General features: G+C 47.0%; 2 protein-coding genes across 4 annotated transcripts; one reads left to right on the forward strand and one right to left on the reverse strand.

Moving 5' to 3' along the window:
• Positions 1-34,386: 34,386 nt before the first annotated feature.
• MRRF (mitochondrial ribosome recycling factor) lies at positions 34,387-75,827 on the reverse strand. Of its 3 annotated transcripts, XM_073639731.1 has the most exons (9): positions 75,693-75,804; positions 75,385-75,502; positions 72,901-73,024; positions 71,070-71,242; positions 66,433-66,588; positions 51,532-51,650; positions 39,116-39,207; positions 38,000-38,159; positions 34,387-35,505 (listed from the first exon to the last, which is right to left on the reverse strand). In XM_073639731.1, exons 4-9 carry the CDS (start codon positions 71,221-71,223, stop codon positions 35,428-35,430), a joined length of 759 nt encoding a protein of 252 aa, XP_073495832.1. In that variant the 5' UTR covers positions 71,224-71,242; positions 72,901-73,024; positions 75,385-75,502; positions 75,693-75,804; the 3' UTR covers positions 34,387-35,427. The 3 variants fall into 3 exon arrangements, with proteins under 3 accessions (XP_073495832.1, XP_073495831.1, XP_073495833.1); XM_073639730.1 differs by lacking the exon at positions 72,901-73,024 and having other exon boundaries at positions 75,693-75,800; XM_073639732.1 differs by lacking the exons at positions 72,901-73,024; positions 75,385-75,502 and having other exon boundaries at positions 75,693-75,827.
• RBM18 (RNA binding motif protein 18) lies at positions 75,393-114,620 on the forward strand. The gene is made up of 6 exons (XM_073639733.1): positions 75,393-75,526; positions 94,032-94,146; positions 94,278-94,404; positions 96,757-96,843; positions 97,351-97,436; positions 109,368-114,620. Exons 2-6 carry the CDS (start codon positions 94,034-94,036, stop codon positions 109,525-109,527), a joined length of 573 nt encoding a protein of 190 aa, XP_073495834.1. The 5' UTR covers positions 75,393-75,526; positions 94,032-94,033; the 3' UTR covers positions 109,528-114,620.
• Positions 114,621-144,179: the final 29,559 nt, after the last annotated feature.

The following is a 144,179-nucleotide window of genomic DNA, read 5'->3' on the forward strand; positions in this document are numbered from 1 at the left end:
TCTGGATCTAGGCGGGCGTCTTCCCGGGTCAGCAGATCTTTCACCAGGCGGACTGCAGGGTCACTATCTTGGGTCTCGGCCCAGCTGTGGTGAGGTAAGGGATTCATCATCACAGTTGTTAGATCCTCCTCCTTCACGCAGTGAGAGTGTTGAACGGCTCCATACCGGTGAAACGCGGGGAGTTCTACCTCCTCCAGCTCTTCTGGGTCTTCGTCACCTTCAGGTAAGTGAGGCATTCTTGATAGGGCGTCCGCGTTGGCGTTGGTTTTGCCTGCCCGGTACTTGATCACGAAGTCATAGTTGGAGAGACGGGCCATCCACCGCTGTTCCAGGGCACCCAGTCTGGCATTGTCCAGGTGTGTCAACGGGTTGTTGTCCGTGTACACGGTGAACTTTGCGGAGGCCAGGTAATGCTTGAAGCGTTCCGTCACGCCCCACACCACCGCCAAGAATTCTAGCTTGAAGGAGCTGTAATTCTCCGGGTTCCTCTCGGTGGGCCTCAGCTTCCGACTGGCGTATGCGATCACCCGTTCTCTGCCCTGTTGGTTTTGGGACAGTACGGCTCCCAGTCCCACATTACTGGCATCTGTGTGGAGAATGAAAGGCTGGCCATAATCAGTGTAGGCCAGGATCTCGTCCCCTGTGAGGGCCATCTTTAGCTGGCGGAAGGACTCCTCTTCCGGTTTATCCCACTTGAAGGGTGGCTTTTGACTTCGGGACTTAGACTGTCCGATCAGGAGGTCCTGCATAGGAGCTGCCATCTTAGTGAACCCAGGGATGAACCTTCGATAGTAGCCTACCAACCCGAGAAACTGTCTCACCTCTTTGATGTTCGAGGGGCTTGGCCAGCTCTTGATTGCCGTGACCTTGTCAGGGTCGGGGGCCACTCCTTCCGTGCTTACCACGTGCCCTAGGTACTGGACCTTTGGTTTCAGCAGGTGACACTTCGATGGTTTCACCTTCAGGCCATAGCCTGCCAGGGCTTCGAACACCTCAGCCAGGTGCTTGAGATGGTCCTCGTAGGTCTTCGAATAGACGATCACGTCGTCCAGGTAAAGGAGGACCGTCTCGAAGTTTCTGTGCCCTAGACAGCATTCCATCAGCCGCTGGAAGGTCCCTGGTGCGTTGCAGAGCCCGAAAGGCATACAGTTGAACTCACTCAGTCCCATCGGGGTGGTGAAGGCGGTCTTCTCCTTGTCAGCCTCTGCCACAGGAACCTGCCAGTACCCGCTAGTAAGGTCCAAAGTAGAAAAGAAGTTAGCAGATTTTAGTGCGGCTAAAGACTCTTCTATTCTAGGCAGCGGATATGCGTCTTTGTGGGTGATACGGTTGATTTGTCTATAGTCCACGCACATTCTCATGGTTCCGTCTTTCTTTTTGACCAGAACCAAGGGGGCTGCCCAGGGGCTACAGCTATCTCTAATGACCCCAGCTTCTTTCATCTCTCTTAGCATGCCCTTGGCGTTCTGATAATGTGCAGGGGGTACAGGTCGGTGTCTTTCTTTTATCGGTGGGTGGCTCCCTGTGGGGATGTGGTGTTCTATCCCTTTTACTCTGCCGAAGTCTAGCGGGTGCTTACTAAAGACTCTCTCGTACTCCTGTACCACCCGGTAGACTCCTTGTTTTTGGTGCAGGGGAGTGGAGTCAGCACCCACGTGGAGTTTCTGGCACCAGTCCTCCTTTTGTTTCTGGGAGCCATTACCCTCCGCCTGAGGAGATGGAGGCAAGGGTTCCACGGCCCTGATAGCTTTGTGTTCGACAACAAACAGTTTGGCGAGTGTAGCGTACCTGGGTAAGTGTACTTCCCAATGTTGAGGATACGGACGGGCACCCTCCCATGACGGACATCAACCACCCCCCGGGCTGTCAAAATGGTGGGCCTGCTGTCTGAGTACACGGGTTCTACCATGGCTTGGTAGTCTCTACCTCTCAACCCGATTGCAGTCCGACACCAGATCATCATTTCACTTTTGGGAGGCATGGAAATGGGGAATGGATCACTGAGTCTTACGCTACCGATCTCACCACCAGACAGTTCTACCTGCTGCCGTCTCATCAGGGCTTTTATCTCCTTGTTGAGGACTCTCTGTTGGCTGGAACTAGCATTCACCGCCACCTGTTGTAGAATTACAATTACCTCTGAAAGACAATTTTCAATTATGTTAGTACCCACAGTTATTTTAGGGTGACTTTCACGACGGTCAATGTCCACAATAATCACTCCCTGTGCCGGCAGTTCAACTTTACCAATTTTAATGGTCATCTCCTTGAACCCCATCTGCGGCACGGGTAAGCCATTACTGGCGATGATGCTCAAGTTACTGTCTGGATACCGTGTGATATCAGCATCAGTCCAATACTGCTTAAAAAGTACATAAGGGATTGTGGTTACTTGCGACCCAGTATCCAGCAAGGTGCTCATGGGGATACCGTCCAGCACCACGGGTAAAACCGGGCGCCCCCCAACGTACTTATCACGCCAATTATAAGGGCCTGGTGATCTTATGCCTGGGGGTTGGCCCTCTGCCCCAGGTTGGACCCGTTTAAATTACAGTACCTGGAAATGTGTCCGGGCTGGTTGCATCGACGGCAAATGGGCTGTCCATCCTCTGCGTAGCGGTCTGTGGGCCTCCCTCGGAACGACGGGATCCTCCTCTATCGACGCCACGGGACATCCTCCGGACTCGAAGCCAGCTCGATGGGTCTTGATGGGTCCACTTGTAGCGCCTGGACGGTCCTGGTCAACGCCGCGACGCTCCTGGTCAGCTCCTGGACTTGGAGGTGCAGGTCTTTCGACGGGGCTTGGTTCAGGGCCTGAGCATCAGCCTCCACGGAGTCCATAGAGGAGGGCGCCGCCTCCTGGTGGTAGGTGATAGCAGGGCGCCGGGGGTTTATAGCGCCACTGGTTGCAGATTCACGGAGCACCCTTATGGCCCTGTCCTTAAATTGGGCAAAGGTCAGGTCGGGGTTCTGAAAGAACATGAGGCGCAGTTGGGCCCTGTGGGCGCTAGACAGCAGACCTTCTATGAATTGTTCTGTTAGCAGCTTATCGGTTTCCTGCACACTGCCAGGGTCAGTTTGTTGAATAGCCCTCAAGGCTTCCTGCAGATTTAGGGCATAGTCTCTGATGCTGTCCTGTGCCCGCTGCTTACATCCATAGAACCTCATTTTAATCTCAGCGGAGGTACGTGTGTCAAAGGTACCCTGCAGCCGGGCCAGAATACCCTTCACAGTCCTTTTCTCCTCAGTGGGCCATGATTTTACCTCCCTTTGGGCTGCGCCAGTTAACTGCCCTGTCAATATGCTGACCTTCTGCTCCTCTGTCAGGGGGTAAACCTGGAACAAACTGTATAGCCTTTCCTTGAAGTCAGTTAGGGCATGGGGCTCCCCTGAGTACTTGGGCAGCCAGGCCGCTCCAGGGATGTAGGGCAAGGAAAAGGGCATTACCGCTGCTGCAGCCGCGTTGGTGGTAGTGGGCGCCTCTGTATCCGACATCTTCCTCCCCCCTAGTTAAGTGTGGCCTACCTTCCGACGATCCTCTTCTGTAGGCCGCGGCTCCGCTGCTGCTGCTATGGACGAGGACCTGGCGTCGCGTCCTGATGACGTCAGCGTCGCTCTCTCTCCCTTCCAGGACCTTGCGCAGCGTCGGTGCGTGGGGCGGAGCTTCGGATCTCGCGCGGTTTTGACGTCCACACCCCTCTTCTTCCCGCGCGGCGTCCTGAAGATGGCGTCCGATGGCGGGAAGCAGCTGCGGATGGCGGGAAGACGGCGGGAAACGGTCCAAGATGGCGTCTGATGGCGGGAATCGGCTCCGGATGGCGGGAAACGACTCCGGACGGCGGGAAACTTCGCCACAGGTAAGTTACAAAAGTCTTTTTCAGGCACGCAGTACCCGGTGGTTGCGGGCACGAAATCCTGCCGACTACGCCAAAGCTGACTCGCCCCCTGGGCCGTGGGGCACTCGGATCCGGGCAATAGGGAAACGGTGGGAGTAGTAGTGGCAACCCGGTTCCGTGGCTCAGGGTGGTCAGGCCAGTGGTAGTCCGTTATGTACTGATGTTTATGTCCGACTACGCCACCCGTGGATTGCGGTTATTAGGAACCGCCGCTGCATGCAGACCGCTGGAGCTGATGAGGTGTGCAGCTAGGGTAATGTGACTCCCCACGGGAAGAGTGCGGCCCCAGGGCAGTATAGTGGATGGTGGGAGTGATGGTAGTGAGAGTCCCAGTGCTGATAGTGCTGGAGGAGCAAGGAGCACACAGACAACAGGTTGCAGTCCAGGGTCTTTACTAAACAGGAAAACTGACCCACAAACAGTCCCAGCTAGGAGGGGACCTGGATGTCTGAGAGCAACGGGGAAATTGGCCCTGGTCAGGGTGAGGGTGTAGGCCTACCGTGCTTTCTGCGCTCCTTCTGGCTATCTCCTCGTTATAGGGTAACAGCCCACGTTTCCGAGCTTTCCGTGTATTCTCGCCTGTATGGCCTGCGACGTGGGTTCCTTTCTGCTCCCAGCCTTGTACGGCTTTACTGGTCCCTTCGGTTGTGGCAGGGCCTCCAGGCTTCTTAGGCCAAGGAATGTACAGTCCCTTGCGGACTGGTTCTCTGCTGGGGGATGTGGAATCCTTCCAGCCTCAGACACCAAAGTCTGGTATAGTTAAGTCTTTTCTCTGCCAAGACAGGCTCTCTTCGCCTCTTGTCTCTGGCTTGTGGCTCTCCTACTGCCACACTTCCTCTTAGGTGCAATCAACTTTCTGTCCCTGCTCCACTCTGGGACACGTCTCAGTGCTGAGACAGGCTTTCCAGTTCTCTCTAACCCTGCCCCCAGTACCAGCTTTTATAGGGGCAGCCAGCTCCCCCTACTGGCCTGAGACAGGAGGCATTGCATGCTAATGTTCCCCTGACTAGAGAACCTCCCCCTTGCTCTCAGACACAGCTTTATTACACTTTGTGGCATCCAGGTCAGGGTGACACACTTACAGCTCCCCTGCCTCTCTCCACACTTACAGCTCCTCTGCCTCTCTCTGCACTTACAACTCTCCTTCCTCTCTCTGTACTTACATTTCTCCTGCCTCTCTCTGCACTTACAGCTCCCCTGCCTCTCTGCACTTACAGCTCTCCTGCCTCTCTTCGCACTTACAGCTCTCCTGCCTCTCTCCACACTTACAGCTCCCCTGCCTCTCTCCACACTCACAGCTCTCCTGCCTCTCTCCGCACTTACAGCTCCCCTGCCTCTCTCTGCACTTACAGCTCTCCTGCCTCTCTCCCCACCTACAGCTTTCCTGCCGCTCTCTGCACTTACAGCTCCTCTGCCTCTCTCTGCACTTACAACTCTCCTGCCTCTCTCTGCACTCACAGCTGCCCTGCCTCTCTCTGCACTTACAGCTCTCCTGCCTCTCTCTGCACTTACAGCTCTCCTGCCTCTCTCCCCACCTACAGCTTTCCTGCCTCTCTCTGCACTTACAGCTCCCCTGCCTCTCTCTGCACTTACAGCTCTCCTGCCTCTCTTTGCACTTACAGGTCCCCTGCCTCTCTCTGCACTTACAGCTCCCCTGCCTCTCTCTGCACTTACAGCTCTCCTGCCTCTCTCTGCACTTACAGGTCTCCTGCCTCTCTCCGCACTTACAGCTCCCCTGACTCTCTTCGCACTTACAGCTCCTCTGCCTCTCTCTGCACTTACAGCTCTCCTGCCTCTCTCCGCACTTACAGCTCCCCTGCCTCTCTCTGCACTTACAGCTCCTCTGCCTCTCTCTGCACTTACAGCTCTCCTGCCTCTCTCCGTCAATCCGCAACCACCCTCGTCTTCCTCCGGAGGTCTCACCAGGTGCATATGAGCGGATCGATAGTTCAGGTTTTAGCAATGCCATCAGGACCTTCCAGCACATGCACCGCCCGAAAGAGTGACAGCGCCTGCACGAGATCTCCAGTGGGGTAAGCAGTTCACTCAAACAAGAGTCACCTGCCTCTCTCCGCACTTACAGCTCCTCTGCCTCTCTCTGCACTTACAGCTCCCCTGCCTCTCTCTGCACTTACAGCTTTCCTGCCTCTCTCTGCACTTACAGCTCTCCTGCCTCTCTCTGCACTTACAGCTCTCCTGCCTCTCTCCGCACTTACAGCTCCCCTGCCTCTCTTCGCACTTACAGCTCCTCTGCCTCTCTCTGCACTTACAGCTCTCCTGCCTCTCTCTGCACTTCCAGCTCTCCTGCCTTTCTCTGCACTTACAGCTCCCCTGCCTCTCTTTGCACTTACAGCTCCCCTGCCTCTGTTCGCACTTACAGCTCTCCTGTCTCTCTCCACACTTACAGCTCTCCTGCCTCTCTCCGCACTTACAGCTCCCCTGCCTCTCTCTGCACTTACAGCTCTCCTGCCTCTCTCCCCACTTACAGCTTTCCTGCCTCTCTCTACACTTACAGCTCTCCTGCCTCTCTCTGCACTTACAGCTCTCCTGCCTCTCTCCGCACTTATGTGGCACCCCAGGGGTCTGGTTTCCACAGTAATAGCAGTATTACGTCTGTGAGCAGGTGGGAGGTCTCCTGGGCAGGAATCCTAAGCATGCCACACCTCCTGCCCAGTCCTGGGAGAGGAAGAACTTCCCCTACATAAACTGGGGCTGAGGCAGGGTTAGAGAGAGGAGTTCCAGACAGAGACGGAGTCTGGTCTTGACACGCAGAAACAGGGACAGATAGACATCAGGAGCTCTGTAGGAGCCAAGGAGAAGCGCCAGGGGCTGGAGCTGTGCAGAGCTCGCCCTGGGAGAAGGTACTAAAACCGGACACAGGAGTCCGAGGCTGTGGGGACTAAGATATACCCAGCAGCAGAATCCATCCGGCAGGGGATTCCAGGTCCTCTGGCCATAAAAGCCCGGAGGCTCAGTCACAACGAAGGGACCAGCACCGCCATCCCGGAGCGGAGGCTAACAGGAGGCCCCAGGTCACCAGCCATACGGGTGAGCACCACACGGTATACCCAGGGACGTGGGCTACTTGTAACCGCCGAAAGCAGGGTAGCCAGGAAGGGTACAGACTAACGGGAAGGCCTACAACTCCACCTGGCCAGGGGAACTCCGGCTTACTCGCAGACTAACCAGGCCCCAACTACTAGCCAGTACTCCCGGGGGAATTTGCCTTGTACCATCAGTAAAGGCCCTGAACTGTACCCTCGCGTCTCCGTGCTTCCTTGTCGCACCGTTAGTGCTGGGACATCCACACCATCACTCCCAACATCACCCACATCCGCTGCCCTGAGGCCATACCTCTCCCATTGGGGGTTATATCAACATTGCTGCACACCTATACCACCGGCCTCAGCGGTCTGCCCTGCAGCGGCGGTTTCATAACCGAATTCAACGGGTGGCATAGTCGGACACTAATACCATCATACCAATAACTGCCACTTAGTTTGACCACCCTGGGCGCGGACCGGGTCACCGCCACACGAAGACTACTACCCCCATCGGATCCGGCTCCGGGTATCCCCCGCGCGCACGCGCGCCGCACTACAGCACTGGCCCAGGGGGTGAGTCACTTACAGCTCCCCTGACTCTCTCTGCACTTACAGCTCTCCTGCCTCTCTCTGCACTTACAGCTCTCCTGCCTCTCTCCCCACTTACAGCTCTCCTGCCTCTCTCTGCACTTACAGCTCTCCTGCCTCTCTCCCCACTTACAGCTTTCCTGCCTCTCTCCGCACTTACAGCTCCCCTGCCTCTCTTCGCACTTACAGCTCCTCTGCCTCTCTCCGCACTTACAGCTCTCCTGCCTCTCTCCGCACTTACACCTCCCCTGCCTCTCTCCGCACTTACATCTCCTCTGCCTCTCTCCACACTTACAGCTCCGCTGCCTCTCTCCGCACTTACAGCTCTCCTGCCTCTCTCCGCACTTGCAGCTCCCCTGCCTCTCTCTGCACTTACAGCTCCCCTGCCTCTCTCTGCACTTACAGCTCTCCTGCCTCTCTTCGCACTTACAGCTCCTCTGCCTCTCTCCACACTTACAGCTCCGCTGCCTCTCTCCGCACTTACATCTCCTCTGCCTCTCTCTGCACTTACAGCTCCCCTGCCTCTCTCTGCACTTACAGCTTTCCTGCCTCTCTCTGCACTTACAGCTCCCCTGCCTCTCTCTGCACTTACAGCTCTCCTGCCTCTCTCCGCACTTACCGGTCCCCTGCCTCTCTTCGCACTTACAGCTCCTCTGCCTCTCTCTGCACTTTCAGCTCTCCTGCCTCTCTCTGCACTTACAGCTCCGCTGCCTCTCTCCGCACTTACATCTCCTCTGCCTCTCTCTGCACTTACAGCTCCCCTGCTTCTCTCTGCACTTACAGCTTTCCTGCCTCTCTCTGCACTTACAGCTCCTCTGCCTCTCTCTGCACTTACAGCTCTCCTGCCTCTCTCTGCACTTACAGCTCTCCTGCCTCTCTCTGCACTTACAGCTCCGCTGCCTCTCTCCGCACTTACATCTCCTCTGCCTCTCTCTGCACTTACAGCTCCTCTGCCTCTCTCTGCACTTACAGCTCTCCTGCCTCTCTCTGCACTTACAGCTTTCCTGCCTCTCTCTGCACTTACAGCTCTCCTGCCTCTCTCTGCACTTACATCTCTCCTGCCTCTCTCCGCACTTACATCTCCTCTGCCTCTCTCTGCACTTACAGCTCCTCTGCCTCTCTCTGCACTTACATCTCTCCTGCCTCTCTCCGTACTTACATCTCCTCTGCCTCTCTCTGCACTTGTGACACCCCAGGGGTCTGGTTGTCACAGTGATAGAGATATTACGTCTGAGAGCAGGTGGGAGGTCCTTTGGTCAGGGATCCTGTGCATGCCACACCTCCTGCCCAGCCTTGGGAGGGGAAGAACTTCCCCTGTATAAACCCGGGGCTGAGGCAGGGTTAGTGAGTCCAGGAAGAGTAGAGACAAGAGCAGCATAGGAAGCAGCAGAGTCACAAGGAGTCAGGGGCTGGCAGCTAAAGAGCTCGCCCTGACTAAGAAGATTCTTTACCGGACCCGGAGTCCGAGGCTGTGGGGACTAACTTCTACCCAGCAGCAGAATCCGTCAGGCAGGGGATTTCAGGTCCCCTGGCCCAGAAGCCCGAAGGCCCGGTCACACGCGTGGGACCAGCACCGCCATCGTGGAGCGGAAGCCATTAGAAGGCCCCGAGTCACCGGCCATACGGGTGAGCACCACACGGTACACTCAGGGACGTGGGCTACTTACATCAGCTTCTAGCAAGGTAGCCAGAAGAGTACAGTCAGCTTGGGAGGCCTACAACTACGCCTGGCCAGGGGAGATCCCATCTGCTCAAGGACTGACCAGGCCCCGTTCGCTAGCAAGTACTCCGGGAGGGTCTATCGTTGTTACCAGTAAAGACCCTGAACGCTACCATACCGTCTCTGAGTGGTTCCTGCTACCCCCATCATCCACGTCGGCTGCCCTGAGGCCATACCCCTCCCGTTGGGGGTTATACTATCACGCTGCACCATCCTTCCACCGGCCTCAGCGGTCTGCCCTGCAGCAGCAGCCCCCTGGCTGCATTCAACGGGTGGCGTAGTCATCAACCATTTTCTACCGCTAACAGACTGCCGTCCAGTTTGACTCCCTGGGCACGGACCGGGTCACCGCCACGAGACTACAACCCTAAACAGATCCGGCTCCGGGTAAGCTCCCGCGTGCGCAACGCAGCGCGACACAGGCCCAGGGGCGCGTCAACTTTGGCGTAGTCGGCAGGATCACGTGCCCGCAACCACCGGGTACTGCGTGCCTGAAAAGCAAAGACTGTTCAAACTTACCAGTGGTGAAGATTCCCGCCATCGGTGAAGATTCCCGCCATCCGGCGCCATCTTCAGCCTTCTTCCCGCCATCGGTGAAGTTTCCCGCCATCCGGCGCCATCTTCAGCCTTCTTCCCGCCATCCGTGGAGTTTTCCCGCCATTGGACGCCATCTTGAGGACGCCGCGCGGGAAGAAGAGGGGCGTGGACTCCGAAAGCGCGCGAGAACTGAAGCCCCGCCTCACGTCCGGACGTTGCGTAAGGTCCTGGAAGGAGCCCAGCAGACGCCGACGTCACAGGAGCGCGACGGAAGGTCCTCAACCCTGACGATCCACTGCGGAGCCGCGGCCTACGGAACAGGATCATCGCAAGGTAGGCCACGGTCCACTAGGGGGGAGGAAGATGTCGGATACGGAGGAGGGCTCCACTGCCTCAACCCCCGCCAGCGCTACCGCTGTTGCAGTTATGCCCTTCACCATGCCCTATATCCCGGGAGCAGCTTGGCTACCCCAGTACTCAGGGGAGTCACATACCCTGCATGACTTTAGAGAAAAGCTGGATAGCCTCTTCCAGGTGTACCCCCTCACAGAAGAGCAAAAAGTGAGCATCCTGGTGGCCCAACTAACTGGGGCAGCCAAAAGGGAAGTAAAATCCTGGCCACCTGGGAGGAAGACTGTCGCAGGGATACTAACCCGGCTGAAGGACACCTTTGATACCCGCACCTCAGCCGAGATTAAACTTAGATTCTACGGGTGCAAGCAGCGAGCGCATGAGAGTATAAGGGACTATGCACTCAACCTACAAGAGGCCCTGAGGGCCATTAAGCAGACCGACCCTAATGGAGTGGGAAACGAGGACAGGCTGTTGACCGAACAATTTATAGAGGGTTTATATTGCAATGCCCACCGCACCCAGTTGCGGGCAATGGCCTTACAGGACCCTCATCTAGAATTTGCACAGTTCAAGGACAGAGCCATCCGGGTGCTCCGAGAACCGGCACCAGGTGGCGTTGTGACCCACAGACGCCCCACTACCACTTACTACCAGGAGGCGGCGCCCTTGTCAGCAGGGCCTGTGGGAGCTGATGCGCAGGCTTTGGACAATGACCCGGCTCCAGACCTACACCATCAGGTCCAAGAGCTAGCTAAAAGCGTTGCTGCGCTAACCCGAACTGTGCAGTCTTTACAGGTTTCCACTCCAGGGAAGATCCAGCTGGCATCCGGACCGGAGGACATCCCGTGGCGTCGACCAAGGAGGACCCCACCGGCCAGAGGAAGACCCAGTGACCGATACAGCGAGGACGGACGACCCATCTGCCGCCGCTGCAATCAACCCGGACATATGGAAAGGTACTGTTCTTTAAACGGGCACAACCTGGGGTAGAGGGCCAACCCCCAGGAAAAAGATCACCAGGCCCATCGAACTGGCGCGACAGATATGTGGGAGGACGTCCAGTCTTGCCTGTGGTACTGGATGGCATTCCCATGAGTGCCCTACTGGACACCGGGTCACAGGTCACCACCATCCCGTACGTGCTCTTCAAGCAGTACTGGAATGACTCGGATATTACCCGCTACCCTGACGACGACTTGAGTATCATCGCCAGCAATGGTCAGCCCGTGCCACAGATCGGATTTAAAGAGGTGACCATCAAAATTGGTAGAGTCGAACTGGCCGCACAGGGACTGATCATTGTAGATATTGACAAACATGAGAGTCACCCAAAAATAACTCTAGGAACTAATGTAATTGAAAATTGTCTTGCAGAGGTGATTTTCCTTTTACAGCAGGTTGCCAAGAATGCCAGCTCCGGCGAGCAGCGGGTGCTCCAGAAAGAGATCCGGGCACTGATGCAACGGCAACAAGTGGAACTCTCCGGCGGTGAGATTGGTAGCGTAAGAATGTGTGACCCTTTTCCTATTGCCATGCCCCCAAAAAGTGAAATGATGATTTGGTGCCGGGCAGCTATTGGTCTGAGAGGTAGAGATTACCAGGCAATGGTAGAACCAGTTTACTCAGACAGTAGGCCCACCATTTTGACAGCACGGGGGGTGGTCAATGTACGCCATGGGAGGGTGCCCGTTCGCATAATAAATATCGGGGAGAGGGAAGTGTACCTGCCCCGGTATGCCACGCTAGCCAAATTATATACCACTAATCAAAATTCTATACAATCTGTGGAACCCTTGCCTCCATCTCACCCGGAGGAAGGTAACGGCTCTAAGAAAGACATGGAGGACTGGTGTCAGCAACTACATCTGGGAACTGACTCCACTCCCTCACACCAGAAACAAGGAGTCTATCGGGTGGTTCAAGAGTATGAGAGAGTGTTTAGTAAACACCCGTTAGACTTCGGGCGAGTCAAGGGGGTAGAACACCGCATCCCCACGGGAGATCATCCTCCCATAAAAGAGAGGTATCGACCCGTACCCCCTGCACATTACCAACACGCCAAGGGGATGCTTAGAGACATGAAGGAGGCTGGGGTAATCCGGGATAGCTGTAGCCCCTGGGCAGCCCCACTAGTTTTAGTCAAAAAGAAAGACAACACCATGAGGATGTGTGTAGATTACCGGAAAATCAACCGTATCACACACAAGGATGCGTACCCCTTACCAAGGATAGAGGAGTCATTGGCTGCTTTAAGATCTGCTAACTTCTTCTCTACCTTGGATCTCACTAGCGGGTACTGGCAGGTTCCTGTAGCAGAGGCGGACCGGGAGAAGACCGCATTCACCACCCCGATGGGACTTAGCGAGTTCACCTGCATGCCGTTCGGACTCTGCAACGCCCCAGGAACCTTCCAACGATTAATGGAGTGCTGTCTGGGCCACAGAAACTTCGAGACGGTCCTGTTGTACCTGGACGATGTCATCGTATACTCCAAAACTTATGAGGACCACCTGAAACACCTGGCGGAGGTGTTCGAAGCTCTGGCGAGTTACGGCCTAAAGGTGAAACCCTCCAAGTGTCACCTCCTGAAACCAAAGGTGCAATACCTGGGACACGTGGTGAGCGCTGACGGAGTGGCTCCCGACCCCGATAAGATCACCGCAATTAAGGGATGGCCAAGCCCCTCCAGCGTAAAAGAAGTGCGGCAGTTCCTAGGGTTGGTAGGCTACTACCGAAGGTTTATTCCCGGTTTCACCAAAAAGGCAGCACCTATGCAGGACCTCCTGATAGGCCAGTCCCGGAAGGCCAAGAACCAGAAGCCGCCCTTCAAATGGGAAAAGCTAGAAGAAGAGTCCTTCCGCCAGCTGAAGATGGCCCTCACGGGGGATGAAATCTTGGCGTACCCGGACTATAGCCAGCCCTTCATCCTCTACACCGACGCCAGTAACATCGGGCTAGGAGCCGTACTGTCCCAGATTCAGCAGGGGAGAGAACGAGTAATCTCCTATGCCAGCCGAAAACTGCGACCCACCGAAAGGAACCCCGAAAATTACAGCTCATTTAAGCTAGAGTTCCTGGCCGTGGTATGGGCAGTCACCGAGCGCTTTAGGCATTACCTCGCTTCTTCCCGGTTCACCGTATACACGGATAACAACCCGCTGACACACCTGGACACGGCAAGACTCGGTGCCCTGGAGCAGAGGTGGATGGCCCGTCTGTCCAACTACGAGTTCACAATTAAATACCGGGCAGGGCGCTCCAATACCAACGCGGACGCCCTGTCCAGGATGCCCAACCTGCCGGACGGAGGAGAAGATCCGGAGGGACTGGAAGAAGTTGAACTCCCTGCGTTCCACCGTCATGGGACTATCCAGTATTCCCACCGGGTAAGGAGTAAGCAGGCTGCTACGTTGAACCCCTTACCTCACTACAACTGGGCGGAAACGCAAGACAGCGACCCTGCCGTCCGACTGGTGAAGGAGATGCTGACTCGCCCGGAGGCTAGCCTGGAATCAGACGCTCCAGAGGAAGCCAAACAACTATGGGCAGAGAAGAGTCGACTGTTCCTTTACAAGGGGAAGTTGTGCCGCAGAATGGTTAACTCCAGGACGCATGAACTACTCTGGCAAGTAGTGGTGCCACGAAGAGACGCAGCCATGGTGATGGAGGCATACCACGACGGAGCTGGACACTTCGGGTGGAAAAAGCTGGAGTTCCTGCTGCGCGAGCGGTTCCACTGGGTAGGCATGAGGGGAACCATCGAGAAGTGGTGCAGAGACTGTGGCCCGTGCAATCTGAGAAGGAAGGACCGGGCCAGCCAGAAGACTCCCCTGCAGTCCATCATCACCCGGCAACCGTTGGAACTGGTAGCCTTGGATCATGTAAAACTGACCCCCAGCAGAAGTGGCTACGTCTACGCGTTAACCATCGTGGATCATTACTCCCGGTTTCTGGTTGTCGTCCCCGTCAAGGACTTAACGGCTCGAACAGCAGCTAGAGCCTTCCAGCAGCACTTTTGCCGTCCACACGGGTACCCGGACCAAGTGCTGACGGACCAGGGACCTGCCTTTGAAGCGGAGGTCTTCCAGGAATTCTGCAATCTGTATGGCTGCCGGAAGATAAGGACGACACCCTACCATCCGCAAACTAATGGACTTTGTGAGAAAATGAACCAGGTGGTAATGGATCTTCTAAAAACGTTGCCCCTGGAAGAACGCAGTCTGTGGCCTGAGAAGTTGCCCGATCTGGTGGACCTATACAACCACATCCCGGTAGGTTCCACCAACTGTACCCCGGCTTACCTAATGAGGGCAAGACCTGGTAAGTTACCTGTTGACCTGGAAATGGGAGTCCTGACGCCCGAGGACACTTCACCAGAAACGGACTGGGACACAGAGAGGCAGCAGCAGTACCGGAAAGTACAGGAGAGCGTGGAGCGAAGTCTCTGTCAGGCTAGGGAAAGACAAGAGAAGACTTACAACCAGTATGCTCCCGCTGTTCCCCTGGTACCCGGAGAGCAGGTCTTGAAGAGGAAGAGACGGCTCCACAAGTTGGACGACCAGTGGGAGAAGGACCCGTACACCGTACTGCCCTCAAGCCATGAGAACCCGAAGGTCTGTACCATCAGTAAAGACGGAGGGGAAACCACAGCCATTGTATCCCGGGACCACCTGAAGAAGTGCCCCGAACAACTGAGGAATCCTGAGGAGGAACAGGAAGACCATCGACCCGTGGAAGAAAGGGAAGATATGGTTAGTACCGTGCTCGGGGACTTCCCTCGGTCTTGGACTCAAGTCAATGGTGCAGTTGTGGTACCCGTACTCACCTTCCTCCAACCATCATCCCAAGAACCTACGGAGCAACGGGTAGAGCTGGAAGAGCAGCCGGTCCAGGAGGCAGAAGACTCCACCCAAGCGGAACAGGAGAATCCACCCTCTGCTTATAGTGAGCCTGCCGTACCCCTAGTGAGACAAAGAGCCGGTAGACAGCTGCCCAGTTTACCCTTGACAGCTCCTACACCCTGTAGTTCAGGGCCAGACAGTCAGCTCCGTAGGTCCACTAGGGCCACTAGAGGCCAGTTACCCGCACGTTGGAGGATCTAAATGTTTAAGTTGTTTTACAATGTTTACCTGTTTATTGTTGCTTGTGTGTAATTTTGTGTTTCTAGTTGTTTTTAGGAGTCTTCGGTGGATTTACCGGGAATCCTTTGTATATAGTTGGAGCGTAACCCAGGATGGACTAGAGACTGTTAAGGACTCGGGGTAGGACAGACCCCTACCTGGTTACGTCTCCCTGTGTTGGTGAAATGGACACCTTTGCTTTTCTTCAAAGACTGCACCCGGTTGCGGACATCCGTGACCATCTTATTGTGTTTCCTTATTGTATTTTATTGTTCTTTGATATACCTTGTTATATTTTTCTAAAAAGTGTTTAGTCCCGGAGTACTAAATTTCACTAGGGGGGAGTGTGACACCCCAGGGGTCTGGTTGTCACAGTGATAGAGATATTACGTCTGAGAGCAGGTGGGAGGTCCTTTGGTCAGGGATCCTGTGCATGCCACACCTCCTGCCCAGCCTTGGGAGGGGAAGAACTTCCCCTGTATAAACCCGGGGCTGAGGCAGGGTTAGTGAGTCCAGGAAGAGTAGAGACAAGAGCAGCATAGGAAGCAGCAGAGTCACAAGGAGTCAGGGGCTGGCAGCTAAAGAGCTCGCCCTGACTAAGAAGATTCTTTACCGGACCCGGAGTCCGAGGCTGTGGGGACTAACTTCTACCCAGCAGCAGAATCCGTCAGGCAGGGGATTTCAGGTCCCCTGGCCCAGAAGCCCGAAGGCCCGGTCACACGCGTGGGACCAGCACCGCCATCGTGGAGCGGAAGCCATTAGAAGGCCCCGAGTCACCGGCCATACGGGTGAGCACCACACGGTACACTCAGGGACGTGGGCTACTTACATCAGCTTCTAGCAAGGTAGCCAGAAGAGTACAGTCAGCTTGGGAGGCCTACAACTACGCCTGGCCAGGGGAGATCCCATCTGCTCAAGGACTGACCAGGCCCCGTTCGCTAGCAAGTACTCCGGGAGGGTCTATCGTTGTTACCAGTAAAGACCCTGAACGCTACCATACCGTCTCTGAGTGGTTCCTGCTACCCCCATCATCCACGTCGGCTGCCCTGAGGCCATACCCCTCCCGTTGGGGGTTATACTATCACGCTGCACCATCCTTCCACCGGCCTCAGCAGTCTGCCCTGCAGCAGCAGCCCCCTGGCTGCATTCAACGGGTGGCGTAGTCATCAACCATTTTCTACCGCTAACAGACTGCCGTCCAGTTTGACTCCCTGGGCACGGACCGGGTCACCGCCACGAGACTACAACCCTAAACAGATCCGGCTCCGGGTAAGCTCCCGCGTGCGCAACGCAGCGCGACACAGGCCCAGGGGCGCGTCACACTTACAGCTTTCCTGCCTCTCTCTGCACTTACATCTCCCCTGCCTCTCTCTGCACTTACAGCTCCTCTGCCTCTCTCTGCACTTACAGCTCTCCTGCCTCTCTCTGCACTTACAGCTTTCCTTCCTCTCTCTGCACTTACAGCTCTCCTGCCTCTCTCCGCACTTACAGCTCTCCTGCCTCTCTCTGCACTTACAGCTCTCCTGCCTCTCTCTGCACTTACAGCTCCCCTGCCTCTCTCTGCACTTACAGCTTTCCTGCCTCTCTCTGCACTTACAGCTCTCCTGCCTCTCTCCGCACTTATGTGGCACCCTGCACGAGATCTCCAGTGGGGTAAGCAGTTCACTCAAACAAGAGTCACCTGTCATTCAATGACAGGAGGATGGCGATGGTTGGCGAAAGAGGGAGAGAGGCTGGATTGCTGTAAGTGACAGGACAAGCACCCTACACTTCCGACTCATTTACATAAAAATTGGAAAAGAAATTACTCAGTCAGGACTGTACTACAGGCTTGAAAAAGCAAAAGTATGGAATTAATCTGCATTACAGTGGCCTAAGACAGATTAGATCAGTTGGGTAGAAAAACTTACTCACAGGGTCCCTTTAAAGGGTTTTTCAATGTATTGGAAAACTCCTGTCCCCCCGGCTGCAGTTTTAGAAAAAAAAAAAAAGTGCATTACTCACAGTCCCCAGGTCCAGAGCTGAGCCGATACCGCTGCTCCCAGAGTCTATTATCTGCAGCACTGACCTCATGTCTACAGCGCTGCAGCCAATCCAGTGAGCTCAGCAGTCTGCCTGAGTTGACGTCACAAATCGCTCAATATCACTGATTGGCAGCAGTGCTGTCAATGTGACATCATCGCTGCAGACAATAACACAGACCGGGAGCTGCAGTGGCGACTCAGTCCTAGACCTGGGAGGGGGAGCAAAGAACAATTAATTTTTTTCTTTGAAACCAGAAAAACCTATTATTCATCAGGGCCTTAGTACTCTGATCCCTGCAACTAACCCATTTAGTATTTAGTGCCCCGATCAAACTTGATAAATTCTAAGTACATGGGGGAAAGAGCCGTGAGAGAGATATGGAGAGAGTGAGACCTGACACGTACAGACTGTACAAACTGTTCATTAAACATTTCTCTTTATGAACAAAAGAAGTTTAAAAAAAAGTAAAATAATTGCAATGTTTATTGCTTTGGCTGTGTTCACACGATGCGTATTTCATGCGTTTCCGCGGCGTTTTTGCAGTTGCGTAAACGCCGCGGAAACGCATGAAAAACGCATGGTAGAAGGGCAGCAATGTTCCCCAATGGAAATCCGCATGTGCTGTGCCCATGATGCGGATTTTTCCGCAGCGTTAACGCTGCGGTCAAAAATCCGCAGCATGTCAATTAATTTTGCGGAAACGCGGCGATTTCGCCGCCATTGACTTGCATTAGAACGCGCCAATTCCGCAAGACAGCATTTGTACTTGCGTAATTGGTGCGTTCTAATGTGCGGATGGTACCCAGGTGTGGAGGAGAGGAGAGTCTCCTCCACACCCAGGTACCATTGAAAAAGCTGTAAAAAGAAGAATAAAATAAAAAATAAATGTATTCTTACCATCTGTCGGCCCGCGCTGCGCTCCCGCTTGGTTCCCGGCACTTGCAGTGAGTTGTAGGACCTGCGGTGACGTCAGAGTCATGTGACGGGTCACGTGACGCTGACGTCGGCAGGTCTTTCAATTCAAAGTTGCCGGCAGCCGGGAGAACGGAGTGAGCAGGACAGCGCGGGCCATCGGAGGTAAGTATATACACTCTCTCGGTTCACACTGTATAAATCCATGCTGTTTGCATGGATTTATACAGTGTGACCTAGTTATCAAGCACTTTCCAGGTGATGCTAACATCGCCTGGAAAGCGCTTGTCAATCTGCATGCGGAAACGCATGTGAATCTGCATGTGGATCCGCATGTATTCTGCAGGAAAAACGCATGCACAATCTGCATGCGTTTTTTCTGCCAGGGAGATGCAGAAATGATGCAGAAATTTTCTGCTTCATTTCTGCATTGTGTGCACATACCCTTATAGTTGGCTGTATCAGTGTGAGTAAAATGAGTTCAGACGGTCAGGTTTGCTTAGACTGAATACAAGTCACGGAGATCTTTAAAATGCGGAGGAAATGAAACGCAAAGTATATTAGAGTCTGCAAGTTTGTATCAGTCATTAAAGCTGAATTTGGAGAAACCACTTCTTATATTAGTTATATGGAGACGTAGAAATTGTTTGTTGTTTGACTGGTTTATTGCAGTCAGCAGAAAGTTTGTAAATTTTGCTAATAAAACTAATTTGCAATGGGGGTTGGATCATTTTGATTGCCACTTTAGATGTAATGGATGATGGAGTCCTCCAGAAACAGAAAGATTTCCTATTTGACCAAATGATGGAAGTACTCATTTTTGAAATACATTGAAAGTGACCCTCCACCCCAGACACACAAGTTCTGGGGCTCCTCTCTAAATGTTCAAAATGGCAATGGTAGTTGTGGAACTGTATGTAATGTCTGACCCATGGCTCCACTGTCCCTCCACCGTCACCCGTTGCAGCAATGTCACCAGCACTGGTCCATCCCACCGAGGTGAAGTGATGGCCCCATTTTGCTATTTGGGAAACAGAAAAATAAACTCCAGAACTGGTGAATGGTGTGCAGTGGGGATCAAAAGTAGAACGCAAAAAGTGATATCTATTAAAGATGGGCGGATCGATTCGTGGCACTCCGGTACATCGGCCAGATCAGTCATTTCTGGCTTCTGGACGGGAGACTGGCACAACGTGAAATGGGCATTACACTGCAATGATGACATCTCGCCAGGCCGGCTAATCAAAAGCAACACCGTAAGATTAGAGATTCACAGAGCTCCTGTCCGGCGGTCAGAGACTATTGACCTAGCCGATGAAACAGAGTCCCGCAAATCGATCCGCCCTTCTCTATTGTCACATCCGATGATGATGATGATGATGCAAAATACAGGAGGAAAACCTGTAATTATTTCATAGATTAATGCTACAAAATCATGTCGGCAACATATTTTTTTTTTTAAAAAAAGATAAAATGGACAATCCCTTTAAAAAAAGAATAAATAAAAAAAAAAGGCTTCAGTGGTGCCATGCATTTCTTACCGAGCAGATACACTTTGCAAGTTGCGTTCATAGACTTTGTGGATTGTAAATGACCCCTATTGTTTCGTGTTTTCAGGACTGTCCGTGTGGGATTGACCAGTTCACGTGACTTGGCTGCCTTCCTCGTAACCCGTCAAGACTAAACAATTGCCAAAAAAAAAACAATACACATTGTTTATACCTAAATTCCAGAAGAACGCTGTGATGCAAGCACCGGTCCTTAGTAAGCCCAGCAGAAGGTGGCCGTCCCGGTAGTCAGCCGGCAGGTGTAATTGCGCTTCCTTCCTCTGTGTACTTAACAACTTACATGGTATAGGTAGATTAGGGTTTGCACAACAGAACACATTGCCCTCTCTCTACAGAAATTATACAAGATGATACACTGCAATGTAGTTAAAATGTCGGCCCCCTCTCTCTCCGCTCATAATGTATTCTTTGACTGCCTCTATATGTTCTTGTGTTGGCTCATTTGCATTTGTATTGTGCCACTGCCTGGATGGGTGCTAAGGTCAATTGGGACTCAAGAAAAGAGGGGGAAATTTATGCAAAAAGTGTTGATTGCATTTGTATGTAATGAAATCATTCAATATTCATCGGAGTATAGAATCTAATCTTGCAGGAAAACTGAAGGACATAAGAGTCACTGGGAAACCGTAATGAGCTTCTGTAGTGATTAAAAAAAACACTTGAGTTTTTCGAAAATGGCAGTGGAAATAGTGTCTAATCAGCAGTGAATGTGGGAGGCAGAGATTGGAGTGACATTCTGCTGAGAAGACGCTGAAATGTATGCACGCCGTAAACTTTGACATGCCAGCCGCGCTCGGCGTTGCAGAATCGTAAACTAGGCAGATACTTTTCTAAAGCAATTTGCTGTCTGTCTGTCTCCATCCAGCTGTCCCCATCACAACACTTCTCAATTATGTTGCTCAAATCGTATTGACGGCCCCGTGACGGGTTTATCCCCATATACCGAGTGACATCTTTAGGAAGATCTTTGAAAGAAAACCCATCATGTTGCCTAAACTTCTGCACAATTGCAGCCACGTATATTATGCTCTGAAACTCTTCAGTGGCTGGGCACCTTTCTAACGCTATAAACCTGCAGATTCATCCTACAGTGGGTACGGAAAGTATTCAGACCCTTTAAATTTTTCACTTTTTGTTTCATTTTAGCCATTTGGTAAATTCTAAAAAGTTCATTTTTTTCACATTAAAGTACACTCTGCACCCCATCTTGACTGAAAAAAAAACAGAAATGTAGAAATTTTTGCAAATTTATTAAAAAAGAAAAACTGAAATATCACATGGTCATAAGTATTCAGACCCTCAGTATTGAGTAGAAGCCCCCTTTTGAGCTAGTACAGCCATGAGTCTTCTTGGGAATGAAGCAACAAGTTTTTCACACGTGTATTTGGGGATCCTCTGCCATTCTTCCTTGCAGATTCTCTCCAGTTCCGTCAGGTTGGATGGTGAACGTTGGTGGACAGCCATTTTTCAGGTCTCTCCAGAGATGCTCAATTGGGTTTAGGTCGGGGGAGGACGTTGAACTATTCTACGATCAAGTTCAAGAGGAAATTGACAAGACACCAAAACAAGATTTACTCATTATTGAATGAGATTTGAATGCCAAAGTGGACAACGCCAAACATGGAGCCGTTGTTGGAAACTTTGGAATTGGTGAAATAAACAAAGCTGGAGAAAGATTCATTGGCTTTTGTATGACAAATGAACTGTCTATCATGAACACCTTCTTCCAAAATCACAAACGGAGACTCTGCACATGGGCATCACCGAATCAGGCCTATAAGAATCAGTGTGTGTTTGCCAAAGATGGAAGTCGTCCATCAATACTGTGAAAACAAGACCAGGAGCCGACTGTGGAACTGGTCATGAACTTCTGACAGCAAAGATTAGAGTCAAGCTGCGCAAACAGACTAAACATAGGCCGTTTCCAACTTCAATTTCACCAACATACCTGAAGTTTTGTGGAACGGTCGGCACAACCGATTTACATCACTGGACATGGATGAAAGAAAGCCTGAGAAATTATGGACACATATAAAGACTGTTATTAATAAATAAGCCAGTAAGACTATAAACAAGAGGCAGAAGTGCCCCCCGCAGCCATGGTTAACAGAAGAGACAATAAAGATCATCGAAGAAAGACCTATGGCAAAAGCTAAAGGTAAGGAGCAGGATGCAGACAACATCATTAAAAGACTTAAGAGAGCCATTCGAGCAGACAAAGAACTTTATTGGTTGCCCATCCAATATAGAGTTCGTTTTAAACTTATCACGCTTACCCACAAAGCGCTCCATGCTTCAGTACCCCCCTACATCTCCTCCCTTGTCTCAGTCTACCACCCTACACGTGCCCTCCGTTCTGCAAATGACTTGAAACTAAAATCCTCCATAATCCGAACTTCCCACTCCCGTCTCCAAGATTTCTCGCGTGCTGCGCCAATTCTCTGGAATGCACTACCCAGGACAGTTCGATTAATTCCCAATACCCACAGTTTCAAGCGAACCCTAAAAACACATTTCTTTAGACTGGCGTATCACCTAAACACACTCTGTCCATCCCAGCTTTCCCCCATATTAAAATCTTCTTCAACTTCGGGTTCAAACCAACCATGCACATAAAAGCCTCTGTCAGGACTGCACACATACTGGCTGGCGACCAGTCCATGTATTATTATTTATCCTATTCAGTATATCAAGGCTGCATTATACATTATACAATATATGTACATTCTACCTTTTGTGTCTCCCCCACTTCCTCATAGACTGTAAGCTTGCGAGCAGGGTCCTCACTCCTTTCGATATGAGATATGCTTATTCTGTATTGTCTGTATAAGTCCCCCCTAAAATTTGTAAAGTGCTGCGGAATATGTTGGCGCTATAAAAAAAAAATAAACTATAAATAAACTATATTACCAAAAGATATGTACATAGTAACATAGTAACATAGTAACATAGTTTTTAAGGTTGAAGGAAGACTAAGTCCATCTAGTTCAACCCATAGCCTAACATGTTGATCCAGAGGAAGGCAAAAAAACCCATGTGGCAAACACTAAGCTCCACATTGGGGAAAAAAATTCCTTCCTGACTCCATACGACCATCAGACTAGTTCCCTGGATCAACCCCCTATCAAGGAATCTAGTATATATAACCTGTAATATTATACTTTTCAAGAAAGGCATCCATGCCCTTCTTAAATGTTAGTAGTGAATCCCTCATTACACCATCATGCTTCAGAGAGCTCCATAGTCTCACTGCTCTTACAGTAAAGAATCCCCGTCTGTGATTATGATTAAACCTTCTTCCCTCCAGACGTAGAAGATGCCCCCTTGTCCCCGTCTCTGGCCTCAGAGTAAAAAGATCAGTAGAAAGGTCTTTGTACTGTCCCCTCATATACTTGTACATGGTAATAAGATCACCCCTAAGCCTTCGTTTTTCCACAGTAAATAACCCCAAGTGTAATAACCTGTCTTGGTATTGCAGACCCCCCAGTCCTCTAATAACCTTGGTCGCTCTTCTCTGCACCCGCCCAGAACTGTACACAGTATTCTAAGTGTGGTCGCACTAATGACTTGTATAGAGGTAAAATTATCTTCTCCTCATGAGCATCTATGCCTCTTTTAATGCATCCCATTATTTTATTTGCCTTTGTAGCAGCTGCCTGACATTGGCCACTAAATGTGAGCTTGTCGTCCACCAATACACCCAGGTCTTTTTCAGTTACAGTTTTGCCCAGTGTTTTACAATTAAGCATATAATTATACATTTTATTTCCTCTGCCCAAGTGCATTACCTTACATTTACCCCCATTAAAGCTCATTTGCCATTTATCAGCCCAAGCTTCTAGTTTACATAGATCCTCCTGTAATATAAAATTGTCCTCCTCTGTATTGATTACCCTGCAGAGTTTAGTGTCATCTGCAAATATTGAAATACTACTCTGTATGCCCCCTACAAGGTCATTAATAAATATGTTAAAAAGAAGGGGGCCCAATACTGACCCCTGTGGTACCCCACTGTTAACTGAGACCCAGTCTGAGTGTTTTCCATTAATAACCACCCTTTGTTTCCTATCACTGAGCCAATTCTTAACCCACATACATATATTTTCCCCTATCCCCATTGTTCTCATTTTATGTATCAACCTTTTGTGTGGAACCGTATCAAAAGCTTTTGAAAAGTCCATATACACAACATCCACTGCATTTCCTTGGTCCAGTCCAGAACTTCCCTCATCATAAAAACTGATCAGATTAGTTTGACAGGAACGGTCCCTCGTAAACCCATGTTGATATTGGGTCATGAGGTTATTCTTCTTCAGATACTCTAGTATAGCATCTCTTAGGAAACCCTCCAGGATTTTACCCACAGTAGAGGTTAAGCTTACTGGCCTATAATTTCCAAGTTTTTTTTTTTTTTTGTCAACTTTAGTGATTTTTAGACGCCGCCGTACTTCCTGCTGGGTTAAGCAAGTGAAATTTAATGGAGAATTTTTGTTATCACTAATCATGTTTTCTGTCATGCAACTTTCTTGTGTAAATATATATTGGCTTTTTCCTCATCCTCATCTGCCATTTCACCCAGACTATTTTTAAGGGGACCAACACTATCATTTTTTAGTTTTTTTACTATTTATGTAGTTAAAGAATATTTTGGGGTTATTTTTACTTTCTCTGACAATGATTCTCTCTGCCTCAATCTTTGCTGCCTTGATTTGTTTTTTACATAATTTATTTAATTTTCTATATTAATTTAATGCCTCATCACTACCTACTTGCTTTAGTTCTCTAAATGCTTTCTTTTTGTTACTTATTGCGCCCCTTACAGCTCTATTTAGCCATAGTGGTTTCCTCCTATTTCTAGCATGTTTATTCCCATAGGGTATATATTGTGCACAGGTCCTATTCAGGATGCTAATAAATGTCTCCCATTTGCTTTGTGTAGCTTTATGTCTCAGGATATCGTCCTAGTTTATTGCACTAAGATCATCTCTCAACTGTTGGAAATTTGCCTTCCTGAAGTTTAGTGTCCTTGTAACCCCTCTACTACACATCTTATTAAAGGTTACATGAAAACGTATTATTTTGTGATCACTATTACCCAAGTGACCCCCAACTCGTATATTTGATATGCGGTCTGGCCTGTTGGTTAATATTAGGTCTAGCAGTGCCCCCCTTCTTGTTGGGTCCTGAACCAGTTGTGAAAGGTAATTGTCTCTCATAGTTGTCAAAAACCTATTACCTTTGCTTGAACTACAGGTTTCTGTCCCCCAATGTATTTCAGGGTAGTTGAAGTAATAATAATGACTTCTCCTTGAGTCGCTGCTTCATCTATTTGCTTTATGAGGATATTCTCCGCTGCTTCCATTATTTTTGGAGACTTATAACAAACCCCTATCAGTAATTTATTATTTTTTCCCCCTCCCCTTATCTCCACCCACAGGGACTCTACATTTTCATTAGATTCACATATATTCTCCCGCAAGACGGGTTTTAAGGATGATTTTACATATAAACACACCCCCCCCCCCTCGCTTGTTTGTACGGTCATTTCTGAACAGACTATAGCCCTGTAAATTAACTGCCCTGTCCATGGCTCTCATCCAGCCATGTCTCAGATATCTCCACCATGTCATAATTATTTTCCAACACAATTAATTCTAATTCCTCCATTTTGTTGGTGAGGCTTCTGGCATTAGTGTACATGCATTTTATGTATCTCTCTGTACCTCTATTAATTCTTACTTTATTGACTGTTCTAACCCCACCTCCAATTTCTTTATTTGTGCCAAGGTCATTATCTGCACTATGTTCCCCACCTATAAAATGAATACCCTCCCCCCAATCCTTAGTTCAAACACTCCTCCAACCTTCTAGCCATTTTCTCCCCCAGCACAGCTGCACCCTCCCCATTGAGGCGCAGCCCGTCCCTAGCGTAGAATCTGTAGCCAACTGAGAAGTCGGCCCAGTTCTCCAGGAACCCAAATCCCTCCTTCCTACACCAGTTCTTGAGCCACTTATTTATCTCCCTAATCTCCTGTTGCCTCTCTGGCGTGGCACGTGGTACAGGTAGTATTTCAGAGAGTACCACCTTGGAGGTCCTTGCTTTAAGCTTGCAGCCTAATTCCCTGAAATCATCTTTAAGGACCTTCCACCTACCTCTAACTTTGTCATTTGTGCCAATGTGCAGCATGACCGCTGGGTCCTCACCAGCCACTCCCAGTAATCTGTCAACCCAATCAGCGATGTGCCGGACTCGAGCGCCAGGTAGGCAGCACACTGTTCGACGATCCCTGCCTTTGTGACAGATTGTCCTATCTATTACCCTAATAATTGAGTCCCCCACTACCAGCACCTGCCTGGCCTGCCCTGCTCTCCGATTTCCCACCTTACTGGAGCTGATACTTCTCCGGCTTTCAGGGGACATGCCTTGCTGCAGCACTGCTACCCCTGTACCAACACCCCCCTCATCTGCCAAGTTTGCAAACTTATTGGAGTGTGCCAGATAAGGACTAGCCTCCCTGGCACTCTTCCCTCTACCCCCCCTTCTAACTATCACCCAGCTAGCGGCCTCACTGTCCTGCAGCTCCCTACTACCACCCTCCCCCACATCTACCCCAGTGAGCAGCAGACTCCTTTCCATATTGTCAATGGATCTCAGTTTTGCCAGCTGCTCATTTAGATCCAGTATCTGGGCTTCCAAACGTACAACGTACACACATCTCGCGCAGCAGTAAGCAACCCCGACCGGCTGTTCAAGGATTGCATACATGTGGCAAGATGTACACTGGATAGCATTGTCAATAATGGAGCTCATTTCCTAATGGGGATTGCACTAGACAGAAATGTTAAGTAAAAAGAAATGTAAAGAATTAATAAAATACAGGCAGCAATTCAGTCCAAATTCCTCCCTTCCAAACTCCCTGAATCCAAGTCACTGAACAACAAGTCACACACTTACTTCCGTCTGCACTTACACTCTGGTCACACTCAGCTCGTTCACACTCGCTAAGGAAGAAGATTTAAAGAGGTATTTTTTTTCCCTTTTGCAACAATGCACCCTACAGCTCAATGCACTTCCCAAAAAAACGAAGTGCAGAGGAAGTACGGAGATAGAAAGCGAACATCTGAAGGGCAAGACCAGAAATTCATACCAAAAGATCAAAGAGATACGACAAATGTTTCAACCAAGAGTGGGCATGTTGAAAGACGCCAACAGGAACAAACCAAGGCCATGTGCCCACGTAGCATTTTTGTAGCATTTTTGCGGCGTTTTTATGGCTGCGAAAACGCCGCGAAAATGCTTGTAAAACAGTCTGCCATGCAAAGCAATGTGAATTGGGATGTGCTGTGCACATGATGCGCTAATTTACGCTCCGAATTCGCATTGCGTTGCAAATCACAGCATGACCATTTCTACCGCGATTATGCTGCAAATTCGCGGGCATTGAGGAACATTGAAACGCAGCAAACATGCAGGTATATGTGGATTTGCTGCGTTTCAATTAAATTCAATGGCCGCGAATTTGCAGCGTAATCGCGGTGCGTGTGGTACCCGGGATGAAGAGGAGACTACAACTCCTCTTCATCCCGGCTACCACACGGTGAAAAAAAGAAATAAAAAAGTTAAAAATAAACAAAACCTGTATATTCACCTCTTCGGCGGCCCCCGGTCTGCTCCCGGCCGCGTCCTCTCTCTTCGGCGTCCCGCGGTGTACTGTCAGGACCTGCGGTGACGTCATTTAGTCACCTGATGGTTACACGACCGCTGACGTCGGCGGTCAGGTGATGGTCGCGTGACCATCAGCTGACTAAATGACGTCACCGCAGGTCCTGACAGTACACCGTGGGACGCCGAGGAGAGTGGACGCCACCGGGAGCAGACTGGAGGAGACCGGAGAGGTGAGTATACAGGTTTTTTTTTTATTTTTAATGTTTTAATTCTCTTTTTTTTTACTATAGAAGCTGCATTTAAAGCATCAGTTGTTCACACATTATAAATCCATGCCGGTTGCACAGATTTATATTGTGTGACCAACTTGTCAAGCACTTTTCCAAGTGATGCTCAAAAATCGCTTGGAAAACTGCTTGAAAAAACGCATGTGAAACCACATGTAAAAACGCTGAAAAAACGCTTCTCTCTGGCAGAAAAAACGTATGTAAATCTGCATGCTTTTTTTTTCTGCCAGAGAGAGGCAAAAACTCTCTGCATCAAATCTGCTACGTGGGCACATAGCCTAACTGAGCCAGAACAGATCAAGGAAAGATGGAAAGAATACACGAAGCAGCTCTACAAGAACGACTCAGTGATAAGGGAAGAAACTGAGACTAGAACTGATAGTGAACTGAACATCCTAAAAGATGAAGTCGTTGCTCAATAAAGCTTCTGTCGAAAAAAAAAGCGCTGATAAAGTCTTCTTGAAGCAGCAGTTGATGCAATCCCACATCTGTGTCAACAGATATGGACAACCAGTACATGGTCCAAGAACTGGACAAGATCCGTGTTTATTCCTATTCCGAAGAAGGGAGATGTTACCGACTGTGTTAACTATCGGACTATTGCGCTCATACCTCATGACAGCAAAATACTACTGAAGATCCTACAAAGATGGTTACAACCTTAGTTAGACAAAAAGTTGCCAGAGGGACAAGCAGGATTCAGAAAAGGCCGAACCATCTGATCAGCCTCATTAGGGATAGTGATGGGTGAAGCTGTGACTGTTTGGGTTCGGCTAATTGAGCTGAACACCAAACGTTTTTTTAAAAGTTCAGGTTTGGGTACTGTTCTGAACCCGAACACTGATCCCATTCATGTAAATGGGGTACCCGAATTTACCTGGTTTTCCCGCGATGTCACGCATTACCGCAGTCAGAGCGCTGTGGCATCATGCTGACAGGTGTCAGCTTTTTACCGTGCGTCTCTGTCACAGCTTTGGCATCATGATGACACCTGTCAGGATGATGCAACAGCGCTCTGACCGCGGTAATGCTATTACCACCGATCAGAGTCTGTGTTTCCTGCGCTGTCACGTAAGCGACAGCACGGGAAACACCCGAAACGAAACCTGAACGGTAACACGGACTTCCAGAGGAAGTCCGTATTCGGGGGCCGTGATGGAACAGTAGGTGTTCGGTACGGAACCCAAACTTTACTGTTCGGGTTCGCCCATCTCTAATTAGGAACCTTTACATCCACCAAGAAGCAGCAGTCTAAACAGAGCCCGGCGACACAGCATGGTTCAGAGTAGAGCGAGGCGGCAGACAAGGCGACATCTTGTCATTTCTCTTCCATTCATAAGCAGAAGGTATTTTCAGGAAGGCTGGACTTGCCGAAAAAGAAGAAGGAATCAAAATTGCTGGACGGATCATCAACAATCTTAAATACGCAGACGATACAACATTGATAGCAACAAGCGTAGATGGAATGAAGGACTTATTACGGAGTGTCAGGATGGAAAGCTCGGAGAGGAGACAGCTACTCAATACAGAAGACAAAGATACTGACTACTGCCAGGTACGACCGGGACACATTCGAGATGGACGGCAACAAATCAGAAGTTGTACAAGACTGGTCTACTTGGATCAATGATTATTCAAGATGCAGTGATGACTTTATTTTTTAATAATCTTTATTTTTATATAGCGCCAACATATTCCGCAGCGCTTTACATACATTATCATGCCTGTCCCCATTGGGGCTCACAATTTAAATTCCCTATCAGTATGTCTTTGGAGTGTGGGAGGAAACCAGAGAACCCAGAGGAAACCCACACAAACACAGGGAGAACATATAAACTCCTTGCAGATGTTGTCCTTTGTGGGATTTGAACCCAGGACCCCAGAGCTGCAAAGCAACAGTGCTAACCACTGAGCCACCGTACAGTACTAACCACTGAGCCACCGTGCTCCTCAATAGGAGAATAGCTGTGGGCAAATGAACAATGAAGTCACTGGACAAGGTCTTCAAATCGAGGAACATTTCACATGAAGACACTGCTCATACATAGTCTGCCCTTTTCTGTGGTGACATATGGATGTGAAACCTGAACGATAAAGAAACAAGACAGAAGAATCGACGCCTTTAAAATGTGATGCTGGAGAAAGATGTTATCAATACCATGGATGACAAGAAGAACAAATCAATTTAGGAACAAATCAAGCCAGACATGTCACTGGAAGCCAGGATCACCAAGCTACGACTTGCCTACTGTGGACACATCATATGAAGAGAGCAATCACTGGAGAAGGACATCATGGTCAGAAGAAAAGAAGGAACAAGGCGAAGAGGAGGACCAGCAACCCGATGGCTCGATACTATCAAGATAACGGCGGAGAAGACCCTGGTGGACCTATCTAGGCTGCACAAGATCAATCTTCCTACAGAGCGTTCATCCATTAAGGTGAAGGCTGTTAAATAAATAAATAACACTTGTAGTTGTGATAGTAATATAGTAGTACAGAGCTCTACTGGACCATTATCGCTGCCTATCACTTTTCATGCTAATAGAAAACGTATTACTTTAAATTATATGTCTGCAAAAAGGGCGTAGTTGAAAATAACATAATCTAAAGGAGATGGCCTCATTCCTTAATCTATTGTGTTATGAACTAAGCATTTATAAAAAGGAAAAAAAAAACATTGAATTTCCCTCCGCTGGTTTTTTTTTTCCCTCCAAGGCAAGAAAAAGAGCTTTAATTATACTCACCTGCAGGGCGGTCCGGTCCGAGGGGCGTCGCTCGTCTTGGTCCGGTGCCTCCTCTCTTCTTGCTTCGTGTGGATGACGCGTCCCGATGTCATCCACATAGTCTTCCCGGTATCGCGCTCCGGTGTAAGCGTACTTCTGTGCCCTGATGAGGGCAGATCAAAGTACTGCAGTGCGCATGCGCCAGGGCTCTTTGGCCGCTCCCGGCGCAAGCGCACTGCAGTACTTTACGCTGCCCTAGAGAGGAGGCACCGGACCAAGACAAGCGACCCCCTCAGACTGGACCGCCTCCCAGGTGAGTATAATTAAAGCTCTTTTTCTTGCCTTCAGACTCTCGCCTACCATGGAAACCTTCAAAAGGAACCTGAAGACCCACCTCTTCCAACAAGCCTACAACCTGCAGTAACCCTCGCTCCACCATACCGCTGCACGACCTGCTCTATCCTCACCTACTGTATCCTCACCCATCCCTTGTAGATTGTGAGCCCTCGCGGGCAGGGTCCTCGCTCCTCCTGTACCAGTCGCTGTCACATTGTGTTCAAGATTATTGTAATTGTTCTTGTATGTATACCCCTTTTTCACATGTAAAGCGCCATGGAATAAATGGCACTATAATAATAAATAATAATAATAATAATAATTGCCTTGCAGGACGGATCGTGAGCTTATATACAGTATTATAGAATGCTGTATATCAGGGCTGAAAGGTGGTGGCCGTATCTCATATCAGTCAAACCTGGTGACAAGTTCCTTTTAATTAGCAAATCATATTTGCTTTGTCTAAAGAGGTAATCCCAATTGTTGCTGTCCTAAAAACCTAAAATTTTAAAAGAACAGCTGATATGACCCGGAGATAAATATAACATACATTGGCATTCAGGAATACAGGGTAAACAGCAGTGTGAGCAGCCTCTTCTTACCTCAGCACACCTGGTATCTCCAGTATTAGATCAGATAGACAGGGTGGACAGCAGTGTGAGCTGTCTCTTCTTACCTCAGTACCCCTGCTATCTCCAGTATTAGATCAGATAGACAGGGTGGACAGCAGTGTGAAAAGCCTCTTCTTACCTCAGCACACCTGGTATCTCCAGTATTAGATCAGATAGACAGGGTGGACAGCATGTTGAGCAGCCTCTTGTTACCTCAGCATCCCTGGTATCTGCAGTATTAGATCAGATAGACTGGGTGGAAACCAGAGTAAACATCCTCTTCTTACCTCAGGACATCTGGTATTACCAGTATTAGATCAGATAGACAGGGTGGACAGCAATGTGAGCAGCCTCTTGTTACCTCAGCATCTCTGGTATCTCCAGTATTAGATCAGATAGACATGGTGGACAGCAGTGTGAGCAGCCTTTTCTTTCCTTCGCACACCTGGTATCTCCAGTATTAGATCAGATAGACAGTGTGGACAGCAGTGTGAGCAGCCTCTTTACTTAGCACCCCTGGTATCTCCAGTAATAGATCAGATAGACAGTGTGGACAGCAGTGTGAGCAACCTCTTCTTACTTTAGCACCCCTGGTATCTCCAGTAATAGATCAGATAGACAGTGTGGACAGCAGTGTGAGCAACCTCTTCTTACTTTAGCACCCCTGGTATCTCCAGTAATAGAACAGATAGACAGTGTGGACAGCAATGTGAGCAGCCTCTTGTTACCTCAGCATCTCTGGTATCTCCAGTATTAGATCAGATAGACATGGTGGACAGCAATGTGAGCAGCCTTTTCTTTCCTTAGCACTCCTGGGGCCTCCAGTATTAGATCAGATAGACAGTGTGGACAGCAGTGTGAGCAGCCTCTTCTTTACTTAGCACCCCTGGTATCTCCAGTAATATATCAGATAGACAGTGTGGACAGCAGTGTGAGCAACCTCTTCTTACTTTAGCACCCCTGGTATCTGCAGTAATAGATCAGATAGACAGTGTGGACAGCAGTGTGAGCAGCCTCTTCTTTACTTAGCACCCCTGGTATCTCCAGTAATAGAACAGATAGACAGGGTGGACAGCAGTGTGAGCAGCCTCTTCTTTACTTAGCACCCCTGGTATCTCCAGTAATAGAACAGATAGACAGGGTGGACAGCAGTGTGAGCAGCCTCTTCTTATCTTTGTTGCATACATTAGGCCTGTCACACTGTTTATTATGGACTCTGCTGCTTCATCCCTTTAGCGTATACAACATCACAGACCCACTTAAATCACTCAATATTTCAATAAACATTTGCTGATAACAAGCATATAATTCTTACACTTCTTGTTATGTCTCAAATGCTTTAAAATAAATTTGTTTAGAAATCCTCCTGAAGTCACCACTAGAGGGAGATTAGAAGTTCACTGCTTATTGTTTTTAATGAGATTGTCCATTATGAGGAAAATCCCTTCTTAAATACTATATTCCCCAGTGTAGAATAAAAAAACAAAAACAAATGCTTCCCGTCCTGATGCAGTTCCACCGACGTCGGCGTCGAGTCTCCCGGGGCTTGCTTGACATCGTTATGCCATATGAGCACTGCAGCCAATCAGCAGTCACTATTGAGCTGCTCCAACCTCGGACGTCTGAAGTAAGTGTGAGAACTGCAGTCCGTTAGCAGTTGTCTGAGTAGAAGACAATGCCTTTAACTCAATCATATAATAGTATGCAGCATCTTCCTGGTCTCCCCCTAGTGGCCACTGCAGGTAGCCAGAAATTCATAATTTAAAGGCATTGAACATAAACATTCAGCAATTATGCACAGCACTGGTGATGAATGTATAATCACTGGGGCCCCCACTTATCACTAGAATAGGAATCTGCTCTGTTTAATCTCTGTGGGTCTGACGGAGAAGGGCAACGAGGAAATTGGGATTTATATTCTGGTGATTGGAGAAGGTTCCAGCAAACCTTGTGATTAAATGTTTTCCTGTGGTGAACCCACTTGATTAAATTATACCCAGCATTAGTTTGTGGTCTGTAACCTTACAGGCACCGTATTACGTGTCCACGATGCTGCTGCCTTCACTAAATCTAATGTATTAATACAAAGTGCTTCTACTAAGCAGTTTATCCATTACTCACCTACCATCGATGCCTGATGACGGTCTTACTATTTGACCGAAACATCAAATCATGTATATCTGAATCAAGTTTGTAACCTGAAATAGATTGCAGAGTCATTCTTGTCATGTTGTTTGGGGTAGGACTATTTGACCGCCTGGACCCTATTGTTTTAGTACCATGTTTCATTCCTTACCACCCTCCATAGTACCTTGGATGCTTTCTCCCCTCTCTCTTTGATCAGCTGCCTAAAATCTGGTTATGATGGATTGGTCAGCTTTGCAGAGAAGCTACTTAGGTGAAGGAATTACACATTCCAACAGCAAAATGATGGGACATTTTTAAACAGGCTTTGTTACCAAGTGTTTTTCAACCACATAATGTAGAGACAGAGACCCTGATTCCAACGATGTCTCAGTTGCTGGACTGCTTGCTGCCATATAATCCTCGATTTACCAGCTCTGCCTACACCCCATCCTTCTCACCACCATCACCACTGATTGACAGCTTTCTGCCTATGCACAGTGTACACAGAAAGCAGCCAATCAGTGGCGTGGGTGGGGTTATACGCAGCTCATATAGGAGATATGTGTACTTTACCATCTCCGAGCAAGAAGTGTTTATATAAGAAGTCCGACATCCACAGAACTATTAAGACACTGAATGCTACAAAGGACAATCCCATTACAACAATCCTCTTACACGTTAGGCCGTGTTCACATGTCCAGTAATGATCCATCAGAACGGATCCAGCAGCAATCCATTGGCAAAAAACGTCGTGCAGATACAACTTTTTAGTCCGTTTTTAAAAAACTGATCTCTGCTGGCTGTTTTTTTTTTTTTTTTTTTTTTAACATTGAAGTCAATGGAAAAAGTATCCGTTAATCAGCCATCAGTTTTTCTTTCATTTGTAAAGTATTATTATTTATTATTATAGCGCCATTTATTCCATGTGAAACAAGAATTACAATAATCTTGAACAATAAGAGTCAGCGACTGGTACAGGAGGAGCGAGGACCCTGCCCGCGAGGGCTCACAGTCTACAGGGGATGGGTGAGGATACAGTAGGTGAGGGTAGAGCTGGTCGTGCAGCGGTATGGTGGAGCGGTGGTTACTGCAGGTTGTAGGCTTGTGGGAAGAGGTGAGTCCTCGGGTTCCTTTTGAAGGTTTCCACGGTAGGCGAGAGTCTGATGTGTTGGGGTAGAGAGTTCCAGAGTAGGGGGGAAGCACGGGAGAAATCGTGTATGCGATTGTGGGAAGAGGAGATAAGAGGGGAGTAGAGAAGGAGATCTTGTGAGGATCGGAGGCTGCGTGAGGGTATGTACCGGGAGACTAGGTCAGAGATATATGGAGGAGACAGGTTGTGGATGGCTTTGTATGCCATGGTTAGGGTCTTAAAAAGGAGTCTATGTGAGTGATGCAGGAAGGGGTTAACTCTCATAAAATGATGCTCTATGTAAAAATTGATTAGAAATTGGACCGTAATGTGAGCAGCACAAGTCAGGAAGGAGAAAAAAAAAACATTAAAATTGACCACGTAACATAAAAAGGCAAAATATTATGCAACAATGCAAGAAATCCACATTTATTTTTTTGTCGTCTAAACTTTTTTTTTATTTAATATGCAGCATAAAGAAAATATTATACAGTAACTGAATTATTGTCACAAGGTTGCAGAGAATGTGTGGTCATGGTTCGGCCTGGGGACTTGTAATGTTACCCGATTCCTCATCCAAAATGACTGTTCATTTTTTTATCCTGAGAGTTCTCCAGATTAACGAGGATTGTGATGGTATTTCACATTGTCACCCTACATTCAGAACCACACTCTCCGTAATGCAGTATGAAAGATACACCATGTACCGTCACTGCATATGGAGAAAATGTGTGACTGCTTCACCGCTTTACAATTGTCCACAGTCCACCGCAGAGAAGTCCTACTCTAAAAGTTCCTTAGTCTTCGATGCTAGCTGCTTGTCTATTTCTGCAGATACGTCATCTGCCATCTGCTGGATCTGTAATGACATAATACAACAGGAGGACTACAGTCAGCAGAAGTACTATAGTTAACGGCTGATAAGAAACAGGCACTTTATATAAAAAAGGACTTTTACATCCAGCACATTATCCGTATTTCTGAAGTGACTGATCATCCTTCACTACCACGGTCATTTGGACATGTCTTTGTTAAATTCTTGCAATATCTTTATTGTGGTTGAAATTCATTTTTTTTTCTGATATACAGCTCCAAATTGCTGGTCAGGTAAATTATAGAAAGTTGTCTACCTGTAGTCACCACTAGAGGGAGCTTAGGATCCAGCTGCAGACTGTTATACATTGAATAAAAAAAAATAATAATATGTTCCCCAGAAATATTTTAAAACCTCTTAGGGGGGTAATTTATGTAAAAAAAAATGTATAAAAACATTTGCAAAAAAATGCTCAGCGCTATACACTGCCGGGAGCGATCGCAAATATTTTTATACCTGTGTTTTTGCTGTGGATTTGACTGATTGAATTGAAGTCAATGGGTAAAAAAAGCGCTGCAAAAACGCACAAAGAATGGACATGCTGCAGATTTAAACGCGATGACAATCCTGTAAAATTCCTGATCATGTGCGCAGCACTTCAGGATTGTCATTGCATTAGCACACGGATTACCTAGCGGTTTTGGCCCATTTCCACATGGAAAAAACACTGTGAAAACGCACCAAAAACCCACAGTGTGCACAAAACTTAAGACCCACTGTTTTCCCCCCAAATTAAGTAGAAAAATTAGGGTGCGCCTAATAGTCCAAACGACAACCCAAGATCTCAATCTGCTCATGCGCCGTCTCTAGCAGCCATTTTCCTGAAGCCCACCGCCGAGAGATCAATGGGCAGAGCGGGAACTCCGCTCCTACCTCACCGCCAACATCTTGTTGAAGGCCAGGACCCGAAGAATCGTCCTACTCCTGCAGCGGTGACCCTGCCTCCTGTGACCCCGCTCCACCTCCACCCCCCGGTAAGCTACCGTAAATTCGAACTATAAGACGGACACCCATTTTAATAAAAAATAATTTTTTTCCCTCCCCAAAATTTTGGTTGAATCTTATGGTCCGGTGTGTTTTATAGTCCGTAAAATGCGGTATATACAGTACCATCAAAAGTTTGGACACACCGGTTCACGCAATGGTTTTCCTTGTTCTTATTGGAATATGCATGCCAGTAAAATAAAAAAAAAATAGAAACGTTATGGCTGCTGAGAATCAGAGAGGCAAAAACGAAGAAAAAATAAATAAAAATGGCCGGACATTAACCCCTCACCGACATACGACGTAGTTATACGTCATATGCCGGCTCCTTAACTTTGATTCAGGCTCGCACGCTGAGCCTGCATCTTTCCCTGCACATGATGGCTGCTTCAATCAATCATCATGTGCCTCTAACCTTTTAAATCCCGCTGTCGATTTCTGACAGTGGCATTTAACACGCGCCGACAGTGATCAGGGGGCGCCGATGAGCTGTCATGACAGTTTGGTTTGCTGATGACCCTCGTGCCTGTCATTAAGATCCTCCTGTGAACGTCGGCCCGTGGCCGGTGTTCATAGGAGATTGTAATGCTCTGATATGTGTAGCACAAGCAATCGGATGATCGCAGCTTCAAGTCTCCTAAGGGGACTATTAAATACAGTAAAAAAATATGAAATTAAAATATGAAAAAAATAAAAAGCACAAAAATCTTAAAATCACTCTCCTTTTGCCCCATTAAAAATAAAAATCAAAAATACATACATTTGGTATCGTTACGTTATTAAAAGTCCGATCTATCAAAATATAAATTAATCCGATCGGTAAACGGCATAACAAGAAAGAAAAAATGTATTTCTTTGGTCGCCGCAAAATTGTAATAAAATGCAAACGAGGAGATCAAAACATCGCATCTATCCTAAAATGGTATCAATTTTTTTGGTGCGCAAACTATAAGTCCTCAACTGGCCCCAGATCCCCAAAAATGGAGGCAAAAGCAAAAAATTTTTTTCTTACAAATTTCCGAATTTTTTTTCTCAGGGGTGGGGGAGGCAGCTCAGGGAACAGGACACCATAGGAGGGGGCTAAAGCTTTGCTCTATTTGGATCCAGGCCTTATTATGAGCATTTCTGCACCAGCTGACTACACGAGAGAGAGGGCTTGCTAGATAATAGAGCTGGACACTATACCGCCTCTGCTGTCTCTTTAGCCCATACGAAGGAGTTCTGAATAGAGGTGATAGTTTTAAAGAAGGTGGAGGGGATTTTGATGGGAAGAGATTGCAAAAGGTATAGGATCTCATAAGAATGTTCACTTTGGAGATCTGACACCTACCGAACCAAGTGGAAGTGGATTTTGACCATCTGTGACAGTCAGCAGGTATAGAATTAATAAGCTCTGGGAAGTTACACTGATAGAGTGAGTAGCGCTCAGCTGAAAGGCGTATTCCTAGGACCTTTAACACAAAATACACCGGGGCAAACACCATTATGACGTTACCTGTTTTTCTATCAATTTTATTGTGTCTTCGGAAACTGTAGACTTGAACTTCTTGACATCCTGAACGGCCCCGGAGCGGATCTTTCGTACTGAATCCTTGGCTTTGTTTGTCAGTTGTTTGGCCAGTTTTGTCAAATTCTCCCTGTGCTCTCGAGTTACCCTGATGTGAAGAGATAAGTCGTTTCATCAAGAAAATACCAGGCCAAGCAGGATACATTGCAGGTGTAAAAGGCAGGATCCACATTTTGGACAATACAGACATAGCGTTACACACATAACTAAAAATTGATGTAGAACTCGTAATCTGGCGGCAGCTATGTCTGTGTGTAACGCTATATCAAAAGACTGACTGTCACTTCTGAACAGAATACTGATGTTTACAGATGCATACGAAGAGTAGCCAAATCCCTACATAACAAATAAAGTAGCACTCTGTAGCACTATGGCATGTAAAGATGAAATATCTGAAATTTGAATAGCATTACTGCTCCAGATGATAAGAAAAAATGGAGATACTTCGCACATAATTTGGCCAATTCATGCATGCCCGGCAGCCACAACAAGGCGATCCTCTTTGCTGAGAACCTAACCTAATGTGATTCCTCTCCTGGGCTGATAGCCTATATTTATATGGATAGTTAGGATCTTGCTGTAATATAAATGTAGTCTATTGCACCAAGATCCTAGCTATACATATAAATGTAGTCTATCAGCCCAGGGGAGGAAACACATTAGGTTAGGCTCTCAGTAAAGAAGATCGCCCTGTCGTGGCTACTCTGCATGCATGAATTGGCCAAATTATATGCCAAGTGTCTTCGCTTTTTCTTATTTTCTAGAGCAGTAATGCTATTCAAATTTCATATACGTCATGTTTACATGCCATAGTGTTAGAGTGCAGCTTTATTTGTTAGTTATGTAGGGATTTGGCTACTCTTAGAATGCACCTGTTAACACCAGTATTCTGTTTTCAAGTGACGGTCAGTCTTTTGATATAGCGTTATACACAGACATAGCTGCCACCAGCTTACGAGTTGTATATCATGGCATCATTGTACAATGTGGTCTCTGTGAACGTCACTTCATTATATGCAATGTGTAAATCTAACATTTACTTACTGGGGGACCGGTACGCGGATTAATGTCCCATCTAGTTCTGGATTTAAGTTCATCTGACTTTGTCTTAAAGCATTTACAGCCGCATCCGCGCTCTGTATAAAAAAGCAGAGCAATTAGAAATGTCAGAGCATTCTCCATCTGGCACAAAGTAAGAAAGAAATTCAGCAAGTAAAAAGTACAAAAAGCCCTGATAGACTTAAGGATATGTGCACTAGTCTGTGCAGCAGGATGGAAACGGTGTAAAGCCAGAAAGCAGGAGCCTGAAACAATGAAAAGACAGGAGGTGTACATGACATTTTGGGGAAAAAAAAATACTGCATGATACTCCTAACAGATTTTCCAACAATCTGGGGTGGTGCAGTCGCTACATAGATGATCTCCTCTTTAGACTTCAAGGCATATCTAAAAGAGGTTGTCCACTACTTTAACACTGAAGGACGTATCCTTAGGATAGGTCATCAATGTCTGATTGGTGGGGGTCCGATACCCGGGCACCTCCGCTGAAATTATTTTATAAGAGAAGTGTGGACTATAAAATATAAAATCTAATTTTACATTATTAAATCAATGCGCTCTTTTCTATTTCTCTATACTTTTCAATTTGTAACATCTTTATTATTTTTTTAGGCCTCATGAGCTTCGTGTTTGTATGTACTTACCCTTGGCGCCGAACTAATCAGATCAATTAGTATAACTAATAGGATTTAAGCAACAGTTGTTCACTAGTATTTTACCTATGTGTGATGTGATGCGCAGCGTTAAACGACCACCGACTGGCAATGCTTGTTGGTCATGTAATAGCTAATTTACACAGGTAGATGGCGCTTCAGATGTGCACTGAACAGTCAGTAAGAGTGCTGCGTGCTCACAGGCTGCCACTGCTCTCGGCAGCACGTGTCCTGTTTACACAGGATGATGAACTGCTGAGAACAATGATCTTTTGGGTAAAAGAGCATTAAGCTGAGCGATCATCACCCTGTTCACACTGAAAAGTTATTGTGAAACAAGCATTCCTAGGATCACTCGTTCACGATAATCTTGCAGAGTAAAATTTACCTATAGGGTGCTAAATGAACCCAATAGGTGAATTTACCCTAGAAGACCCGCAGCCTTAAAGGGGTTGTCTGGTCTAGAATGACAAGTCTGCAGTCACTCTGTGTGACTGCAGACTTGAGAATCCTCTCAGCGCAGGCACTGTGAACGGTGGTCAAGTATACAATATGCATATTCCCAGCCAGAACCCGTCTAGTGGGCGCAGCCTCGCTCAATACTGAACCGGGAACGGCAGTCAAGTTTGCGATATGCATACTAGCAGCTGCAACCCATCTAGTGGGCGCAGCCTCGATCTTGTATTGAGAGACGCGGCGCCCACTAGACGGGTCCTGGCTGGGAGTATGCATACAGTGGTGGCCAAAAGTATTGGCACCCCTGCAATTCTGTCAGATAATACTCAGTTTCTTCCTGAAAATGATTGCAATCACAAATTCTTTGGCATTATTATCTTAATTTAATTTGTCTTCAATGAAAAAACACAAAAAGAATTGTCATAAAGTCAAATTGGATACAATTCCACACCAAACCTAAAAAAGGGGGTGGACAAAAGTATTGGCACCCTTTGAAAAATCATGTGATGCTTCTCTAATTCGTGTAATTAACAGCACCTGTAACTTACCTGTGGCACCTAACAGGTGTTGGCAATAACTAAATCACACTTGCAGCCAGTTAACATGGATTAAAGTTGACTCAACCTCTGTCCTGTGTCCTTGTGTGTACCCCATTGAGCATGGAGAAAAGAAAGAAGACCAAAGAACTGTCTGAGGACTTGAGAAACCAAATTGTGAGGAAGCATGAGCAATCTCAAGGCTACAAGTCCATCTCCAAAGACCTGAATGTTCCTGTGTCTTCCATGCGCAGTGTCATCAAGAAGTGTAAAGCCCATGGCACTGTGGCTAACCTCCCTAGATGTGGACGGAAAAGAAAAATTGACGAGAGATTTCAACGCAAGATTGTGCGGATGGTGGATAAAGAACCTCGACTAACATCCAAACAAGTTCAAGCTGCCCTGCAGTCCGAGGGTACAACAGTGTCAACCCGTACTATCCGTCGGCGTCTGAATGAAAAGGGACTGTATGGTAGGATACCCAGGAAGACCCCACTTCTTACTCTGAGACATAAAAAAGCCAGGCTGGAGTTTGCCAAAACTTACCTGAGAAAGCCTAAAACGTTTTGGAAGAATGTTCTCTGGTCAGATGAGACAAAAGTAGAGCTTTTTGGGAAAAAGCATCAACATAGAGTGTACAGGAAAAAAAAAAGGCATTCAAAGAAAAGAACACGGTCCCTACAGTCAAACATGGCGGAGGTTCCCTGATGTTTTGGGGTTGCTTTGCTGCCTCTGGCACTGGACTGCTTGACCGTGTGCATGGCATTATGAAGTCTGAAGACTACCAACAAATTTTGCAGCATAATGTAGGGCCCAGTGTGAGAAAGCTGGGTCTCCCTCAGAGGTCACGGGTCTTCCAGCAGGACAATAAAACACACTTCCAAAAGCACTATAAAATGGTTTGAGAGAAAGCACTGGAGACTTCTAAGGTGGCCAGCAATGAGTCCAGACCTGAATCCCATAGAACACCTGTGGAGAGATCTCAAAATGGCAGTTTGGAGAAGGCACCCTTCAAATATCAGGGACCTGGAGCAGTTTGCCAAAGAAGAAAGGTCTACAATTCCAGCAGAGCATTGTAAGAAACTCATTGATGGTTACCGGAAGCGGTTGTTCGCAGTTATTTTGGCTAAAGGTTGTGCAACCAAGTACTAGGCTGAGGGTGCCAATACTTTTGTCTGGCCCATTTTTGGAGTTTTGTGGGAAATGATCAATGATTTGATTTTCGCTTCATTCTCTTTTGTATTTTTTCATTGAAGACAAATTAAATGAAGATAATAAGACCAAAGAATTTGTGATTGCAATCATTTTTAGGAAGAAACTGAGTATTATCTGACAGAATTGCAGGGGTGCCAATACTTTTGGCCACCACTGTATCTCAGACTTGACCACTGTTCCCGGCTCAGTATTGAGCGAGGCTGCTCCCACTAGACGGGTCCTGGCTGGGAGTATGCATATCTCAGACTTGACCACCGTTCCCGGCTCAGTATTGAGCGAGGCTGCACCCACTAGACGGGTCCTGGCTGGGAGTATGCATATCTCAGACTTGACCACCGTTCCCGGCTCAGTATTGAGCGAGGCTGCACCCACTAGACGGGTCTTGGCTGGGAGTATGCATATCTCAGACTTGACCACCGTTCCCGGCTCAGTATTGAGCGAGGCTGCACCCACTAGACGGGTCTTGGCTGGGAGTATGCATATCTCAGACTTGACCACCGTTCCCGGCTCAGTATTGAGCGAGGCTGCACCCACTAGACGGGTCCTGGCTGGGAGTATGCATATCTCAGACTTGACCACCGTTCCCGGCTCAGTATTGAGCGAGGCTGCACCCACTAGACGGGTCTTGGCTGGGAGTATGCATATCTCAGACTTGACCACCGTTCCCGGCTCAGTAATGAGCGAGGCTGCACCCACTAGACGGGTCCTGGCTGGAAGTATGCATATCTCAGACTTGACCACCGTTCCCGGCTCAGTATTGAGCGAGGCTGCACCCACTAGACGGGTCTTGGCTGGGAGTATGCATATCTCAGACTTGACCACCGTTCCCGGCTCAGTATTGAGCGAGGCTGTACCCACTAGACGGGTCTTGGCTGGGAGTATGTGTAGCACCCTGAGGATTCGGCTGCTACAGGGGTATTGCACCTCAACCCAGAGGTGTGATATTCCACTCCCGGGTAAGGATGGAGTGTGGAACTGAGCTCAGAAAGCTGCATGCACTACACACATCCCATTTCCGAGGAACAGACCAACGGTACTCCCACTTAGAAATGTGCAGGTACGACCGAGTCTGTTCCTGGCTGGAGTGGGAGGGGGGTGGTACATCCCAGTAGTGTAGGGGCAGATAGGGGGAGCAGCCTGGGTAAAGTTAGGAGCTCATTGGGTGCTGGTCACCTGAGCTCACACATAGAGGAAGTATTTAAGGTGGGCACCATCTAAGATCAGGGTCAGTCAGCCACAGTCAGTCAGTCTGTGAGAAGTCAGTGAGACATCAGACTTGCAGAGCAGTGGAAGAGAGCAGAAGAGCAGAGCAGCCCCAGAGCAAGAGTGAGAGAGGAGAGAAAGAAAGACCCAGAGGGGGAGACAGAAGGAACTCTGAGAACCCAAGTACAACCCTAGGGTGAAGAGTTGGCAACAGGGTACCGGATCCCAAACTGGTGGGGGCTAAAGCATACCTCAGCCAGAGACCGGAGGCCGTGGGCAGCATCTGCCACGGCCACCCACCACATCCACCCTGAAGGCAAACCACGTGTAGGGTCAGGGAACCCAAGGCCAAGGGTCTCCCAACAGAAGGCCCGAGGGAGCTGGACCTAGGTGGATCCCTGGTGGGGACGGCCAGAAGAAAGGACAAGAAGGAGGGCTCAGGGACACGCTCCGGACTTGCTTGGGGGTTGGCTGAATCCAGGACCTGGTGGACGCAGCACGGCTCGGGTGGTCACTCAAGGCCGGAGTGACCGGAATATCTGCAGTAAGTAAACACCCTGAACTGCACAACCCGACTCTGTCTTTAATTATCATCTACGCTGCACCACCACAACCCCCATCCTCTGCACCTGACCCCCTGAGGCCATACCCCTCCCGTTGGGGGTTATACTATCTAAAGCTGCACCAACACCATCAGCCTCAGCGGACCCTGCTGCAGCGGCGGCCGTAGTGACCGCAATTCAACGGGTGGCGTAGTCGACATAAAGAACTTTAGTAACATCAGTAAGGACTGCCACACACTTAGCTTGACACCCTGGGCACGGACCGGGTCACAGCCACTCGGAGACTACAACCCCCATCTGATCCGGCTCCGGGTATTCCCCTAAACAACACTGGCCCAGGGGGCGCGTCAACTTTGGTGTAGTCGGCAGGATTACGTGCCCGCAACACCCGGGTACTGCGTGCCTGAAGAAAAGAACAAGTTTACCTCAAAAAGAAGTCTCCTGCCGGTTCCGGAGGGTCCACGCCATCGGACTCCATCACAGGTCGATTCCCGCCGGTTGTCCGCCATTAACAGCTTTTTCCCGCCATCTGCAGAGTTTCCCGCCACTGGGAGACGATTCCCGCCATTTCCAAAGGTTTCCCGCCTTGTCAGAGCGGACGCCATTATGGGCGTGCCAGAGGATGGCAAGAGGCCGCCTCCCATCGTGGGCCAGGACCGAAAATGGCGCCAAAAGTGGAAACCGCCCCCACCAACAGAGACTGTGATGCTAGAGGTGTCTGTCAGCGTGAAAGAACTGCCCCTGGAGCTGACAATCACCAAGTGGCCCCGGGACCGCCCTCGAAGGGGGAGGACTGAAAACAAGAGAGCAAAGATGGGTGTCGCCTGGAGCAGCCTGGAGAGAGCGCACCCGGAGACAAGAAGCCTGGAGCAGACTCCAGAAAGAGCCTACCCGGAGATGGAGGGAGAGCCAGGCAGCACCGACCCAAGGGTCAGGAGCCTGATGCGGGCCGCCACTCCAGGCAGCACCGACCCAGTGGTCAGGAGCCTGTTGCCGGTCGCCACTCCAGAAGGCCTGCTGGAGACAACGAGAGGAGAGCAGAGCAGCACCGACCCGTTGGTCAGGAGACTGCTAGAAGCAACGACCCCACTAGGCTTAGTGGAGGTCCTGGCACAGCTCCCCCGAGATCGGGAGTGTGCACAGACCGCGCTGGAGGGCCTCGCACGGAGGATGGCCCGGGTGCAGCGAGAGACGTTAGCGGAGTGGAGCCGAGAGATGGCCCAGCAGACAAGAACCCGTCAGCGGAGCACGCCACCCGAGACGAGGAGACAGACCGCCTCTGAGGATGGCGCAGGAGGACTGAAGGCCGGAGACGGCGCCGAGAAGGGAGCCGAACGAAAGGAGGCAGGTAAAGGGGACGTCTCTACCCCAAACCGGGAAACCGCGAACCTGCCCCAGCTCCCCGTCGCAGAGCCCGAAGTACCCCCTGCCGTGCCCGTAACCGCAACGTCACCGCCACAGACTAGGCCTCAACCGGAAGCCGCAGCCGCGACCCCTGTGACGTCACACGCCTCGACCCAGAGCGTGACCAAGCAGGAAGTACCACCAGCCTGGTCGCAGGGCCTAGTACCCCCGGGCGCCGCAATACCAACAGCGCCCCCTTCCTCCGCGGAGCCACCGGCCTGGTCGCAGGGCCAAGTAGCCCAGGGCGCCGCCGTCCTTACGGTGCCCTTCACTTTCCAGGTGCCCCAGGCCTGGCCGCAAGGCCTGGGCAACCCGGGCGCCACCACCACCGCGCCCATAAAACCAAGAGTGCCGCATCTGGGAGAAGATCTGTTCGCCCAACATACGTGCCCGGATGGGCAGCCCTTCATATGGCCACCGGAGTTTCACCATCCTCGACTCCGGAAAGAGAGACCCCTAGACGAACCCCTGATCCCGGTTCCAAAGCCCATAAAGAGGATCTCGCCCCCGCTAGAGGAGGCACAGTTTGAGTGGGACCCCACCGGAGAAGATCTCATGGGGTTCACTCAGGAGACTCGGGCAGCCGCAGCGGAGCGTGCAGAGTGCTGCCGCCAGCAGCTCGAGGTCTTTGAGAGGGAGCGGAGAGAGAGGCGGGTCCGGGAACAACAAGCCCAAATAAAGAGCGCGGAGCAGAAGAGCCGGGCCAGGAGGAGTCCCCGTGCAGCTCATGGTCCCCCTTCCACCGGGACTGTGATCAAGTTTAATATGCAGCACGGGTGGGGCTTCATCCGAGATCACCGCACCCCAGGCGACGTCTTCGTGACAAGAAGAGACGTTGAGTCCCACCTACCGGAGGGACACAGAGGTCGTGACCTTTATATAGGGGACGAGGTCACCTTCACCCGGCACAAGTGTGCCAAAGGACCCTACGCCCTCCATGTGCATCGCCTAACGGAGGAGGAGCTGCGGTGTGAGGAGGAGCAAGAGGACCCGGACGGGTCTGAAGCTAAAGTTAATCACAAAGAAAGAGCAGGAGGACGTCGTCGTTGAGTACAGCAGAGTAGAAGCTGTATATAGTTGCCCGTCGGGGCACAGTGAACCGTTGCTGCTATTATAGTCCCCGTTGGGACCAGAGAATTGAACTGTTACCCGTATTTCCCTTAATCCCTCTGACCGAGGACTGAGAGCGGTCATCCCTTTCCTAAATACCTGGCCGAGGACTGAGAGCGGCCATATCCCCTTGTATATAGTTGCGCTTCCTAAAGCGCCCCCTACCGGTTTTATAGGAAGACCATTTTTCTAGAGAAACTGTTGCACTTTTCCCGGGCACACGTTGCACAGTGTCCGGAGGAGGAGCTAGAAGCAAGAGAAGTCTACGAGAATGTTATTTATGAAAAAAAGTTTTATTGCTGATATATATGTTTTATATGTTTTTATTATGTTGTTTATGCAAAAAAATGTATGTTTTTGGATGTTTATATCTTACAGCCCGAGGACGTGCTGTGATTTACCAGGGGGGAATGTAGCACCCTGAGGATTCGGCTGCTACAGGGGTATTGCACCTCAACCCAGAGGTGTGATATTCCACTCCCGGGTAAGGATGGAGTGTGGAACTGAGCTCAGAAAGCTGCATGCACTACACACATCCCATTTCCGAGGAACAGACCAACGGTACTCCCACTTAGAAATGTGCAGGTACGACCGAGTCTGTTCCTGGCTGGAGTGGGAGGGGGGTGGTACATCCCAGTAGTGTAGGGGCAGATAGGGGGAGCAGCCTGGGTAAAGTTAGGAGCTCATTGGGTGCTGGTCACCTGAGCTCACACATAGAGGGAGTATTTAAGGTGGGCACCATCTAAGATCAGGGTCAGTCAGCCACAGTCAGTCAGTCTGTGAGAAGTCAGTGAGACATCAGACTTGCAGAGCAGTGGAAGAGAGCAGAAGAGCAGAGCAGCCCCAGAGCAAGAGTGAGAGAGGAGAGAAAGAAAGACCCAGAGGGGGAGACAGAAGGAACTCTGAGAACCCAAGTACAACCCTAGGGTGAAGAGTTGGCAACAGGGTACCGGATCCCAAACTGGTGGGGGCTAAAGCATACCTCAGCCAGAGACCGGAGGCCGTGGGCAGCATCTGCCACGGCCACCCACCACATCCACCCTGAAGGCAAACCACGTGTAGGGTCAGGGAACCCAAGGCCAAGGGTCTCCCAACAGAAGGCCCGAGGGAGCTGGACCTAGGTGGATCCCTGGTGGGGACGGCCAGAAGAAAGGACAAGAAGGAGGGCTCAGGGACACGCTCCGGACTTGCTTGGGGGTTGGCTGAATCCAGGACCTGGTGGACGCAGCACGGCTCGGGTGGTCACTCAAGGCCGGAGTGACCGGAATATCTGCAGTAAGTAAACACCCTGAACTGCACAACCCGACTCTGTCTTTAATTATCATCTACGCTGCACCACCACAACCCCCATCCTCTGCACCTGACCCCCTGAGGCCATACCCCTCCCGTTGGGGGTTATACTATCTAAAGCTGCACCAACACCATCAGCCTCAGCGGACCCTGCTGCAGCGGCGGCCGTAGTGACCGCAATTCAACGGGTGGCGTAGTCGACATAAAGAACTTTAGTAACATCAGTAAGGACTGCCACACACTTAGCTTGACACCCTGGGCACGGACCGGGTCACAGCCACTCGGAGACTACAACCCCCATCTGATCCGGCTCCGGGTATTCCCCTAAACAACACTGGCCCAGGGGGCGCGTCATATGCATATCTCAGACTTGACCACCGTTCCCGGCTCAGTATTGAGCGAGGCTGCACCCACTAGACGGGTCTTGGCTGGGAGTATGCATATCTCAGACTTGACCACCGCTCCCGGCTCAGTATTGAGCGAGGCTGCACCCACTAGACGGGTCCTGGCTGGGAGTATGCATATCTCAGACTTGACCACCGTTCCCGGCTCAGTATTGAGCGAGGCTGCACCCACTAGACGGGTCTTGGCTGGGAGTATGCATATCTCAGACTTGACCACCGTTCCCGGCTCAGTATTGAGCGAGGCTGCACCCACTAGACGGGTCTTGGCTGGGAGTATGCATATCTCAGACTTGACCACCGTTCCCGGCTCAGTAATGAGCGAGGCTGCACCCACTAGACGGGTCCTGGCTGGAAGTATGCATATCTCAGACTTGACCACCGCCCCCGGCTCAGTATTGAGCGAGGCTGCACCCACTAGACGGGTCCTGGCTGGGAGTATGCATATCTCAGACTTGACCACCGTTCCCGGCTCAGTATTGAGCGAGGCTGCACCCACTAGACGGGTCTTGGCTGGGAGTATGCATATCTCAGACTTGACCACCGTTCCCGGCTCAGTATTGAGCGAGGCTGCACCCACTAGACAGGTCCTGGCTGGGAGTATGCATATCTCAGACTTGACCACCGTTCCCGGCTCAGTATTGAGCGAGGCTGCACCCACTAGACGGGTCTTGGCTGGGAGTATGCATATCTCAGACTTGACCACCGTTCCCGGCTCAGTAATGAGCGAGGCTGCACCCACTAGACGGGTCCTGGCTGGAAGTTTGCATATCTCAGACTTGACCACCGTTCCCGGCTCAGTATTGAGCGAGGCTGCACCCACTAGACGGGTCCTGGCTGGAAGTATGCATATCTCAGACTTGACCACCGTTCCCGGCTCAGTATTGAGCGAGGCTGCACCCACTAGACGGGTCCTGGCTGGAAGTATGCATATCTCAGACTTGACCACCGTTCCCGGCTCAGTATTGAGCGAGGCTGCACCCACTAGACGGGTCTTGGCTGGGAGTATGCATATCTCAGACTTGACCACCGTTCCCGGCTCAGTATTGAGCGAGGCTGCACCCACTAGACGGGTCTTGGCTGGGAGTATGCATATCTCAGACTTGACCACCGTTCCCGGCTCAGTATTGAGCGAGGCTGCACCCACTAGACGGGTCTTGGCTGGGAGTATGCATATCTCAGACTTGACCACCGTTCCCGGCTCAGTATTGAGCGAGGCTGCACCCACTAGACGGGTCCTGGCTGGAAGTATGCATATCTCAGACTTGACCACCGTTCCCGGCTCAGTATTGAGCGAGGCTGCACCCACTAGACGGGTCTTGGCTGGGAGTATGCATATCTCAGACTTGACCACCGTTCCCGGCTCAGTATTGAGCGAGGCTGCACCCACTAGACGGGTCCTGGCTGGAAGTATGCATATCTCAGACTTGACCACCATTCCCGGCTCAGTATTGAGCGAGGCTGCACCCACTAGACGGGTCCTGGCTGGAAGTATGCATATCTCAGACTTGACCACCGTTCCCGGCTCAGTATTGAGCGAGGCTGCACCCACTAGACGGGTCCTGGCTGGGAGTATGCATATCTCAGACTTGACCACCGTTCCCGGCTCAGTATTGAGCGAGGCTGCACCCACTAGACGGGTCCTGGCTGGAAGTATGCATATCTCAGACTTGACCACCGTTCCCGGCTCAGTATTGAGCGAGGCTGCACCCACTAGACGGGTCCTGGCTGGAAGTATGCATATCTCAGACTTGACCACCATTCCCGGCTCAGTATTGAGCGAGGCTGCACCCACTAGACGGGTCCTGGCTGGAAGTATGCATATCTCAGACTTGACCACCATTCCCGGCTCAGTATTGAGCGAGGCTGCACCCACTAGACGGGTCTTGGCTGGGAGTATGCATATCTCAGACTTGACCACCGTTCCCGGCTCAGTATTGAGCGAGGCTGCACCCACTAGACGGGTCCTGGCTGGAAGTATGCATATCTCAGACTTGACCACCATTCCCGGCTCAGTATTGAGCGAGGCTGCACCCACTAGACGGGTCCTGGCTGGGAGTATGCATATCTCAGACTTGACCACCATTCCCGGCTCAGTATTGAGCGAGGCTGCACCCACTAGACGGGTCCTGGCTGGAAGTATGCATATCTCAGACTTGACCACCATTCCCGGCTCAGTATTGAGCGAGGCTGCACCCACTAGACGGGTCTTGGCTGGGAGTATGCATATCTCAGACTTGACCACCGTTCCCGGCTCAGTATTGAGCGAGGCTGCACCCACTAGACGGGTCCTGGCTGGAAGTATGCATATCTCAGACTTGACCACCATTCCCGGCTCAGTATTGAGCGAGGCTGCACCCACTAGACGGGTCCTGGCTGGGAGTATGCATATCTCAGACTTGACCACCATTCCCGGCTCAGTATTGAGCGAGGCTGCTCCCACTAGACGGGTCCTGGCTGGGAGTATGCATATCTCAGACTTGACCACCATTCCCGGCTCAGTATTGAGCGAGGCTGCTCCCACTAGACGGGTCCTGGCTGGGAGTATGCATATCTCAGACTTGACCACCGTTCCCGGCTCAGTATTGAGCGAGGCTGCTCCCACTAGACGGGTCCTGGCTGGGAGTATGCATATCTCAGACTTGACCACCGTTCCCGGCTCAGTATTGAGCGAGGCTGCACCCACTAGACGGGTCCTGGCTGGGAGTATGCATATCTCAGACTTGACAGCCGTCCCCGACACTGCATGCAGAGTGACTGCAGACATTTTATTCCAGACCAGACAACCGATCAGCTACATGTTCGCAGATTGGCGGTCACTTAATAGCCAGTTTAGACAGGCCGACCGCTCTCTCCATTTGTACAAAACGATCCTTAACAATAATTCTGAGAAAATATTCTGCACTGTTCTTAGCAGCACATGTCCGGTTTACACAGGATGACGTGCTGCTGAAAACAATGATTTATGGAGTATAAAAACAATTTAACCTGTCGAACAAGTACTTTCCTCTTCTGTCAGGTGATGGGTGACCATTTACACTGGCTTATAAATGTACCCTAAGAACAGACAGCAGGGCTCAAAACGCGTCCGTTTATGCTATAATGCATACTTATGCAAATACCTCCAGAGAGGAAAAGGACTTGAACTCTAGTGCCACCTATGGGTAGAAGCAATCCTAAAAGTCAATAGGGACCCTTTAAAGGGCTTTGCCACATGAGTTAGGATAAGAAGTCGAGGCAGGCACTAGAGCGTCCACTTCCACTCTGAAGAGGATATTGGAGTATTTAAGTTCCCAGAGGAGCATTGAATGGCCTATAAGTCTCCTTACACTGGCTTGGCACTCTCTACAAGGAGAAACTTCTGCGGATCAGCTTGTTCAGATTAGCTCCTGTCCATAAACATAAGCCCAGCAGAAATTCAATAGACAAAGGGCTGCTATCCACTATAACAAAAACTGTGTAATTATAAACTGCAGGAAATTGCAGAATAAGGCAAATGACCCTTGAGAGGTAGAGGGTGATCATCCCCTAATTCTGTCTTGGTCCACATGTGATCACAGTGTGACTTACCTCTGGAAAACTCGCCATGTTGATTACGAATAGCCGGGGAGACTTGAGGGTGATTTGTCCTAAATGGCTCAAGGGGAATTTTCCATCTTTTGTTTTGACAATTATATGATCAAATGCACCTAAAAATATGATTAACAACAAAATAATACAGGTACAAGTTCATAGAGTGTCCAGTTATGTACTAAGGTGTCCGTCTGGTCGGTAAAACCGGTGGTGACATTTTATCTCATTCCTGCTCCAGTGAACAAAAAACTCCTCCATAAGTGAAAAACATGGTCCTGATGAAGGTCTGCAGGATCTCATCATTTGTTGTAATGTCTGTCGTTGGAACTTTGGGATGCCGAGAACGGACCTGATCCCGGCCTGACGGCACGTCTTTGTGTTTCTTGGCCCCAGCGTTAGGACTCATTCAGGCATCCCATTGTCACGCACGAGTTCTATGTGTGGTTTTCATGGATAGCACTCGTACCTGTGATAGTTTATGGGGTCATTCACATGTACATAGTTTTTTTCAGACCGAGAGATCAGTGGAAAATAACTGAGACATGTGGTTTTATCTTAAAGGAAAGGTGTCACCAGAAAATTACTTATTTTTTTGTTAAATGCGTTTTTCTATTTTCATACCACTATATTAAAAAAAATCTTACAAATTTTACCCTTGGCCTTATATTAGACTCATATTTTCCTTTTCTTCACATGTACATTAGCAACAATAAATTGACTTAGATCCTATTTAGCATGCTATAATGTAGGCAAATATTGTACAGGAGGAGGAGGAGGTGAGCTGTGACATCACCTATTGTGAATGGTGGATCCTGTGTCATCTGTGGTATATAGAGGTGTTATCAGTCATTGTACAGGGGGAGAAGGAGGAGGTGAGCTGTGACATCACCTATTGTGAATGGTGGATCCTGTGTCATCTGTGGTATATAGAGGTGTTATCAATCATTGTACAGGGGAAGAAGGAGGAGGTAAGCTGTGACATCACCTATTGTGAATGGTGGATCCTGTGTTATCTACTGTATACAGAGTTATCAGGGGGAGGAGGAGGTGAGCTGTGACATCACCTATTGTGAATGGTGGATCCTGTGTCATCTATGGTATATAGAGGTGTTATCAGTCATTGTACAGGAGGAGGAGGTGAGCTGAGACATCACCTATTGTGAATGGTGGATCCTGTGTTATATACTGTATATAGAGGTGTTATCAGTCATTGTACAGGAGGAGGAGGTGAGCTGTGACATCACCTATTGTGAATGGTGGATCCTGTGTTATCTACTGTATACAGAGTTATCAGGGGGAGGAGGAGGTGAGCTGTGACATTACCTATTGTGAATGGTGGATCCTGTGTTATCTACTGTATATAGAGTTAGCAGGGGGAGGAGGAGGTGAGCTGTGACATCACCTATTGTGAATGGTGGATCCTGTGTCATCTATGGTATATAGAGGTGTTATCAGTCATTGTACAGGAGGAGGAGGTGAGCTGTGACATCACCTATTGTGAATGGTGGATCCTGTGTTATCTACTGAGTGTAGAGGTGTTATCTATCATTGTAATCCTGTGTGTGATGACAATGAGTTTGTCTTCATGCCTGCCAAATCTAACAAGGTATGAATTGGTGTGACTAAGCTGGATGGACACGGGGAGTGACTCTTACTTATTGTACAGCTATGATTTATGCTATTTGCTATTACGTATAAACCACGTAAATTTAAGTACATATTCATGAAAGGTATAAATAAACCTAACAGTCCTGCAAGCCCTGGAGATGGTTGGGAATCACAAGCTTGTGTATTTCTTTTGTTCTTGAGAAAAGCTTCCAGACAACTAAAGCACTTCAGACTCATTTACATATCAATTCAAATGCGGATTTCTCAGGAACAGAGGAACAGACTTGCTAGGTATTTGCTGGGTTTGTCTTTGAAAGAGCTACATGTACCGTATATTCCGGCGTATAAGACGACCTGGTGTATAAGACGACCCCCCTACTTTCCTGTTAAAATATAGAGTTTAGGATATATTCACCATATAAGACTACCCCTTTTCCAACGCATACCAAACACCGGTAAAAATTAAAAAAAAACAGATTTGAATTTAACATGGTCCTTTTTTAATTTAAATTCTTATGACATGCAGGTATATAGCAGGAAAACTGTCACTCATAAACATATTAAAATAGGGGGGACCCCACGTCATTTTTTGGGGGGGTCCCCCATTCTAATAGCTAGTAAAGGCTAGGTATTCAGCTGGGGGCTGATATTAGTAGTCTGGGAAGCTCCGTGGGTATTACCCTCTTCCCAGACTTCAAACATCTGCCCCAGCCGTCTGCTTAACCTCCGCTAGAGACCATAATGATGGTGGATCCCACGCCAATTTTCTTTTTTAAAAATCCTTTATTTTAACACTAAATGACAATTGAGGGGTTAATAAAGATGCAGTCCCTAAATTATTATTAATTTTGTAATTAATTTTTCCCAAAAATGTTGACGTGGGCTTCGCCATATTTTTGTGTCCAGCCAGGTACAGCAGGCAGGAACGGGCTGCCCCCAACCACCAGCTGCCTATTTGTACCTGGCCGGACACAACAATATAGGGAAGCCCTTTTTTTTTAAATTATTTCATGAAATAATTTTAAAAAAAAATGCGTGGGGCTTCGCCCTATTTTTGTGTCCAGCCAGGTACAACTAGGCAACTGGGGGCTGGAATCTGCAGCGCAGGGAGGCCCAAGCTTTCTGGCCCCCCCCCCGCTGCAAATTGCAGTCCGCAGCCACCCCGGAAAATGGCGCGTTCATAGAAGCGCCATCTTCTGGCGCTGTACCCAACTCATCCAGGGCCCTGGTGCGGTGGCTCACTGGGTAATAAAGGGGTTAAGGCCAGCTTGGCATTATCAGCTGGCCCTAAGCCCGAAATTCATGGGGTCACGCCAGTATTAGACATGACCACCATGAATTTCTAGTAAAGTATTTAAAAAAAACACAACACCCAGAATAAAGTCCTTTAATTGAAATAAAGACACAATTCTTTATTGTTCTAAATTAAACCATACTTACCATCACGCCCATTCCAGCTGAAGCCAACGATCTCCTGCAATAAAAGAAAAATAATAAAGCAACCTCATCCTTACCTTTCCATGGTTCCCACGACAGCTTCAGCTCTGCTACATTCACATGACAGGCTGGACCGCAGCAGAACGCTGCCATCCAGCCTGTCATCCCGCAGACACTGAGAAGCGCAGGCATGCTTGTGCTCCTCAGTGTCTGACTGTGACGGCATCCAGATGAGCCGACAATGAACTCGGCTCACCTCATGCACGTCACTGACAGCGTCGGAAAATTCTCCTGCTCCCCGCATGCGCAGTAGAAGTTTCCCACGCTGTCAGTGACGGACGTCCAGGAGGTGAGCTGAGTTCATTGTCGGCTCATCTGGATGCCGTCACAGTCAGACACTGAGGAGCACAAGCATGCCTGCTCTTCTCAGTGTCTGCGGGATGACAGGCTGGATGGCAGCGTTCTGCTGCGGTCCAGCCTGTCATCTCGATGTAGCAGAGCTGGACCGGTCCTGGGAACCATGGAAAGGTAAGGATGAGGTTGCTTTATTATTTTTCTTTTATTGCAGGAGATCGTTGGCTTCAGCTGGAATGGGCGTGATGGTAAGTATGGTTTAATTTAGAACAATAAAGGATTGTGTGTTTATTTCAATTAAAGGACTTTATTCTGGGTGTTTGTGTTTTTTTTAACTTTGACTATGGGGTTAGTAATGGGGGTGTCTTATAGACGCCTCTCCATTACTAACCTGGGCTTGATGTCAGCTGGCATTATAAGCTGACATCAACCCCAACCCTATTACCCCCTGCCACCGCACCAGGGCAGCGTGGAAGAGCGAGGCTAAGTGCCAGAGTTGGCGCATCCTATGGATGCGCCATTTCTGGGGCGGCTGACGGCTGGTGTTTCTAGCCTGGGAGGGGGCCAATATTCATGGCACCCTTCCTGGGCTATTAATATCACCCCCCAGCTGTCTGCCTAGCCTTTGCTAGCTATTAAATTAGGGGGGACCCCACGTCATTTTTTTGGGGGGGTCCCCCATTTTGATAGCTAGTAAAGGCTATGTATTCAGCTGGGGGCTGATATTAGTAGCCTGGGAAGCTCCGTGGGTATTACCCCCTTCCCAGGCTTCAAACATCTGCCCCAGCCGTCTGCTTAACCTCCGCTAGAGACTAAAATTACGGGGAACCCCACGCCAATTTTTTTTTAAATAAATCCGTTATTTTAACACTAGATGACAAGTACAGTAACCAACACTGTCACTGTACTTCATATATATGTGACTGACATGTTTCTATCTATCTAATCTATGTGTGATGCTCTATTCTTTCTATTCTAAATTGTCGGGTGCCGGCTTATGCCGCTGCTGAATTGCCGGCTTTTCATATATTGTCACAGAAGCGATGCGAACTTCCCTGCTCCGGACACAGCGCAGCGCTTCTGTGACAAGTGAAAGCTGTCGGCACAGAAGCCCTGCGCTGTGTCCGGAGCTGGGAATACGCAGCGATGTGTCAGTTTCAGCACAGAAGCGCTGACTGTCTGGACCTACCGCCGCCGTATTTTAACTCCCTCCACCTTATATTAACTCCGACATGGCAGGGATACGGCCACGGCAGCTTATTAACACCCCCAGAGTATCCCCGCATGTCAATTTCTGAAAGTTCAAAAACATTACCGGCGTATAAGACGACCCCAGACTAGACAGAAGATTTTTCAGTCTTCAAAAGTCGTCTTATACGCCGGAATATACGGTAGATTTCTGATAGGGTGTTTTCTCAGTAATAAAGTAGGAGACATAGAGGGAGATCACTCACTGACCATACAAGTACCACATGCCGTGACCTAAGTCTTACATAGGTTTAAACAAAACATCCTTCTGCTGCCAGCGCAACAAAATAAAAAGTATCCCTAATAACTCCTAGCAATGTGACGATCAGAAGGTGCACAGAAGTGAATTGTTATTGTCTCTCAGTGATGTTTGCTCCATGCCCCGGATAGAAACAAGCCGAGGATAAAGGAATGGGCAGAGCAGGAAAAGGAATGAAAATATGAAAAAGCAAAAGAGGCAACAAGAGACATATTAGAACAAGAGATCATTTACGGAGAAATGAATGGAAATAGAGAACGGTTCTTTACTGTTCCACACAAAATGTTCTCTCTTTCTGGTGCTGATGACTTTGGTGATTTTTGGGAACAAATGAAAATTGATTAAAGAAATTGAGAATGTTGTTGAAACCCCAATTTCTAATACAGATTGAGCTTTTTGTAGATGTACCATTAGATACTGCCATAAAGGGAGTCCACAATCAGGAGATATGCTCACCACTTTGGAAGGTGTGTTGATACAGGAAACACTTCCACCCTCCTGTTCGACACACAAGGCAAAGCTGAAGGCATTTGCTGCATTGTGTACAATGGCCGAAGGTAGGAGAGCAAACATGTACACAGATTCCAGGCATGATGTTGGAGGGGCACATGACTACGGACCCATCTGGATGAGCAAGGATTTTATTGGGTCCTCAGGTAAACTATTCAGAGTCCTGAAGTTTCCTAAATAGGTGACTTATCAAAGTGAACACAAATGAAAACACAAGGGAACTCCAGGGTAATGCTCTGAAAGGCTACTGCTGTTAAAGCAACAGCAATCATGCCACTACCGGAGAACTACATATGTACAGTGCAGCAGGTTACGTCCGTGGACTTTGAATTGTTAAATAAGCTACAGAAGCGGGCCTTAGAAAAGAAAAATTAAAAATGGAAGATTAAGAGAGAAACATGTCTGTGTGGTGTGTGGAGATATGAGAAGGCAACACCCCTTACCCTATCACTATTCCCAATGATGATATACATGGCATATAGAAAACTCCCTGAAGAAGCTAGTTGCGAAAAGCAAGTTGGGTGCGTTTTCATGGAATGGTGAGGTTGTCTTATATGCAACTGTGAATTTTTACTTGTTTTGACCTTTACATCCACCTCTATATTTGGTATATTTGACATCTTCTCTCACCCCTTATACTTCCCCTCCATATTTATAGCTATAATCCATTTTAGATACTCATTTTAGATACTACAGTGACCTGTAAAAGCTTGGGCACCCCTGGTCAAAATCACTGTTATTATGAACAGTTAAGCAAGTTGAAGATTAAATCATTTCTAAAAGGCCTAAATTTAAAGATGACACATTTCCTTTGTATTGTAGGCAAAAATATACATATTGTCATTTTTTTAATTTTAAAAAATTCCAAAAAGGAAAATGGGCCGATGCAAAATTTTGGGGCACCATTGAAGATTTGTGTGTTCAGATAACTTTGACCAAGGTTTAAGACCTTAATTAGCCTTTAGGGTTATGGCTTGTTCGCAATCATCGTTAGGAAAAGCCAAGTGATGCAAATTTCCCAGCTTTATAAAAACCCAGCCTCCTCTAATCTTGTGCCGAAAAACAGCAGCCATGGGTTCTTCTAAGCGGCTGCCTAGCACTCAGAAAATGAAAATGCAAAGCAGGAGAAGGCTATAAGAAGACTGCAAAGTGTTTTCAAGTTGCCATTTCCTCAGTTTGAAATGTAATTAAGAAATCGTAGTTGAGGAACAGTGGAGGTGAAGATAAGGTATGGAAGACCAAGCAACATTTTAGTGAGACCTGCTCGTAGGATTGCTAGAGGCACAAATCAGAACCCCCGCTTGACAGCAATAGACCTTCAGAAAAATTTAGCACTCTGGAGTTGTGGTACATTATTCTACTGTTCAGAGACACCTGCACAAATATGGCCTTCATGGAAGAGTCATCAGAAGAAAACCTCTCCTGCGTCCTCACCATAAAATTCAGCGTCATAAGTATGCAAAAGAACATGTAAACAAGCCTGATGCATTATGGAAACAAGTCCTGTGGACTGATGAAGTTATAATAGAAGTCTGTGGCCACAATGATTAAAGGTATGTGTGGAGAAAAAAGGGCAAAGAATTTCAGGTAAAGAACATCTCGCCAACCATTAAGCATGGGGGTGGATCAATCATGCTTTGGGGTTGTGTTGCAGCCAATGGCACGGGGAACATTTCATGGGTAGAGGAAAGAATGGATTCAATGAAATTTCAACAAATTCTTGATACTAACATAACACCATCTATAAAAAAGCTGAAGATGAAAAGAGGATGGCTTCTACAAATGGATAATGATCCTAAACACACGTCAAAATCCACAATAGACAACCTCAAAAGGAGCAAGCTGAAGGTTTTACAATGGCCCTCACAGTCCCCTGATCTGAACATCATTGAAAATCTGTGGCTACACCTCAAAATAGCAGAGAATGCAAAACGACCCAGGAATCTCACAGAACTGGAAGAATTTTCCAAGGAGGAACAGATGAAAATCCCTCAACCAAGAATTGAGAGACTCTTGTCTGGCTACAAAAAGCGTTTACAAGCTGTGATACTTTCAAAAGGGGACGCTACTAGGTACTAATCATACACACACACACACACACACACTACATTGTGTTCCAAATTATTATGCAAATAATATTTTCTCAGATTTTCCAAAATTACCTATCTAAATTGCAGTCATTGTAATTTTCCAGTCAAATAACTACTCGAGTACAATTGAAAGTTTTTTGTACAAACTGCCTATGATAACAGTATATTTTTAAAAAAATAAAAAACTCAAACTGCACTCAAAATGCATGTTCCAAATTATTATGCACAGCAGAGTTTTCAACCTTTTCATTTTAATAAAGAACAAAAAAATGGTCATTTTAGAAATTATAAGCATTAGCAGGTTATTACACACTGAAATCAAACAGTTTTCAACTCAAAACTTTATTCTAGGTGATGTTACATTTGCACATAGGACCCCTTGTTCGAAAGGAGCTTCTGAACTCTCTCGTCCATTGAATTTGTCAGGTTTTGGATGGTTTCTGCTTCAATTGTTTTGCATGAGGACAGAATACCCTCCCAGAGCTGTTGCTTAGATGTGAACTGCCTCCCGCCATCATAGACACTCCTTTTGATGATGCTCCAGAGGTTCTCAATGGGGTTGAGGTCAGGTGAGCATGGGGGCCACACCATAAGTTTGTCCCCTTTTATGCCCATATCAGCCAGAGATGCAGATGTGTTATGTGCAGCATGAGACGGGGCATTATCATGCATGAAAATGATCTTGCTGCGGAATGCACGGTTCTTCTTCTTGAACCATGGAAGGAAGTGCTGTTTGAGAAACTCAACATACATTATGGAGTTCATCTTTACCCCTTCAGGGATCCTAAAAGGGTCGACAATCTCTATCCCCATGATTCCAGCCCAAAACATTACTCCACCTCCTCCTTGTTGGCGCCGTGTTTACATGGGGTGTCCATCAACCAGCCATCCTCCACTCCATCCATCTGGACCATCGAGATCATTTCATGCATGATAATGCCCCGTCTCATGCTGCACATAACACATCTGCATCTCTGGCTGCTATGGGCATAAAAGGGGACAAACGTATGGTGTGGGCCCCATGCTCCCCTGACCTCAACCCCATTCAGAACCTCTGGAGCATCATCAAAAAGAGTGTCTATGATGGCGGGAGGCAGTTCACATCTAAGCAACAGCTCTGGGAGGGTATTCTGTTCTCATGAAAAACAAATGAAGCAGAAACCATCCAAAACCTGCCAAATTCAATGGACGAGAGAGTTCAGAAGCTCCTTTCGAACAAGGGGTCCTATGTGCAAATGTAACATCACCTAGAATAAAGTTTTGAGTTGAAAACTGATTGATTTCAGTATGTAATAACCTGCTAATGCTTATAATTTCAAAAATGACCATTTTTTTGTTCTTTATTAAAATGAAAAGGTTGAAAACTCTGCTGTGCATAATAATTTGGAACATGCATTCTGAGTGCAGTTTGAGTTTTTTATTTTTTTAAAAATATACTGTAATGATAGGTTTTTGTACAAACTGCCTTTCATTTGTACTCTAATAGTTATTTGACTGGAAAATTACAATGACTGCAATTCATATAGGTAATTTGGGAAAATCTGAGAAAATATTATTTGCATAATAATTTGGAACACAGTGTATATATACAGTACAGACTAAAAGTTTGGACACACCTTCACATTTAAAGATTTTTCTGTATTTTCATGACTATGAGAATTGTACATTCACACTGAAGGCATCAAAACTATGAATTAACACATGTGGAATTATATACTTAACAAAAAAGTGTGAAACAACTGAAAATATGTCTTATATTCTGTAACATACCTGGTGGCGGGCTTGCATGGTGCACCATCTCTCACTATGCAAGATCGCAAACTTGATCTTCAGTCCAGTCTGCTAGCCTGGCTTCTATTCATGCTGTCTGTCTCTATTCTGACTGCTTAGGGCGGCGGCCCGGTTACTTCCTGTTTCTTGTAGCTGCTGTGGGCGCACCCCTAATGCGTCCTCAGCCTATTGCTGTCTGTCACTGGATATTTAAACCAGCTTCACCTGGAAGCTGGTGCCTGAGCAACTCGATCATTCAGTGTGCTCCTTGACTCTGAATGTGCCAGGTCCTGTTCTGTTTCTCCTGCCTGTCTGCCTTCCTGGAGGCTGTATTTCCAGGCCTGTCTGAACACGCTCCTAGTCTGTTCGTCCCACCTTCTAGGGGCCGTAAACCTAGATCTGTTATCTGTGTTTTCTTGCCTGTCTGTCCGCCTTCCTGGAGGCTGTATTTCCAGGCCAGTCTGAACATGCCCCATAGCCTGTTCGTCCCACCTTCTGAGGGCTCATACCCAGACTCGCTCCTGTATCTCGCTGCAGTGTCAGTTCCTGTCTGAACACTCTCCTAGCCTGTTACCTGTTTTTCTCTATGTCCGTAGCTTTCCTTTTTCTGCAGAGTCTGAACCTGCACCGAACTCCTACTCGTTGTCGCTGTACTTCCGTTTGTGAGTTTAGAGTCCACTCGCTACTTCATTGCAAGTATCTTGTGTGTATCTGGTTCTGCCTTTCCCTTCCATTCTGCTCCGTGTGAACAGAGCCCTGTCCCCTCAGCTCTGCCTTGCTCACCGCTCCGGCGGTTTCTGCCCGCTCTGCCTTGCTCACCGCTCCGGCGGTTCCTGCCCGCTCTGCCTTGCTCACCGCTCCGGCGGTTCCTGCCCGCTCTGCCTTGCTCACCGCTCCGGCGGTTCCTGCCCGCTCTGCCTTGCTCACCGCTCCGGCGGTTCCTGCCCGCTCTGCCTTGCTCACCGCTCCGGCGGTTTCTGCCCGCTCCGCCTTGCTCACCGCTCCGGCGGTTTCTGCCCGCTCAGCCTTGCTCACCGCTCCGGCGGTTTCTGCCCGCTCCGCCTTGCTCACCGCTCCGGCGGTTCCTGCCCGCTCCGCCTTGCTCACCGTTCCGGCGGTTCCTGCCTGCTCCGCCTTGCTCACCGTTCCGGCGGTTCCTGCCTGCTCTGTCTTGCTCACCGCTCCGGCGGTTCCTGCCTGCTCTGTCTTGCTCACCGCTCCGGCGGTTCCTGCCTGCTCTGCCTTGCTCACCGCTCCGGCGGTTCCTGCCAGCTCTGCCTTGCTCACCGCTCCGGCAGTTTCTGCCTGCTCTGCCTTGCCCACCGCTCCGGCAGTTCCTCTCTGCTCTGCTTGTCTGCCGCATCTGCGGTTCTGTTCCTGAATCCCAGTCTGTACTGGACCCTATACAGCCTGTGCTCCAACCTGCTAGTACCTCCCCGTCCGCACGCCAGCCGTACTTGTCAGTACCCTCCTTTCTGCATACCAGCCGTGCCTGTCAGTATCCTCCTGTCTGCACTCCAGCCGTGCCTGCCAGTGCCCACCTGTCTGCATGCCAGCCGTGCCTGCCAATACCCACCTGTCTGTGTGCCAGCCTAACCTGCCTGTTTCTGTATTCCCCGGTGTGGGCCAACAGCAGTGTCCGGGGTCTTGCCTGGAGTAGCACCTGGTCCCTCTTCTCGGTTCCTCCCTGGTGCACGGCATCGTAGCCGTCGTGCGACTTTGGGCAGATCGGGTTGATACTTAGTTACGCCCCTCCAGTTCATGACACATGTGGAATCACTAAATCACGCACACGCCAGTCAGCCCGGGTGTGTGCATAACATATTCTAGGTTCTTCAAAGTAGCCACCTTTTGCTTTGAAGACTGCTTTGCACACTCTTGGCATTCTCTTGATGAGCTTCAAGAGGTAGTCACCGGAAATGGTCTTCCAACAATCTTGAAGGAGATCCCAGAGATGCTTAGCACTTGTTGGCCCTTTTGCCTTCACTCTGCGGTCCAGCTCACCCCAAACCATCTCGATTGAGTTCAGGTCTGGTGACTGTGGAGGCCAGGTCATCTGGCGTAGCACCCCATCACTCTCCTTCTTGGTCAAATAGCCCTTACACAGCCTGGAGGTGTGTTTGGGGTCATTGTCCTGTTGAAAAATAAATGATGGTCCAACTCAGGGGTCCTCAAACTTTTTAAACAGGGGGCCAGTTCACGGTCCCTCAGACCATTGGATGGCCGGAATATAGTTTTTTAAAAAAAACTATGAACAAATTCCTATGCACACTGCACATATCTTATTTTGAAGTAAAAAAAACAATACAGGAACAAATACAATATTTAAAATGAAGAACAAGTAAAGTTAAATCAACCGGTATTTCAATAGGTAGGTAACTGTACCCAATAGGCAGCATAGGTCCCCAATAGGCAGGTAAATGTACCCAATAGGCAGGTAAATGTACCCAATAGGCAGGTAAATATCCCCAATAGGCAGCATAGGTCCCCATAGGCAGCATAGGTCCTCAATGGGCAGGTAAATGTTCCCAATAGGCAGGCTGTTTCCCCCTTATAATGCCATATGCAGGCTGTCCCCCCCCTTATAATGCCCCATGCAGGCTGTTCCCCCCCTTATAATGCCCCTTGCTGGATGCCACCCCCCATATAATGCCCCATGCAGGATGTCCCTTTCCTCCCCATATAATGCCCCATGCAGGATGTCCCTTCCCCCCCCATATAATACCCCATGCAGGATGTCACCCCCCATATCATGCCCCATGCAGGATGTCACTCCCCCATATTATGCCCCATGCAGGATGTCACTCCCCCATATTATGCCCCATGCAGGATATCACTCCCCCATATAATGCCCCATGCAGGATATCACTCCCCTGTCTTTATAAAGCCCCATGCAGCATGTCACCCCCCCAAATATAATGTCCCATGCAGCATGTCAACCCCCCATATAATGCCCCATGCAGCATGTCACTCCCCATATAATGCCACATGCAGCATGTCACCCCCCCATATAATGCCTCATGCAGCATGTCACCCCCCCATATAATGCCTCATGCAGCATGTCACCCCCCCCATATAATGCCCCATGCAGCATGTCACCCTCCCCCCCATATAATGCCCCATGCAGCATGTCACCCTCCCCCCCATATAATGCCCCATGCAGCATGTCACCCTCCCCCCCATATAATGCCCCATGCAGCATGTCACCCTCCCCCCCATATAATGCCCCATGCAGCATGTCACCCTCCCCCCCATATAATGCCCCATGCAGGATGTCCCTTTCCCCCCATATAATGCCCCATGCAGAATGTCCCTCCCCCCCATATAATGCCCCATGCAGCATGTCACCCCCCCCCATATTATGCCCCATGCAGGATGTCCCTTTCCCCCCATATAATGCCCCATGCAGGATGTCCCTTTCCCCCCCATATAATGTCCCATGCAGGATGTCAGCCCCCATATCATACCCCATGCAGGATGTCAGCCCCCCATATGATACCCCTTGCAGGATGTCACCCCCCCCCCCCATATAATGACCTATGCCTCCATACATAAAAAAAAAAATCCAATACTCACTTCACTTCTCACTTGCTGCCGCTACTCTACTCTGGTCTGGACTCCAGCGTCGCGGCGGCGTTGTCCAGCTCTGCGCTTCCTGTGATGGCACTCGGGAGGGCGCGGTGAGACGTCACAGGAAGAGCAGAGCAGGAAGACAGCGGATCTGCAGAGGCACGGGGAGAGGTAAGTATCCGCCTGCCGGGGCCCTCAGCAAGCGGGGGGGAAGGGCGGGCAATGGCACCGCTCTCCTCTCCTCCGCCCATAGCCTGGCGGGCCGGATAAAAGTCCTCCGCGGGCCGCATGTGGCCCGCGGGCCGTAGTTTGAGGACCCCTGGTCCAACTAAACACAAACCGGATGGAATAGCATGCTGCTGCAAGATGCTGTGGCAGCCATGCTGGTTCAGTATGCCTTCAATTTTGAATAAATCCCCAACAGTGTCACCAGCAAAGCACCCCCACACCATCACACCTCCTCCTCCATGCTTCACGGTGGGAACCTGGCATGTAGAGTCCATCCATTCACCTTTTCTGCATCGCACAAAGACACGGTGGTTGGAACCAAAGATCTCAAATTTGGACTCATCAGACCAAAGCACAGATTTCCACTGGTCTAATGTCCATTCCTTGTGTTCTTTAGCCCAAACAAGTCTCTTCTGTTTGTCGCCTGTCCTTAGCAGTGGTTTCCTAGCAGCTATTTTACCATGAAGGCCTGCTGCACAAAGTCTCCTCTTAACAGTTGTTGTAGAGATGTGTCTGCTGCTAGAACTCTGTGTGGCATTGATCTGGTCTCTAATCTGAGCTGCTGTTAACCTGCGATTTCTGAGGCTGGTGACTCGGATAAACTTATCCTCAGAAGCAAAGGTGACTCTTGGCTTTCCTTTCCTCGGGTGGTCCTCATGTGAGCCAGTTTCTTTGTAGCGCTTGATGGTTTTTGTAACTGCACTTGGGGACACTTTCAAAGTTTGCCCAATTTTTCGCACTGACTGACCTTCATTTCTTAAAGTAACGATGGCCACTCGTTTTTCTTTACTTAGAATTTGTATTATGTCAAGAAAAAAGCAGCTAACAGTCTATTCAGTAGGACTATCAGCTGTGCATCTACCAGACTTCTGCACAACACAACTGATGGTCCCAACCCCATTTATAAGGCAAGAAATCCCACTTATTAAACCTGACAGGGCACACCTGTGAAGAGTAAACCATTTCCGGTGACTGCCTCTTGAAGCTCATCAAGAGAATGCCAAGAGTGTGCAAAGCAGTCATCAAAGCAAAAGGTGGCTACTTTGAAGAACCTAGAATATAAGACATATTTTCAGTTGTTTCACACTTTTTTGTTAAGTATATAATTCCACATGTGATAATTCATAGTTTTGATGCCTTCAGTGTCAATGTACTATTTTCAAAGTCATGAAAATACAGAAAAATCTTTAAATGAGAAGGTGTGTCCAAATTTTTGGTCTGTACTGTGTATATATATATATATATATATATATATATATAATTTATTTTTTTTATTTGCCTAAAATACAAAGGAAATGTGTCATCTGTAACTTTAGGCCTTTTAGAGATCATTTCATCTTCAACTTGCTTAACTGTTCACAATAACAGTAATTTTGACCAGGGGTGCCCAAACTTTTACATGCCGCTGTATCTGTCTAATATTAATTATTTCGCATCCAGCCTTTACTGAAGTATCCGTTCTCAATATTGTTGGCTGTATATACACTTTTCCCATACTTTTGTACCGATTTGTCTGTAGATGATGTCAACACTCACAGGTGCGCAGTACTTTTTTATGGTTACAATATATGTCGGTTTTGATCTTTTTCTACTTGACTTAAATGTAATAAAGATACTTTCTTAAAGACAGTGAGCCTCACACTCCATTTATGTAGGTTTTTCTTACAAATACAGGCACAAGCACACAAGAATAATGGAAACTATCCAAATTCAGACAACTGAGTGTACGCTTTACCCCGGCAGGTGACTTTCCCTCCATTGATTTTATTTGATTAGAAGTGGGGTTGTATAAAGATCCGGTATATCGTGCTGGTGAAGACTCACCGGGAGATGTTCTGATTGAAAGGTTTTTGTTGAAGTCTTCTTTAAGACCGTCAATGGCATTTTTCATATCTTGTTCCACATCTTTTAAGTTGATAATGTCTTCAACTAAGGCCATATTAATATTCACCCGGGATGGCGTATGGCCTTTAGTTTTTCCTAAGGACACAAAAATAAAAAAAATATATAGCTAAATAACAGTAAGATAAAAAGACCCCCGTGTTCCTCGCCCCTTCCCACATCCTATATGTAGTGTGCGCATCCCAGGAATGGAGACAGAGGTCTCCGTAAGAAGATCATTTCAATCATCTGAGCCGCACGCTGCACTGAAGCGAGGGCATAAAAAGTGCACGATGTTGCCACAAAAGGAACCTACCCCTAAGGCTGTGTTCACACCTGCATCCTGACCTTCCATTTGCATGTTCCGTCTTTAGAAACAGAAACGGAATAAATGTCAAGAATGGCTCTATTGTATAACTGAGGGAAACGGAAGCAGTGGGATCCCATTGATTATCCCATGATCATTATGGGATCCATCTGGGTTCCATTATAGCTACGTTTTTAGACGGGAAGAAAGCGAAACATGCAAAACTTTATCTTCTGTTCTAAAAACCGGACACAAAACAGATCCCAGGAAGGGCTCCACAATAATCAATAATGCAAAAGATCCGTTTTTTTTGACATTCAAGGCATTGCCCAATGAAAATAAGTCATCATCTATTGCTGGAGATAACAGTAATACAGGGCGTAAACACTGCCAATGTCACTCCATCAGCTGAGCTGATTATGTTACACACCGTGGACAAAGGAACATCAAGATCGTTGGAGATGGACTTGTAACGTGAGATTGGTGATATTTTTCAGCAATTTTGGTTCTTAAGTTCTCAGACAGTTCTCATCTTTCTGTTCTCCATGCTTAGTGTGACACACACAGACACACAATGCAAAGATTGAGTCAACTTCTCCCCTTTTTATCTGGTTTCAGGTGTGATGTTCATATTGTCCACACCTGTTACTTGCCACAGGTGAGTTTGAACGAGCATCACATGCCTGAAACAAAGTTGTTTACCCACAATTCTGGAAAGGTGCCAACAATTTTATCTGGCCCATTTTGGGGTTTTGTGTGAAATTATGCCCAAGTTCCTTTTTTTTCTCTGTTTTTTTTTGTGTTGTTCCAATAAACACAAAAGGAAATAAACCTGTGTAATTGCAATAATTTTCTGGGAGAAATACTTCATTTTCTGGAACCGTTTCAAAAGGTGCCAACACTTTTGGCCATAACTGTATATACAGTGGTGCTGAAAAGTTTACATACCCCGGCAGAATTTTTCCTTTCTTGGCCTTGTTTCAGAGAATATGAATGATAACAAAAAAACTTTTTCTCCACTCATGGTTATTGGTTGGGTGAAGCCATTTATTGTCAAACTACTGTGTTTTCTCTTTTTAAATCTTAATGACAACCAAAAACATCCAAAAGACCCTGACCAAAAGTTCACATACCCCAGTTCTTAATACCGTGTATTGCCCCCTCTAACATCAATGACAGCTTGAAGTCTTTTGTGGTAGTTGTGGATGAGGTTCTTTATTTTCTTAGATGGTAAAGCTGCCCATTCTTCTTGGCAAAAAGCCTCCAGTTCCTGTAAATTCCTGGGCTGTCTAGCATGAACTGCGCATTTGAGATCTCCCCAGAGTGGCTCAATGATATTAAGGTCAGGAGACTGAGATGGCCACTCCAGAACCTTCACTTTGTTCTGCTGTAGCCAATGACGGGTTGACTTGGCCTTGTGTTTTGGATTGTTGTCATGTTGGAACGTTCAAGTAAGTCCCATGCGCAGCTTCCAGGCTGATGAGTGCAAATTAGCCTCCAGTATTTGCTGATAACGTGCTGCATTCATCTTTCCTTCAACCTTTACCAAGTTTCCTGTGCCTTTGTAGCTCACACATCACCAAAACATCAGCGATCCACCTCCATGCTTTACTGTAGGAATGGTGTTCCTTTCATCATAGGCCTTGTTGACCTCTCTCCAAATTTAACTTTTATGGTTGTGGCCAAAAAGTTCAAATGTTGGTCTCATCACTCCAAATTACCTTGTTCCAGAAATTTTGAGACTTGTCTCTGTGCTGTTTGGCGTATTGTAGGCAAGATACTTTGTGGCATTTGCGCAGTAATGGCTTTCTTCTGGCGACTCGACCATGCAGCCCATTTTTCTTCAAGTGCCTCCTTATTGTGCATCTTGAAACAGCCACACTGCTAGTTTTCAGAGAGTTCTGAATTTCAGCTTGTTATGCACACGCCCGGGCTAAGCGGCGTGTGCGTGTGATTGTAGTGATTCCACTGGACCGTGCCGGAGAGTGAATGCCTGGAGGGGCGTGACTAAGTATTCACCCGATCCGACCAGGGTCGCACGACGGCATACGACGCCAGTGCACCAAGGAGGAACCGAGCAGAGGGACCAGGTGCTACTCCAGGACAGACCCCGGACACGGCTGTTGACCCACACAGGGGAATACAGGAACAGGCTGGTAGGCTGGCACACAGACTGGTGGGTATAGGCAGGCACGACTGGTATGCAGGCAGGCGGGTATGCAGGCAGGGGGGTAAAGGCAAGCACAGCTAGAGTGCAGACAGGGAGGCACTAGCAGGTAGGAACACAGGCGGGATAGGACCCAGTACACACCGGGACTCAGGAACAATACAGGCAGAGGGTTACAGGCAAGCACAGCTAGAGTGCAGACAAGGCTGAGCAGGGCAGGACAGGACTGCCGGAGCAGCGGGCAGAAGCAGGGCAGGACAGGACTGCCGGAGCAGCGGGCAGAAGCAGGGCAGGACAGGACTCTGTTCACACGGAACAGACAGGAAGGGAAAGACAGAGCCAGACACCCACAGGGTACTTGCAGTGAAGTAGCGAGTGGACCACAAACTCACAAACGGGAGTACAGAGACAACAGGCAGGAGTTAGGTACGAGTTCAGACTCTGCAGAAAAAGGAAGGGAACGGACATAGAGGCAAAACAGGTAAAGGATAGGAGAGAGTTCAGACTGGAACTGAGTGTACGGAGGAGACCGACACTGCAGCGGGATACAGGAGCGGGTCTGGGAATACTGCCCCCAGAGAGGCGGGACGAACAGGCAAGGAGCGTGTTCAGACAGGACAGACAAGATACAGGAGCGGGTCTAGGTAATCGGCCCCTAGAAGGCGGGAGGAACAGGCTAGGAGCGTGTTCAGACAGGACAGACAAGATACACAGAAAGGACTCAGTTCAGACACGGGAACTAATACCGCAAAGCAGGAGACATACAGGACTCAGTTCAGACACGGGAGCTGATACCGCAAAGCAGGAGACATACAGGACACAGTTCAGACACGGGAGCTGATACCGCAAAGCAGGAGACATACAGGACTAAGTTCAGACAGGCCTGGAAATACAGCCTCCAGGAAAGGCAGACAAGGAAACAAAGACGGGACCTGGCACCTTCAGAATGCAAGCACACACTGAAGGAAAACACTATGCTCAGGCAGGGATAGAAGGGAGCTGCTGAGCTATATACCAAGTGTCAGACAGCAATAGGCTGAGGACGCACAAGGGGTGTGACCCACAGCAGGTACAAAAAGCAGGAAGTGATCGGGCGCCGCCCTTAAGCAGCAGAGACAGACACAAACAGACAGCATGGAGGGAAGCCAGAGAGACACTCTGGACAGGAGATCAAGTGCGCTCTCTTGCACAGTGGGAGATGGACCACCATGCAAGGACGCCGCCAGGTATGTTACACAGCTGATGTTATTTGTGGGTTTTTCTTTGCATCCCGAACAATTTTCCTGGCAGTTGTGGCCAAAATAATTGTTGGTCTACCTGACCGTGGTTTGGTTTTTACAGAGCCCCTGATTTTCCATTTGTTAATCACAGTTTGATCGCTGCTGACTGGCATTATCAATTCCTTGGATATCTTTTTGTATCCCTTTCCTGTGTTATACAGTTCAATTACCTTTTCCCGTAGATCCGTTGACAATTCTTTTGCTTTCCCCATGACTCAATCCAGAAACGTCAGTGGCTGGATGAAAGATGCAAGAGTCTGTCTGGATCCCAGAAACTCACTCAGCTTTTATGCACACACACTGATTACAAGCAAACAGGTCACAGGTGAGGATGTTACCTTTAGTAGCCATTCAAACCCATTTGTGTCAAATTCTGTGCATGTTATCAGGCCAAAATCACCAGGGTATGTGAACTTTTGATCAGGGTCATTTGGATGTTTTTGGTTGTCATTAAGATTTAAAAAGAGAAAACACAGTAGTTTGACAATAAATGGCTTCACCCAACCAATAACCACGAGTGGAGAAAAAGTTTTTTTGTTATCATTCATATTCTCTGAAACAAGGCCAAGAAAGGAAAAATTCTGCCGGGGTATGTAAACTTTTGAGCATAACTGTAACTATAATTTTTAACACTTTCCATAGTAATATCTAGGTGTGATGGTGATGTCTGTTTTGTGTGATTCCGTTTTGGCAGGGTGTCCTGACAATTCACTTCCAGCGTTGCCTTCTGTAGCTGATGTTCATCATTGGAACTAATGGCAGTCCTGGGCTTCTGCAGCGCTGGGGACGCACACGTATATAACAGTATACATATAATTACAGGTACCTTTACTGGCTTTTGTAGCAAGATGTCTGCTGAGCAGAGTCATGTGCTGATCTTGCTGCGGGACAACCAGCGAGCTCTTCCATGTGCACGGTGAGGCGGTATTCCTCAGCTGCTGCAGTACAGGACGGAGCTTTCCCATACACTTTAGTGCCATCGTTAAATCGCTGCTTCACCTGCAGAATGGAAAAGCACTTTAGCTCAGCCTAGAAAGTGTTCCTATAGTCCAGCCAAACTGACCAAGGACCCAAATAACTAAAGTGACTACAATACTGAAAGTCATAGGCAGATTAGTAGCGTATCCTAGATAAAGGCAATCTGTCCGTAAGATCAACCGCTCAAACCGTTTATATGGGCATGCAGGTCTTTGAAAGCTAAATCTATCGACACCTTTATATCTTCTATCTGTTGCTACATTCCTCAGAAATCAGCGTTTTCATAAATATGCAAATGAGGCATTAAGTGCTCTGGGCATAACAGAGCACTTCTCAAGCCTCTATCCCCCCAGATTGTTTCCCTGACCAGCACCAGCCTCTTTAGCTTGATTGATCTGACCTCCTTACCTGCAGTCACCCAGACAGTGAACAATCGCTCAAGCAAAAGAGGCTGGTGCTAGGTGGAAACACAACTCCAAGAGGCGAAGGCTCAGGAAGTGCTCTGTCACACCCAAAGCTCTTAAAATGCTGATTTTTTGGGAAATGCAGCAACAGATGTGAGATATAAAGGTGTCAGTGGATTTAGCTTTCAAAGCCCTGCTTGCCTATATATGAGGTGTGGGGTGGAGTGGATCCGACTGTGACAGATTCCATTTAAAAAGGGGTCATCTCATCTAGTTAAATTTGCAAAGTGCTTGTAAAATTTATCAACTTTGCAATTTAATCATTAAAAATCCTTTCTGCTCTCAAGAACAGAGGAGTGTTTAATTCCACCAATTACTGCTCAATGCCCCTAGGTTATCGGCCAAGTCTGCAGTGAATCTGAGGTGGATGGTGACCTCTGGTGTCTGCTCAAGCTAAGCTTATCCCCTTTGTTTGTTTACCTTGTTGTCTTTAGTTTGTAGTGGGGCCTGACTAGTGCTCACCCCTCCCCCTCCCTATCTCGGGCCAAGCTCTAGGCTCATCCAGGGATTAGGTTCCTGCTCAGCGATAGGTGTGGAACCTATATAGGGATGGTAGGGTAGGCAGGGTGATATTAGATCTGCCTAGGGGTCTCCACTCCCCCTTTCTCTAGTGTTTGGGCTTCCGCCCCCTCTTCCATTCGTGTTGCACTTAATCTTTCCCTCACCTTGTGTGACATATCTTGTAGTGGTAACATTGTGTCTGGAAAAAGCCATCTTTTTGTTATAATCCTGGACAACCCCTTTAAGACCACCTGATCAGGGTATATAGTATTCCCATCTGCTAAGCACCGTAGAATATAAGGCAGTGCTGGGGCTTTCCCATTATCCGGCCATTTTTACCAGTCCTGTTCAGGGACCAGGATGCCGCGCTGCTGCGTCACTTGGAGCTTGCAGAAGTGGCTTCCATGGAAATGCGAATACAAAACTACAGCTTATTATCAAAGTGCTCCTCCACACTTCCAATAATGATGATCTATTCTTAGGCTGCGTTCATACGTTGCAATTTTTGGCCACAATTGCAGCAGAAATGCCTTTTTTTCCACTGTTTTAAAAAATTGCAACAAAAACACTGCAGCTCTACTGAGATTGTGACACAAAAGCGCACGGTCACCACAGTGTGTGATCATTGGGAGTGCCGGGTGCACTATCAATATCAGGTGACACCAGCCCTCCCCCCTTGTGTACAGTGTCAGACCCCACTAATCTGATACCGACCTTTTCTAAGAATAAGTCATCAATATCAGAAGACTAGAAGGCTGCTTTAACTCTGGAACCTCCTCTAGATTAGTGATCACTCAGACTCCAGTTTCTGATGTTCACGTTGTATCCGGATGTGTGCCTAATAGAAGACGTAGCCATTATAGTCCACGGCGCTATTCACATGTCCCTGTTTTTGTGGAAACCAACTGTCTAGGGATCAAAATTATCCATACACGTCTATGGACCTGTGAAAAATCACAGAGTGCACAAGGATGGTAACGTGTGCGCTCAGTCTGCTGACATTTTTAACATTTTATCAGGTGGGAGAAGCTTTGCAATTCTTCTTTTTGTATGCAAGAAAATCACTGACCGAAAACCGCTCCGCGTTTTTAGGAAAAATCAAAATATCTGAATGAAGCGGAGTGGCGTTTCCTCCTGAGTCTTCACAATTTTTCACCTTCTCTACAGCTTAAAGGAGTTTCCCGGTTTTTGAAAATCCCTGTCCCCCAGCTGCACCCATCTTGTGCTTACTCACCCTCTCCGGGTCCATCGATGAGTCTCCGCCACTGCGGTGCTGATGTCACATCAACAGAGCTTCAGCCAATGAGTGAGCGCAGCTCATACCATCAGCGCGGCAGAGTCGCTGAGCTCACTGATCGGCTGCAGTGCTGTTGACATGACATTAGCGCTGCAGACAACACCAGAAGAGGAACAGCAGCGGAAACTCAGCAATGGACCCGAGGAGGGTGAGTAAAGGTTTTGTTGTTTTTAAAAACTGCAGCCAGGAAACCCCTTCAATCTGACTGTGGGATACTGGTGCAATGCCCCTGTTATTCCAGTATCTGGCCGGGCACCCTGATCAGGCACCGAGGCCTCTGGAGCTTCTAAAAACATCTCCTAGCCACATTCTGTGGCTCCTCACTCTACAGGGCCACCAGAAAAAGTATCCAGGGACCTCTCTGAGGACTTGGCTTAGCACTCAGTCAGTACACGGCATGTGAGGCTCTTCCAGCGTAGATGGGACTGCTAGATCTGCCTACTAATAGGACCCCTCTGTCCAGTTCTCTGCAGGGGACTCTGGCGGTGCACTGCTGGTCCCATGACCCATCCTTAAAGGGTCGGAGAGATGATCCATCCTTAAAGGGTCAGACCTCCCAGTGAAGCTACTCACAGTATCTGGATATTAGAAAAGGACAATATTGTCTCCAATCAATGCAAATCATGAAAAAAAAATTATTAAAATGTAATTATGACATTATGAAAGGCGCCAGATACATTTCTTTTTAGAATTATCTGATGCAATGTATCAGAAGGGCAGTGAGGACCGCAAGTAAGTAATCTCCAAGTATAGAGAAAAGCACATGAACTGCAGAGGGGGCGCAGAGGCATGGAGGGGGCGCAGAGGCATGGAGGGGGCGGCAGAGGCATGGAGGGGGCGGCAGAGGCATGGAGGGGCGGCAGAGGCATGGAGGGGGCGGCAGAGGCATGGAGGGGGCGCAGAGGCATGGAGGGGGCGCAGAGGCATGGAGGGGGCGGCAGAGGCATGGAGGGGGCGGCAGAGGCATGGAGGGGGCGGCAGAGGCATGGAGGGGGCGGCAGAGGCATGGAGGGGGCGGCAGAGGCATGGAGGGGGCGGCAGAGGCATGGAGGGGGCGCAGAGGCATGGAGGGGGCGCAGAGGCATGGAGGGGGCGCAGAGGCATGGAGGGGGCGCAGAGGCATGGAGGGGGCGCAGAGGCATGGAGGGGGCGCAGAGGCATGGAGGGGGCGCAGAGGCATGGAGGGGGCGGCAGAGGCATGGAGGGGGCGGCAGAGGCATGGAGGGGGCGGCAGAGGCATGGAGGGGGCGGCAGAGGCATGGAGGGGGCGGCAGAGGCATGGAGGGGGGCAGAGGCATGGAGGGGGGCAGAGGCATGGAGGGGGGCAGTGGCATGGAGGGAGGCAGAGGCATGGAGGGGGGCAGAGGCATGGAGGGGGGCAGAGGCATGGAGGGGGGCAGAGGCATGGAGGGGGGCAGAGGCATGGAGGGGGGCAGAGGCATGGAGGGGAGCAGAGGCATGGAGGGGAGCAGAGGCATGGAGGGCGGCAGAGGCATGGAGGGGGGCAGTGGCATGGAGGGAGGCAGAGGCATGGAGGGGGGCAGAGGCATGGAGGGAGGCAGAGGCATGGAGGGGGGCAGAGGCATGGAGGGGGGCAGAGGCATGGAGGGGGGCAGAGGCATGGAGGGGGGCAGAGGCATGGAGGGGGGCAGAGGCATGGAGGGGAGCAGAGGCATGGAGGGGAGCAGAGGCATGGAGGGCGGCAGAGGCATGGAGGGGGGCAGAGGCATGGAGGGGGGCAGAGGCATGGAGGGGAGCAGAGGCATGGAGGGCGGCAGAGGCATGCGGGGAAGCAGCGTCCTGTGCTGGAGGTCAGTGCACAGTGTGACATTATGAGGCGACAGTCAGTAACAAGCAGCCGGGCAGACCACTGCTGACTCCTCCTGGCCCCCGTACGTTACCTCTCAGCGCCTGGCTGGGGGCTCTCTGGAGGTCTGACGTCATCACCCCGCGCCGGGAGCGAGTAGCGTCGCCGCTTGCTGACGTCACAGGAGCTCGGCTGGTAGGATGATCGGGAACCTGGAACCGAGCGGACGTTTCCGGGTAAATATGGGACGGATGCGCGGATCCTAGCGGGGGTTTGTATGTAGCGGGAAAACGAGAAGGTGCCCCGCTGTCGTGTTCTCCCCCCGGGCAGTACGGTACCGGACAGGTCCGTGACACCGCCAGCAACAAGGGCGGAGATGGAGGATATGAAGACTGCTCTTACCGTGAGGTCCCCAGGCGGTGATAGGAATGTGAGGGAATTACACAACAAGCAGTCGCCCCGGTGTAAGGCAGTGCTCCCGTAATAAGGTGCAGTTCTGCTGTACTGACCGGCAGGGGGCGCCCGCACACCACAACAACCATCACTGGTGCCAGCGACCGCCGAGCAGTGTGTCCAGGAGCCAGGCAAGAGGAGGGGGGGGGGGGACACAGGAGCCAGGCAAGAGGAGGGGGGGGACACAGGAGCCAGGCAAGAAGAGGGGGGGGGGGCACAGGAGCCAGGCAAGAGGGGGGGGGGGGGGGGACACAGGAGCCAGGCAAGAAGAGGGGGGGGGCACAGGAGCCAGGCAAGAGGAGGGGGGGGGGGGGGACACAGGAGCCAGGCAAGAGGGGGGGGACACAGGAGCCAGGCAAGAGGAGGGGGGGGGACACAGGAGCCAGGCAAGAGGTGGGGGGGGACACAGGAGCCAGGCAAGAGGTGGGGGGGGACACAGGAGCCAGGCAAGAGGGGGGGGACACAGGAGCCAGGCAAGAGGGGGGGGGACACAGGAGCCAGGCAAGAGGAGGGGGGGGGGACACAGGAGCCAGGCAAGAGGAGGGGGGGGACACAGGAGCCAGGCAAGAGGTGGGGGGGGGACACAGGAGCCAGGCAAGAGGGGGGGGGACACAGGAGCCAGGCAAGAGGGGGGGGGGACACAGGAGCCAGGCAAGAGGAGGGGGGGGGGACACAGGAGCCAGGCAAGAGGTGGGGGGGGGACACAGGAGCCAGGCAAGAGGGGGGGGGGACACAGGAGCCAGGCAAGAGGGGGGGGGGACACAGGAGCCAGGCAAGAGGGGGGGGGGACACAGGAGCCAGGCAAGAGGTGGGGGGGGGGGACACAGGAGCCAGGCAAGAGGTGGGGGGGGGACACAGGAGCCAGGCAAGAGGTGGGGGGGGGACACAGGAGCCAGGCAAGAGGTGGGGGGGGGACACACAGGAGCCAGGCAAGAGGGGGGGGAGGACACAGGAGCCAGGCAAGAGGGGGGGGAGGACACAGGAGCCAGGCAAGAGGGGGGGGGACACAGGAGCCAGGCAAGAGGGGGGGAGGACACAGGAGCCAGGCAAGAGGGGGGGGGGACACAGGAGCCAGGCAAGAGGTGGGGGGGGACACAGTAGCCAGGCAAGAGGTGGGGGGGGGGGAACACAGGAGCCAGGCAAGAGGGGGGGGACACAGGAGCCAGGCAAGAGGTGGGGGGGACACACAGGAGCCAGGCAAGAGGGGGGGGAGGACACAGGAGCCAGGCAAGAGGGGGGGGGACACAGGAGCCAGGCAAGAGGGGGGGGGGACACAGGAGCCAGGCAAGAGGGGGGGGGGACACAGGAGCCAGGCAAGAGGGGGGGGGACACAGGAGCCAGGCAAGAGGGGGGGGGACACAGGAGCCAGGCAAGAGGTGGGGGGGGGGACACAGGAGCCAGGCAAGAGGTGGGGGGGGGACACACAGGAGCCAGGCAAGAGGGGGGGGGACACAGGAGCCAGGTAAGAGGTGGGGGGGGACACACAGGAGCCAGGCAAGAGGGGGGGGGGACACAGGAGCCAGGCAAGAGGGGGGGGGGACACAGGAGCCAGGCAAGAGGTGGGGGGGGGACACACAGGAGCCAGGCAAGAGGGGGGGGACACAGGAGCCAGGCAAGAGGTTACATAGTTACATAGTTTATAAGGCCGAAAAAAGACAAGCGTCCATCCAGTTCAGGTGGGGGGGGGGCACAGGAGGGGGGGGGACACAGGAGCCAGGCAAGAGGTGGGGGGGACACACAGGAGCCAGGCAAGAGGGGGGGGGACACAGGAGCCAGTCTAGAGGTGGGGGGGGACACAGGAGTCAGGCAAGAGGTGGGGGGGGACACAGGAGTCAGGCAAGAGGTGGGGGGGACACAGGAGCCAGGCTATGGGGCACAGGGCTGGGCAGTGAGAAGCTTTCATATAGAAGGGTTAATAATTAATATGAATTATCAAAATGCAAAGTGAACAGACAAAAGAGAAATGTACATCAGTATCTGGTGACCGCCCTTTGCCCTCATCAGTTCTTCTCAGTACTTGTACTTTTGAAGGATCTCGGCAGGAGGTTGCTCCAAACACCTTGGAGAACTGACCTCAGATCTCCTGTGTATGAGGCTTGTGCGGATCCTTCTGTCTCTTCCTGTGATCCCAGACAGACCGGATGATGTGAGATCAGGGCTCAGTGGGGCCGAATCATCACTCCCAGGATTCCCTTTTCTACTTTAGGCTGAAGATCATTCTTAAAGAGAACCTGACAGCAGGATTTTGCTAAGTAAACTCCAGGCAGTGTCATGTTGAGGCTGCTGCACTGATTAATATGATACCTGAGGTGAAGAAATTAGTCTTGTGGTTCTTGTGTAATCTGTGTTTGCAGTTTTGAGTTAATGATATGCCCGTGCTCCCTAGCCGGACTGTAGGCAGGGTCTTATCCTGGTGCTCCGGGGCCGGACTTTAGGCAGGGTTTTATCCTGGTACTCCGGGGCCGGACTGTAGGCAGAGTCTTATCCTGGTGCTCCGGGGCCGGACTGTAGGCAGAGTCTTATCCTGGTGCTCCGGGGCCGGACTATAGGCAGTCTTATCCTGGTGCTCCGGGGCGGGAATGTAGGCAGTCTTACCCTGGTGCTCCGGGGCCGGACTGTAGGCAGAGTCTTATCCTGGTGCTCCGGGGCCGGACTATAGGCAGAGTCTTATCCTGGTGCTCCGGGGCCGGACTATAGGCAGAGTCTTATCCTGGTGCTCCGGGGCGGGAATGTAGGCAGAGTCTTATCCTGGTGCTCCGGGGCCGGACTACAGTTATATGAAAAAGTTTGGGCACCATCATTAATCTTAAGCTTAATGTTTTATAAAAATTGGTGTTTTTGCAACAGCTATTTCAGTTTGATATATGTAATAACTGTTGGACACAGTAATGTTTCTGCCTTGAAATGAGGTTTATTGTACTAAGAGAAAATGTGCAATCTGCATTCAAACAAAATTTGACAGGTGCATAAGTATGGGCACCCTTATCATTTTCTTGTTTTAAATACTCCTACCTACTTTTTACTGACTTACTAAAGCCCTTTTTTTTGGTTTTGTAACCTCGTTGAGCTTTGAACTTCATAGCCAGGTGTATGCAATCATGAGAAAAGCTACTTAAAGTGGCCACTTGCAAGTTGTTCTCCTGTTTGAATCTCCTCTGAAGAGTGGCATCATGGGCTCCTCAAAACAACTGTCAAATGATCTGAAAACAAAGATTATTCAACATAGTTGTTCAGGGGAAGGATACAAAAAGCTGTCTCAGAGATTTAACCTGTCAGTTTCCACTGTGAGGAACATAGTAAGGAAATGGAAGAACACAGGGACAGTTCTTGTTAAGGCTAGAAGTGGCAGGCCAAGAAAAACATCAGAAAGGCAGAGAAGAAGAATGGTGAGATCAGTCAAGGGCAATCCTCAGACCACCTCCAGAGAGCTGCAGCATCAACTTACTGCAGATGGTGTCACTGTGCATCGGTCAACTGTACAACGCACTTTGCACAAGGAGAAGCTGTATGGGAGAGTGATGCGAAAGAAGCCGTTTCTGCAAGCACGCCACAAACAGAGTCGGCTGAGGTATGCAAAAGCACATTTGGAGAAGCCAATTTCTTTTTGGAAGAAGGTCCTGTGGACTGATGAAACCAAGATTGAGTTGTTTGGTCATGCAAAAAGGCGTTATGCATGGCGGCAAAAAAACACAGCATTCCAAAAAAAACACTTGCTACCCACAGTAAAATTTGGTGGAGGTTCCATCATGCTTTGGGGCTGTGTGGCCAATGCCGGCACCGGGAATCTTGTTAAAATTGAGGGACGCATGGATTCCACTCAGTATCAGCAGATTCTTGACAATAATGTTCAGGAATCAGTGACAAAGTTGAAGTTACGCAGGGGATGGATCTTTCCGCAAGACAATGATCCAAAACACCGCTCCAAATCTACTCAGGCATTCATGCAGAGGAACAATTACAATGTTCTGGAATGGCCATCCCAGTCCCCAGACCTGAATATCATTGAACATCTGTGGGATCATTTGAAGAGGGCTGTCCATGCTCGGTGACCATCAAACTTAACTGAACTGGAATTGTTTTGTAAAGAGAAATGGTCAAAAATACATTCATCCAGGATCCAGGAACTCATTAAAAGCTACAGGAAGCGACTAGAGGCTGTTATTTTTGCAAAAGAAGGATCTACTAAATATTAATGTCACTTTTCTGGTGAGGTGCCCATACTTATGCACCTGTCAAATTTTGTTTGAATGCAGATTGCACATTTTCTGTTAGTACAATAAACCTCATTTCAAGGCAGAAACATTACTGTGTCCAACAGTTATTACATATATCAAACTGAAATAGCTGTTGCAAAAACACCAATTTTTATAAAACATTAAGCTTAAGATTAATAGGGGTGCCCAAACTTTTTCATATAACTGTATAGGATGAGTCTTATCCTGGTGCTCCGGGGCCGGACTGTAGGCAGAGTCTTATCCTGGTGCTCCGGGGCGGGACTGTAAGCAGAGTCTTATCCTGGTGCTCCAGGGCTGGACTATAGGCAGTCTTATCCTGGTGCTCCGGGGCCGGACTGTAGGCAGAGTCTTATCCTGGTGCTCTGGGGCCGGACTGTAGGCTGAGTCTTATCCTGGGGCTCTGGGGAGGACTGTAGGCAGGGTCTTATCCTGGGGCTCCCGGGAGGACTGTAGGCGGAGTCTTATCCTGGGGCTCCGGGGAGGACTGTAGGCCGGGTCTAATCCTGGTGCTCCGGGGAGGACTGTAGGCCGGGTCTTATCCTGGTGCTCCGGGGAGGACTGTAGGCAGAGTCTTATCCTGGTGCTCCGGGGAGGACTGTAGGCAGAGTCTTATCCTGGTGCTCCGGGGCGGGACTGTAGGCAGAGTCTTATCCTGGTGCTCCGGGGCGGGACTGTAGGCAGAGTCTTATCCTGGTGCTCCGGGGCGGGACTGTAGGCAGAGTCTTATCCTGGTGCTCCGGGGCGGGACTGTAGGCAGAGTCTTATCCTGGTGCTCCGGGGCGGGACTGTAGGCAGAGTCTTATCCTGGTGCTCCGGGGCGGGACTGTAGGCAGAGTCTTATCCTGGTGCTCCGGGGCGGGACTGTAGGCAGAGTCTTATCCTGGTGCTCCGGGGCGGGACTGTAGGCAGAGTCTTATCCTGGTGCTCCGGGGCGGGACTGTAGGCAGAGTCTTATCCTGGTGCTCCGGGGCGGGACTGTAGGCAGAGTGTTATCCTGGTGCTCCGGGGCGGGACTGTAGGCAGAGTGTTATCCTGGTGCTCCGGGGCGGGACTGTAGGCAGAGTGTTATCCTGGTGCTCCGGGGCGGGACTGTAGGCAGAGTGTTATCCTGGTGCTCCGGGGCGGGACTGTAGGCAGAGTGTTATCCTGGTGCTCCGGGGCGGGACTGTAGGCAGAGTGTTATCCTGGTGCTCCGGGGCGGGACTGTAGGCAGAGTGTTATCCTGGTGCTCCGGGGCGGGACTGTAGGCAGAGTGTTATCCTGGTGCTCCGGGGCGGGACTGTAGGCAGAGTGTTATCCTGGTGCTCCGGGGCGGGACTGTAGGCAGAGTGTTATCCTGGTGCTCCGGGGCGGGACTGTAGGCAGAGTGTTATCCTGGTGCTCCGGGGCGGGACTGTAGGCAGAGTGTTATCCTGGTGCTCCGGGGAGGAATGTAGGCAGAGTCTTATCCTGGTGCTCCGGGGAGGACTGTAGACAGAGTCTTATCCTGGTGCTCCGGGGAGGACTGTAGACAGAGTCTTATCCTGGTGCTCCGGGGAGGACTGTAGACAGAGTCTTATCCTGGTGCTCCGGGGAGGACTGTAGGCAGAGTCTTATCCTGGTGCTCCGGGGAGGACTGTAGACAGAGTCTTATCCTGGTGCTCCAGGGAGGACTGTAGGCAGGGTCTTTCCTTGGTGCTCTAGGCCAGATCAGCAAGATAAGACCTGCTCACAGGCCGCCCCGAAGCACAAGTATGTGCCTCATCATAGAGAGAGAAACAGGGGCGGCCTATGGACAGGTCTTCTCACCGAGCTTCACTGTCCCTGGAGACCCTCATCATTGTAACACTCTCCAGCCATTTGACGACCAAACTGTCTTCTGTTACAGCCAGATATTTATGTTTTGACTCATCGGCCAGAGCACCTGCTGCCGTTTGTCTGCACCTCAGTACTTTTGTTTTCACTCTTAGTTGAGTCTCTTGACCTTGTTTCCAACTCAAATGTATGGTTTTTGGCCACAATTCTCCCATAAAGACCGCTTCTGACCAGACTTCTCTGAACAGTAATTGGATGTAGCTGATGTCAGAAGTGGAATTTTCCCTTACACCTCACAGGACCTGAACACAGCTGCGCCTTAGAAAGCTCGGCCATCCTGACTTCTAAACACACCCCCCTGACAAAGCTGGATAAAACGCGCATTGGTGCGCAGGGCTACACACCTACAGTGCTGGTAACCATTATTGGCACCCCTTAATTTTTCTTCAGAAATAAATGGAAATGTACCAAAGTTATATCCTCAGGATTTTTTAATTAGTTGTCCAAAGTAATACAACAATAAAACATTGTTTTTCAATTTCCATGTTGCAATTTCAAAGAAGAAACAGAATAAACAGCATGTGCGACAATAAAGGCACCCCTAATTAATACTTGGTTGCCCCCCTAATTAATACTTGGTTGCACACCCTTTTGCATTGCTGACAGCCTCCAAACGTTTCTTGTAGCCATCTATAAGCTTCTTGCACTTCTCAGCTGGAATTTTCTCCCACTCTTCCTTTGCAGTTTGTTCAAGCTCTTGAATGTTTGCAGGTTCTTTTTCCCAATGGCAGATTTCAGCTCACCCCAAAGATTTGCAATGGGATTGAGGTCAGGACTCGTTGCTGGCCATTTTAAAACAGTCCATTTTTTCTTTTTCAACCATTCCTGTGTACTTTTGGATGTGTGCTTTGGGTCATTGTCTTGCTGGAGGACCCATGATCTTCAACTCAAACCAAGTTTTCTTATACTGGGTAGGAGTTTTCACTCTAAAAATCTCTTGATAATTCTCTGATTTCTTGATTCTTGTGATACGGTAAAGGCCTCCAGTACCTGGTGCAGCAAAGCAGCCCCACAGCATTATGGATCCTCCACCATGCTTAACTGTTGGTTAGGTGTTCTTTTCAATATAAGCTTCATTGCGCTGTCTGTAATCAAACTGTTGCTTTGCATTGACAAAAAGCTCTATTTTTGTTTAATCTATCCACAGAACATTTTCACAGAAGGATTGTGGTTTGTCAGGGTACTCTTTGGCAAAGATCAGTTGTTCCTTTTTATGTCTTTTCTTCAGCAATGGTTTTTTCCTTGACCTTCACCCATAAAGCTCTGCTTGGTTAGTGTGTAACGTATGGTACTTGTTGAAACCATGACGCCAGACTGTTCCAGGTTGGTCTTCAGGGCTGTGGATGTTTGACGTGGTGTTTTTTTCCACCATTCGCACCAACCTTCGAAGACATCTCTTCTCAATTTTCCTCTTTTTCCCACATCCATGGATGATATTAACGGTTCCATTCTTGGCAAACTTCTTAATAACATTGTGCACTGTTGAAACTGGGATATCAAGGTCTTTGGAGATGGCCTTATACCCTTTGGAAGTCTTGTGTTTGCTGCTAATAGCAGTTCTGATGATCTCAGACAGCTCCTTTGTCTTCACCATTGTGACAAAGGAACAGGGCCTACTATATGGCTTTTTAAAACAGAAGTCATCATTCATTGGCTAATTCATGTCACATGGGCACCGACAATTAATCACAGGAGAATCTCTTTTGTGATTTACCACAGGCGAGGCAAAATGTGTTTCCATACTAAATTAATGTAAAGGATGCCAATACCAGTGACACAGCAAGATTTATGTTTTTCTATTTTTCCCTCCCATTGTTTTTGGTTTTAAATTATTGTTTCTCATTTGCTCCTTTGTATTTAACATGAGTCTCTATACAGAAAACTGTTTCACTTGATTCATTTTTTTCAGGAGATATTCCACATTATGTACTTACACTTCATGGGGCCAATAATGATGAGCAGAACTGTAACAAGGCTGCACATCATTACTATGTACGTCTGCCTCTTATACTCTTCTATATGATGTATATATTAACCACTAGGGGATGCGCTGCAATAGATATACGGATCTGTTTATTGCATTGGGAGGTTTGTTGTTCGCCCTCCATTCTGTTACTCTTTTTTTAACAAAATCCATTATATTTTATATTTAATAAAGTTGATATATTTGTGAGATATTTTGTAAGTTTCCTTAGCCGTCCCTTCATCTATAGTTCTTAGCGTTGTCCATTTCTTGGTGTCCTGGATGTTTGGAACAATCTCCCTGCCGAGTTCCTTCAAAATCTATGTACAACTGAACCTTCAAGGATTGATGCTGTTGTGAGGTTGTGGCGTGGGTCTGTACGATCGGCGGGGGTGTATACGATCGGCGGGGGTCTGACTGCTAGGACTCATCCTGATTTTGCACTTCATACATTTATGCACTTTCTCAGCTGTTTGTGGCACTTTCACTTATTCTAGTGAATATGGCCGGCTGCGGTCCTTTGCACAGCCGGTGGCTAGTAGTACTGCTGTAAAGGGTAAACTTAGAATGGGACTCTGCTACGTTGAGAGTACTGTGGTGTGCATTGTTACGCTACGTGAGCCCTGCAGACAGTCAGCGGCCATTATTAGGCTGCTGCACTCTCACTCCCTCTGAAGAATGTTGGACAAATGGAAGAAGTGAGAGCGCGGCTGCTGATTGACTCCGTGCCCACATGGCATAACATCTTACACAGCACCAGTCCGGGAGGTCGGTATATGGTGTTTTTATTTTACAAGCGAGACTACTGCATTTGAAAAGGGTTTGTCTAAGTGGTGTGCAACCCCTTTAAGTCATTCCGTATACATAGATTAGGGGACAACTTGCTGTTCTTGGAGGTCAGACCACTGGGATCTCCCGCGATCCCTAGATGGTGATCGTATAACCCAGGAACCGGGCTCTGCAGAGTACTGCCTTGAGTGTGATGTACATGCATTCATTGTCTATGGAAGCCCAATTACTATAGGTTTATCAGTGACAAACTCAAGCTTGTGGCTTTGCTGCTTACACTACATGTGGTATTGGAATGGTCAGGCTTCTGCATACGTTTTTGGGCTGGATTTTATGATGCCATCCCCTTTTGCTTTCCTCATTGGATTCATTCATATTTGGGGGTTTACCTGGATAGCAAGCTAGACTGGAAGTGCCACATGGAGAAGGTCTACAAGAAGGGGATGAGTAGATTGTACTTCCTAAGGAAGTTAAGGTCTTTTAATGTGTGTGGCAAAATGCTTGAGGTGTTCTACCAATCCATTGTGGCTAGTGCCACCTTTGCGGCAATAATTTGCTGGGGTAACAGTGTGCGTGTTGCTGACGCCAACAAGCTCAACAAACTTATCAAGAAGGCTAGCGCGACGGTGGGCCTACAGCTTGGGACTTTTGAAGAGGTGGTAGAGGATAGGATTAAGAAGAAGTGCAGAGCTATAATGGGCAACAACACACACCCGCTTTATGAACTGTTTGCGAAACAGAAGAGCACATTCAGCAATCGCCTAATACAACTAAGGTGTAAAAAGGAAAAATACAGGAGATCGTTTGTTCCAACAGCTATGGGGGTGTTTAACAAATGTCTGAAAAGCAATGTCTAAAGCATTCCAAATGTTATGTTATCATATGTGTCATGTTCGAGATCTGTGTTCTGCTGCTGTGATACCGCAATTTCCTCCGGGATAAATAAAGTATATCTTATCTTATCTTATCCATGCTGTATAAACCCAAGCTATGTCCACCCACTTCAGTCCTAAAAACTAGAGGGATGGAGATTTTCTTCACAAACATTGCCTCTTTACGGACGGTATCCCAATTTACTGGACACTCTGTCCATCTTCTGTCGCTCTTGGCCCAATGAGGTAAAGGAGACAGATTGGTGAACCAACACATTGGTAGCATACATTGGTGTATGCTTGTATGTATACTGAATGAAATGAATGCATTCATTGTACTTGTGTCGGGGTCCTGATGATACCTCCGCAGATATACATTACACTTGTGTGGGGGTCCTGATGACACCTCTGCAGATATACATGACACTTGTGTGTCGGGGTCCTGATGACACCTCTGCAGATATACATTACACTTGTGTGGGGGTCCTGATGATACCTCCGCAGATATACATTACACTTGTGTGTCGGGGTCCTGATGACACCTCTGCAGATATACATGACACTTGTGTGTCGGGGTCCTGATGACACCTCTGCAGATATACATTACACTTGTGTGCGGGTCCTGATGATACCTCTGCAGATATACATTACACTTGTGTGCGGGTCCTGATGACACCTCTGCAGATGTACATTACACTTGTGTGTCGAGGTCCTGATGATACCTCTGCAGATGTACATTACATTTGGGTTTCTACATGAAGCTGAGCAGTGAGTTTCTTGTATTGATTGGCGGTGAATGCTTTGTGTCACCGGCTGATACTTGGCTGTGATTCCCATTCTCTGTCTCGTAAGAATGCTAGCTAATCTAAGAGTGAGATTCATGGAAAGACACTGATCCGTACCAGACCAAAATATGGTTGTATCACCTCAAATGTAATGTAACTGTGGCTGGTGATCTGTGCCCTGGAACTTTTGAGGAGTTCATGTAAGTTGTGTATCATTGTGTCTGCAGCTCCTTTCCATATCATGAAAGTCCCCACAGACGGCCATGGATTCCTCCCAGGTTTATCATCAGACGTCTTAACTAGGACATCATCGCATAAGGCAGATCTAGAACTTTTTGCTAATCTCCCGATGATGTGAACAGGTTTTCCTAATTACTTGACATAAAGGCAAGGATAGACACCATGCTCTGCTGCTGGAGCGAGTCCAGAAGGCTGGGAGCACTGGGGGAGGGGAAGACTAAGTGATGGGGATACTAGAGGAAAGTGGCACTGCTGTGACTACTAGTAAAAGCGAGCAGTGCAATGATAAGGCACTGCTGTGACTACTAGTAAAAGCGAGCAGTGCAATGATAAGGCACTAATGTGACTGCTAGTAAAAGCGAGCAGTGCAATGATAAGGAACTGCTGTGACTATTAGTAAAAGCGAGCAGTGCAATGATAAGGAACTGCTGTGGCTACTAGTAAAAGCGAGCAGTGCAATGATAAGGCACTGATGTGACTACTAGTAAAAGCGAGCAGTGCAATGATAAGGCACTGATGTGACTACTAGTAAAAGCGAGCAGTGCAATGATAAGGAACTGCTGTGACTACTAGTAAAACTGAGCAGTGCAATGATAAGGCATTGATGTGACTACTAGTAAAAGCGAGCAGTGCAATGATAAGGCACTAATGTGACTACTAGTTAAAGCGAGCAGTGCAATGATAAGGCACTAATGTGACTACTAGTGAAGGCCAGCAGTACAATGATAAGGCACTGATGTGACTACTAGTGAAGGCGAGCAGTGCAATGATAAGGCACTGATGTGACTACAAGGGAAAGCGAGCAGTGCAATGATAAGGCACTGATGTGACTACTAGGGAAATTAAGCAGTACAATGATAAGGCACTGATGTGACTACTAGTGAAAGTGAGCAGTGCAATGATAAGGCACTGATGTGACTACAAGGGAAAACGAGCAGTACAATGATAAGGCACTGATGTGACTACTAGTGAAAGTGAGCAGTGCAATGATAAGGCACTGATGTGACTACAAGGGAAAGCGAGCAGTGCAGTGATAAGACACTGATGTGACTAGGGAAATTAAGCAGTACAATGATAAGGCACTGATGTGACTACTAGTGAAAGTGAGCAATGCAATGATAAGGCACTGATGTGACTACAAGGGAAAACGAGCAGTACAATGATAAGGCACTGTTGTGACTACTAGGGAAAGCGAGCAGTGCAATGATAAGGCACTGATGTGACTACAAGGGAAAGCGAGCAGTGCAATGATAAGGCACTGATGTGACTACAAGGGAAAGCGAGCAGTGCAATGATAAGGCACTGATGTGACTACTAGTGAAAGCGAGCAGTGCAATGATAAGACACTGCTGTGACTACTAGTAAAAGCGAGCAGTGCAATGATAAGGCAATGATGTGACTACAAGGGAAAGCGAGCAGTGCAATGATGAGGCACTGATGTGACTACTAGGGAAATTAAGCAGTACAATGATAAGGCACTGATGTGACTACTAGTAAAAGCGAGCAGTGCAATGATAAGGCACTGCTGTGACTACTAGGGAAATTGAGCAGTACAATGATAAGGCACTGATGTAACTACTAGTAAAAGCGAGCAGTGCACTGATAAGGCACTGCTGTGACTACTAGGGAAATTGAGCAGTACAATGATAATGCACTGATGGGACTACTAGTGAAAGCGAGCAGTGCAATGATAAGGCACTAATGTGACTACTAGTAAAAGCGAGCAGTGCAATGATAAGGCACTGCTGTGACTACTAGGGAAAAGCGAGCAGTGCAATGATAAGGCACTGCTGTGACTACTAGGTAAAGCGAGCAGTGCAATGATAAGGCACTGATGTGACTACTAGGGAAAGCGAGCAGTGCAATGATAAGGCACTGATGTGACTACTAGGGAAAGCGAGCAGTGCAATGATAAGGCACTAATGTGACTACTAGTAAAAGCGAGCAGTGCAATGATAAGGCACTGATGTGACTACTAGTGAATGCGAGCAGTGCAATGATAAGGCACTGATGTGACTACTAGGGAAATTAAGCAGTACAATGGTAAGGCACTGATGTGACTACTAGTAAAAGCGAGCAGTGCAATGATAAGGCACTGATGTGACTACTAGGGAAATTAAGCAGTACAATGATAAGGCACTGATGTGACTACTAGTAAAAGCGAGCAGTGCAATGATAAGGCACTGATGTGACTACAAGGGAAAGCGAGCAGTGCAATGATAAGGCACTGCTATGACTACTAGAGAAAAGCGAGCAGTGCAATGATAAGGCACTGATGTGACTACTAGGGAAAGCGAGCAGTGCAATGATAAGGCACTAATGTGACTACTAGTAAAAGCGAGCAGTGCAATGATAAGGCACTAATGTAACTACTAGTAAAAGCGAGCAGTGCAATGATAAGGCACTGATGTGACTACTAGTAAAAGCGAGCAGTGCAATGATAAGGCACTGATGTGACTACTAGTGAAGGCGAGCAGTGCAATGATAAGGCACTGATGTGACTACTAGGGAAATTAAGCAGTACAATGATAAGGCACTGATGTGACTACTAGTGAAAGTGAGCAATGCAATGATAAGGCACTGATGTGACTACAAGGGAAAGCGAGCAGTGCATTGATAAGGCACTGATGTGACTACGGAAATTAAGCAGTACAATGATAAGGCACTGATGTGACTACTAGTGAAAGTGAGCAATGCAATGATAAGGCACTGATGTGACTACAAGGGAAAGCGAGCAGTGCAATGATAAGGCACTGATGTGACTACTAGGGAAATTAAGCAGTACAATGATAAGGCACTGATGTGACTACTAGCGAAAGTGAGCAATGCAATGATAAGGCACTGATGTGACTACAAGGGAAAACGAGCAGTACAATGATAAGGCACTGTTGTGACTACTAGGGAAAGCGAGCAGTGCAATGATAAGGCACTGATGTGACTACAAGGGAAAGCGAGCAGTGCAATGATAAGGCACTGATGTGACTACTAGTGAAAGCGAGCAGTGCAATGATAAGACACTGCTGTGACTACTAGTAAAAGCGAGCAGTGCAATGATAAGGTACTGATGTGACTACAAGGGAAAGTGAGCAGTGCAATGATAAGGCACTGATGTGACTACTAGGGAAGTTAAGCAGTACAATGATAAGGCACTGATGTGACTACTAGTAAAAGCGAGCAGTGCAATGATAAGGCACTGATGTGACTACTAGTGAAAGTGGGCAGTGCAATGATAAGGCACTAATGTGACTGCTAGTAAAAGCGAGCAGTGCAATGATAAGGCACTGGTGTGACTACAAGGAAAAGCGAGCAGTGCAATGATAAGGCACTGCTGTGACTACTAGGGAAATTGAGCAGTACAATGATAAGGCACTGATGTGACTACTAGTAAAAGCGAGCAGTGCAATGATACGGAACTGCTGTGACTACAAAGGAATGCGAGCAGTGCACTGATAGGGCACTGCTGTGACTACTAGGGAAATTGAGCAGTACAATGATAAGGCACTGATGTAACTACTAGTAAAAGCGAGCTGTGCAATGATAAGGAACTGCTGTGACTACAAAGGAAAACGAGCAGTGCTCTGATAAGGCACTGATGAGACTACTAGTGAAAGCGAGCAGTGCAATGATAAGGCACTAATGTGACTACTAGTAAAAGCGAACAGTGCAATGATAAAGCACTGATGTGACTACTAGTAAAAGCGAACAGTGCAATGATAAGGCACTAATGTGACTACTAGTAAAAGCGAGCAGTGCAATGATAAGGCACTGATGTGACTACTAGGGAAAGCGAGCAGTGCAATGATAAGGCACTGATGTGACTAGTAAAAGCGAGCAGTGCAATGATAAGGCACTGCTGTGACTACTATCGAAAGCGAGCAGTGCAATGATAAGGCACTGATGTGACTACTAGGGAAAGCGAGCAGTGCAATGATAAGGCACTAATGTGACTACTAGTAAAAGCGAGCAGTGCAATGATAAGGCACTGATGCGACTACTAGTGAAGGCGAGCAGTGCAATGATAAGGCACTGATGTGACTACTAGGGAAATTAAGCAGTACAATGATAAGGCACTGATGTGACTACTAGTAAAAGCGAGCAGTGCAATGATAAGGCACTGCTGTGACTATTAGGGAAAAGCGAGCAGTGCAATGATAAGGCACTGATGTGACTACTAGGGAAAGCGAGCAGTGCAATGATAAGGCACTAATGTGACTACTAGTAAAAGCGAGCAGTGCAATGATAAGGCACTAATGTGACTACTAGTAAAAGCGAGCAGTGCAATGATAAGGCACTGATGTGACTACTAGTAAAAGCGAGCAGTGCAATGATAAGGCACTGATGTGACTACTAGTGAAGGCGAGAAGTGCAATGATAAGGCACTGATGTGACTACTAGGGAAATTAAGCAGTGCAATGATAAGGCACTGATGTGACTACTTGTGAAAGTGAGCAGTACAATGATAAGGCACTGATGTGACTACAAGGGAAAGCGAGCAGTACAATGCTAAGGCACTGTTGTGACTACTAGGGAAAGCGAGCAGTGCAATGATAAGGCACTGATGTGACTACAAGGGAAAGCGAACAGTGCAATGATAAGGCACTGATGTGACTACTAGTAAAAGCGAGCAGTGCAATGATAAGGCACTGATGTGACTACTAGGGAAAGCGAGCAGTGCAATGATAAGGCACTGATGTAACTACTAGTAAAAGCGAGCAGTGCAATGATAAGACACTGATGTAACTACTAGTAAAAGTGAGCAGTGCAATGATAAGGCACTAATGTGACTACTAGGGAAATTGAGCAGTACAATGATAAGGCACTGATGTAACTACTAGTAAAAGCGAGCAGTGCAATGATAAGGAACTGCTGTGACTACAAAGGAAAGCGAGCAGTGCACTGATAAGGCACTGATGTGACTACTAGTGAAAGCGGGCAGTGCAATGATAAGGCACTGCTGTGACTACTAGTAAAAGCGAGCAGTGCAATGATAAGGCACTGATGTGACTACTAGGGAAAGTGAGCAGTGCAATGATAAGGCACTGATGTGACTACAAGGGAAAGTGAGCAGTGCAATGATAAGGCACTGGTGTGACTACAAGGGAAAGTGAGCAGTGCAATGATAAGGCACTGATGTGACTACTAGTGAAAGCGAGCAGTGTAATGATAAGGCACTGCTGTGACTACTAGGGAAATTGAGCAGTACAATGATAAGGCACTGATGTAACTACTAGTAAAAGCGAGCAGTGCAATGATAAGGAACTGCTGTGACTATAAAGGAAAGCGAGCTGTGCACTGATAAGGCACTGATATGACTACTAGGGAAAGAGAGCAGTGCAATGATAAGGCACTGATGTGACTACTAGTGAAAGCGGGCAGTGCAATGATAAGGAACTGCTGTGACTACAAAGGAAAGCGAGCAGTGCAATGATAAGGCACTGATGTGACTACTAGGGAAAGCGAGCAGTGCAATGATAAGACACTGATGTGACTACTAGTAAAAGTGAGCAGTGCAATGATAAGGCACTGATGTGACTACTAGTAAAAGCGAGCAGTGCAATGATAAGACACTGATGTGACTACTAGTAAAAGCGAGCAGTGCAATGATAAGGCACTGATGTGACTACTAGTAAAAGCGAGCAGTGCAATGATAAGGCACTGATGTGACTACTTGGAAAAGCGAGCAGTGCAATGATAAGACACTGATGTGACTACTAGTAAAAGCGAGCAGTGCAATGATAAGGCACTGATGTGACTACTTGGAAAAGCGAGCAGTGCAATGATAAGGCACTGATGTGACTACTAGTAAAAGCGAGCAGTGCAATGATAAGGCACTGATGTGACTACTTGGAAAAGCGAGCAGTGCAATGATAAGGCACTGATGTGACTACTTGGAAAAGCGAGCAGTGCAATGATAAGGCACTGATGTGACTACAAGGGAGAGGTCAACACTGCCTATGAATGTGCGTGCATTTGCACATTTAATTCATTACTGTAGGAGTGCATTTTTTGTCCATATATTTTCGGATGTCATATCTTACCCAGTTATTTTGAGGTCTAATTATGCACATAGGTGAGTCAGTAGAGACAGGGTCCATCCAAGAAGATCATTTTGTTGCTGATGGATGCGGGCGGGTGTTTCCCCGGAGTGTGAGCCGGCGTTTCCCCGGAGTGCGAGCGGGCGTTTCCCCTGGGTGCGGGCAGGTGTTTCCCCGGAGTGCGAGTGGCTGTTTCCCCGGGGTGCGGGCGGGCGTTTCCCCGGGGTGCGGGCGGGCGTTTCCCCGGGGTGCGGGCGGGCGTTTCCCCGGGGTGCGGGCGGCCTTTTTCCCCGGGGTGCGGGCGGCCTTTTTCCCCGGGGTGCGGGCGGCCTTTTTCCCCGGGGTGCGGGCGGCCTTTTTCCCCGGGGTGCGGGCGGCCGTTTCCCATGGGTGCGGGCGGCCTTTTTCCCTGGGGTGCGGGCGGCCTTTTTCCCCGGGGTGCGGGCGGCCTTTTTCCCTTGGGTGCGGGCGGCCGTTTCCCCGGGGTGCGGGCGGCCGTTTCCCCTGGGTGCGGGCGGCCGTTTCCCCTGGGTGTGGGCGGCCGTTTCCCCTGGGTGCGGGCGGCCTTTTTCCCCGGGGTGCGGGCGGCCTTTTTCCCCGGGGTGCGGGCGGCCTTTTTCCCCGGGGTGCGGGCGGCCTTTTTCCCCTGGGTGCGGGCGGCCTTTTTCCCCTGGGTGCGGGCGGCCTTTTTCCCCGGGGTGCGGGCGGCCTTTTTCCCCTGGGTGCGGGCGGCCTTTTTCCCCTGGGTGCGGGCGGCCTTTTTCCCCTGGGTGCGGGCGGCCTTTTTCCCCTGGGTGCGGGCGGCCTTTTTCCCCTGGGTGCGGGCGGCCTTTTTCCCCTGGGTGCGGGCGGCCTTTTTCCCCTGGGTGCGGGCGGCCTTTTTCCCCTGGGTGCGGGCGGCCTTTTTCCCCGGGGTGCGGGCGGCCTTTTTCCCCGGGGTGCGGGCGGTCGTTTCCCCTGGGTGCGGGCGGTCGTTTCCCCGGGGTGCGGCCGGCCGTTTCCTGCTATGTAGCAGCACAGGGAGCAGGTTATCAGCACGTCCCCAGCAGTATTAGGTGCATGTCAGTTTGGAGTCTCGGGTTGTAACGCGCTGTATTTCAGATTTGCCTTTACAATCACATGAATCCAGAATCTCCCTGTAATCGCGCTGATCAGGTCTCCGAGGCCGAGATTTGTCTCCGAGGCTTTTATTTGTGGTTTCTCCTCTGTCGAAGCCCCTGTATTACCGCGGGGGGCTTCTGGCTGTAGATGCAGCAAGGGGGGAACTGAAAATAGAACTAGAGGAAAAGGTTATCCCCATCGGGACACCAGCGTGTGTTCTGGGGGCACTCGGTGCTGAATCCCTCCGTGGTCGGCTGATACTGCCGGGAGACGCACGAATGAATGAAAATTACAATCGTGACCAGAGTTTTACAAAGTTTATGGAAAGGGGTAAAAGAAAATGCTGAGAGCAGTCCTTGTCTGTACGATAGGAAGAGTAAGAGCGTTAATTGCATTGTACACTTGTGCTTCCAGTGATGGAGGAAGAATTAAAGTCTCTGCCTCTGGAGAACGCAGCGATCCTGTCCGAGGGCTCCCTGCAGGATGGACACCGGCTCTGGATCGGGAACCTGGACCCCAAAATCACCGAGTGAGTGTTCACACAGAAGGAAACTGCTGCAGCTTTGGGTTTTTTTTTCTGCAGTTGTTTTTTGCTTTTTTTTTCCCCCTTACTTTTATTAGAAGGGGTTCATGCCGATCTTATCTGTTCCTTCCATCCAGGTATCATCTATTAAAACTACTACAGAAGTTTGGCAAAGTGAAGCAATTTGATTTCTTGTTTCACAAGTCGGGGCCGTTGGAAGGACAACCCCGCGGCTACTGTTTTGTGAATTTTGAGACAAAACTGGTAAGTTTATGTTAATGGTTCCTCATTCACACATTGAAGAATACAGCGACTTCTGAAAACGTGAGATCAGCTGTTCAGATGCACATGGGGCAGTGCAAATGTATGATATTTATTATATTGCCCCATTTTCATTAAATGACATCACTCTTTCCGCTGTACCGACAATGCTCTGCCTCGGAGTAACCCTTGACTCTGCCCTGTCCTTCAAACCACAGATCCAAGCTCTCGCCACCTCCTGTCACCTCCAGCTCAAAAATATTTCCAGAATCCGTGCTTTCCTCAACCCTCAATCTAGTAAACTGCTTGTGCATGCCCTCATCATCTCCCGCCTCCACTATTGCAACATCCTCCTCTGCGGCCTACCTGCTAACACTCTCGCACCCCTCCAGTCCATCCTTAACTCTGCTGTGTGACTTGTTCATCTCTCGCCTCGCTACTCCTCTGCTTCCACCCTTTGCAAATCCCTTCACTGGCTTCCATTTCCCCAGCGTATCCAGTTCAAACTACTGACACTGACCTACAAAGCCATCCATAACCTCTCTCCTCTGTACATCTCTGAACTAATCTTCCGATATATTCCCTCACGTAACCTCCGGTCCTCCCAAGACCTCCTTCTCTCCTCCACACTTATTCGTTTCTCGCCCAATCGCCTCCAAGACTTCTCCCGAATATCACCTATCCTCTGGAATTCTGTGCCTCAACACGTCCGATTATCCACCACACCTGGATCTTTCAGACTGAATCTAAAAACCCATCTCTTCAAACAAGCTTACAGCCTGCCATGACCCCGCTGCCTCCTCAACACCACCGGAGCTACCGCAACCCCCAACCTACTGTCTCCTTTCCCATCATCCTGTAGAATGTAAGCCTGCAAGGGCAGCGTCCTCTTCCCTCTGTACCAGTCTATCATTGTTAGTTTACTGTAAGTGATATCTGTATTTTGTATGTAACCCCTTCTCATGTACAGCGCCATGGAATCAATGTCGCTATATAAATAAATAATAATTTTCATTATCGGGATCATGCCATGTCCAGAAATGCTATTTGCCTTTAATATGGGGTTAATCTGCAGGTAATTAGCGTTGCAGTCATGTCTGTCTGCCGTACTGGAGCAGCTCCTATAGGAGAACATGAAGTTTTATTCTCTCTGAAGCCGCTTGGTTTTTGTCAATGTCACCGTCACCGTCACTGTACTATGAGCGGCCGTAATCACTACCCGGCAGTTTGATTGACAGCCTGCTCTGCACACATACGCTGTAGAGCACACAGTGTCCGGGAATGATCACAGCTGCACCTGCTGTGTAGTTAGTGGTGACTGGTTGGCTGGGTGAGAAGCCTCTGACTGTGGTCTAAGGGGTAACGCCTCTACTTGTGGAGAGTGACATGCCAGTGTAAGGAGACTTTTGGCCATGCAATGCTCTTCTGGGAAATTAAATATACAAATTTCCTCTCTGAAATTTGCGTCTTTAAAGGAAACCTTTCTTCAGGATTTTGCAAAGTAAACTACATACATTGTCAGGTTGGCACTGTTACACTGATTAAAATGATACCTGGGTTGAAGAAATCTGTCTTGTGGTTCTTGTTTAATCTGTGATTGCAGTTTTAAGTTAATGAGATGCTCATGCCCCGGATCGGCTTGTGGGCGAGTCTTTTTTGGTGCTCTGACCTCATCATCATCATCATCATCATTCTGTAACAGCGCCAACCTGACAATGCCTGTAATCTACTTAGCAAAATCCTGATGACCTGTTTCCTTTAATTTCCCAGAGGAGCATTGCATGGCTAAAAAGTCTCCTTACACTGACATGTCACTCTCCACAAGGAGAGACGTTACTCCTTAGACTCTATTTTTTAGTATTAGCTCCTGACGTCAATGGTCCTTCTGTTTGTCACCCTAGTTACACAACTTCTGCATAGATCCATTTATGTCTCACATATACATATATTACGTGATAATCATAATTTATCACATGGTGCCCATGCACTGTCACAAAGGATAGTTATGACAGATCAGTGGGATTAAGAAGGGGTTTCGTCTGGGTTTTCCCACCTTGTAATATCATTATGATCAGTGGGGGTCCGACCTCTATAGGTTTTCCTAGTGGCCGTGGTCCTCTCCCAATACTGAGCCCCGTCCCCCGGCCTTTTTGCTCTGTTTTGTGACCTCCATGGCAGTTCCAGTATCAGGCTGGCACGGTGACGTGCAGCTCCAGCTGTCATTACAGCCATAGACTGAATGCAGAAAGCATGCCATGTTTGTTCCCTGGATATAAATCTTATGTGCTTAGGGAAGAAATCTGATACCAAGGCTCTCGTAATCAGCCTATAATAGAATTTTTTTTTTTTTAACAGGAAGCCGAAAAGGCGATTCAGTGCCTCAATGGAAAAATGGCCCTGTCAAAGAAATTGGTTGTGAGATGGGCACATGCGCAAATTAAGGTAAAATCCTTAAATATACCTGATACTAATCTAGTAATCACCATTGCTTTGGCCTGGTAGGATATGATACCATAGGCTGCACGTCACTTAGAGCTTACAGCTAATTTGATGCCATATTGCCCTGTCAGCTATTTTTTAGTATATAGTCAGATATTTAACATAGAAGCATTGCATGGCCTATAAGTCTCCTTACTCTCCACAAGGAGACACTTTCCCCCTTGGATCACATAGTATATAGTCTGCATACTATATCTATTTTCTCCCAAATGATTTTCCACCCTATCTTCCGGACAAGTAAGGATGAACAGTGCAGACGCTCCAGTACGCCCTGGAGCACTGCAGACCCAGATTGTAAGAACTGATGAGGATCCGGGGTCACCCGCCCACCTCTCACACATTAGACACCTTTCCTAACCATAGGTGATAGCGAACAGCCCTTTCGACACCAATCATTGTGATTTCAGCAAACTTGATTCATTCTGACCCATTTGTGTCCATCTTTTCCAGAGATACGATAATTATAAAAGTGAAAAAGTTTTACCGATCAGTTTGGAACCGTCTTCAAGCACAGAACCAACTCAGTCCACTCTAAGGTGAATTTCTGTGTTTTTTTCTGCAATATATCCCTGTATATTTCTGGTTCTGATAGTCTAGGGTGGATGCAGTTGTAAAAGAAAAAAATCACGCAGCAGAAAGAAATATTACATTTGGATAGGATTTCAGCCACCACATGTTTCAATATACTGAATACAAGCAGAGATCTTAAACATGGTGATGAATTGAAGCACCAGACAGATTTCTGCTTATAACGATCACATAAAATACTAAGTCAATCAGCAGTCGTTAAATGAGTTGTCCGATGAACAAAGTACATTTTAATTTATAGATTTTGGAATAATAATACGTTCCACAAATTGATGTGCTGAAAACAAATATTCCTGTGTGGAGAAAATCCTGTAAATGTTCTCTACTATGCACTGTGTAATGTTTGTGTCTCACCATGTAGAGATGCTCCAGTTTATGATCAGCACATACCACATCTCTTGGACAAGGGGGAAGCATAAGTCACTTACAGTAATTGAGTATACAGACATGACGCAGCAGGGGTTCGCAACTGCTACTTTTTGAGAAAACATTTCCCTGCCTGTTTTATCACAGGAGCAAGCATCTCCAGTTCTGTGAGATCATCATAAATCAAGTCAGTGACATATAAACTTAGCAGCTTCTGGAGTTTCTAGTTCACTGACATTTTTGATAAGCTTGGAGTGCTGGGGACGTGGCATAAGCACTTACTCCTGTGATAAAACAGGCAACGAAAGGTGTTAACTCAGAAAGCAGCAGCAGCAAGCCCCTGGGTCATCTGTATACGCTCTTATGCTTCGTCTCCTGGCCAAGAGCTGTGGTGTTCACGACCATGAACTGGAGCAGCTCTGCATAGACGGACACACAGTACACAGCAGGGGCACATATATAAGATTATCTCAACACAGGAACATTTTTTTTTAACACATCCAATTATGGAACTTATTATTGTTGCAAGATCTATTAGTTAAAATGTACTTTGTTCAGAGTCCACCGTCGGGGCTCTTTTGCTACCATACCTCAGTGTACATTATTTACTGTGTACAGTTGTCATAGTTCACCATGCAGTTGCCGGAGTTCACCATGGCGGAGTTCTTTCTCCATGACCTTGTAATCTGTTTCCTTTACACTGCTATCTGAGTTCAGTAACTGGAATCTGACATAAACTGAGTGTAGCTGGAGTTGCCCCCCTGATGTACATCTTGGGAGAAACTCATTGAGGCAAAGAAACAAATAAAGTCTGATCAGACTGTATGAAGCCCACTGCCACCTTATGGAGGACCTCTCAGTGGGTCTCTGACCTTTAAAGGTGCGGCGCCGTGTGTTGATCACCAGTGGAGTGATAGCGCACCAGCAGGGCATGCGACCTGGCTCCTCACAGTACCCCTGTGGCAAGGCGGAGCTGCGATCGCCGGGAGGTGACGGGATTCGCTGCCTCCGGTCTCTAATCATTAGTAGCAGCAGTGTGCTGAGGCCGGTGTATATGGGGATACACTTGGATTAGTTTAGTGTCCTACAGCGCCTCCACAGGAGAAATAAAGCATTGCATGGAGCCCACTCCCATCAGTGTGCTAACTGTGTAATGCAGGACAGGACAGGTCCTCCTCTGTAACCGATCTCCTCTCTGGGCAAGAGATGAGGGTCTTCAACATCGGACCCCCACTATTAATGGAGAACATTCGGGTTTCTTCATTGGACAGCACCCTCTAACCTGGTATCTGCTCATAGATAAATGATGGTGGATAAAATGTCATCTGCATCTGAGATCCTAATAGCAGTGCGGACCCTGGAGCACACACCAGTATAGGGGGCCTCTTCCATTAGCGGGGGGTCCTTAAACAAACAAGTGCTTCAGTCTTTGTGCGGATCCTGTCAGGCACATGGGGAAGGCGCTGATCAAACAACCTGTGTGTTTCTAAAGTAGTCAGGAAATGGAAGGGCAAATGCAGTCTACTAGCCCGAGGCTGCGGGCCGGGCCACCAAAGGTTAAACTGATTGATTGAGCGCTGATTTGAGCGCTGTTGCTTTAACAGGAAGCCGCTTTCCTCTGGGGAGCGTCAATGAAGTGCAGGTCTAGAATGGAGGGGTCAGACGTGGAACAGTCAGGGAGAAAAAGCCAAGAGCCCTCCGTCTGCGCGTCCGCGGGGCGCCTCCGATGTGCAGACTGCTGCAAGGATCTGCTGCTCGAAAGCCTTCCTCTAATTTTGCAGCTATTTTTTATTGCTTTTCTTTATGCTTTTATTTTTTTTTATTTTTTTTCCTCCCCTTTATCCAAGAGTCAAAATATATTTGCATCTATGGACCCTTCTGCAGCTTGTTTCTTGCACACTTGAGTTGTAGTAACTGACCCCATTCATTTTACATATAATGTTGTGGAGAACGGAAAAAAAATGTAAGTGCTGTGAAATGGTAAAAAAAAATGCTATTATTTTTTGCTTTTGTTCTTACAGCATTCATTATACAGTTAAACTAATGTAATATGATTCTTCTTGTCAGTACAATTACAACGATACCAGACCTATAGAGTTCTTACTTTATATACACTGCTCAAAAAAATAAAGGGAACACTGAAATACCCCATCCTAGATCTGAATGAATGAAATATTCTCATTGAATACTTTGAATCACACAAAAATCATCCATGGAAATCACATTTATTAACCAATGGAGGCCTGGATTTGGAGTCACCCCCAAAATTAAAGTGGAAAAACACACTACAGGCTAATCCAAGTTTGATGTAATGTCCTTAAAACAAGTCAAAATGATGTTCAGTATTGTGTGTGGCCTCCACGTGCCTGTATGACCTCCCTACAACGCCTGGGCATGCTCCTGATGAGGCTGAGTATTGTGTGTGGCCTCCACGTGCCTGTATGACCTCCCTACAACGCCTGGGCATGCTCCTGATGAGGCTGAGTATTGTGTGTGGCCTCCACGTGCCTGTATGACCTCCCTACAACGCCTGGGCATGCTCCTGATGAGGCTGAGTATTGTGTGTGGCCTCCACGTGCCTGTATGACCTCCCTACAACGCCTGGGCATGCTCCTGATGAGGCTCAGTATTGTGTGTGGCCTCCACGTGCCTGTATGACCTCCCTACAACGCCTGGGCATGCTCCTGATGAGGCTGAGTATTGTGTGTGGCCTCCACGTGCCTGTATGACCTCCCTACAACGCCTGGGCATGCTGCTGATGAGGCTGAGTATTGTGTGTGGCCTCCACGTGCCTGTATGACCTCCCTGCAACGCCTGGGCATGCTCCTGATGAGGCTGAGTATTGTGTGTGGCCTCCACGTGCCTGTATGACCTCCCTACAACGCCTGGGCATGCTCCTGATGAGGCTGAGTATTGAGTGTGGCCTCCACGTGCCTGTATGACCTCCCTACAACGCCTGGGCATGCTCCTGATGAGGCTGAGTATTGTGTGTGGCCTCCACGTGCCTGTATGACCTCCCCACAACGCCTGGGCATGCTCCTGATGAGGCTGAGTATTGTGTGTGGCCTCCACGTGCCTGTATGACCTCCCTACAACGCCTGGGCATGCTCCTGATGAGGCTGAGTATTGAGTGTGGCCTCCACGTGCCTGTATGACCTCCCTACAACGCCTGGGCATGCTCCTGGTGAGGCTGAGTATTGAGTGTGGCCTCCACGTGCCTGTATGACCTCCCTACAACGCCTGGGCATGCTCCTGATGAGGCTGAGTATTGTGTGTGGCCTCCACGTGTCTGTATGACCTCCCTACAACGCCTGGGCATGCTCCTGATGAGGCTGAGTATTGTGTGTGGCCTCCACGTGCCTGTATGACCTCCCTACAACGCCTGGGCATGCTCCTGATGAGGCTGAGTATTGTGTGTGGCCTCCACGTGCCTGTATGACCTCCCTACAACGCCTGGGCATGCTCCTGATGAGGCTCAGTATTGTGTGTGGCCTCCACGTGCCTGTATGACCTCCCTACAACACCTGGGCATGCTCCTGATGAGGCTGAGTATTGTGTGTGGCCTCCACGTGCCTGTATGACCTCCCTACAACGCCTGGGCATGCTCCTGATGAGGCTGAGTATTGTGTGTGGCCTTCACGTGCCTGTATGACCTTCCTACAACACCTGGGCATGCTCCTGATGAGGCTGAGTATTGTGTGTGGCCTCCACGTGCCTGTATGACCTCCCTACAACGCCTGGGCATGCTCCTGATGAGGCTCAGTATTGTGTGTGGCCTCCATGTGCCTGTATGACCTCCCTACAACGCCTGGGCATGCTCCTGATGAGGCTGAGTATTGTGTGTGGCCTCCACGTGCCTGTATGACCTCCCTACAACGCCTGGGCATGCTCCTGATGAGGCTGAGTATTGTGTGTGGCCTTCACGTGCCTGTATGACCTCCCTACAACACCTGGGCATGCTCCTGATGAGGCTGAGTATTGTGTGTGACCTCCACGTGCCTGTATGACCTTCCTACAATGCCTGGACATGCTCCTGATGAGGCTCAGTATTGTGTGTGGCCTCCACGTGCCTGTATGACCTCCCTACAATGCCTGGGCATGCTCCTGATGAGGCTCAGTATTGTGTGTGGCCTCCACGTGCCCGTATGACCTCCCTACAACGCCTGGGCATGCTCCTGATGAGGCTGAGTATTGTGTGTGGCCTCCACGTGCCTGTATGACCTCCCCACAACGCCTGGGCATGCTCCTGATGAGGCTGAGTATTGTGTGTGGCCTCCACGTGCCTGTATGACCTCCCTACAACGCCTGGGCATGCTCCTGATGAGGCTCAGTATTGTGTGTGGCCTCCACGTGCCTGTATGACCTCCCTACAACGCCTGGGCATGCTCCTGATGAGGCTGAGTATTGTGTGTGGCCTCCACGTGCCTGTATGACCTCCCTACAACGCCTGGGCATGCTCCTGATGAGGCTGAGTATTGTGTGTGGCCTCCACGTGCCTGTATGACCTCCCTACAACGCCTGGGCATGCTCCTGATGAGGCTGAGTATTGTGTGTGGCCTCCACGTGCCTGTATGACCTCCCTACAACACCTGGGCATGCTCCTGATGAGGCTGAGTATTGTGTGTGACCTCCACGTGCCTGTATGACCTCCCTACAACGCCTGGGCATGCTCCTGATGAGGCTGAGTATTGTGTGTGGCCTCCACGTGCCTGTATGACCTTCCTACAACGCCTGGACATGCTCCTGATGAGGCTCAGTATTGTGTGTGGCCTCCACGTGCCTGTATGACCTCCCTACAACGCCTGGGCATGCTCCTGATGAGACTGAGTATTGTGTGTGGCCTCCACGTGCCTGTATGACCTCCCTACAACGCCTGGGCATGCTCCTGATGAGGCTGAGTATTGTGTGTGGCCTCCACGTTCCTGTATGACCTCCCTACAACGCCTGGGCATGCTCCTGATGAGGCTGAGTATTGTGTGTGGCCTCCACGTGCCTGTATGACCTCCCTACAACGCCTGGGCATGCTCCTGATGAGACTGAGTATTGTGTGTGGCCTCCACGTGCCTGTATGACCTCCCTACAACACCTGGGCATGCTCCTGATGAGACTGAGTATTGTGTGTGGCCTCCACGTGCCTGTATGACCTCCCTACAACGCCTGGGCATGCTCCTGATGAGGCTGAGTATTGTGTGTGGCCTCCACGTTCCTGTATGACCTCCCTACAACGCCTGGGCATGCTCCTGATGAGACTGAGTATTGTGTGTGGCCTCCACGTCCCTGTATGACCTTCCTACAACGCCTGGGCATGCTCCTGATGAGACTGAGTATTGTGTGTGGCCTCCACGTGCCTGTATGACCTTCCTACAACGCCTGGGCATGCTCCTGATGAGGCTGAGTATTGTGTGTGGCCTCCACGTGCCTGTATGACCTCCCTACAACGCCTTGGCATGCTCCTGATGAGGCTCAGTATTGTGTGTGGCCTCCACGTGCCTGTATGACCTCCCTACAACGCCTGGGCATGCTCCTGATGAGGCTGAGTATTGTGTGTGGCCTCCACGTGCCTGTATGACCTCCCTACAACGCCTGGCCATGCTCCTGATGAGGCTGAGTATTGTGTGTGGCCTCCACGTCCCTGTATGACCTCCCTAGAACGCCTGGGCATGCTCCTGATGAGGCTCAGTATCGTGTGTGGCCTCCACGTGCCTGTATGACCTCCCTACAACGCCTGGGCATGCTCCTGATGAGGCTGAGTATTGTGTGTGGCCTCCACGTGCCTGTATGACCTCCCTACAACGCCTGGGCATGCTCCTGATGAGGCTGAGTATTGTGTGTGGCCTCCATGTGCCTGTATGACCTCCCTACAACGCCTGGGCATGCTCCTGATGAGGCTGAGTATTGTGTGTGGCCTCCACGTGCCTGTATGACCTCCCTACAACGCCTGGGCATGCTCCTGATGAGGCTCAGTATTGTGTGTGGCCTCCACCTGCCTGTATGACCTCCCTACAACGCCTGGGCATGCTCCTGATGAGGCTGAGTATTGTGTGTGGCCTCCACGTGCCTGTATGACCTCCCTACAACGCCTGGGCATGCTCCTGATGAGGCTCAGCATTTTGTGTGGCCTCCACGTGCCTGTATGACCTCCCTACAACGCCTGGGCATGCTCCTGATGAGGCTCAGTATTGTGTGTGGCCTCCACGTGCCTGTATGACCTCCCTACAACGCCTGGGCATGCTCCTGATGAGGCTCAGTATTGTGTGTGGCCTCCACCTGCCTGTATGACCTCCCTACAACGCCTGAGCATGCTCCTGATGAGGCTGAGTATTGTGTGTGGCCTCCACCTGCCTGTATGACCTCCCTACAACGCCTGGGCATGCTCCTGATGAGGCTGAGTATTGTGTGTGGCCTCCACGTGCCTGTATGACCTTCCTACAACGCCTGGGCATGCTCCTGATGAGGCTGAGTATTGTGTGTGGCCTCCACGTGCCTGTATGACCTCCCTACAACGCCTGGGCATGCTCCTGATGAGGCTCAGTATTGTGTGTGGCCTCCACGTGCCTGTATGACCTCCCTACAACGCCTGGGCATGCTCCTGATGAGGCTGAGTATTGTGTGTGGCCTCCACGTGCCTGTATGACCTCCCTACAACGCCTGGGCATGCTCCTGATGAGGCTGAGTATTGTGTGTGGCCTCCACGTTCCTGTATGACCTCCCTACAACACCTGGGCATGCTCCTGATGAGGCTGAGTATTGTGTGTGGCCTCCACGTGCCTGTATGACCTCCCTACAACGCCTGGGCATGCTCCTGATGAGACTGAGTATTGTGTGTGGCCTCCACGTGCCTGTATGACCTTCCTACAACGCCTGGGCATGCTCCTGATGAGACTGAGTATTGTGTGTGGCCTCCACGTGCCTGTATGACCTTCCTACAACGCCTGGGCATGCTCCTGATGAGGCTGAGTATTGTGTGTGGCCTCCACGTGCCTGTATGACCTCCCTACAACGCCTTGGCATGCTCCTGATGAGGCTCAGTATTGTGTGTGGCCTCCACGTGCCTGTATGACCTCCCTACAACGCCTGGGCATGCTCCTGATGAGGCTGAGTATTGTGTGTGGCCTCCACGTGCCTGTATGACCTCCCTACAACGCCTGGCCATGCTCCTGATGAGGCTGAGTATTGTGTGTGGCCTCCACGTCCCTGTATGACCTCCCTAGAACGCCTGGGCATGCTCCTGATGAGGCTCAGTATCGTGTGTGGCCTCCACGTGCCTGTATGACCTCCCTACAACGCCTGGGCATGCTCCTGATGAGGCTGAGTATTGTGTGTGGCCTCCACGTGCCTGTATGACCTCCCTACAACGCCTGGGCATGCTCCTGATGAGGCTGAGTATTGTGTGTGGCCTCCATGTGCCTGTATGACCTCCCTACAACGCCTGGGCATGCTCCTGATGAGGCTGAGTATTGTGTGTGGCCTCCACGTGCCTGTATGACCTCCCTACAACGCCTGGGCATGCTCCTGATGAGGCTCAGTATTGTGTGTGGCCTCCACCTGCCTGTATGACCTCCCTACAACGCCTGGGCATGCTCCTGATGAGGCTGAGTATTGTGTGTGGCCTCCACGTGCCTGTATGACCTCCCTACAACGCCTGGGCATGCTCCTGATGAGGCTCAGCATTTTGTGTGGCCTCCACGTGCCTGTATGACCTCCCTACAACGCCTGGGCATGCTCCTGATGAGGCTCAGTATTGTGTGTGGCCTCCACGTGCCTGTATGACCTCCCTACAACGCCTGGGCATGCTCCTGATGAGGCTCAGTATTGTGTGTGGCCTCCACCTGCCTGTATGACCTCCCTACAACGCCTGAGCATGCTCCTGATGAGGCTGAGTATTGTGTGTGGCCTCCACCTGCCTGTATGACCTCCCTACAACGCCTGGGCATGCTCCTGATGAGGCTGAGTATTGTGTGTGGCCTCCACGTGCCTGTATGACCTTCCTACAACGCCTGGGCATGCTCCTGATGAGGCTGAGTATTGTGTGTGGCCTCCACGTGCCTGTATGACCTCCCTACAACGCCTGGGCATGCTCCTGATGAGGCTCAGTATTGTGTGTGGCCTCCACGTGCCTGTATGACCTCCCTACAACGCCTGGGCATGCTCCTGATGAGGCTGAGTATTGTGTGTGGCCTCCACGTGCCTGTATGACCTCCCTACAACGCCCGGGCATGCTCCTGATGAGGCTGAGTATTGTGTGTGGCCTCCATGTGCCTGTATGACCTCCCTACAACGCCTGGGCATGCTCCTGATGAGGCTGAGTATTGTGTGTGGCCTCCACGTGCCTGTATGACCTCCCTACAACGCCTGGGCATGCTCTTGATGAGGCTCAGTTTTGTGTGTGGCCTCCACGTGCCTGTATGACCTCCCTACAACGCCTGGGCATGCTCCTGATGAGGCTCAGCATTGTGTGTGGCCTCCACGTGCCTGTATGACCTCCCTACAACGCCTGGGCATGCTCCTGATGAGGCTCAGTATTGTGTGTGGCCTCCACGTGCCTGTATGACCTCCCTACTACGCCTGGGCATGCTCCTGATGAGGCTGAGTATTGTGTGTGGCCTCCACGTGCCTGTATGACCTCCCTACAACGCCTGGGCATGCTCCTGATGAGGTTGTGGATGGTCTCCTGTGGGATCTCCTCCCAGACCTGGACTAAAGCATCCGCCAACTCCTGGACAGTCTGTGGTGCAACGTGACGTTGGTGGATGGCGCGAGACATAATGTCCCAGATGTGCTCAATCGGATTCAGGGTCTGGGGAACGGGCGGCCAGTCCATAGCTTCAATGCCTTCATCTTGCAGGAACTGCTGACACACTCCAGCCACATGAGGTCTGGCATTGTCCTTCATTAGGAGGAACCCAGGGCCAACCGCACCAGCATATGGTCTCACAAGGGGTCCGAGGATCTCATCTCGGTACCTAATGGCAGTCAGGCTACCTCTGGCGAGCACATGGAGGGCTGTGCGGCCCTCCAAAGAAATGCCACAGAACACCAGGATTGGTATAGTCGCCACTGGCGCCCTGTGCTCTTCACAGATGAAAGCAGGTTCACACTGAGCACATGTGACAGACGTGACAGAGTCTGGAGATGCCGTGGAGAGCGATCTGCTGCCTGCAACATCCCTCAGCAGGACCAGTTTGGCAGTGGGTCAGTAATGGTGTGGGGTGACATTTCTTTGGAGGGCCGCACAGCCCTCCATGTGCTCGCCAGAGGTAGCCTGACTGCAATTAGGTTCCCGAGATGAGATCCTCAGACCCCTTGTGAGACCATATGCTGGTGCGGTTGGCCCTGGGTTCCTCCTAATGCAGGACAATGGAGCTGTGTCGGGATTGTTTTTTGTGTAGGGAGCTGATGTTTTTATTGGTACCATTTCTAGCTACATATAATGTTTTGATTGATTTTTATTGCATTTTTTCAGGAGGTTCAATAACCCTCTGGTTATATTATGGTTATATTCTGATGTATACAGTATTTTTTTTTCTTTATGGCATTTATTGTATGAGTTAATTAATTTTATATTTTAATAGATTGATCATTTGAGATACCATATATATATTGTTTTTAGAGCACCATTGATTCCATGGTGCTGTACATGAGAAGGGGTTTCATACAAAATACAGATATAAATTGCAGTGAACAAACTAACAATGATAGACTGGTACAGAGGGAAGAGGACCCTGCCTGGCGGGCTTACATTCTACAGGATGGTGGGGACGGAAGCAGTAGATTGGGAAGTTGTGGCAGCTCCGATGGTGATGAGGAAGCAGCTCCGGTGGTGGTGAGGAGACAGCATCGGTGGTGGTGAGGAGGCAACTCCGATGGCGGTGAGGAGGCAGCTCCTATGGTGGTGAGGAGGCAACTCCAGTGGTTGTAGCTCCGATGGTGGTGAGGAGGCAGCTCCGATGGTGGTGAGGAGGCAGCTCCGATGGTGGTGAGGAGGCTGCTCCGGTGGTGGTGAGGAGGCAGCTCCTATGGGGGTGAGGAGGCAGCTCCTATGGGGGTGAGGAGGCAGCTCCGGTGGAGGGGAGGAGGCAGCTCCTGTGGTGGTGAGGAGGCAGCTCCAGTGGTGGTGAGGAGGCAGTTCCGGTAGTGGTGAGGAGGCAGTTCCGGTGGTGGTGAGGTGGTAGCTTCGGTGGTGGTGAGCTGGTAGCTCCGGTGGTGGTGAGGAGACAGCTCCAGTAGTGGTGAGGAGGCAGCTCCTATGGGGGGGGGGGAGGCAGTTCCGGTAGTGGTGAGGAGGCAGTTCCGGTAGTGGTGAGGAGGCAGTTCCGGTGGTGGTGAGGAGGCAGTTCTGGTGGTGGTGAGGAGGCAGCTCCTATGGGGGTGAGGAGGCAGCTCCGGTGGTGGTGAGGTGGTAGCTCCGGTGGTGGTGAGGAGGCAGCTCCGGTGGTGGTGAGGAGGCGGCTCCAGTGGTGGTGAGGAGGCGGCTCCAGTGGTGGTGAGGAGGCGGCTCCAGTGGTGGTGAGGAGGCGGCTCCAGTGGTGGTGAGGAGGCGGCTCCAGTGGTGGTGAGGAGGCGGCTCCAGTGGTGGTGAAGAAGCGGCTCCAGTGGTGGTGAGGAGGCAGTTCCGGTAGTGGTGAGGAGGCAGTTCCGGTAGTGGTGAGGAGGCAGTTCCTATGGGGGTGAGGAGGCAGCTTCGGTGGTAGTGAGGTGGTAGCTCCGGTGGTGGTGAGGAGACAGTTCTGGTAGTGGTGAGGAGGCAGCTCCTATGGGGGTGAGGAGGCAGCTCCGGTGGTGGTGAGGAGGCGGCTCCGGTGGTGGTGAGGAGGCGGCTCCAGTGGTGGTGAGGAGGACAGCGGTGGTGGTGAGGAGGCGGCTCCAGTGGTGGTGAGGAGGCGGCTCCAGTGGTGGTGAGGAGGACAGCTCCGGTGGTGGTGAGGAGGCAGTGGGGTCAGTAAAGGCTGTAGCTTTCTTGAACAGATGGGTTTTTAAGTTCTGTGTGAAAGTTCCGAGTGTGGCTGATAGTCGGACGTGTTGGGGCACAGAAGTCCATACTCCGGGGAAGTTTTGGAGGTGATTGGGTGAAGAACGTGCGAGAGCAGAGGAGAGAAGGCGGTCTTGTCAGGACCGGAGATTACGTGGGGAGGTATCGGGAGATTAGTTAGAGATATATGGAGGAGATAGATTATGGACGGCTTTGTAGGTCAGTGTTAGTAGTGTATGTGTATATATATATACATACACATATACATATATATATATATGTGTGTGTATATTTATGTGTGTGTATGATGATACTACTCGTATACTGTGTGTGTATGTTTATATATAATATATATAAATTCTCATACTGTGTGTATACACGCACACACAGTATATATGAGTATTATCAGTACACACACACATATACAGTATATACACACACACAGTATATATACAGTATATATATATATATATATATATATATATATATATATATGTATGTTATTATCTTCTGTATATAAGTTGTATTCATTTACTTTGTACAGTGTCAGCGCTAAGATTAAAGCAATTGAAGCCAAACTGAAGATGATGGCAGAAAACCCCGACCACGAGCTCCCCGGGCAGCCGTCTTATTCTTATTTTAAAGCCTCGGAGAAGAAAAGGAGCACCCCGTATTCCAGAACGTCATGGAAAACCAAGAGATGACATCAGCGTCTCTCCAGATTCCACCAGGGAGCTCCACAGACTCTGAGCCCACCCACCCTCACAGTGTACAGACCCCCTAATAATGCTCATCATCATAACACAGACCTCAGCAAACCTTTTCCCTGCAGACTTGAATTTTCGGGACTGAAGAGCAGCGTTTGGCCGGTGCTGACCCCGCACCCTCTGGACGCGCCTCTCTTTTATATATATATATATTGTGTTGTGCTTTTATTATACAGTACGTGATGTGTTTCGCTCTCTACATTTTTTCGCTTTTCATCATCAGGTCTGGATTTTTTTGACAGCAAACATGATGCTTTGCTGAAGGAATATCCGATACCTGATGGACGCAAGTATGAGTCAGTGGGATTTCCTGGTCTGTCACATCAGCGGTGTGAACAGCAGCTGCCATTCTGGTGTGAACAGAGCCCTGTATCATTGGACAATCCTGCAAATCGCTGGAAACTAGGAGAGAAGTTCTCTAGTTCCTCGCAGTGTTCACTTACTTTTCCGTGTCTGCAATAAGTCTACAAGCCATAAATGCATGATCGTAAGAGAAGGAGGCTGTAAGGAGACGGTTAATAGCACGTCCAGATTACTGCTATTATTTATAAGCATTGAACACTGAGTCCAATTCTCCAAATCGTGCTGATTTTGCCAGGAAATCCGATTTGCAGATAATTGATACTTCGTTAATTGAATGTCAGTTATTGCTCTCTGGGGCCAGGAGAGAATCCAGGACATAATGACATAATATATGTAGGAAAAAAGCAGAAAATCAACTAATACTCACCTCTGCTGCTTACCGTCCCCTGTACGGTACTCTGTGCCTCTTATTACCACTGCCACGCGCCGCACCTTCACGCTAAGTAGAGACTTCCAGCCATGACTAGGCTTGGGACGACCCTTCCTAGAGTGTGTGATGTAAGGTCGCTGTTGCTGCCACCGTATAACGCACATGCGCATAGACATCCCGAACCTAGTCGTCCCCAGAGTCCTGGCCTAGAAACGTCTCCGCTCATGCTCGTCGTAAGGTTGCGGTGACGTCACTGCAACCTTATGCTGTAGACTTCAGGCTGGGACTTTCAGCCACGGCTAGGCCTGGTGCAACCCTTTCTAGAGTGTGTGATGTAAGGTCGCTGCCACCTTATAATTCGCATGCGCAGACATCCCGAGACTAGTCGTCCCCGGAAGTCCTGGCCTAGAAACGTCTTTGCTCATGCTCGTAAGATTGAGGTGACGTCGCTGCTACCTTACAACGTTAGACTTTAGGCCAGGACTAACTAGTCACCACTGGAAGTCCTGGCCTGGAAACGTCTCTGCTCATGCTCGTAAGATTGAGGTGACATCGCTACAACCTTACGACGTTACTCTTTAGGCCAGGACTAGCTAGTCACCACTGGAAGTCCTGACCTAGAAACGTCTCTGCTCATGCTCGTAAGATTGAGGTGACGTCGCTACAACCTTACGACGTTACTCTTTAGGCCAGGACTAACTAGTCACCACTGGAAGTCCTGGCCTGGAAACGTCTCTGCTCATGCTCGTAAGATTGAGGTGACATCGCTGCAACCTTACGACGTTACTCTTTAGGCCAGGACTAGCTAGTCGCCACTGGAAGTCCCAGCCTAGTGTGAAGATGCAGTACGCTGTGGTGGTGAGAAAATGCACCAATGACCATGACCGTACGAAGGGGAGCGAGCAGGAGAGGTAAGCAGTGAGATGAGCATTATGGGTTTTTTGTGTTTTAACCTTTTACCTGCCCTCTACAGTTTAGTTGGTCGCAATTTTGGTAAATTTGCGAGGAGATAATTAACAAAAATCCGTGTTCTGGAGAATACAGGGTTTCGTAAAAATTCAATTCATCTCTAGGACTGACACGTTGAATATTTTAGGAACATGTGAATATACCATTGAAGGGTTGTTCCCATTTGTAGAAGTTATTCTGATAACTTGCTGATTGGTGGAATTTTGGCAATCGGGGCCTCCGCCGATCCCGAGAACAGGACTGGCGGACAAAGCCTCGCACCGTACTCCGCTATCTCACGCACCACATAGACGATGAATGGAGGGCTGGGGGACATTTCCAGACACCGCTCCATTAAGACGGGGTCCTGTTCTCTGGATCAGTGGTGGTCCCAGCGTTTACAACCCCACCGATCAGCAAGGTGGTAACTTCTGAAGATGGGAATAACACTTTGTAAATGGGTTCTTTGGGATGGAGAAAAATTTGCTCAAGGGGTGGAAATTAGATAAAATAATAAAATATTTCTCCGGTTGAAACAGTTCTCCCCACTGATCACCACATACTTGGCCACTGATGCCTGTGATTGGCTGCAGCGGTCATGTGGTAGACGGCATACAGAGACAGACGAGGAGGATTGAACTAGCGGGCTGGAACAGTAGTGGGATTTACAGCTGAGTACTTGGTCTCTTATTATTTTATCCCACCCATTGACCTTCTTTTGGGCAACTTTTGCCCAGTCCCGGATAAGCCCTTAATGAGCATCTACCATTAGAGCCAGTTGTATCTGGACCCATGTGGGATACGCTGCCCCACCTATCACTACACAGGAGATCACATTTGCCCGGTGCCCTTCTTTAAAGGGGTATTCCCATCTCCAAGATCCTATCCTGATATGTAGTAGATGTAGTTATAATAATAGCAGATATCTCCGATTAGAAATGTGGTATAGTTCTCCTGATTAGCTATGTGTTTTTCCTCGTGCAGGCATTGAAGGACCTTGGGTATCCATGGCTACGACAACTAGTAACAAGCTAACTAACTCTCACTGTATCAGTGGTCGTAACCATGGATACCTAAGCTACTGCAATGCCAGCACATGAGGAAATAGACATAGCGAATCAGAAGAACTATACTACTTTTCTAATTGGAGGTATTTGCTAATATTATTATTATTACAAGTACTACATATTGGGATAGGAGCTTTGAGATGGAAATACCCCTTTAATTCTTCTGGACTCCCCATTTAAATACCAAGTGGTAGAAATGTCATGCTGCTTAGTTTAGGCACGGCTCTGTGGCCATCCGGGCCGGTCCTTGGCTGGTCCGCTGTATTTTGTATAGTTTTCTGACCACTGTACATCACCATACAATGAGCTGCCTTGCACTGCGGGACATAAACTCCATCCTGTATACTATAATTTATTCTTTTTTACCAGATCCGCCCGTTTCTTTGTGTGATATTAGGATGCTACACGTGTTGGACCTTGTAGATTGTACTGTTTGCACTATGTTAAATAAAAATCTATAAAGGTGAGTGAGATTCTCCTGGAACATTGGAGGCGCACACTGGGCAATACTTGGGGGGACGATCGGGTGATGTGTAGGGAATTACCCATCAGAAAAGCACAGTATTCCCTCCAAATATTCTCATTTTTTATTTCCCATAAAATAACAAAACTGCAGAATTTTTCTTTGAATTACGTCGTGTCGTCCTTCTGTTACTCTTCCTGGAAATGGGAAAAGGATAAGGAAAAGACAGGACATTTCAGAGGGTCTAGGGATGGACAGAAGTCCCACCATCTTTCTAGCCAGTTTTAGGCTTCGTTCAGACCTCCGATTATTTTGATCACAGTGAGGTCCTGGTGTCGTTCGTTTCGGAGGAAAAAAAAAAAAATGTTTCTGCACCTTCTCCTATGTGACAGTCCGTGAAAATCAGATGGCCCCCGACTGCGGTCCAATTTTTTTCACAGACTCGTAGACTTCCATTACCGATTTTTGATCCAACCCTCAGATCAAAATTGGACATGATAAAGCATTTTTTTGCAGGCGAGTTGGTGCGCGAAAAATGACGGACAGGTGAATGACCCCATAGACTGTCACAGGTACGAGTACCATCCCTGGACAGCACTCGGACATCTGAATACGGCCTTGATGTCACACTAATCATTTACTTAATCTTATATTATTATAATATATTTGTTCGTAGAGTTTTGAAACCTAATAGAGGGCTCACCTATAGGGATGAGCGGATCCGTGGAAGTTCGGGTTCTGGTACCCTACCCAAGCTTTATTCCAAAATTTGGTTCAGGTAGCAGAACCCAGGTAAATAGCATTACAATCCTGCCTGCCTTACTGGAGCAGCGGCTTCAGGGAGAAATTGACCTTGTATCCTCCCTGCAGCCGCTCCCTTTCAGTCATCGGAGCAGTGCAGGGAACGATTAGTAACTAGAGATGAGCGAACCTGAACTGTAAAGTTTGCGGTTTGTACCTGACACCTAGTGTCCGGCGCTGAACTCCGAACACAGACTTTTACAGTTCGGGAGGAGAGTGTGATTTTTTTTTTTCCCAGCATCAGGTTCAAGTTCGGGTACAGTTCTGGTACCCTACCGCACTTTGGACTAAAGTTCGGTCTGGTACCAGAACCCGAACTTCCACAGGTCTGCTCATCCCCACCGCTCACTCATAGTCACCGCTCACTACACAGTGGCTGGACTGTAATCACTCTGACGTTTTTGGGTCTTTTTTTTTATTGGAGTTCTTTGGACATTTTTTTTTTTTTTTTTTTTTTTAACTCCATTCACTTTTTTTTAAAATCAATTTTTTTTTATTAATTTTTGTAAAGATTTTCACAAAGGTAAAAATAAAAAAAAAAAACAACAACAATCAGACAAACATTGGAGAAACACAGTTCTCCACCCTCCAACCTTAAGAACCTTTAAAGAGGAGTTATTTATACATCTTGGCTCTGCGAAACCAGCATAATTAGATGAACAAATATTTGAACATAGTAACAATAGTCAATCCGATTACATATATAACTCTATTCACTTTTAACAATGAAGAAAAGCAAAAAACGCTGGCAAAATGCTCAGAAAGGAGTCTTCTGCTCTATTACATCTATCATCAAGTATAAAGCCTCTTCAAAGAACGGTCGGCTTATTTTAATCGATTGGTGTTTTTGGACCTGAACCGGATAAATGTTGGCCAAAAGACTGAACATATGAACGAGTCATTTTTACATGTGAATGCAAATGTTCCTTCTTTTGAGAGTTTAGCACTTTTTCAGGTGGATATCGGAGTGGAAGCCCCCTGAAAAAGCGTGGTTGTGGGCACTTATCCTAAAGGGGTTTAGCTTTTTTTTTAGTCTACAGGCATGCTCTAATTTAAAAGCGTTACTTACCGCCTTGCCGCTCCTGTAGCGCCTCTCCGTCATTACATCTTCAACATGTGAGTAGTGGTCCCGTGCCCCCCATATTGGTGCTGTGGTTGTGAGGTCACCACTTCTGCCATGTCGACAAAGTTCAGAGGCTGATTTCCTTATTTTTACATAGAGGATTAAACCTGGAAAACCCCTTTAAGCTCTTTTTATTTTATATTTTATTACTTTGTTGTACCTCCTTAGTCTAAAGACGAGAATGAAGACTTGGTAATATAGTTGGTCCTTTGATTATTTTTTTTTATGCATTCTTTTTTTTTACTATTTACCAGTGAAACTCATCATAGATTACTCTTAAGTGACACCGTTTCTGTAGCACTGTGGTGTCAGACCTACAAAAACTAATAATGGCTAAGATATACCTACATATTAATAAAACATCTGTCAGTGATGCTCGTATTATTTTATTTGCAGATATGAAAAATAATTTTCTTCTGTATTTTCTGTTCTTTGTTTAAAATATTTTAAGGGTTTTTTTTTTTTTTTTTGTGAAAGATTTAATTTGCAAATCCAGTACGAAGAGAGCAGAATATTTATATAGTTTTAGATCTAAAAATAAAAAGCAGAAATACAAAGTGTTTAAGGGCCACGTAAAAAAAAAAAAAAAAAAAAGGTTTCCTGACATCCGTGAATTAGTTCCATAAAAGAAACATTTATTGGACATTCTATGATTGTTTCCCCATTGACACAGAAAGTAGAGACACCCAAATGATTCCTTTATTTCCAGGAAGAATAACAGAGGAGTAACGCTATGAAGTGTTTTCAGAAATGGCGCTCCAAAATTGAATAGAAGTACATACTAAATCTACTGAGAGCGGACAACCATGTCCAATAAGTCACACAGATGGGATGACGAAGCTTTGATGGTGTAAATAAGACCAAAACAAGAAAGTAGGTGGAAAAAATGGCTTTACCCATATAACGATTGTTGGTGATGACGGGCGGTGTATGTGAAACTGTAGATCTCCTGGGATTTTTCTGCAAAGTAGAAGTATGGAAAAAAAGCACCGATTACAGAGAAAAACATAATGCCAGACTGGCTGAAGAAGACAACTACAGTAATGGAAAACTTGGCAATCCAATACGAGAAGTAGATAAAAGCTTTTATTCTCGTGCAAGTGAAAAAAAGAAAATGTGGCATTTCGGTCCAAAATCTCAAGCTTTCGTCTAAATAGATTGTAGTAAAGGTGATGAGAAGCAGGTAATGAAGTGCACTGAAGGGCCATGGATGAGGCGACCTCCGTGTGTGGGTTCTGATTTTGGATAAACTAATGTTCTCCTCTGCTTCTTGTACCTTTTCTTCATTACTCATGTCTAGAACCCTACCAGGTCACTCGTGAATCCAGGACAAATTTAAGATGACTAGTCAGTGCCGTTTCTGCTTTGGTAAAAACTTCTCTAGTCAACGAGCAATATTCTCTGCGTTATGAAGAAGCAGGAAATCTCTTAGGAAGATGAAAAATAAGTTATGAAGCACAAAACATCTAAAATTTGCACCCACCGCCAAGTCCCAAACTGCAGCTGAAAGCAACAACATGAGACTATTGGGTGGAATCATCATGGATTGGTTTCCACCTCACTCAAGCCTGAGCTCAACATTCACAATGCCAAGCTTTGGTTTCAGAGGAAAACGTTCCCCAACACTGGACTTTGCAAGGGTAGAAATCATGAATAGTGTAATGAGTAGGAGCAGGCGTACCATTGGTGCAAATGGGGCCAAAGAGGTAAGGGGGTCACTACTCCCTCCAAAGCAGGTGGAGCCATTGGACTGCAAAGGACCCATATATTGTTCTTGTACAGGGGCCTCTTCTGTCTGTGTCCACCACTGGTAATGAGTTATCCTTTACCGTCTGTCAGTCTCACAAAAGGATCTAGGTTTGATGAATTCTAGAAGAATATTTAGTACCAGCAGTAATGTATACTGTCTCTTAATTCCAGTAAAGGAAGATCAGCAAGGCATTTCTAGCAAGGTCTCAACAGTCTTCTCCTTTAATAGAAGTCTTCAAACAGGCTGGACAGACATCTGTCTGAGATGGTTTAGTGAATCCTGCATTGAGCAGGGGGTTGGACATGAGGACCCTGGAGGTCTCCTCTAACTCTAACATTCTAGGATTCTATGAACAGCCAGAATATAGCTATGCCTCTGCCCCACTAATAGTCTAGGTCCATGCCAAAATGTAACCTATGGCTAAATTTATCTTGGGGTGTCCATATACTTTGCTGTAGTTAGCCACAGGGTGCTGCTGTTACCATAAGGTGTAGTGGTTTTGTCTACCAGACAAGAACCACATCGCTGGAAAATCACATGCTGTTTGGCCGCACCGCTATCGGCATTGTGACACACTACTAACACTGTAATCATTTGTCTCCTGAGCTCAATGGTAAAGGCTTGAATTCAACCCCTTCCTGGTTTAAGAACACATGCAAGGTCCATAAAAAATTGACCAACCTACAGAAAACCCACACCCAGTTCCCATTATACAGTGGTTCTTATCTACCTAAATTGATCCATGGAAAGACAATCATGTGAACAACTAGGTGTGCGTTTCTCTTAATTGAAGAATTTATGGCTGTGACATACAGTATAGAAGAAGCCAAACTGGCGATGGCAATGTGATACTCGACAATGTTCAGCTGGGAAACCTAGGGTGCTGGCATTCATGTCGATGTTACCTACCTAAATATGGAACATATCAAGTGCACTCTCTTCATGGTAAGAGTATTCCCTAATGTCCTCTTTCAGCTGGATAATGCATCTGTCACGCTGCATAAACTGTTCAGCTATGGTTTGAGGAACATGACAAAGAGTTCAAGGTGTTAAATTGATCTTCAAATTCCCCAGATTTCATCGAGAAGATGTGCTATAAAATCAAGTCAACAACTTACAAGATGTGAAGGATCTACTGATAATGTTTTAGTGCCAGATACCACAGGACGTCTTCAGAAATCTTGTGGAGTCCATGCCTCGATGGGTAAAACCTAGAGTTGGCCAGATTGATTCTCAAAACTCCTGTCCATCAGCCAGGTCAGTAATCTTTGGCCTCTAGAATCTCTTACCTTCTGGGATCCCCGTTGTGACTTTTGATTAGCCGGGATGGCATGACATCATCTTTGCGTCATGGCACAAAAATTACGTTCCAGCCCAGATAATCAAAAGCCGCTCCAGGAATTCCAGAAGGTAAGAGATATCTGAGCCTCTCATCTGTTCGGCAGAGACTACTGATCTGGCCGATGGACAGGAGTCCTGCAAAATGATCTGCCCAACTTTTGTAAGTGTTGTTTTGGCGACACAATAAAAGACAGGAGGTTTTAATGCTATGACTGATTGGTGCCATTCTAACAATTGGGATGTTCTAAAGCAAATGGAAAGGAATGTCTCCCATCACCACTTAGTATCACCACTTGGTGGTGGTCATGCCATTAAAGAGAATTTGTAAGGATCAATCCTCCTAAGCCGTCTATATGGGCTATAGGTTATATAAAGTTAAATAAAATGAGACCTTGATATCTGCAATCCGATGTTTTATTCCAGAGAAATCCACGTTTTTCTTAATATGTAAATGAGTTGTTAAGATCTATGGGCCGGACATAGATCTCCCTGAGACTCCGCCTCCAGAGCTTATTTTATATCTAAGAGGGCATTACTAGTGTGAGACAAGTAGATCAGGAGAGCAGTCATTACATGTCTCACACTGGTAACTCCCCCTTTCATGTAAAATAAACTCTAGGGCAGATTCTCAGGGAGATCTATGTCCGGCCCATAGATCTTAACAGCTCATTTACATATTAAAAAAAGCGTGGATTTCTCTGGAATAAGCCATCAGATCGCTGATATCAAGGTGTCATTTTATTCAGCTTCCTATGACCTACATATTAATGGTCCAGATCCACCAGCTCTGACTCATAGCGAGCAGAAGAGAGCGAGATGCTTCCCTTTACGATGTCCATATACCCCGGCAGGGCATGCAGACAGAGGCTGCTAATATGACTTCCCAATTCATGGACCCCCATTGTTGTCTTATATAATAAAGATTGCAATACACCAGAATAGATCCAACTAATTCCTTTTCTGGTTTTCAATCCACATCTTTTTTTTTATTACATTGAAGGTTTTGATTTTTTTTTTCTATAAAATCCGTAATACTGAACGCCGGCTTTACATCCAGGGACAAAATGATGTTCTTAATTTAAAGAGAGTTAGCAAGTTTTCTTGATCATGATCTGAACTTGATCTTATTTATGAAAAGGGCTTTCATCTGATTCTGGTTCACAGCACAATTAAGTTGTCACAATGAATAAAAAACTAACATCATTTGCGAGACTTCATCATATCGAGTTACTGAATGTATGTCCTTTATGTCGGAGCCCGCGGGATCTGCACGGAATTATCATATTACCAGAGGGGCCCTAATATACTAGGCAAGATTACAGACTAGCATGCAATATTCTCATTTATAAAGCATTGTGCTGTCAGGACTGGATATTACACAATGCATTCTGGAATGTAATCAGAATAGTTTAGTGTGTGCACATACATACGGGGCACGGTCCGGATTGTGCGACCCTAATTCTCACCACTCATCTCTTATGGAAATCCAGTGAATATAATAAAAAGTGATGGATCTTTAAGGTTGTTTTTTTTTTTTGTCTTAATTTAACTCCAAAAATTCCGTTTTGTCAAGACCAATTCATTTTGGATGTGACATATTTTTCTTTGGAACTATAAAAAGAATTATAAATCTATTCTGCATCTATGTTAATATTTTGTTCACGTTTTGTATTATCTACATTGCAATGCCATCTGCTAATCATTGCCCCAGTAACTAAATTACACTGGTTGTTTTGTTTGTTTGCTTTTATAATTTCCTTATGTTTATATCTATAGAAAATAGTTTGTTTTGCGTTTTCTATTCTATTTAAAGAGATTGTTTTTAGAAAATGAGTAAAAAAAAAAAAAAAAAAAATTAAAGAAACAATTTTCACCATACCGATCTCCTTCTCCAGTTCGACGCTGCCTTGTCCCCTTCTGGTCTTCCATCTTTGCAGAACATGGATTGGTTAAGTGAATATTGCTTTTTTTTTTTCATTTTCTTAATGCATTTTGTAAAATAAAACAAAAAACTTTTTGCTGAGTTTTTAGAGCTGAAAATGAGCAGAAACTCTCTAAACCTCAAAACTTCTACAACATTCTGCTCTGAAAACACAACAAAAAAAGCCTTTGGAGGGTTCCCGCTGAGTTCCCACTGAGTTCTCGCTCTGTCCCCGCTCGGTCCCCGCTCGGTCCTCGCTCGGTTCTCGCTCAGTTCACGCTCAGTTCCCACTCAGTTCTCGCTCAGTTCACGCTCAGTTCTCGCTCAGTTCTCGCTCAGTTCTCGCTCACTTCCCGCTCAGTTACCGCTCAGTTCCCACTCAGTTCTCGCTCAGTTCACGCTCAGTTCTCGCTCAGTTCTCGCTCACTTCTCGCTCACTTCCCGCTCAGTTACCGCTCAGTTACCGCTCAGTTCTCGCTCAGTTCACACTCAGTTCCCGCTCAGTTCACGCTCAGTTCACACTCAGTTCTCGCTCAGTTCACGCTCAGTTCACACTCAGTTCTCGCTCAGTTCACGCTCAGTTCACACTCAGTCCCCGCTCGGTCCCCGCTCGGTCCCCGCTCGGTCCTCGCTCGGTTCTCGCTCGGTTCTCGCTCTGTTCTCGCTCAGTTCACGCTCAGTTCCCACTCAGTTCTCGCTCAGTTCACGCTCAGTTCTCGCTCAGTTCTCGCTCACTTCCCGCTCAGTTACCGCTCAGTTCTCGCTCAGTTCCCACTCAGTTCTCGCTCAGTTCACGCTCAGTTCTCGCTCAGTTCTCGCTCACTTCCCGCTCAGTTACCGCTCAGTTCTCGCTCAGTTCCCACTCAGTTCCCGCTCAGTTCACGCTCAGTTCACACTCAGTTCTCGCTCAGTTCACGCTCAGTTCTCGCTCAGTTCTCGCTCAGTTCACGCTCAGTTCACACTCGGTCCCCGCTCGGTCCCCGCTCGGTCCTCGCTCGGTTCTCGCTCGGTTCTCGCTCTGTTCTCGCTCAGTTCACGCTCAGTTCCCACTCAGTTCACGCTCAGTTCTCGCTCACTTCCCGCTCAGTTACCGCTCAGTTCTCGCTCAGTTCTCGCTCAGTTCCCACTCAGTTCCCGCTCAGTTCACGCTCAGTTCACACTCAGTTCTCGCTCAGTTCACGCTCAGTTCACACTCAGTTCTCGCTCAGTTCACGCTCAGTTCACACTCAGTCCCCGCTCGGTCCCCGCTCGGTCCCCGCTCGGTCCCCGCTCGGTCCCCGCTCGGTTCTCGCTCGGTTCTCGCTCTGTTCTCGCTCAGTTCACGCTCAGTTCACGCTCAGTTCCCACTCAGTTCTAGCTCAGTTCACGCTCAGTTCTCGCTCACTTCCCGCTCAGTTACCGCTCAGTTCTCGCTCAGTTCCCACTCAGTTCTCGCTCAGTTCACGCTCAGTTCTCGCTCAGTTCTCGCTCACTTCCCGCTCAGTTACCGCTCAGTTCTCGCTCAGTTCCCACTCAGTTCTCGCTCAGTTCTCGCTCAGTTCACGCTCAGTTCACGCTCAGTTCACACTCAGTTCCCCGCGCAGTTCCCGCTCAGTTCTCGCGCAGATCCCGCTCAGTTCCCATTCTGTTCTCGCGCAGATCCTGCTCACTTTTTGCTTTAAAACCTCCTAAAAAAAATCTCCATGAGTGCATAGCCTTGAATTGCTTTTCTGGTTTTACATAAATAATGCATAATCACTGTATAAATGTATAGGTCTGCAACTTTCTAACACATTTGGGCCTCATTCATCTAATAGTTTGCGCCAGACTTAGGCCCCATTTACACGTCTGAGTTTTCTGTACATTTTCTATTCGTTTTTGTGGATGGAACAAGTACCTACTATAAAAATGGCCAGCAGCCTTTGTGATACAAAATTAGTTAAAAAAAATAACAAACATGTATACTTTATTGAAACACAAATTGATTATTAATCAATTATAAAAAAAAATAATCATTAAAAAAAAATTCTCAAGATGCATAGACAGAAAATAAAACCAGGTAGGGTGGATCCTCTAACCCCAGGTCAGGGTGGGCATGCGGACCCCAGGCATTGATGCAGCAAGCTGGAAGGAACATGGGCAGCGAGGACTTGGCACACACAGGAATCTCAGGAGCCGCAGGATGGATGAAGTGTAACTCAGTAGGGATGGAAGCAAGTAAAGCACAGTATGGACAGAAGGTGAAGTACACCAAACATAGAGGTCTAGAGTCTCAATCCCAAGACACAGGAGTGTGTCAATGAGCCTTAAATAGGCCAAGGGAGGCGATGTCACTGATCCAGGCCGGGTAACCTGCAAAACCCAACGTGGAGCACAACAGAGGGCAGCGGATCCAGGAGAAGGGAGCAGAGCCTGGGATACCCTGGACAGGTGTGTAACAGAAAGGATGAATGGAGAATCAAAAGCCCAATCTATACAGACATGATGGGACAATACTGGCCCAAATTCATGATATAATGGGCCACTGCTCCTCTGCCTCACACCCCAATGGTGCTCCTCAGGGAGTGATATCACCTACTTCTTATAGACCACGGCCTTGAGCTGGGGAAAGTGATTCACGGATTACTGGTCCAGCGGCCACGTTGGTAGTCTGTGGTCCCTCGACCAGAGCACTGAGAAACGCCTCCTCTCCGATGCCTCTTTTGATAAGGAGGCACGGTACAACATCATAAGTGCCGCAATGTAACAATGCTAACCACTGAGCCACCGTGCACATCAGTGATAAAACAGCCACAGCATTCATTGGCTCAGGGACCCAAGGTCTACAAATGGTGGAAGGCAGAGAAGGGCTTTATTTTACATTCTTTATGGTTGAGAGATATTAAGGGGCCAATGGTTAATTCACGCTGTTCCTGGGGTTCTCTCAGCCGCTCCACCCCAGGAGACCAGGGCCCTGAACAATGGGCCAGATTGTCACCAACTCAATCACGGAGAGTGAATTGCTGTCTCCACAATGGCGAGCAGCACTGAATTAATTTTAGTTCTTTATCAGATATTGTTACCCAATTTTTTTAAGAGCAAAAACCATGAAAATCCCCCACGTCCCACAATTGCAGCAATGAAGTGAAAGCCAGGAAGAGTCAGACGAGATTCTGCACTATCCCGCCGGGATCTTGTACTGTGAAGTTAGCAACTGATTGAAGTCTTGTGAGTAAAGATAAAGATTGGCCAAAGTTTATTAGCGCGTGGCTCCTTTAATACATCCCATATGATTTTAACTTCTCGTTATAGCAGACAGACAGTAACCAATATTAAAAAGAATATTAAAAAAAAAAGAAAAGAATGAAAATTATTTATAATAAAATAAAGATGAAGCAGAGATTTAGTAAGATTTTATTTATTGTGCAAACTAGGCTCTTAAAATAATACGTACAAACTTTCCGTAGTGTTTCTAAAATAAAAAATGATGCAGATTTTAAAATAAGTGTGATTAAAAATCTGGGCTGTTTTATGTATGCAGCTCCTATGCAGATATTTGTGTCTCCACAGTTACAGACTACAAATAAGCCGTATGTAGTCTGATCCTGCAGGCATTCTCCATTACCTACATTGCAGTGCAAAGCATAACAAGGAGTATGGAAAGTCCAAATATTACATATCATACATTAAAGGGAATCTGTCTGCAGGTTTTTACTATTTAATCTGTGAGCAGCATAATATAGGGCAAGAGACCCTGATTCCAGGAATTATACATGTACAGTGCCTTGAAAAAGTCTTCATACCATGTGTACTTTTACACATTTTTTCATGTTACACCCACAAACTTAAGTGTATTTTATTAGGGATTTTATGTGATATACAACACTAAGTAGCAAGTGTTTGTGACGTGTAAAGGAAATGATGCATGGTTTTCTAAATATTTTAAAAATATAAATCTGAAAATTGTGCCGTGCATTTGTATTCAGTCTGCCTCTTGTCTAATACCCCTAAATAAAATCCTGAGTGACCAATTGCCTCCAGAAGTCACATAATTAGTAAATTGAGTCCGTCTATGTGTAATTTCTTCTCAGTATAACTGCAGCTGTTCTGTGAAGGCCTCAGAAGTTTGTTTGAGAACATTAGGGATCAAACAGCATCATGAAAACCAAGGAACACATCAGACAAGTCAGGGATAAAGTTGTGGAGAAGAGTAAAGCAGGGTTAGGTTATAAAAAAAATAGTCCAAACTCTGAACATCTCACAGGGCACTGTTCAATCTATCATCCAACAATGGAAGGCGTATAGCACAACTACAAAGCTACCAAGACATGGCTGTCCACCTAAACTGACATCCCAAGCAAGGAGAGCACTAATCAGAGAAGCAGCCAAAAAGCCCATGGCCACTCTGGAGAGCCACAGCTCAGGTGGGAGAATCTGTCCAAGGGAAAACTATTGGCCACAAATCTGACCTTTATGGAAAAATGGCAAGAAGTAAGCCATTTTTTAAAGCAAGCCATAAGAAGTCTCCTTGACAGTTTGCAAAAATTCATGGGGACACAGCGAGCATGTGGACGAAGGTGCTCTGGTCAGATGAGACCAAAGTAGAAAGTTTTTGGGCTAAATGCAAAACACTATGTGTGGTGGAAAACTAACACTGCACTTCACCCTGAAAACACCATCCCCACCGTCACACATGGTGGTGGCAGCATCCGGCTGTGGCAAGGCTTTTCCTCAGCAGAAGCAGAGATGCTGGTTAGAGTTGATGAGAAGATGGATGGAGCTAAATGCATAGCAATCCTGGAGGAAAACCTGTTAGAGGCTGCAGAAGACTTGAGACTGGGACATAGGTTCACCTTCCAGCAGGACCACGACCCTAAACATCCTGCCAGAGCTACAATGGAGGGTTTAGATCACAGCATATTCATGTGTGTGAACGGCGCAGTCACAATTCAGACCCAAATCTCATTGGGAATTTGTGGCAAGCCTTGAAAATTACTGTTCAGACGTCTCCATCCAATCACTGAGCGAGAAGAGGAAGGGGCAAAATGTCACCTTTACATCTGCAAAGCTGGTAGAGAAAGACCTCAAAAGACCTCTAAATTCAGGATGCTGAATAACAAAGCAACCAAGACTCAAACTAGAATGTTAAGCAGCAGCAACCTCAAACATGGTGGGACTGACTTGTCGGCTCATCCTCCACTAGGTCCAGGCTTCAGCCTTGTACAATACGATCTTACGGTCAAGAAGAAGACAACCTCATTTCAAGAAGATTTATGGCCAATCACTTGCCACTCAGGTCTTTTTCTTGTGAGTTGCTTCAGAATGATTTGTCAACTATTAGCATGAATGCAGGTCTGTCACCAGACATCACAACACAAACTCTATACAATATTAATTCGTTTTCATAGACCTTAGGAGGCTGGTGGACTTACTTCAAACCTCCATGTCATAATGGCTGCATAATCCTTTTTGAATGTTTTGCTGCCTTATGAGTTTGAGCCGGACTCATAAGATGCTTATTTTAATATCAGGATTATACAGCCATTTTCACTTGAATTTTTAAAGTATGTACTCCAGCCTCACTAGGTCTAAGAGATCTATTTAAAGGGGCTGTCCACCCTTTGGACAACCCTTTCTTAAATGTCCAAGTCCTCCAAGTAAAATAAGAATATAATATATTATACTCACCTCCCGCAGCGGTGCCCTTCTGGTGATGGCAGTGCCTGTTCTCCTGGTGCTTGTGTAGCACTGTTATCTCACATAAGAGCTGCAGCTATTGAGTGGAAGTTCTCACACTTCTCTTGGACATCTGAGTTCTGTCCTAGGGAGGTGTGATCGAAGCAGCCCATCAGTGGCCGCTGATTGGCTGCAGTGCTCTCATTGCCTAACATGTCACACAAGCGCCGGGAAACCCAGTGCTGACATCGCTGGAATGGTGCCTGTGCAGGTGGTGAGTGTAAGCTTTTATTATTTTACTTGGGGGACATGGACATTTAAAGAAGTTGTCCAGTACTTTATATTACCCCCCCCCCCCTCCAATGTATCCCCCCGGGGTCCCTAAGGATTTTTGTAATTACCTTACGTTGCTGTTTCTGCCTGTGAGTGGCGCTATCGGTGGCCGCTCACAGGCAGCACGTGACGCCACGCTGACGTCACAACAAGTGAGGCGCGACTCAGCACTGGGGTCCACGCGGTGGCTGCTGGGCTGTGGGTGGGGTTATCCCCCGCGTCACACCCAGCATCCACCGCGCGCTTTCCCAATGAATGGGGAGAGGAAGAGCGCGCGGTGGATGCCGGGTGTGACATGCGGGGTAACACCACCCACAGCCTGGCATCCACCGTGGAGCGCAGAAGAGAGAGACCCCCGTGACGTGACGTCAGCGACGGCTGCAGCCGGGGGTCACGTCATGCCTGTGAGCGGCCAGCGATAGCGCGGCTCACAGGCAGTAACTGCAACAGAAGGTAATTACAAAAATCCTTAGGGGCCCCAGGGGATACATGGGGGGGGGGGGGGGTAATATAAAGTACTGGACAACCCCTTCAAGAAGAGGTTGTCCTATAGAGGATAACCCAGTATATAGTGTCCTATAGAGGATAACCCAGTATATAGTGTCCTATAGTAGATATCCCAGTATATAGTGTCTTATAGTAGATAACCCAGTATATAGTGTCCTATAGTAGATAACCCAGAATATAGTGTCCTATAGAAGATAACCCAGTATATAGTGTCTTATAGTAGATAACCCAGTACATAGTGTCCTATAGTGGATAACCCAGTATATAGTGTCCTATAGTAGATAACCCAGTACATGGTGTCCTATAGTGAATAACCCAGTATATAGTGTCCTATAGTAGATAACCCAGTACATAGTGTCCTATAGTGGATAGCCCTGTATATAGTGTCCAATAGTAGATAACCCAGTATATAGTGTCCTATAGAAGATAGCCCAATATATAGTGTCCTATAGTAGATAACCCAGTACATAGTGTCCTATAGTGGATAGCCCTGTATATAGTGTCCTATAGTAGACAACCCAGTATATAGTGCCCTATAGTGGATAACACAGTATGTAGTGTCCTATAGTAGATAAACCAGTATATAGTGTCCTATAGTGGATAACCCAGTATATAGTGTCCTACAGTAGAAAACCCAGTAAATAGTGTCCTATAGTGGATAACCCAGTATATAGTGTCCAATAGTAGATAACCCAGTAAATAGTGTCCAATAGTAGATAACCCAGTATATAGTGTACTATAGTAGATAACCCAGTATATAGTGTCCAATAGTAGATAACCCAGTATATAGTGTCCTATAGTAGATAATCCAGTATGTAGTGTCCTATAGTAGATAACCAAGTATATAGTGTCCTATAATGGAAAACCCAGTATATAGTGTCCGATAGTGGATAACTCAGTATGTAGTGTCCTATAGTGGAAAACCCAGTAAATAGTGTCTTATAGTAGATAACCCAGTATATAGTGTCCTATAGTGGATAACCCAGTATATAGTGTCTTATAGTAGATAACCCAGTATAAAGTGTCCTATAGTAGAAAACCCAGTATATAGTGTCCTATAGTAGATAACCCAGTATAAAGTGTCCTATAGTAGAAAACCCAGTATATAGTGTACTATAGTAGATAACCCAGTATATAGTGTCCTATAGTGGATAACCCAGTATATAGTGTCTTATAGTAGATAACCCAGTATAAAGTGTCCTATAGTAGAAAACCCAGTATATAGTGTACTATAGTAGATAACCCAGTATATAGTGTCCTATAGTGGATAACCCAGTATATAGTGTCCTATAGTGGATAACCCAGTATATAGTGTCCTATAGTGGATAGCCCAGTATATAGTGTCTTATAGTAGATAACCCAGTATATAGTGTCCTATAGTAGATAATCCAGTATGTAGTGTCCTATAGCAGATAACCCAGTATATAGTGTTCTATAGTGGATAACCCAGTATATAGTATCCCATAGTGGATAACCCAGTATGTAGTGTCCTATAGCAGATAACCCAGTATATAGTGTACTATAGTGGATAACCCAGTATATAGTGTCCTATAGTGGATAACCCAGTATATAGTGTCTTATAGTAGATAACCCAGTATGTACAGTCATGGCCAAAAGTATTGAGAATGAGACAAATAGTAATTTTCACAAAGTTTACTGATTCATTTTTTGTAATGGCAATTTGCATATACTCCTGAATGTCAAAGAGTGATCAGCTTATCAGCAATTACTGTACTTGCAAAGTCAATATTTGCCCAGAAAATGAACTTTAACCCCCAAAACACATTTCAACATCATTGCAGTCCTGCCTTAAAAGGAGCAGCTAACATCGTTTTAGTGATTGATCCATTAACACTGGTGTGGGTGTTGATGAGGACAGGGCTGCCGATCAATCAGTCATGATTAAGTAAGAATGACATCACTGGACACTTTAAAAGGAGGCTGATTCTTGGTATCATTGTTTCTCTTCAGTTAACCATGGTTATCTCTATAGAAACACGTTCAGCCATCATTGCACTGCACAAAAATGGCCTAACAGGGAAGAGTATCGCAGCTACAAAGATTGCACCTCAGTCAACAATCTATCGCATCATCAAGAACTTCAAGGAGAGAGCTTCCATTGTTGTCAAAAAGGCTCCAGGGCACCCAAGAAAGACCAGCAAGTGCCAGGACCGTATCTTAAAACTGTTTTAGCTGCGGGATCGGACTACCAGCAGTGCCGAGCTTGCTCAGGAATGGCAGCAGGCTGGTGTGAGTGCTTCTGCACGCTCTGTGAGGCGGAGACTCTTTGAGCAAGGGCTGGTTTCAAGGAGGGCAGCAAAGAAGCCACTTCTCTCCAGGAAAAACATCAGGGACCGACTGATATTCTGCAAAAGGTATAGGGAGTGGACTGCTGAGGACTGGGGCAAAGTCATTTTCTTTGAAGAATCCCATTTTCGATTGTTTGGGACATCTGGAAAACAGCTTATTCGGAGAAGAAGAGGTGAGCGCTGCCACCAGTCTTGTCTCATGCCAACTGTAAAGCATCCTGAAACCATTCATGTGTGGGGTTGCTTCTCAGCCAAGGGAATCGGCTCAATCACAGTCTTGCTTAAAACACAGCCATGAATTAAGAATGGTACCAGAATGTACTCCAAGAGCAACTTCTCCCAACCGTCCAAGAGCAGTTTGGCACCCAACAATGCCTTTTCCAGCATGATGGAGCACCTTGCCATAAAGCAAAGGTGATAACTAAATGGCTCATGGAACAAAACATAGAGATTTTGGGTCCATGGCCTGGAAACTACCCAGATCTTAATCCCATTGAGAACTTGTGGTCAATCATCAAGAGACGGGTGAACAAACAAAAACCAACAAATTCTGGCAAAATGCAAGCATTGATTATGCAAGAATGGACTGCTATCAGTCAGGATTTGGTCCAAAAGTTGATTGAGAGCATGCCAGGGAGAATTACAGAGGTCTTGAAGAAGAAGGGGCAACACTGCAAATATTGACTTGCTGCATTAACTCATTCTAACTGTCAAAATAACCTATTGGTACTCATAATATGATTGCAATTATATTTCTGTATGTGATATAAACATCAGACAAACACTAATAAAAAACAGAGGCCAGCAGATCATGGGAAAATATAATTTTGGTGTCATTCTCAAAACTTTTGGCCATGACTGTAGTGTCCTATAGCAGATAACCCAGTATGTAGTGTCCTATAGTGGATAACCCAGTATATAGTGTCCTATAGTGGATAACCAAGTATATAGTGTTCTGTAATGGATACCCCAGTATATAGTGTCCTATAGTGGATAACCCAGTATATAGTGTCCTATTGTAGATAACCCAGTATATAGTGTCCTATAGTGGATAACCCTGTATATAGTGTCCTATAATGGATAACCCTGTATGTCGTGTCCTATAGTGGATAACCCAGTATATAGTGTCCTATAATAGATAACCTTGTATGTAGTGTCCTATAATGGATAACCCAGTATATAGTATCCTATAGTGCAGTTAGGTCCATATATATTTGGACAGAGACAACATTTTTCTAATTTTGGTTCTAGACATTACCACAATGAATTTAAACAAAACAATTCAGATGCAGTTGAAGTTCAGACTTTCAGCTTTCATTTGAGGGTATCCACATTAAAATTGGATGAAGGGTTTAGGAGTTTCAGCTCCTTAACATGTGCCACCCTGTTTTTAAAGGGACCAAAAGTAATTGGACAATTGACTCCAAGGCTATTTCATGGACAGGTGTGGGCAATCCCTTCGTTATGTCATTCTCAATTAAGCAGATAAAAGGTCTGGAGTTGATTTGAGGTGTAGTGCTTGCATTTGGAAGGTTTTGCTGTGAAGTTAACATGCGGTCAAAGGAGCTCTCCATGCAGGTGAAACAAGCCATCCTTAAGCTGCAAAAACAGAAAAAAACCATCCGAGAAATTGCTACAATATTAGGAGTGGCAAAATCTACAGTTTGGTACATCCTGAGAAAGAAAGAAAGCACTGGTGAACTCATCAATGCAAAAAGATCTGGGCGCCCACGGAAGACAACAGTGGTGGATGATCGCAGAATAATCTCCATGGTGAAGAGAAACCCCTTCACAACAGCCAACCAAGTGAACAACACTCTCCAGGAGGTAGGCGTATCAATATCCAAATCTACCATAAAGAGAAGACTGCATGAAAGTAACTACAGAGGGTTCACTGCACGGTGCAAGCCACTCATAAGCATCAAGAATAAAAAGGCTAGACTGGACTTTGCTAAAAAACATCTAAAAAAGCCAGCACAGTTCTGGAAGAACATTCTTTGGACAGATGAAACCAAGATCAACCTCTACCAGAATGATGGAGAGAGAAAAGTATGGCGAAGGCGTGGTACAGCTCATGATCCAAAGCATACCACATCATCTGTAAAACACGGCGGAGGCAGTGTGATGGCTTGGGCATGCATGGCTGTCAGTGTCACTGGGTCACTAGTGTTTATTGATGATGTGACACAGGACAGAAGCAGCCGAATGAATTCTGATGTATTCAGAGCCATACTGTGTGCTCAGATCCAGCCAAATGCAGCCAAACTGATTGGTCATCGTTTCATACTACAGATGGACAATGACCCAAAACATAAAGCCAAAGCAACCCAGGAGTTTATTAAAGCAAAGAAGTGGAATATTCTTGAATGGCCAAGTCAGTCACCTGATCTCAACCCAATTGAGCATGCATTTCACTTGTTAAAGACTAAACTTCAGACAGAAAGGCCCACAAACAAACAGCAACTGAAAAGCACTGCAGTGAAGGCCTGGCAGAGCATCAAAAAGGAGGAAACACAGCGTCTGGTGATGTCAATGAGTTCAAGATTTCAGGCAGTCATTGCCAACAAAGGGTTTTCAACCAAGTACTAGAAATGAACATTTTATTTACAATTATTTAATTTGTCCAATTACTTTTGGTCCCTTTAAAAACAGGGTGGCACATGTTAAGGAGCTGAAACTCCTAAACCCTTTATCCAATTTTAATGTGGATACCCTCAAATGAAAGCTGAATGTCTGAACTTCAACTGCATCTGAATTGTTTTGTTTAAAATTCATTGTGGTAATGTCTAGAACCAAAATTAGAAAAATGTTGTCTCTGTCCAAATATATATGGACCTAACTGTAGATAACCCAGTATATAGTGTCCTATAGTGGATAACTCAGTATATAGTGTCCTATTGTAGATAACCCAGTATATAGTGTCCTATAATGGATAATCCAGTATGTAGTGTCTTATAGTGGATAACCCAGTATATAGTGTCCTATAATAGATATCCCAGTATGTAGTGTCCTATAATGGATAACCCAGTATGTAGTGTCCTATAATGGATAACCCAGTATATAGTGACCTATAGTGGATAACCCAGTATATAGTGTCCTATTGTATATAACCCAGTATATAGTGTCCTATAGTGGATAACCCAGTATATAGTGTCCTATTGTAGATAACCCAGTATATAGTGTCCTATAGTAGATAACCCAGTATATAGTGTCCTATTGTAGATAACCCAGTATATAGTTTCCTATAGTAGATAACCCTGTATCTAGTGTCCTATAGTGGATAACCCATCATATAGTGTCCTATAGTACATATCCCAGTATATAGTGTCCTATAGTGAATAACTCAGTATATAGTGTCCTATAATGGATAACACCGTATATAGTGTCCTATAATAGATAACCCAGTATGTAGTGTCCTATAATGGATAACCCAGTATATAGTGTCCTATAGTAGATAACCCAGTATATAGTGTCCTATTGTAGATAACACAGTATATAGTGTCCTATAGTGGATAACCCATTATATAATGTCCTATAGTGCATATCCCAGTATATAGTGTCCTATAGTGGATAACTCAGTATATAGTGTCCTATAATGGATAACACCGTATATAGTGTCCTATAATAGATAACCCAGTATGTAGTGTCCTATAATGGATAACCCAGTATATAGTGTCCTATAGTAGATAACCCCAGTATATAGTGTCCTATTGTAGATAACCCAGTATATAGTGTCCTATAGTGGATAACCCAGTATATAGTGTCCTATAGTGGATAACCCAGTATATAGTGTCCTATTGTAGATAACACAGTATATAGTGTCCTATAATGGATAATCCAGTATGTAGTGTCTTATAGTGGATAACCCAGTATATAGTGTCCTATAATAGATATCCCAGTATGTAGTGTCCTATAATGGATAACCCAGTATGTAGTGTCCTATAATGGATAACCCAGTATATAGTGACCTATAGTGGATAACCCAGTATATAGTGTCCTATTGTATATAACCCAGTATATAGTGTCCTATAGTGGATAACCCAGTATATAGTGTCCTATTGTAGATAACCCAGTATATAGTGTCCTATAGTAGATAACCCAGTATATAGTGTCCTATTGTAGATAACCCAGTATATAGTTTCCTATAGTAGATAACCCTGTATCTAGTGTCCTATAGTGGATAACCCATCATATAGTGTCCTATAGTACATATCCCAGTATATAGTGTCCTATAGTGAATAACTCAGTATATAGTGTCCTATAATGGATAACACCGTATATAGTGTCCTATAATAGATAACCCAGTATGTAGTGTCCTATAATGGATAACCCAGTATATAGTGTCCTATAGTAGATAACCCAGTATATAGTGTCCTATTGTAGATAACACAGTATATAGTGTCCTATAGTGGATAACCCATTATATAATGTCCTATAGTGCATATCCCAGTATATAGTGTCCTATAGTGGATAACTCAGTATATAGTGTCCTATAATGGATAACACCGTATATAGTGTCCTATAATAGATAACCCAGTATGTAGTGTCCTATAATGGATAACCCAGTATATAGTGTCCTATAGTAGATAACCCCAGTATATAGTGTCCTATTGTAGATAACCCAGTATATAGTGTCCTATAGTGGATAACCCAGTATATAGTGTCCTATAGTGGATAACCCAGTATATAGTGTCCTATTGTAGATAACACAGTATATAGTGTCCTATAGTGGATAACGCATTTTATAGTGTCCTATAGTGCATATCCCAGTATATAGTGTCCTATAGTGGAAACCCAGTATATAGTGTAATATAGTAGATAACCCAGTATATAGTGTCCTATAATGGATAGCCCAGTATATAGTGTCCTATAATGGATAACCCATTATATAGTGTCCTATAGTGGATAACCCAGTATATAGTGTCCTATAGTAGATAACCTAGTATATAGTGTCCTATAGTTGATAACCCAGTATATAGTGTCCTATAATGGATACCCCAGAATATAGTGTCCTATAATGGATACCCCAGAATATAGTGTCCTATAATGATAACTCAGTATAGTGTCCTATAATGGATACCCCAGTATATAGTGTCCTATAAAGGATAACCCTGTATATAGTGTCCTATAGTAGATAACCCAGTATATAATGTCCTATAATGGATAAACCAGTATATAGTGTCCTATAGTAGATAACCCAGTATATAGTGTCCTATAATAGATAACCCAGTATATAGTGTCCTATAGTAGATAACCCAGTATGTAGTGTCCTATAGTAGATAACCCACTATATAGTTTCATATAATAGATAACCCAGTATATAGTGTCCTATAGTAGATAACCCAGTATGTAGTGTCCTATAGTAGATAACCCAGTATATAGTGTCCTTTAGTAGATAACCCACTATATAGTTTCATATAATAGATAACCCAGTATATAGTGTCCTATAGTAGATAACCCAGTATGTAGTGTCCTATAGTAGATAACCCAGTATATAATGTCCTATAGTAGATAACCCAGTACATGGTGTCCTATAGTATATAACCCAGTATATAATGTCCTATAGTAGATAACCCAGTATATAGTGTCCTATAGTGGAAAACCCAGTATATAGTGTCCTATAGTAGATAACCCACTATATAGTTTCATATAATAGATAACCCAGTATATAGTGTCCTATAGTAGATAACCCAGTATATAATGTCCTATAGTAGATAACCCAATACATGGTGTCCTATAGTAAATAACCCAGTATATAATGTCCTATAGTAGATAACCCAGTATATAGTGTCCTATAGTGGATAACCCTGTATATAGTGTCCTATAGTAGATAACCCAGTATATAGTGTCCTATAGTAGATAACCCAGTATATAGTGTGCTATAATGGATAACCCAGTATATAGTGTCCTAAAGTAGATAACCCAGTTTATAGTGTCCTATAGTAAATAACCCAGTATATAGTGTGCTATAATGGATAACCCAGTATATAGTGTCCTATAGGAGATAACCCAGTATATAGTGTCCTATAGTAGATAACCCAGTACATGGTGTCCTATAGTATATAACCCAGTATATAGTGTCCTATAGTAGATAACCCAGTAAATAGTGTCCTATAGTGGATAACCCAGTATATAGTGTCCTATAGTAGATAACCCAGTTTATAGTGTCCTATAGTAGATAACCCAGAATATAGTGTCCTATAGTCGATAACCCAGTTTATAGTGTCCTATAGTAGATAACCCAGAATATAGTGTCCTATAGTCGATAACCCAGTTTATAGTGTCCTATAGTAGATAACCCAGTATATAGTGTGCTATAATGTATAACCCAGTATATAGTGTCCTAAAGTAGATAACCCAGTATGCAGTGTCCTATAGTAGATAACCCAGTATAATGTCCTGTAATGGATAACCCAGTATGTAGTGTCCTATAGTGGATAACCCAGTATGTAGTGTCCTATAGTGGATTACCCAGTACATGGTGTCCTATAGTGGATAACCCATTGTATAGTGTACTATAGTATATAACCCAGTATATATTGTCCTCTAGTAGATAACCAAGTATATTTTGTCCTATAGTAGATAATCCAGTATGTAGTATCTTATAGTAGATAGCCCAGTACATGGTGTCCTATAGTAGATAACCCAGTATGCATTGTCCTATAGTAGATAACCCAGTATGTAGTGTCCTATAGTGGATAACCCATTATATAGTGTCCGATAGTAGATAACCCAGTATATAGTGTCTTATAATTGATAACCCAGTATATAGTGTCCTATAGTTGATAACCCAGTATATAGTGTCCTATAGTGGATAACCCAGTATATAGTGTTCTGTAATGGATACCCCAGTATATAGTGTCCTATAGTGGATAACCCTGTATATAGTGTCCTATAATGGATAACCCTGTATGTCGTGTCCTATAGTGGATAACCCAGTATATAGTGTCCTATAATAGATAACCCAGTATGTAGTTTCCTATAATGGATAACCCAGTATATAGTGTCCTATAGTGGATAACCCAGTATGTAGTGTCCTATAGTGGATAACCCAGTATATAGTGTCCTATAGTGCAGTTAGGTCCATATATATTTGGACAGAGACAACATTTTTCTAATTTTGGTTCTAGACATTACCACAATGAATTTTAAACAAAACAATTCAGATGCAGTTGAAGTTCAGACTTTCAGCTTTCATTTGAGGGTATCCACATTAAAATTGGATGAAGGGTTTAGGCGTTTCAGCTCCTTAACATGTGACACCCTGTTTTTAAAGGGACCAAAAGTAATTGGACAATTGACTCCAAGGCTATTTCATGGACAGGTGTGGGCAATCCCTTTGTTATGTCATTCTCAAGCAGATAAAAGTCCTGGAGTTGATTTGAGGTGTAGTGCTTGCATTTGGAAGGTTTTGCTGTGAAGTTAACATGCGGTCAAAGGAGCTCTCCATGCAGGTGAAACAAGCCATCCTTAAGCTGCAAAAACAGAAAAAAACCATCCGAGAAATTGCTACAATATTAGGAGTGGCAAAATCTACAGTTTGGTACATCCTGAGAAAGAAAGAAAGCACTGGTGAACTCATCAATGCAAAAAGATCTGGGCGCCCACGGAAGACAACAGTGGTGGATGATCGCAGAATAATCTCCATGGTGAAGAGAAACCCCTTCACAACAGCCAACCAAGTGAACAACACTCTCCAGGAGGTAGGCGTATCAATATCCAAATCTACCATAAAGAGAAGACTGCATGAAAGTAAATATAGAGGGTTCACTGCACGGTGCAAGCCACTCATAAGAATCAAGAATAAAAAGGCTAGACTGGACTTTGCTAAAAAACATCTAAAAAAGCCAGCACAGTTCTGGAAGAACATTCTTTGGACAGATGAAACCAAGATCAACCTCTACCAGAATGATGGAAAGAGAAAAGTATGGCGAAGGCGTGGTACAGCTCATGATCCAAAGCATACCACATCATCTGTAAATCATGGCGGAGGCAGTGTGATGGCTTGGGCATGCATGGCTGCCAATGGCACTGGGTCACTAGTGTTTATTGATGATGTGACACAGGACAGAAGCAGCCGAATGAATTCTGATGTATTCAGAGCCATACTGTGTGCTCAGATCCAGCCAAATGCAGCCAAACTGATTAGTCGTCGTTTCATACTACAGATGGACAATGACCCAAAACATAAAGCCAAAGCAACCCAGGAGTTTATTAAAGCAAAGAAGTGGAATATTCTTGAATGGCCAAGTCAGTCACCTGATCTCAACCCAATTGAGCATGCATTTCACTTGTTAAAGACTAAACTTCAGACAGAAAGGCCCACAAACAAACAGCAACTGAAAAGCACCGCAGTGAAGGCCTGGCAGAGCATCAAAAAGGAGGAAACACAGCGTCTGGTGATGTCAATGAGTTCAAGATTTCAGGCAGTCATTGCCAACAAAGGGTTTTCAACCAAGTACTAGAAATGAACATTTTATTTACAATTATTTAATTTGTCCAATTACTTTTGGTCCCTTTAAAAACAGGGTGGCACATGTTAAGGAGCTGAAACTCCTAAACCCTTTATCCAATTTTAATGTGGATACCCTCAAATGAAAGCTGAATGTCTGAACTTCAACTGCATCTGAATTGTTTTGTTTAAAATTCATTGTGGTAATGTCTAGAACCAAAATTAGAAAAATGTTGTCTCTGTCCAAATATATATGGACCTAACTGTAGATAACCCAGTATATAGTGTCCTATAGTGGATAACTCAGTATATAGTGTCCTATTGTAGATAACCCAGTATATAGTGTCCTATAATGGATAATCCAGTATGTAGTGTCTTATAGTGGATAACCCAGTATATAGTGTCCTATAATGGATAATCCAGTATGTAGTGTCCTATAGTGGATAACCCAGTATATAGTGTCCTATAATGGATAACACCGTATATAGTTTCCTATAATAGATAACCCAGTATGTAGTGTCCTATAATGGATAACCCAGTATATAGTGACCTATAGTGGATAACCCAGTATATAGTGTCCTATTGTATATAACCCAGTATATAGTGTCCTATAGTGGATAACCCAGTATATAGTGTCCTATTGTAGATAACCCAGTATATAGTGTCCTATAGTAGATAACCCAGTATATAGTGTCCTATTGTAGATAACCCAGTATGCAGTGTCCTATAGTGAATAACCCAGTATATAGTGTCCTATTGTAGATAACCCAGTATATAGTGTCCTATAGTAGATAACCCTGTATATAGTGTCCTATAGTGGATAACCCATCAAATAGTGTCCTATAGTACATATCCCAGTATACAGTGTCCTATAGTGGATAACTCAGTATATAGTGTCCTATAATGGATAACACCGTATATAGTGTCCTATAATAGATAACCCAGTATGTAGTGTCCTATAATGGATAACCCAGTATATAGTGTCCTATAGTAGATAACCCAGTATATAGTGTCCTATTGTAGATAACCCAGTATATAGTGTCCTATAGTGGATAACCCAGTATATAGTGTCCTATAGTACATAACCCAGTATATAGTGTCCTATTGTAGATAACCCAGTATATAGTGTCCTATAGTGGATAACCCAGTATATAGTGTCCTATTGTAGATAACACAATATATAGTGTCCTATAGTGGATAACCCATTATATAGTGTCCTAGAGTGCATATTCCAGTATATAGTGTCCTATAGTGGAAACCCAGTATATAGTGTCCTATAATGGATAACCCTGTATGTCGTGTCCTATAGTGGATTACCAAGTATATAGTGTCCTATAATAGATAACCCAGTATGTAGTGTCCTATAATGGATAACCCAGTATATAGTGACCTATAGTGGATAACCCAGTATATAGTGTCCTATTGTATATAACCCAGTATATAGTGTCCTATAGTGGATAACCCAGTATATAGTGTCCTATTGTAGATAACCCAGTATATAGTGTCCTATAGTAGATAACCCAGTATACAGTGTCCTATAGTGGATAACCCAGTATATAGTGTCCTATTGTAGATAACCCAGTATATAGTGTCCTATAGTAGATAACCCTGTATATAGTGTCCTATAGTGGATAACCCATCAAATAGTGTCCTATAGTACATATCCCAGTATATAGTGTCCTATAGTGGATAACTCAGTATATAGTGTCCTATAATGGATAACACCGTATAAAGTGTCCTATAATAGATAACCCAGTATGTAGTGTCCTATAATGGATAACCCAGTATATAGTGTCCTATAGTGGATAACCCAGTATATAGTGTTCTATAGTGGATAACCCAGTATATAGTGTCCTATAGTGGATAACCCAGTATATAGTGTCCTATTGTAGATAACCCAGTATACAGTGTCCTATAGTGGATAACCCAGTATATAGTGTCCTATTGTAGATAACCCAGTATATAGTGTCCTATAGTAGATAACCCTGTATATAGTGTCCTATAGTGGATAACCCATCAAATAGTGTCCTATAGTACATATCCCAGTATATAGTGTCCTATAGTGGATAACTCAGTATATAGTGTCCTATAATGGATAACACCGTATATAGTGTCCTATAATAGATAACCCAGTATGTAGTGTCCTATAATGGATAACCCAGTATATAGTGTCCTATAGTAGATAACCCAGTATATAGTGTCCTATTGTAGATAACCCAGTATATAGTGTCCTATAGTGGATAACCCAGTATATAGTGTCCTATAGTACATAACCCAGTATATAGTGTCCTATTGTAGATAACCCAGTATATAGTGTCCTATAGTGGATAACCCAGTATATAGTGTCCTATTGTAGATAACACAGTATATAGTGTCCTATAGTGGATAACCCATTATATAGTGTCCTATAGTGCATATCCCAGTATATAGTGTCCTATAGTGGAAACCCAGTATATAGTGTCCTATAATGGATAACCCTGTATGTCGTGTCCTATAGTGGATTACCAAGTATATAGTGTCCTATAATAGATAACCCAGTATGTAGTGTCCTATAATGGATAACCCAGTATATAGTGACCTATAGTGGATAACCCAGTATATAGTGTCCTATTGTATATAACCCAGTATATAGTGTCCTATAGTGGATAACCCAGTATATAGTGTCCTATTGTAGATAACCCAGTATATAGTGTCCTATAGTAGATAACCCAGTATATAGTGTCCTATTGTAGATAACCCAGTATACAGTGTCCTATAGTGGATAACCCAGTATATAGTGTCCTATTGTAGATAACCCAGTATATAGTGTCCTATAGTAGATAACCCTGTATATAGTGTCCTATAGTGGATAACCCATCAAATAGTGTCCTATAGTACATATCCCAGTATACAGTGTCCTATAGTGGATAACTCAGTATATAGTGTCCTATAATGGATAACACCGTATATAGTGTCCTATAATAGATAACCCAGTATGTAGTGTCCTATAATGGATAACCCAGTATATAGTGTCCTATAGTAGATAACCCAGTATATAGTGTCCTATTGTAGATAACCCAGTATATAGTGTCCTATAGTGGATAACCCAGTATATAGTGTCCTATAGTACATAACCCAGTATATAGTGTCCTATTGTAGATAACACAATATATAGTGTCCTATAGTGGATAACCCATTATATAGTGTCCTAGAGTGCATATTCCAGTATATAGTGTCCTATAGTGGAAACCCAGTATATAGTGTCCTATAATGGATAACCCTGTATGTCGTGTCCTATAGTGGATTACCAAGTATATAGTGTCCTATAATAGATAACCCAGTATGTAGTGTCCTATAATGGATAACCCAGTATATAGTGACCTATAGTGGATAACCCAGTATATAGTGTCCTATTGTATATAACCCAGTATATAGTGTCCTATAGTGGATAACCCAGTATATAGTGTCCTATTGTAGATAACCCAGTATATAGTGTCCTATAGTAGATAACCCAGTATACAGTGTCCTATAGTGGATAACCCAGTATATAGTGTCCTATTGTAGATAACCCAGTATATAGTGTCCTATAGTAGATAACCCTGTATATAGTGTCCTATAGTGGATAACCCATCAAATAGTGTCCTATAGTACATATCCCAGTATATAGTGTCCTATAGTGGATAACTCAGTATATAGTGTCCTATAATGGATAACACCGTATAAAGTGTCCTATAATAGATAACCCAGTATGTAGTGTCCTATAATGGATAACCCAGTATATAGTGTCCTATAGTGGATAACCCAGTATATAGTGTTCTATAGTGGATAACCCAGTATATAGTGTCCTATAGTGGATAACCCAGTATATAGTGTCCTATTGTAGATAACCCAGTATACAGTGTCCTATAGTGGATAACCCAGTATATAGTGTCCTATTGTAGATAACCCAGTATATAGTGTCCTATAGTAGATAACCCTGTATATAGTGTCCTATAGTGGATAACCCATCAAATAGTGTCCTATAGTACATATCCCAGTATATAGTGTCCTATAGTGGATAACTCAGTATATAGTGTCCTATAATGGATAACACCGTATATAGTGTCCTATAATAGATAACCCAGTATGTAGTGTCCTATAATGGATAACCCAGTATATAGTGTCCTATAGTAGATAACCCAGTATATAGTGTCCTATTGTAGATAACCCAGTATATAGTGTCCTATAGTGGATAACCCAGTATATAGTGTCCTATAGTACATAACCCAGTATATAGTGTCCTATTGTAGATAACCCAGTATATAGTGTCCTATAGTGGATAACCCAGTATATAGTGTCCTATTGTAGATAACACAGTATATAGTGTCCTATAGTGGATAACCCATTATATAGTGTCCTATAGTGCATATCCCAGTATATAGTGTCCTATAGTGGAAACCCAGTATATAGTGTCCTATAATGGATAACCCTGTATGTCGTGTCCTATAGTGGATTACCAAGTATATAGTGTCCTATAATAGATAACCCAGTATGTAGTGTCCTATAATGGATAACCCAGTATATAGTGACCTATAGTGGATAACCCAGTATATAGTGTCCTATTGTATATAACCCAGTATATAGTGTCCTATAGTGGATAACCCAGTATATAGTGTCCTATTGTAGATAACCCAGTATATAGTGTCCTATAGTAGATAACCCAGTATATAGTGTCCTATTGTAGATAACCCAGTATACAGTGTCCTATAGTGGATAACCCAGTATATAGTGTCCTATTGTAGATAACCCAGTATATAGTGTCCTATAGTAGATAACCCTGTATATAGTGTCCTATAGTGGATAACCCATCAAATAGTGTCCTATAGTACATATCCCAGTATATAGTGTCCTATAGTGGATAACTCAGTATATAGTGTCCTATAATGGATAACACCGTATATAGTGTCCTATAATAGATAACCCAGTATGTAGTGTCCTATAATGGATAACCCAGTATATAGTGTCCTATAGTGGATAACCCAGTATATAGTGTCCTATTGTATATAACCCAGTATATAGTGTCCTATAGTGGATAACCCAGTATATAGTGTCCTATTGTAGATAACCCAGTATATAGTGTCCTATAGTAGATAACCCAGTATATAGTGTCCTATTGTAGATAACCCAGTATATAGTGTCCTATAGTGAATAACCCAGTATATAGTGTCCTATAGTACATAACCCAGTATATAGTGTCCTATTGTAGATAACCCAGTATATAGTGTCCTATAGTGGATAACCCAGTATATAGTGTCCTATTGTAGATAACACAGTATATAGTGTCCTATAATGGATAACCCATTATATAGTGTCCTATAGTGCATATCCCAGTATATAGTGTCCTATAGTGGAAACCCAGTCTATAGTGTCCTATAATGGATAACCCTGTATGTCGTGTCCTATAGTGGATTACCAAGTATATAGTGTCCTATAATAGATAACCCAGTATGTAGTGTCCTATAATGGATAACCCAGTATATAGTGTCCTATAGTAGATAACCTAGTATATAATGTCCTATAGTTGATAACCCAGTATATAGTGTCCTATAATGGATACCCCAGAATATAGTGTCATATAATGATAACTCAGTATAGTGTCCTATAATGGGTACCCCAGTATATAGTGTCCTATAAAGGATAACCCTGTATATAGCGTCCTATAGTAGATAACCCAGTATATAATGTCCTATAATGGATAAACCAGTATATAGTGTCCTATAGTAGATAACCCAGTATTTAGTGTCCTATAGTGGATAACCCAGTATATATGTCCTATAGTAGATAACCCACTATATAGTTTCATATAATAGATAACCCAGTATATAGTGTCCTATATAGATAACCCAGTATATAATGTCCTATAGTAGATAACCCAGTATATAGTGTCCTATAGTAGATAACCCAGTACATGGTGTCCTATAGTAGATAACCCTGTATGTAGTGTCCTATAGTGGATAACCCAGTATATAGTGTCCTATAGTAGATAACCCAGTTTATAGTGTCCTATAGTAGATAACCCTGTATGTAGTGTCCTATAGTTGATAACCCAGTATATTGTGTCCTAAAGTAGATAACCCAGTTTATAGTGTCCTATAGTAGATAACCCAGTATATAGTGTGCTATAATGGATAACCCAGTATATAGTGTCCTAAAGTAGATAACCCAGTATGCAGTGTCCTATAGTAGATAACCCAGTATAATGTCCTGTAATGGATAACCCAGTATGTTGTGTTCTATAGTGGATAACCTAGTATGTATTGTCCTATAGTGGATAACCCAGTACATGGTGTCCTATAGTGGATAACCCATTATATAGTGTACTATAGTATATAACCCAGTATATATTGTCCTCTAGTAGATAACCCAGTATATTTTGTCCTATATTAGATAATCTAATATGTAGTATCCTATAGTAGATAACCAAGTATGCAGTGTCCTATAGTAGATAACCCAGTATGTAGTGTCCTATAGTGGATAACCCATTTTATATTGTCCGATAGTAGATAACCCAGTATATAGTGTCTTATAATTGATAACCCAGTATATAGTGTCCTATAGTTGATAACCCAGTATATAGTGTCCTATAGTGGATAACCCGGTATATAGTGTCCTATAGTGGATAACCCAGTATATAGTGTTCTGTAATGGATACCCCAGTATATAGTGTCCTATAGTGGATAACCCTGTATATAGTGTCCTATAATGGATAACCCTGTATGTCGTGTCCTATAGTGGATAACCCAGTATATAGTGTCCTATAATAGATAACCCAGTATGTAGTGTCCTATAATGGATAACCCAGTATATAGTGTCCTATAGTGGATAACCCAGTATGTAGTGTCCTATAGTGGATAACCCAGTATATAGTGTCCTATAGTGCTGTTAGGTCCATATATATTTGGACAGAGACAACATTTTTCTAATTTTGGTTCTAGACATTACCATAATGAATTTTAAACAAAACATTTCAGATGCAGTTGAAGTTCAGACTTTCAGCTTTCATTTGAGGGTATCCACATTAAAATTGGATGAAGGGTTTAGGAGTTTCAGCTCCTTAACATGTGCCACCCTGTTTTTAAAGGGACCAAAAGTAATTGGACAATTGACTCCAAGGCTATTTCATGGACAGGTGTGGGCAATCCCTTTGTTATGTCATTCTCAATTAAGCAGATAAAAGGCCTGGAGTTGA

The sequence above is a fragment of the Phyllobates terribilis genome, unplaced genomic scaffold, assembly GCF_046119375.1.
Source record: "Phyllobates terribilis strain yellow unplaced genomic scaffold, ASM4611937v1 Scaffold_7__3_contigs__length_470593459, whole genome shotgun sequence".
In the NCBI taxonomy this organism is placed as follows: Eukaryota; Metazoa; Chordata; class Amphibia; order Anura; family Dendrobatidae; genus Phyllobates; species Phyllobates terribilis.

Coding starts and splice junctions, on each gene's coding strand:
- MRRF (XM_073639732.1), bottom strand. CDS start 71,223: ATGGCACTAAAGTGTATGGGAAAGCTCCGTCCTGTACTGCAGCAGCTG. Junction 51,651..66,432: donor TTCAATCAGAACATCTCCCG/GTGAGTCTTCAC, acceptor TCATATTTTTAG/GTGCATTTGATCATATAATT. Junction 38,160..39,115: donor ATCCGCGTACCGGTCCCCCA/GTAAGTAAATGT, acceptor TCTTCACATCAG/GGTAACTCGAGAGCACAGGG.
- RBM18 (XM_073639733.1), top strand. CDS start 94,034: ATGGAGGAAGAATTAAAGTCTCTGCCTCTGGAGAACGCAGCGATCCTG. Junction 94,147..94,277: donor CTGGACCCCAAAATCACCGA/GTGAGTGTTCAC, acceptor CCTTCCATCCAG/GTATCATCTATTAAAACTAC. Junction 97,437..109,367: donor CCAACTCAGTCCACTCTAAG/GTGAATTTCTGT, acceptor TACTTTGTACAG/TGTCAGCGCTAAGATTAAAG.